Source organism: Callionymus lyra, chromosome 1 (genome assembly GCF_982586985.1).
Source record: "Callionymus lyra chromosome 1, fCalLyr1.hap1.1, whole genome shotgun sequence".
In the NCBI taxonomy this organism is placed as follows: Eukaryota; Metazoa; Chordata; class Actinopteri; order Syngnathiformes; family Callionymidae; genus Callionymus; species Callionymus lyra.
This window is the reverse complement of record NC_141818.1, coordinates 43,893,055-44,030,804: the sequence shown is the minus strand read 5'-3', so window position 1 is coordinate 44,030,804 and position 137,750 is coordinate 43,893,055. Positions and strand designations below refer to the sequence as shown.

The following is a 137,750-nucleotide window of genomic DNA, read 5'->3' as shown; positions in this document are numbered from 1 at the left end:
TAGATAGATAGATAGATAGATAGATAGATAGATAGATAGATAGATAGATAGATAGATAGATAGATAGATAGATAGATAGATAGATAGATAGATAGATAGATAGATAGATAGATAGATAGATAGATAGATAGATAGATAGATAGATAGATAGATAGATAGATAGATAGATAGATAGATAGATAGATAGATAGATAGATAGATAGATAGATAGATAGATAGATAGATAGATAGATAGATAGATAGATAGATAGATAGATAGATAGATAGATAGATAGATAGATAGATAGATAGATAGATAGATAGATAGATAGATAGATAGATAGATAGATAGATAGATAGATAGATAGATAGATAGATAGATAGATAGATAGATAGATAGATAGATAGATAGATAGATAGATAGATAGATAGATAGATAGATAGATAGATAGATAGATAGATAGATAGATAGATAGATAGATAGATAGATAGATAGATAGATAGATAGATAGATAGATAGATAGATAGATAGATAGATAGATAGATAGATAGATAGATAGATAGATAGATAGATAGATAGATAGATAGATAGATAGATAGATAGATAGATAGATAGATAGATAGATAGATAGATAGATAGATAGATAGATAGATAGATAGATAGATAGATAGATAGATAGATAGATAGATAGATAGATAGATAGATAGATAGATAGATAGATAGATAGATAGATAGATAGATAGATAGATAGATAGATAGATAGATAGATAGATAGATAGATAGATAGATAGATAGATAGATATTTATTTTCATATTTTAGATCAAGCACTAAGGAATACTATGGAAGTTCAACGCATCTCTCAATGAGACTCACATCCTCCCCCTTTCCTCCCCCTTTTGGTCCCCCCTCCCTCGGCCTCCTCTTCTCCAGCACCGCCCCTGCCAACTCAGTTGACCAGCGTCGCAAGTGAGCGATGCACCTCCTCATGTGATCACCGTGGATCGAACTTTAATGTCCTCTTTCTGTTGTTCTTCCTGCAAACTTCTTCTCCTTCGGCTCTGAAACTGCTCACACGACAAGGTTTTCGCTCTGAAAACTGACACGCAGGAGAAAAACCTTCTTGAACGACCCTCTCCCTGAGAGGCGGATTTACTCTACAAACTCTGATCCACTTCATTGATCCTCCTGGACCCGGATTATTATTGGCCATTTCAAGGGTTTCTCAAGATTGAGGTTAAGGTACGTAATGTATTTAATATCGATCAAATATTTTATTATACTGTCATCTGGACGTTTGCAACTTAAGTTATACCAAGTTTTAATGCAAATTGTTTAATATATTCAGTTATTTTAGTCATCACGTTTCCGTTAAAACCAACAGTAATGCATTTGTATTCAATTATTCTATAGTAAAATATGTACAATTTATACATAGAATTATAATTTTTTTCTCTGCCTTAAAACATTTATAATTCTATGTAAGTGTTTTATTTTAACGTTATTGGAACTCAAACATGGTTAGACACGGAACCTTTTTTTTGTTAAGAGCTCAAATAATGACTTTTAATCGTCAAATGATTATTTTTAATTAAAGAGAGCAAACCTTAAATATGGATTAAGACATTGTGAATTATCTAATGCCTTGCTGATTTATTTGCTGGCTATTTTGAGGAATATATAGTAGTACGAAAACCACTATTACAATTTAAATGCTTAATTGAGATAAATACGTGTATGAAGTAAGTAGTATTGACAGAATTCTTCTAGGAATTTATAACTTTTCTATCGTTGGCACCGCAGATAGCTCCCTGTTTTTCTACTGCTTATTTTGACTCTTATTTCATTATTTTATTCTGTACTGACACCACAAAACAATCCTTCGTTCCTGATTCTGATCACTGTCGCCTATGAAGAAGACATTTCATTTTCTCAACACCTTTCACAGTCTCTCAGACAGTCCTTCTTCTCCCTCTCAGTTCATCCTTTTTCTCTGTAGTTCATCTGGTACAACGGTATCAGTAAAGAAGACGGATGTTTATTTTCTATCTCTCATGCTTTCAAACATTTCTTGCACTATGGGACACATATTGTTACTCTTTGGATGTTGGAAAAGGATTCATATTAAAAGAATCTCTAGCCAACTGAACTCTTTTCCTGTTGATTTTGGGTGCGTCTGCATTAAAAGCCCTCCACCCACACAGTCTGCCTTGGGATGGGAATGCTGCTCGCATAAATAATACATGAGTCTCAATGAGAAAAAGAACTGTATGAAATAGCAGCGTGGAAGGAGAAATGGAATATCAATTATTATTGGTGTTTGTTTGGGAGAGGTTGTTGCCAGTGAAGTACTGATGTTGTACTGATGACCTTCTCTTCGTCCCTTCTGTACCACAAGTTTCTTGGAGCTAGCATCATGGCTATATTAATGGTTGGAAAACAGATGCACAGTGTCTCTCACCATCTGAGCTTTGTCGTCCGTAAATATGGGTGTTAACGTGGTCAAATCCCAGCGCCAGATAAGATCGTGTCATCGTATGCCACTACTCCCATCAGTGTGTATTTTTTTGTGTGTGAAGAAGCAAAAATTGTTGTACGTTGCTTTGGAGAAAAGAGTCTGCTTGATGCATAAAAAGATATAATGTCAATTCTTTTTATAAAAACAAGTTAAAATTAAACCAGAAACTTGTTAGTGTGCAGTGGGAAGCTATTGTTTTTGTTGTTTAAGTTCAAAATACACCTGTAGTTTTGATGATACATGGTTTGCACAATCTGATCTTACTAAATATGTCCCTGTTACGTGGACCAAAAGCATGGTGGGTTCTTGTGATGATGGCCCCTCCCTCCCACAGGCCAAAAAATACAGAAGTTTATTGGGAACTTGGGGAAATTATCCATAGGTATGAGTGTTTGTGTGATTGGTTTTATGTTGTTTTGTGCCCTGAGACAGATTGGTGTCCTGTCCAGGGTCTCCCAAGCTTCTTGCCTGAAGTAGCTGGGATAGACTCCAGCTTTCAGGATGCCCCCAGAGTAGAGCCCACTATACCATCTTTAAGTCAACTCTGCGACCCTGATGGTCGGAGGTTCGATTCGTCTTGTTTTGGATGGTGGGATGATAGGAGGAGGTGACGGCCACCGTGGATCCTCCTTTTCTTCAGAACTGTTCCTCATCACTCGCTCCGCTTGGCTCCCCGGCTAGTTGTGGTTTGGTTTTCTGAGCCCAGCCCTGGACCAGACGCTCATTTTTCTCCTCTTAGTTTCTAACCACTAACTAACCACTGGCTCCTTAGCATCTCCCCCCTCTGTCTTCACCCCTTCTCCTCCATCCCAGGAATGTCTTATTTACCTCCTCCCTGTCTGTCGTCCATGTGCAGCGCTGACATACATGCAAAGCTTCGTGGACTCGATCAGCGCCTGACAGTGGATAGACCACCTGCAAGGGTGCGCACTCGTTCATAAACCTCCCTTTCTTCTTCCCTCCTTTCCATTATCCTCTCGAGAGCCCTGCGCACAGGCCTTTACTTCCAAACCAAACATGGAGCAAATTCCTCAAACCCTCCTACCTCCTGCCCTTTGCCTCTTTGCTCTCTGTCTTTTTACCTCTGTGTTCTACTAAACTTTGGTAGAAAGAGTCTGTTGAAAAGACAAAGCGAGAAGAAGAAAAAAAACAACCACTGGCGAATATGAAGGGATTTATGATTGTAAAAATGGGATCAAGTACCCTGACAAATGGGCGTTGGATCATAAGCTGGTTACAGTTGTTCCCACAATGAATGTACTGTTTTTCTTCTGAATATTCTCCTGTGTGGACTCGGAAATGAGGCGTCATACTGACACTGTAATTCAGACTCGCTGCAGAACCCGTACTGGGACGAGGAGTCAAGACCACTAGAGGTGACGTCTTTGGGTTCGTGGTAACATGGACACGAATGAAAGAGTTTTCCAAGAATGTATTTCAGGTGGTTGAAGAACAGTAGTGTCTTAGACTATAAACAATGGTGACTAAAAATCTAGAGCCTTTACTGCCACCAACCATGGCACAGCGTCTATGACAAACTATATAATCAAGACCTAGTTTTTTAAGTATCTAGGATTTCATAGATTGTCCGGTCTTCTTCTTGCCAAATATGCAATTTAGGTTCATTTTCTTAAATGGTCACCAAGTCTTTTCTTGACTTATACTTTACTGTATTAACATCCCAGGTAACCAAGTTTACTTCTCGCTTCCGAGTTCATCTCTGCTCTCTCAGTTAACCAAAACGGTTGCCAAGCAACAAAATTCTGTTGCCAGTTTCACTGCTGTGTTTTCTGTGCAATGACAATAAAAGAAAATCTAAAGTCTAGCATATCAAGCATCACTTTGTGGTTTATTTTGGAGATTCTAGTTACCAAGTGAATTGAGGACTTCCTAGGTTACTATTTGTATAGTAATCTTAGATTATTGTTTACCGAGTGTAATATTTGATATTGCATGGTATTTGGGTTCTGAATGAAAAACTGCCTGGTCGGTATTTGGATGTTTTGAGGGTCACCTTCAAGCCGAATTGTTGAGCCTATTCAGGCATGCAACATCACTTAGTTAGATTATATTTTCAAGAACTTTCTGTTGAATGTTTTCATCAAAACGACCACATGAGGAGTAACCACAGCCTCACGCTTCTATGATTCACAACATCTTTGGAGCCCGGAGTCTCTGGTGACTTTTCTCTTTGCTCTCGTTTCTCTTTGTTATGTCAAAGAAGGAGCGAGGACCAGATGGGATTGGTTTTATTTACTGGTTTGACTCGCTCACACGTATACACAGTGGAAACAAATTGGGTGAATCTGCTCTGCACATAGGAATGTGAGGCACATGTGTTTAAGGTCTGAACAACTGGGATACATTTGATTCTCTTGGACGGAGAAGGTGAAAGTGATGACTGTGACAGTTTCCGCGTTGAACTGACAAACCGTGGGCTGGTGCTGGTGCCACTGACCCGAAGAGGTAGAAATAGGGGATTTGAAGAAACGTAAACACACTAAAAGAATACAAACGATGAGCAGGATTAAGTAATTCTTCTTCTAGAACTGGTTAACCCCAACCGTCCTCCAGCGTTTTGAAGCCAGCTCTTGAAACAATTGCAAACAAACAGTAGCCGCGGTGTCTGGCCTGTACGTCACCAAATTGAATGCTAGGTAAATACCAGCATTCTGTTTCGCAACACAAAATGGGACATGACTTTTGTTTGAGCTGCCGTGAAGTCTCCCCGATACTGGTTTGTGGAATTTGGGCTTTAGTCACAAAGTCTTGCCAGCAGTGGTTGACCTTCACCTGACCTTTCTCTGTGACGTGGCATCAACCCGACCACTGCCGAACAGCTGTCCTGACTGTGTTTTCAAGTACTCACTCTGCTGAACTGGTGTTTGTGATCCACCTTTTTTTCACCTCCAAGACCTCTAGATGCCATCAACCACTTTTGGATTTAAAAACGGACGTACCGCATGTACAGACCTTCTATCGTCTGCTGTGTACTGGAAACATCATTTCCATAAGAGAGATTAACAGTCTATCTAATCTAATCTAATAATCATCATTATGAAGCTTTTCCATTTGGTATCGAGAAGGTAATACTTGTTAAAACTATCTAAGACTAGAATAGTAGATAACTCTAGTCTTCAGAACAAGGAGTACAAAAAGGGGTTGAGAAGATGGTGGACTGTTGCACACCTCTTCTGCAGAGTTGCATCACTGGGTGCTGCTGGGATGCAACACAGAGAAATGTGGAAAAATGAGAAACGAGAGGAAGGGTGGGAACTGAGTCAGACTTCGCTCGTCTACCCTCCACCCTTCACGGCCAGCTCAGACCACTTTCTTTCATCCCGGAGGAAATTCCGGAATTAGAAAAGCAATGAATCAAACCCTCATTCTTTATGGTTGAAACTAGATGATTGTTTCATATTTGTTGATGCTATGGTTTTTTTGTGTTTTCTTTCACAGTTGAAAAAATAATGATAATCCTAGAATATAACCACTTTTTCTACCGCTTTGCTGTTTCTTTACTTTAACAGACTTCTGATAACTGTCTTTTCATTCCTGGATAATGCTTAACAAAATTACTAGTCACTTTTTTTACTCTTTTTTTTTAAAGGTTTTGTGCTAGCTAACCGTCCCAAAAAACGTGCTAAGTGAGTGTGAATATTTAACAGTTTAACTGGCTCTTCTTCAGGTGCTAAATTAATTGACTCTCTTCTACTGCTTGCATTGTAGTGTATTTTATCTACTATATTGAATGCAACATTAAACCCGGTGTATAAGAAAGTATAAGTATAAATAAATATGTACCGGGTAAAGCCGTTTAATGCGTTTCAAGAAAAGGACTACGGGCCATCTGGGAACTGCTCATGGGTTACTTAGTGATATAAGGGGTTAAAGTGAAAAAGGGTTGGTACCTTTTTCTCGGAAAAAGTTATGTTTTGATTTTACAGTCATGTACTTGGTAAGTTCCCCTTTTTTGCTTCTTGGTTTAATGACAGCTTTATATTCACGGAAAGTCCTTTAGATGAAATAAATAAATAAATAATTGGTTGGTGTTTTACTCGTGAGTTTAAAGGGTTTTTTTTAAGAACATTTTCTGAAAGTGTCTCGACGTGTCAAGAGTAAATCTGGTCTGTTGTACAAAATCAAACACATTTTTAGAAATACAATAGAAAATAATTGAAAAAAACATTTTTTCTCCGGCCATAGCCCGTGGGTTGGTACTGGTTGCCGGTTTTTATATCTCACATTTTATCCTTCAGTGTCAAAACTGTAAAACTGAAATTTCATAAACTGATAAGCAGATTCTTTCATATCTCCAGAAATTTTCTCAGTGTGAAAATATGTTGATTAAATGTTTCTGCATTTTCCTTTTATATTATCCAAAAAGTTTGAAAAAACGATATCAAATTGTATCAACCTAGATTTTAAAACATATTAACTTGAGTAATGGGAAAAGATATTCCAGGAAGGAACACAACCCGATAAAGGATAAAAGTTGCTTCTTTTTTAAATGAATAAATGCCGTCAAAAAGAGCATGATTGCCTGAAAGCGCTTCAGGATGTTTTTCTTGACTATTAAGTGAAATCCTTGTCTTGTCTTCGACTCTTTAAAACCCATATCATGTCCTCAATATCCCTCTATCCTCCCAATAGGAACCACATTGTCAGACCACTTTTGTTTTCAACTGCTATTAGCTGATCCGAGTCCAGTTTCCACCATCTCTTATAATCCAAAAAAAATAAAAATCCCTGTCATCTGGGCTGCATTGTGAACTGCCATATAAGGATGTCGGTTGCCAAAATCAATTTCTTCATCTTTCCGCCACAAACCGGGACTGTTAGGCTCTTGATGTTTACTAAAACTTAAAGCTGTTCAAAAGTGTTGAAAAGGGAAATCACTAATTCACTTCCAATAGGTTATTAATGAGCTCATGGATGGAAAAGGAGCACCTACAGCCATGGAAAAGAAGGTTACTATATGTTTTTAATTAGGGGCTGCGAAGCCGAAAAGGAAGGAAAAGTATGTGCAGGAGAGTTTGGAAGAGAGAGAGGAGAATGTAGTGGGAGGAGAGGAGGCGGGAGAGGAGGAGAAGTATGCTCTGCTGGAGGACTGGGAAAGGAAAACCACAGGGAGAAGTGAGAGGGAGGGAAGTGGCGAAAGAAATGAGTAAATAGAGGAGAGGGTGGGGCCGAAGCTGGGGTGCTGTTAGACAGATTGTTCCTGCTGGTGAAGAGATGAAAACTGAATTCTTTTTTTTCTTTTATGGTGGGATGAAATCGGAGAGCCAAATGTACGTAGGCACAGAGCGAACATATGAACGACTCACATGAAAGCCTCGAGATATTCGTTTTTAAAATCCAATGGAAGTCAGGTTGACTTTTATTTTTCCACTTCTGCACTACTTTATAATCGCTTTCCTTCTCTCCGTTCATTTATCCTTGACCCACATGGAGATGGAGTTCTGGTTTGGGAGACCCAGGCGCAAGCAAGACCCACGAGACAACTTCTGGTCTAAAAACAATCATTTATTCTTGACAAACACAAGGGGATCACTATGACGCTAATGCTAACAACAAAACAACTTCCACAAATAAAGGCACAACTAAGATAATACAGAAAAAAAACTTCAAACTGCCTAAAAGAACGGCTTTGTTACGAACAACTGTTCTAATGAAACATCATTTTTAAACTGATGGCGCCACCTACTGACCTCTAAACAACATGACACTGTTTCATGAAGCTTCACCAGCCCATCACTAGTAAATATAGTATTGCTGAGCCAAGGAAACTGGCGAGCAGTAGTGGCGAGGAGTGGCAAGAATTGAGGACACACCCAACCAAATATACTTTTTCAGCATTATAAACATAGTTACAGCTGGGTAAAAAACCTATTAATTTCCATTTTTTTTAAATTTACTGTAAGTTGTGAATTTTTACCTCCTACCCTTCATTTTTGATTATATACAGTACTTTATACCTGTTTATCTATTGTTGTGGATTCTCTTAATGGGACGTGGTTTACTTCACTGAAAGGTGAGCCTGTATTATCAGCAACTGTAGCCTCAACTAAAGGGTCATGGTTTCATCACCAATCACGATTCCAGCCCCCCCAAACGTCTGGACCAGAGTCCGGCTCAACTGGAAGACTGCCTTCCCAAAATGGCCCTGACCGCAGATTGACTTCAAAGACCGTGCTTCAGTAACAGACGATTGATATCAAAGATACTACAGCCATATTTTATACAACTTGTATGGTCAATGAATTAATTGGTTGCAGTTTTGTTTCCTATCCCTAACAAATAAATAAAATAAGGAACAATACTCAATACAATATATACTTAAAAGGTCAAGATATCACAGAGAAAAACACAGGAGTTCCAGAAAATCAAGGAAAAGCCTGCACGAGATCTTAAGATGTTTCTTGAAGGAGTCAGTAGATCATCAAACACAGAGATCGTTCCAAAGTTTAGGAGCAACAGTCTGGAAGGATTTCTCTCCTCTGGTCCGGAACCGTTTGCGAGGAACCATCAGTAGATTCTGATCCACAGACCTCAGAGCCCGAGCTGGGGTGTAAGTCTGGATCAGATCACTGATGGAAGGTCTGATCATGAATAGATCTGAAAGTAAGAACCAGAATTTAAAAGTTGATCCTGAAAGAAACTGGAAGCCAGTGAAGAGTTTTAAGGATCGGAGAAATGTGAGTTCTTCTACTAGAGCGGCTCAGAATTCTGGCTGCAGAGTTTTGTATCAACTTCAGGCGAGACAGATCCTTCTTGTTTAGACATGAAAACCAACTGTTACAATAGTCCAGACGAGAAGACAGAAACACTCCAGATCATGTTGTGACAACATTTTCCTTTTGTTGTTTTCTATCAATTCTACCGCCATGATCTTAATAAATCCATGTATAGAATTCCAGTCCTCAAGGGCATCGATCGAGCGTGCACAGTTGAACCGATGAGGTTTCAGCATAAACAAGCAACACCAGAAGGACAATCAACTGATTACAATCCTAAGACACCAGATTGGTCAAAAGGTGTCCTCTTGATTGGTTGAAACAAAACCTGCACCCACTGCGACCCTTGAGGACCGACACTGCTCACCCCTGTCATATAGTCTCCTTAAAGGTCAAGTGAAGTTCTGATTCGCGTCTCTTGAATGGATCTCGGACCTTTATTGTACTCATAAGTATGTGTTTGTACAAAACTCTCTTTTCATTGAAATATTGACATTAGAAAATGATCTTAAGCCCCGCCCACTGAAAACACTTGATGGTGAAATCTTGTTGACCAATCACACTCTGCTTCAGGTTTCAGGGTTGTCACAACACGTCATCAATTCTAGTGGTCGCCATCTTCAAGCGACTAAAAACAAAAAGAGGAAATTATGTCATAATGGACTCCGCTCTCATAACCTCTCGTTCGCCCAGATTTCAGACACAGGAGAAATTTAAAAAGTGATAAAAACTTGGTCATGATGAGGGACTTACTGTATCTTGGAGAGGAAGACTTCAACATTTGAAACATGTGAGTCAGAAAAGTTGGGATTTTATCATTAGTTGACCTTTAAGCAAAGTGCTTGTGAAAAACAAACCCCCTAACTTCCCTTTGGTGTGGACCCAGAAAGTACATATGTAAGATCATGCCGCAGAAAAAGAACAGTGTGGACTGAATTGAATTGATACATGGCCAAAAACCTCCATGAGTTTGAAATCTGGACTGCTCAAGTACATGTGTTGGTGTGTAGCAGTGGGTGAACTGCCAAAGTATGTGTTTTTTCAAGGCAGTGGGGGATCCATAAGAGGGTCTGGGCAAGCCGCCCAAACACAGTTCACTGAGGGGAAAGAGCAGGAGGGGCCTGCTGGAGGAGAGGCTGAGCTCACGTGTTGTTACGAGCACGCCTGCTGCCATTCTGCGTGCATGCCAGGATACATATGGAACTGCATGCTTTCACAATACCTCTGTGTGATTACTGCGCTGGAATGTCAGAGCATGGTGTTTAGGTAGCTGGCGGGTCCTCAACCTCAAGCCTCCATTGTGGTTCAGCGACCCCGATTCCGTTGGCGAACGCAGGAACATTTGTGGCCACTCAGTCCTTGAGAAAGTTGCCGGTTTGAACCCCTGACGGCATTTGTGTTGCCAGTAAATTTGAAAATGTGTCGCTTCCACTTTCCATTGAAGGATCATTTGGTGAGTCAGTAGTCAGGAGATTTTCTGCAACAAAAAAAAGAAAAAAACCCTCTGGCGACAACATCTGGCAAATATAGGAAGGAAAGTAAAGAGAGGCCGGAGGAAAAGAGCCTGAGAACCTTTGTTCTTTTGATTTTTGAGACAGGGTTTCATTTTAAATGTATTTCCGGATCATTTTCTCCGAGGTTCGCTGCTCAGAAACAAACGCCAAAAATGCAAGTTGCACGTTTCATTCATACCTGGCTTGTATCTGCCGCGACTGATCTGTTGGGTTTGACTAATCTGTTCCGAGTCGACAAATCGCTCGTGCTCTCCGCAGACGTCTCGTGGCAAGATGACAACCGACTCCACTGAGACGCTGCCGCGACGTCGCCCTTTATCGCCCTTTCAAGAAGACAGATAGTGACCTGATAGAGACTTAAACACTCCAACTAATCTCTGAAAAAAAACACTTGCCTGCAACTCCCAGACTTGTGTCAAGGAGGCGTCACAGAGACACAGTTTAAGTACACACTTGGTCAGCAGGGTCAACAGGGTCATCTGGCTTCTTGTTTGGTTGTTACCCATTTCGTTCATTCTTTTTTTTTTCTTTTTCTTTTTTTCCACCAATTTGAAGACTTTTAGAGCAGACCATCACATGATGTTTGTGTCTCTCGCAGGACCGACTGTTTCTCTAAAGACAGGGCAAGATAATTCCACTTGACGGTTGTTTGTTCTCTTTCTTTCCTTCGAACCGCATCATTTAAATAAAGAAACTCCGCTGAAACAATTTCATTTCCTTTTCCTTGCTCTTCATTATTTATGGTTTCATCCAAAGAAACTGACTACTTTTTTAAAAAAAGGTTACAATGTAAGAAAACATTGATGTTAAAAATAGATGCTTAATTTGTGAGTCCATTATTGATCGAGAAGAAGCTGTTTTTCAAAGACTTTGAGGTGCTATGGAAAAGAGGGTCTCAAGTTTTTACTTTTACAGATGACAAGAATAGGATCCGACCACAGCCTTTAATGTTCAGCGTTAAAGTTAAGAGTGAGGAGTGTTTGCCATGTTTTTTGTTTGCTGTGAAAGTAGATCTATGACAGATTAAAGTGGCAAGTACAAAGTTTTGTGTTATTTGTTTGTTACTGAAGCCACTGGTATATTCAAAGATCGTGTTTGGCAATTTTTTTTGCATTTTTCTATGACACTAAAGGATCTTCGTTAAACCTCACCATCTATAAATGATCCAGGAGTGACATTGATCTTCTATGAACATCAGAGGTTTTTTTTCTCACTCTAGGGTTTTACAGTTTCTTCAAGAGAGTTGTTTTTCTTCGAGGCAGATATCTTTGGTTTGACTCACCCAGTCAGAGTTGAGTCACAGATGATTCTCGTCTCGTGCTCACCAAGAGAACTCTGGCTCGGATGGAAAAGCCGCAATCTGGACCGCAGACGTGGAGGAGATCACGACAACAAACCAACTTCCTTAATGATTCACAGGAGGCTCAACTCTGGTGCCGAGAACTTGACTAGAAATATTGAATATAGAGGTACTTCTTATGGATGCTGATCCACATGATATTTTAACAAATAGTATTTTGTTTGTTTGTTAAAAATAATGCACCAAGGTTTTTGTTTTTGTTTTTTTAAACAAAAAAAAGTTTACAAGAATATTTTTAACTTGGGATTTTAGATTCATAGACTCTATTTATATCATTGTTATTATTTGTAACACCATGGAACTTTAAGTTCAGTAATTTAGAGGCTTTAAAAGTATTTCACATAGAATTTACAATATAACTACTTCGAATTGTATCTTTTCAATATTCAAAAATATTTTACTTATGCATTTCTTTAATGTTCATATTAAATAGTTATATTAAAAACGGGTGTTTCGGAAGAAATAAAGAAAGTTTAAAGGCAGAAGAGAAAGACGAGCAAATGCTTTTAGATCGGTACTGACCCCTGAAAGTGAGGCATCCATACACAAACGTGGACATCTAGCGGATAAAGCTGGTATTGCAAGAAGGTGAATTGGGCCCAAGTACATTTCAACAAACAAACACATGACGGGACATTTTTGAACTTGTGTTGTAATAAAAAGAAAATGGCTCATGAACGTTTCTTCCACAGATGTTCTCATCGGAAGAGCCGCTGGATCTGAAGCTTCCCTCCGGACGGACAGACAACCCGGTGAGGTTGCGAAAGAGGACTTCATCCATCTGTGCTCCTCTCAACACCACACGACCCCGGCTGATGTACACCACCTTCCCCTCTCCGCCCTCCTCACCAGGTAACACACAGTGGCCTCTGTGCTGGAAGGTGGTCCGGTAACAACCTGGTAACAAATTTTTCTAATCCAAACATGATTTTTTTGGCAGATTCTCCTTCTCGTGAGCAACCCAGGTCCTGCTTCACTCCTCCAGCCATGGACCTCAGCTTGTCCCCTTCGTCCCGCCACACCTCCTCTCTGTCTCCCGGTCCTCCATCCCCTTCCCCGTCTCTGCCCGCCTCCCCTCTGGGGTCCCCTCAGGGCAGTAGCAGCCCACAGCCCCACATCTTCTCTCAGGTGAGTCCTCGTCATCTTCTGTTTTGTCCCTTCAGTCCAACATGACCTTCTCATCTTCTAGGAGCTGACTTGTTACCGGGCAGTAGACCGCAACACTTCTCACCAGGGATTTCCGTTCTTCCTGCCGGTCTCGAGCCCCCCGAGAGGCTTCAGCTTCCCTTCTTCCATGTTGGTCGGCGCCCACCGAGAGAGACGAGAGTCGCCGGAGCCCTCCATGGACGGCCAGCAGGACAGTCAGCTGGTCTGCCGCTGGATGAAGGTACGTTCACTGGCTGGGTTTTATCGACAGGCTCGTCCAGTTCCTTTTGAATAGAGGAGGTGAGACAGTTTACCTGTGATATTCACTGGCTTATCCAACAGGGTTCATGACTGTCACTCACTACTAGCAGTAGCCAATGATGAAAGTCACAGTCCTAAAAGTTAGACTTTAGACTTTGTTTTATTGTCATTGCACAGAAAACACAGCAGTGAAAGTCAACCGTTAACAACACAGCAGAATTAATGTATATATAGAAAGTATAAATATGAATATGAATAAGTTAAAAATAGTGCAATATAGTATAACAGATTAAATGAATTACGTTTTAAATATTGCATATAATAATTAATGTATATACAAGTATAAATATAAATAAGTTAAAAATAGTGGATATATGTTATAAATAGCATAAATACATAATATTTTAAATATTTCATAGCTCAAGTCATATTTTCATTCAGCAGTCTGATGGCCAGAGGAAAGAAGCTGTTTCTAAATCTAGTTGTTACTGATAACCACTGTTAAACGACTAACTTAAAGGTATACTTAACCCAAACTTTCATTCTCTACTCACTCTCATCTCGACTAAAGGTAGATTCGGGTTTTTTTTTTACATTCATTTGTCTCTTTTTGGGAGTTATAGACTGAAATGTATGTCCATCACACAGACACGCAAGAGCTGCCGCGATATTTACCTGGAGTGTTTCCTGTCTGTGTAGCATGTTAGCCTTTTAGCTTCTGCCACAAACGACCTTCAAATATAGATATTTTTTTTTTGTGCAAGATTCAATACAAGGTTTTATTATAGATGAGCAGTATGGAGGGATTTGGATTTTTCTATGTGTATGTCTTTTTAGATGAAGAAAGCTGGGCATGGCAGAATTTTGGGTATATTCAGAAAATGTAATTCAAGTTTATTCAAAGTTTTATCTCAAGACACTTCAGTAAGTCTATATTGTAGAAAGGAAAATAGATCCCAGTAAATAAACAATGAATGAATCACAGCGTGACAGAGGCGACATTTCATGAAGCAGTGTCAATCATTTCAGAGTCCACTAGATGGCGGTCTCTGCACTATTTTCCTTTGTTTTGAAAAACTTTTCTAACGAAACATCCTTTTTTTAAACGACTCCTTTTGCCCCTCAGTGTCGCCTGCAGTTCGACTCGCTACAGGACTTGGTGGATCACATCAACGAGTACCACGTCAAGCCCGAGAAAGACTCGGGGTACCGCTGTCAGTGGGAGGGGTGTGCCCGGAATGGGAGGGGCTTCAATGCCAGGTACTCGCTTGACCAAATGATTCTTCATTTTTGTATCTTATGCATTGTTAATGGATAGATATTTTTGCGGCCCACCTCAGACCCCATAAATACGAAGGCATTTTAATGCGTTCTCATTTCCTTGTCACATGTATAATACTCGAAAGAAAGAATATATAATAAAGGGGGGGGGGCTGTATATATGTTCAGCTCCAACTGGATGCGTTATCAGTTTTATCTTGATCTTTAAAGTATATACTTTATTGAATATTGTTTTGATTGTTTAAGCGCTTTGTGACCCTGGTCTGGAAAAGCGCTATACAAATAAAAATGACTTACTTACTTACTAACCTGTGGAGTTTGTGTTTCTCCCTGTACTTTCCTCGGTCTACGTCACTTCACTTTCCTACCACGGTGTGAAGATATACTGTACATAGAAAGTTTTTGCTCAGTATATGTTTTTTCTCAAGAAAGGGGGGGACATCCTTATGTACTCGTGTCCTCACTTGAGGCGACTGAGGCTCTTTGTTTGTGCCTTCAGGTACAAAATGTTGATTCACATCCGCACGCACACCAACGAGAAGCCCCACCACTGCCCCACCTGCGACAAGAGCTTCTCTCGGCTGGAGAACCTGAAGATCCACACGCGCTCACACACGGGTGAGTGAAGAAAATATTTCAAATCAAAATTTCTGTCAAAGCTGGAAACCGCGTTTTTCAAAAGTCAAACGCCTGTGTGTCCCAGGAGAGAAACCCTACATCTGCCCGTACGAAGGCTGCAGCAAACGCTACTCCAACTCCAGCGACCGCTTCAAGCACACCCGCACTCACTACGTGGACAAGCCCTACTACTGCAAGATGGCGGGTTGCTTGAAGCGCTACACGGATCCCAGCTCGCTTCGCAAACACATCAAGGCACACGGTCACTTCGTCGCCCAGGAGCAGGCGTCCCCGGGGAGGATGCAGGCGGCGGCCGCCCAGCACCAGGGGGAACTCCCCCCCGCGGGCGGACCTCACATCATCATCCCGGGGTCTGCTGCTCTTCTCGGAGGTCTGGGGACGTCTTTACCCCTCTCGGCCTTCTGCCACGCCAGAGCCCTCAACCAGCACCGGGCAACGCTGTTCTCCATGGGAGCAGGAATAGGACCCCTGGGTCTTACCGACTCTCCATTCTTTCAACTAGACGCGTCCCTATTAGGGCTGGGTGGTCTTCAACGCATGGTGGGAAAGGGGGTGGTGGGGGAGCGAGGGGAGGTTCTGAACCTGTCCTCAGGTGTCGGGCCCCGACACAGTGATCCTTTGTCCTGGGTGGTGGTTCCCTCGAGGGCTCTGCTTTTAAAACCAACTGTCGTCAGCTAGAATGCGCACTTGAACCCGGACGTGGTGTGGATGACTTGTTAGGCCCCCTTGACCACCTGGTTAGAAAACTCCGGGGGGTCTCATTCATGAAGCGCGAGCAGAACGGAATTGTGTGTAAAACGTAAACATCCTAAAGATGCGTCACTTGCGCCTGAGCGTGTGTAGAGTTTGTGTAAATTCAAGCACTCAAATAATGTTTGTACTCAGTGAAAATTAACAATTTAATTCATGTGTGTTACGGGAATAATACGCAGATGCCTTTGAAATACTTGATTTGAACCTCAACAGAAAAATTGAGTTGACAATGAGCAGGTTTAAAATCCAGATTATGTCCATGATTGTGATTTATTGACAGCTACTGCATGGATTACACGTTATTTCTAGATGGGTTCATAGACTTTATTAAAGTGGGTTTACAGTTCACAGCAGTCGATCGTTTCATAGAAACAAGAACAAAGAACAAAGTGCAAATGAAAGAACAAAGAGCAAAAATCATAGATCAAAGGTAATAACCCAAAGAAGTAATTTTTATTTATATAGCGCTTTTCCAGACCAGGGTCACAAAGCGCTTAAACAATCAAAACAATATTCAATAAAGTATATACTTTAAAGGTCAAGATAATACTGATAACACAACAGGAGTTCCAGAAAATCAAGGAAAAGCCTGAACAAATAAAAACATCTTAAAATGTTTCTTAAAGGAGTCAGTAAAATCCATCAAGCGAAAGAGCGATACAAATGTTCTACATGATGAAGGTTTATTTAAAAAATAAAAACATTAGAATAAAGTGCTAATAATAGGCTTAAATTACAAAATATGTAAACACAGGTAGGTTTCCTCAGTAATGCGAGCGATGGTCTCGTCATCGAGATTTCTCCTCCTGTGACTCAAGTCTTTCTTTTGTGGCTTTATTTGCCTCCAGTTTCATCTCAAATCCCTATCGTTTCATCCGTGGTATGTTCTCTCCATTCATCAAATACTCAAGGTCATGAATCTGAAGTAGGTTTCTCATCACAGGGATTTACTCGCGCTTCATGAATGAGTAGTTATTATGCTCAGGGGTTCAAAGCTTTGATCAAATGTTTTAATATCAAAACTTATCAATAGTATTCACGTATTTTGGAGTCTGTGAACAATTAGCTTCATTTCTCCCTCTAAATAACACATGACATTTGCACACACTTGTTAATGCAACGAGAAGGCTATTGAAAAAAAACCCAGCCACATATTTTTTAAGTGAAAAAAGGGGTATTCTCCAGGGCAACAGGTCACTAATATCAGGGTGTCCTTCCAATATCCCAACTTCCTTGTGCAAAGGGGGCCTGAGATGTCTGTGTGTGTGTGTGTGTGTGTGTGTGTGTGTGCGCTGGGGTTCAAAGGCTGTGAACAATGGAGACACAAATGGAGTTCTTCATGCAGTTCAACCTTCTGAAGGCAGGAGTCAAATCCAAGCATGAATTTGCACAAACTCTTTTAGAGTTTATTTTCTTTTCTCAAAGGGCCTGTTCACCCTCTTCCAAAATAAGCGACAATCTTTTCGTTCGTAGATATTTGTTTGTTTGTGTCCCGAGTGGAAGTCGATAACAAGCAACACAAGCGAAGAATCCGCGACAACGGACCAACCAGGACGATGTGGTTTCTTTTAACAACGACAACAAAAAAAATGGCATAAATGATTCCACAACGATTAAGTGTTTGGCGTCAGAGTTAGCTAACGGCTAATCTGTGACGCAGAGGTGTCGCTTCCTCACCTGTAACACTCAAGATGAACTCCGGTCGAACTGACCCTTTGAATCCAGTTTGTTTTAATACCAAATGTTTGAAATCTGTGTTTGACAATCACCTTTGATGGAAGTATAAAGCCATGAAAATCTCAGGTGTACACATCTTAATATTCAACAACCCTCGCGGTCAGTGAGGTGCACAGTTTATGTTTACTAAGCACTTAAAGTACGTCTTAAATGTTGCACTAAACTCGCCGAGATTCAGTCATTTTCTGTCACTTATTAACCGTTGGCGATAACGTTTGTGCAACTGTCTTTCCCTCTGAGCTCACATAAAAAATGTTTTTTGCACTCGTCTTTCAATGCGGAAGAATCAAGGCCATCGCTTCCTTTTCGCTAACGCTTTGCTTTACTAACCATTTGGAGACAAAGATCCTGGGGTGATCTGCCCTGAGTGTTGCTGAATCGTATAGTTGCCAGTTATGCATCTTCTTTTTTTACCGAACAATTCAAAGGAAAATGTCACTTAAGGTGGAACAGTCCAATGTTGAGTTCTCATAAGTACTCAAAGGACCCGAATGAATGAAGATCTTCGACGATGGCCACTTGTAGGCCAGTATGATGCTTTGTTGTTCTCTTGTTTTGCACATTTGACTGACGGCACTTCCTCTGAGTGCCTCTCCTCTGTTTCAACTATATCACACATGTATGGACACATTTATAAAAATGGACTATAGCAGATTTCTATGACAACTGATGGGATTTTCTCATCGAAAGATGTTTCCGAAGCCGAACATCCAATAAAGACAAACATGGAAGACAAATGTGCGTGACAGTCATTCATCCGATCTCTTCTGGAAAACATGGGATGGAATAAAAAGTTATTTAGGTTTTTATAATTAATGGGCTGCTTCTCGAGACAGAGTTGTTGTTAGCTTGTTATTAGCAAACAGTCTAAGTGTTAACTGCTTATAGCAATGGCAGATGTATCATCAGGAGGTGTAGTAGAGCTACGCTTTGAAAAAAAAAGGTCCTGAATCCAGATATGCAAAGACAAGACACGGAAGCCTTGCATTCTCTCCTCCCTTACCGTCTCTACAGGGGTTGTCACGCTTATCTCTTCAGATGTAAAGGGTTGAGGCGTCGGAGCAGAGGTGTCGTCGCGCTGGAACCGGAGACTCGTCGCCCCGTCGCATGGAAAGGTAGAGAATGTTACATTAATAAAATCCAAAGTGTATGATTTAAAGTCCCTTTTTTTTGTGCATTAAAATAATTACAACGAAATTCATTGAACATGAACATCTGTGAACTTTTTCATAACAATTGTCACCTTTTACTTTATGTTGGCAACTTTTAAATTATTTATTTATGCCTCTTTATGTGGTTTTAAATGTATTTATTTAACCTTTTTTTTTTTACATTTATTTTATATATATATATATGTATATATATATATATATATTATATATATTTTTATTTGGGATGGATGTGTTATTGCTGCTTGACAAAATAATTCCTCATGCGGGGATCAATAAAGTATCGGTCCATCCATCCATCCATCCGTCCATACATCCATCTAAAGTTCTTTTCAATGCGTCAAACCATCATAAAGATCTAGCAATCATTCACTCAGTCACCTTTGCTCTACGACTTAAAGCATGTTTGAGATCATAAAGATCTGTTTCGTGCCGTTTACACTGAAAAAAAAAAGGTTTTAGAAATGTATGCTTTAAATTTTTAACAGAATAGTTTTTTTGTGTGATTAATAAAAAAAATATTTGTTTTAAATAAATGAAAGAAGGTCAAGACATTATCTCATGACGCTTTTCCCCACACAAACAGCATCCAGAGGACCAGAGGGAGGCCATTGTTCCGGCTTTGGTTCCATGTCATTGTTTTTCTGAGTCTTGTGGGCCTGGTGATGTGCTTCACAGTCTTCAGAGACGACTTCTCAATTCTAAGCCATTACATAACGGTCGTCAACTGGACGAATCATGTGGGCCGAGCCCCTCCTTACAGCACCGATCCAAGGACCAGGACCGCCAAAGACACTTTCAAACCTTCCTTCCAGTTTCATCAAGCCTACCCTCGGAACTACGCATTAACCATGGATGTCCCGGACGTGTGCAAGGCCGACAGGCCTTTCCTGGTCATGATGGTGCCGGTGACGCCAACGGACACAGCGGCCCGGGATGCCATCCGGAAGACGTGGGGCAAAGAGAAGCTGGTAAAGGGCAAGGTTGTCCTGACTCGGTTTGTGTTAGGCAGATCTCACATGCAGGAAAAGCTCAACGAGGAGCTCGCTCTCCACCATGACCTGATCCAAAGTGACTTTGTGGATTCCTACCTTAACTTGACTATCAAAACCATGGTGATCATGGAATGGCTCGCTAGCCGCTGCCCGGAGGCAGAGTACGCCATGAAGGTGGATTCGGATATGTTCATCAACATTGAAAATCTGGTAATGATGTTGACAAACCCAACCATCTCAAGGACCAACTATCTAACTGGGATGCTGATGTATAATCAGCCAGTTATCCGCTCCACAGACTCAAAGTGGTTAGTCTCAGAGGAGATGCATCCAGAGCCAACATATGACGTATACGCTTTGGGAATGGGGTACGTGTTCTCCAACGACCTTCCGGCGAAGTTGGTTGAGATCAGCAAGACCGTGAAACCCTTCAACATCGAGGACGCCTACATTGGGGTTTGTATGAAAAAGCTGGGACTGACACTCACCTCAGCCCTCGATCCCTCACAGTTCCAGGCCTATAACACAGAGTACAATCGCTGCCAATTCTCAAAAGTCATCACCGTTATTCTGGGCAGTTCAGAGGAGCTGATCAGATACTGGACCGACTTGAACAAGCCCGGACCACCTTGTTGAGAGGACGTGTCTGGACCTCTTTAAAGAAGGCTGTTGGTGGTGATGATGTTGCATCTTCATAACACAAAATTAATCTAAGAATACATTTTCTCAGAAATGTTACTTAAATTCAAATCATTTCAAAATCATGGAGCAGAAAATATACTTAAAGTAAAAGTGAATACCTTGTTTTAATAGTGAGTGTGTCTACAGTGTTAATGTATACGTCTTTACAATCTATTGCCTTAGTAACCGGAGGTTAATGTTTAATAGAATTATCTATAAACAACGTGATATCAGCATATGTGTGTAGGGAACTCTATATTTCCTCAATTTATTCACTCACATGTCATGATACAATATTATTTTGCTTTTTCTTTAAGGGGGAGTAACACATTACTGAAAAAGTTTCTTTTCACATATCAATTTATTTCACAACCCTCCTTTTCGACTATTTATGAGATATGAAATATAACTTTTTCAAATGAATTATCTTTCTGTTCTTGATAAAATAAAAGATAAATGTTGTGCTTGTAATTGTTATTGACTTCTGTCTTTTCAGGTGCAGTCAAGGAACGATGCAAAAGAGGAAATTAAAAATGTAATAATTTTGAACTATGTTTGTCAATATGAATACTTTATTATTAGGAAAACTTTGGCGATGATATGGATCAACTAGGATGACAATCAGGATCCCGGTGAATATATTTAAATAGAAATAAGATAAAGTAATCATGACCTTTTTAACCTCTTGGCATTGTTTTTTCAATCATTATTTCTTTTGTTTTAATGTGTCATTTCCTGGTAGAAATTTTGAAACTTCTCAGTTGTTAACTTTTTCTTGTCAAAATAAAAGTCACAAATAAATGTTCTCCTCCAGAATATTCACACTTGTCACGTCACATAGTTTTAACGACAATTCTGTATTATTACCCAAACTGTCTTTTTTATTCTGTCCAGCGTTCAACCATGACAATACAAAAGTCCCCACTTTGGACATCCCATAATTTACATACAATTTCAATAAATATTTTCGTCTGACAAAATTAACCTTCCAGACTGTTGCTCCTAAGCTTTGGAACGATCTCAGTGTTTGATGATCTACTGACTCCTTCAAGAAACATCTCAAGACACTTTGATTTGTGCTTTTCCCTGATTTTCTGGAACTCCTGTGTTGTTCGCAGTTTTATCTTGATCTTTTAAGTACTTAGTAAGTAAAGTGTGTATTGTTTTTGATTGTTAAAGTGCTTTATGACTCTCGTCTAGAAAGATCTTTACAAATGACTATTACTTATTTACTTACATGTTGATGCCTCATTTTCACCCAAAAATACAAATGAGTTTGCTTTGCTTTTTAAATGTTTTAATAAATGGTTGGTTTTGTCATCGCTTCGTTGTCGTCTTATATGAAATGTCAATGTTATATTTCATTAGACACACTTGTTGAAGCGCAGATTTAATTTTAGTGGACATACAGCATAAACTTGTTAAGAGATGTAAAAATTACGAAAACCACGCGTTTGTCTTAGTTGAATCTAATTTCATAGATAACACACAGTTGTAATTTAATGTTTTAAAGCAGTTGTGAGTCTATGTTGAAGCATTTGGTGGTCAACACTATCCAAGGCAGCACTGAGGTCCAGTACTGAAACTGATCAGAGACAAACAAGTGACCTTTATTCGACCACAAACATCAGAGTATGTTACAGCCGCTCTTTTTCTCAGCTTTCTTCCTGGCGGCCTCGTCGTATTGTTTTTCCATCGCCTTTTTCTTTTCTTCAGTTTCTTTGGCCACCCTTTCTCGTAGCTTCTGCTTCTCCTCTTCAAACTTTTTCATTTCCATCTCCTTTTGTTGTCGGGCGTGCTCTCTCTCCTTCTCAAATGTATCCCTTTCCATTTTCATCATTTGCTCCATCCTTTGCTTCTCTCGCTGCTGTTCAGCCCGCATATTGGCCTCCATTCTCTGCATCTCCTGCTGAAATTTAGCTTGCATGGCTTGTTCTATCTTCTCTCTCTCTCTGCGGATCTTCTCAGCCTTCTCTGCAAGGATGCGTTTCTTTTCCTCCTCTATGGCTTTCTCCGCTTCCTGGAACATCTTGTTGGTGTAGTGGCGTCCTCCGTTCTTGGCTACGATTCTGTGGATCTTCTGGAGCAGCTGAGTGACCTGGGAGTGATCGTTGGACTTGTTGTTGAACAACTGGTACTCGCCGTTACATCTCTTCACCAGTTCCTGAATCTCTGGACTTTCATTCAAGAAGTCCTCGAAGCTTCCCTCCAGCTGGTCTGCATGAGTGAAGAGCACCATGCTGTACTTGTCTGCTGCTGGACCGAAGATCTTCTGAATCTTCTGCACCGTCTGCTGCTCCTCTTCGGTGAACCGTCCGAGTCTGATGACCACTAGGAACACGTGAGGTCCGGGGCAGGCGAATCTGATGCACTGGCTGAGGTCTTCGGTGGTCTTGCTCGTGCCGAACCTGGTGTCGAAGAGCCCTGGAGTGTCGATGATGGCCACTGGTTTTCCATCCACCACTGCCACTTCCTTTGAGCAATTGACCGTTAAAGATTTAGCGCTGAACTTTGAGGCGAAGTAATTTCCTCCCAGGATAACATTTCCGGTTAAACTCTTTCCATTCCCGGTCTTTCCCACCAGCACGATCCTTGTCACCTTGTCGTTGGTCATGAAAGAGTCTGTGAAACAAATAACAGATGAAGTTTTTCACTCTCACTTGTCTAGCTGTCATGGCGAGGTCTGGGCGAACCATGCGGCCAGTTTTACTTTCCAAGCCGACCGACCAGACCGTAAAATTAAATGTCATCGTAATCAAAACGTATTTATACTCCCCCTGTATTTAAAGCACTCCAGGATCTTGCAGAAGATCTACCTCACAGGACAAAGATCTAGAATTAAAAGGTGCTTTGTAGAAACTAGACTATAAGAAATGTTTTCAGTTATTTAAAAATGCGTTTGTTGAGTAGTACACAATTAAAAGTCCATAATTCCACATTCATACATAGTTTTGATGCATTTAGTGTCAATCTTGTTTTTATTTTTTAGAAGATATTCGTTTATAGATTTTTTTTCCCCTTACATAAATCACTCAATACAGCTCCACAATGTCCCTTAGTGTACTAAGAAAAATAAACATAAAATGTTATATAATATAATCATCAGGATAAAATAAAGTAAAACTAAAACCAAAATAAAATAAAACACACACAAACAGGAAGAAAGACAAACACCACACCCACTCAAAGCTTATCACATGAATCAACGCAAGCGATCTTTTGGCCTGTAATGTACGTGTGATAAAGTCTCCGTACAACAGTTGACACATTTCAAATATCTGTTCCTGATCTCATCCTAAACACTCTTTGTAGGTCACACTATCAACAGGCCTTGAGTTTGAACGTGGTTTTCTAGAGAGTAAGTAAGTTAATTTTTATTTGTATAGCACTTTAACACCAGGGTCACAAAGCGCTTCAACAATCGAAACAATATTCAATAAAGTATATACTTTAAAGGTCAAGATAAAACTGATAACACAACAGGAGTTCCAGAAAATCAAGGAAAAGTCTGAACAAAAGAGTGTTAAAGTTTGGACACATTTTCACACCCACCGTTGTTCTCATCTTCCTGCATGGCCCTCAGCTCCTCCGCCGTGATGCCTGGAAGCAAAAAAACATGATCGACTGATGTTTTCGTCTCATTCAACCGGTGCAAAAGATGCTAAACTTAGCACTTTGTAAAAAAAAAAAGAGCCACAGACTCTTCAAACTCACCCAGGTGAGCAGCGATCTCCTCGTGTCCCTTCTTCAGGTCCATGTTCAGATCTTCAGCAGTTGTGTCGCGTGTGTGAAGAAGCTGCTGCACCTTTTTAAAGGGTCCCAGACGAGAGATTTCCCGCAGTGTCAGAACTACTTTCACTTTCGTCTGCTCCCCCTCCCCTCGAGGATTTACTGTAAACGGCAGCTCTTCTTGTCAAGACCTCGACCAGGGTTAAGAAAAATTCCTTCAATAATCTACTCACTTGTTGGACTAAATAAATAATAAATCAATATTTTTTTTATCTTCACATCCTTACCAAGGTGATGTTTTGGTTTCACTTCAGTCGTGGAGTTTCATTAACTGGTGAAACTGGCACAGACTGACAACTTAACCCAACACATTTTTTTTAAATGCATGATTAAAAACAAAACGAGTTTAAATATTAAATTTGGATTTTTTTTTTTTCTCCAAGAAACGGCGTGAGTAAACTCCACCAATCGGGAGCGTCCTCTTGAGTCACGTGACTTCACCATTCAGTGGTGCGTTCAGAGTCTCGTTCCTGGGACTCCTGCAGGTCTGACCGTCATGGGAGGTGAGTTGTCCTCGCTGGTGGAAGATCTGACAGGTTAACACTTATGTTTCCATGAAAGGTGTGAATTTGCACCGATTTTGTGTGTTTATTTTATATTAGAAACATGTTCCATCTTAAAAAAAAAAAAACCCACAATGCTGTATAAATGAAAACAATTGATGTGATGATTGTCATTCTTTGAACCATCTCAGCAAAAGTTATTGATCTGCCTGCACTGATGGATGGATTTGAAAAAAACAAAAATCATTAATTTTAACTTTGGATTTGCCTGTTTTTTTTACTACACAGGAAACATTCAGTCTCGCCATCTTTTTAAGTTAAACGTAAAATACCTTTTTTTCAATGAGAGATTTATGCTTATTTTATTGATTTTAAAAATAATAACTGAATCCTTAAAAGAGAAAGTTTATTTTAATAAAATAGCTAAGTTACACTCAAATAGAAAATCTTGACTCAAACTTTACTTTAAATTCTGCCTCTGTGATCCACCATTTTGACTCAACACTCACTTTAGACCTGCCCATGGCAGATTGACAGACTTTTTTAAGAGGCACCTTCAAGAGTCGACCACGGAGCTTCTCCAAGTGACTTGTCTTGATCTGCGCAGGATCGACCGACCGGGTGACGAGGATCGTGCTCTTGGGCAAGACTGGAAATGGGAAGAGCGCGGCTGGAAATACCATCCTGGGAAGACAGTGCTTCGAGTCGAAGTTCAGCTCGACGTCTCTGACGAAGACCTGCTCCAGAGGAGAAGGAGAGGTGGACGGACAAGCCGTCGTCGTCGTCGACTCTCCGGGCATCTTCAACACTTTTGACAACGAATGTACGTTTGATTTTAGTCCCTGCGTCTCACATGCGGCCCCCGGACCTCACGTGCTCCTGGTGGTCATCAGTCTGGGGAGGTTCACCGAGATAGAGCAGCAGACCACGCAGAAGATTCAGGAGATCTTCGGTCCAGCGGCCGAAAAGTACAGCATGGTTCTCTTCACTCACGCAGACCTGCTGGAGGGAAGCTTTGAGGAGTTCTTGGGCGAATGTCCGGAGCTCCAGGAAGTGGTGAAGAGATGCAACGGCGAGTACCAGGTGTTCAACAACAAGTCCCACGATCGCTCCCAGGTCACTCAGCTGCTCCAGAAGATCCACAGAATCGTAGCCAAGAACGGAGGAGGCCACTACACCGACGAGATGTTTCAGGATGCAGAGCGAGGAAACCGAGAGGAGAAGGAACGCATCGCCAGAGAGAACGAGGAGAAGAAGTGTTCGGAGAAAGAAGAGCTGGAGAGAGGAATTCAGCAGGAGTTCAGTGAAAAAATGAGAGAAAAACAGGCCGAGCAAGAGAGAGAAAGAGAAGCTGAAGAGCTGGAGAGAAGAAAGATGAAGGAGAGGACGGACAGAGAGCTCAGGGAGGAGAGGGAGAAGATTGAAGAGGAGCAGAGAAGAGAGAAGCTGAGGGCAGAGCAGGAGATGCAGAGGGTGAAGAAAGAATTGGAGGAGAAACGTAACCAGGAGCTGCGAGACGAACGAGATAGACTGATGCGTCAGGAGGAGGCGGAGCAGCGAGCGGAACGGAAGCGAAAAAAGTGCATCATTGTATAACTTTGTTGAGCGACTGTCCTCGATGTGATGTTAATCGCAAACTCAATAAAAGATTTTTAAAAGCTCTTCTCAGGTCTTTGACTCGTTTATATGAACCCATTGAAACACGAAGAGTAGGTTTTTTTGTTTGACGGTCACTTTACTTTAAAGATAAACAGATAGTATGTCTCAAATCAAACTCTGCAGGAAAAGATGCGACAGCTTCTTCTTCTACTACTATTTAACGATGATGGCAACCAGCTGTTCGAATGCTATCGACACCTGCTGGCAGCAGTGCTGTGTCTCAAATCGCATACTAGCGTACTAAAAGTTAGTATTTTTAGTACGTTAGTGTGTCTCAGTTCTTAGTATGCGAAATTTAGTGCGCCATGCATACTAAATTGGCGTACTAATACGCCCACAAAACTAGCATGGTTCGATGGACACTAACCATACTAAACAGCCGCCATTTTAATGACGTTGACGTTTTAAACGGAAGTTACGTCACTACCAGTCAAATGGAGGCAAGAGAACACGTTGAGAGCGACGCCCCCTCGGTCAATATTTCAACTGTATACCGATGTAAGTTTTTCATTTCATATGTTTGCACTAGTGCTGTTGTATAGAAACGTCATTAACGTATGTTTATGTGTATTTTGGACGAAAAGGTGAATGCTAATGTTATTTCGCTAGCTTGCGAGCGAACACTCACTAATCATACGTCATGACATGTACGTTACGTTTATTGTGGTATAAGATGTGTGTTCACAGCCGAATTGCTGAAGCTAGCGTATCAGCACAGAGTATATAAACGATATTGTTTTTACTGTTCTGAGTAAATATATTATTGTATTTATTTTCATTTAAAAATGTATTTATTTTTCAGGGGGCGATGAAGACACAAGGGCCCTCATTGAGTGGCGATCTGCTAACGCCTCCCTTTTTACAGGGAGACGTAATGCAGCCATCACTGGCTTTGAGTAAGTGAATGAACATCATATTTGATCATGCTAACATGAATGACACCTTAATAACTTACATGTTTGTAGAGATTGATGTTACTGTAAGGAGTGTCATTGCATAGTTGTGTCAACTTGTATTTCAATCAGGGTGTTCATTAATGCCCGGGAGCTGGGGGGGAAGGTGACCCCAGCCTACGCCAAAAAGAAGTGGGAAAACCTTAAACAAGCGTACAAGGTTGGTTTTCAAGCTAAGATGTCCTGCTGGCAAACACATTACACCATGTACTAACATTATTATAAGTTGAATGGCTTCATATGACAATAAGGATAGAGATGTAAAATATATAATTCCCTCTAATTCTTTCCTTCACAGAAGCTGAAGTGCCCCTCAACTGGGGTCAGCACACAGGGGGGTGAAGTCACTGCCGCATCCTGGAAGTGGTACACCTCGATGGATGAGGCGATTGGGGCCAAGCCTTCGATAACACCGCATCGCCTCATCGCCTCATCCTCCCAGGACGCGGTTGTGGTTGAACCCCCCTCTGTGCAGACCCCGCAGCAAAGCGCATTCACAGCATCTACCCAGAAAAGGCGGCGGGTGGATGTTGTGAACTTTGTGGATGCACTGAATGAGCTCCAAGAAAAAGATGGACAATTCTTGGAGCTCCAGCAAATCAACAAAAGAGAGCTTATGGAGAGAGAAGAGAAGAAGAGAAAAGATGACTCGGAGAAAGAGGAGAGGAGGTACAGGGAGAGCGTGGAGAGAGAGGAGAGGAGGTACAGGGAGATGAGGGAGAGAGAGGAGAGGAGGTACAGGGAGAGCGTGGAGAGAGAGGAGAGGAGGTACAGGGTGATGAGGGAGATGAGGGAGAGAGAAGTAAGTAAGTAAGTAAGTAAGTAAGTAATATTTATTTATATAGCGCTTTTCGAGACCAGGGTCACAAAGTGCTTTAACAATCAAAACATTACTCAAAAAAGTACATACTTTAAAGATCAAGATAATACTGAGAACAACACAGGAGTTCGAGAAATTCAAGGAAAAGCCTGAACAAATAGAAACGTCTTAAGATGTTTCTTAAAGGAGTCAGTAGATCCATCAAGCGTAAAGAGAGAGGATTATGATTGAAATGAGGGCGAGGGATGAAGGGAGAGACAAGGAGACTGCTGCCAGGGATGAGCGTCTCCTTGACATTCTGTCGTCATCTTTAAAAAAATAATTTATTTTTATTTTGTGTATTTCTTTTTTGTAAAAAAAAAAAATGTTCATTTAAGTTAGTGTAAGGACATATTTGTGACACATTTTAATAAGGAGTCGTGACTGCTATGTACATTATTTATTGTTATATATAATCATGCTCAGGCGCAACACACAACACTGCTGATACCAGCTTAAATATCTCGCGATTATTTAGATTCTCATATTTTTTCTTTATTTCTTTTTCCAAACTTGCAAAACGTGCTGCCAGCAGGTGGCGATAGCGTTCAAACAGCTGCTTGAAACATCATTAAATAGAGGTAGAAGAAGAAGCTGTCATGTGATTTCCTGTTAGTGTGTAGCAGCAGTGTTTGATTTGAGACATACTATCTGTGGAGAATTTGCGTACTAGTTAGTACGTACACTAAACTGATGCATACTAACTTCTAGTATACTAAGAGTAGTATGCGATTTGAGACACTGCATGTGTCTCAAATCGCATACTAGTGTACTAAAAGTTAGTATTTTTAGTACGTTAGTGTGTCTCAATTCTTAGTATGCGAAATTTAGTGCTCCATGCATACTAAATTGGCGTACTAACACGCCCACAAAACTAGCATGGTTCGATGGACACTAACCATACTAAACAGTTGCCATTTTAGTGACGTTTTAAACGGAAGTTACGTCATATATAAATGCATATATATGCATATACTTAAATGTGTATTTTCAGCAGCAGTAGGAGGATAAACACGTCTTCGCTGCTGATACCAGCTTAAATATCTCGCGATTATTTATATTCTCATATTTTTTCTTTATTTCTTTTTCCAAAGTTGCAATACGTGCTGCCAGCAGGTGTCGGCGATAGCGTTCAAACAGCTGCTTGGAACATCGTTAAATAGAAGTAGAAGAAGAAGCTGTCATGTGATTTCCGGTTAGTGTGTAGCTTCAGGGTTTGATTTGAGACATACTATCTGCGGAGAATTTGCGTACTAGTTAGTATGCATACTAAACTGATGCATACTAACTTCTAGCATACTAAGATTAGTATGCGATTTGAGACACAGCAACAGCATATCTGTGGAGAATTTGTGTACTAGTTAGTACGTACACTAAACTGATGCATACTAACTTCTAGCATACTAAGAGTAGTATGCGATTTGAGACACAGCACAGATCGTGTTGTGACAACATTTTCCAAAGTTTAGAGATTTTTCTCAGTTGAAACAGTTTCTGGTCAGTTTTCTGCAGTGTTGAACTAGAGACATGTCTTTGTCAAATACAACACCAGCTACAAAGACAGAGTCTGTGTAGAAGTCTACATGTTTTCCTTCAACTATAATGCATGTTCTTTCCACTACTTATATTTGATATTGTGGGGATTTTGTGTTCCGATGAACCGACCCCTCCCCAGCCTCGTACGTGGTGGTGGAATGAAGGACGGACACATGGATGAGTTTAAGAAAAATGCTCGTTTAGTGAATTATGCAAAAGTAAGAGACAAACTTACGTGAACACGGGCGCTAGCAAGCAGAGAGAGATCTATCGCAGGCGTCTTCGAATGCCAGAACACAAAGATCAGACAAAACGGTGGAACTTTATAGTAGAATATTCAGGTTAACGCCTCTAGTCAAATGTGAACGTAGGATTGGTCAGCAACTGTAAACACTTGATTCTAAGATGGCCGTCGCACGTGATCGTAGTGGAAATTTACCAAAAGTTGTTCTTAGAGCGAGTCTGTTCCCAGCGACTTGTGTCCTTCAGTGTGAGTTCTCAAACAGGTGTCCAGACTTCCTGGAATCTGGGATTGTTTAATCTTTCTGTGTGTGTGAGGCTTTGTGACCTCGGCCTTGTGTTGCAGTCAGTGAATCCAATGCAAGAATAGGATTATTTAATATGAATTAAATATGAAAGATTATCAGTTAATCAAGTGACTATTTGAAATGTGTGTTAAATCTAGAGGATTGATTACAGTAAAGTTGTCATTTCCTTACAATATACTATATATTACAAGATGGTTGTTCTTTTTCAATGTTTTCAATGCATCATCTTCATGTATTAAGTGAGAAGAAACAGAAGTTGCGTACGTAGATATTCCAGCAGTAAGGGCTGTAAACTAGTGCACAGCTTGGTCGAGCTGCTCGACTCGCAGATAAGAATAAGAACCACAAGACAGGAAGAGGTGAGAGCAGCAGCAGAAAAGAGAGTCAGTACATAAGTCAACCACACCTGCGTGAGTAATGTTTGGATATAAATCATAATTAATGAAATTCAAGGTGTAAATGGATTTTCGATTGACACAATTGATACGAGTTAAAACTTCAGACAAAACTGTATTTATATCTGTAACTACAGGAGCCACCGGGGCAAGGTTTTAAACCCACTGCAATAGTTATGTCATCAGACGGAGACCGAAGTCTCTCCGGTGTGATTTTGCTCTGTTCAAGCAGCGAACTTTAGTCACTGTAAAACTACTGCTGTCATAAAACTGCTGTGGTTTACTGTAAATGGAGGTGGGAGGGGTGGAGGAACGTGAAAGTGACATCAAAGAAATAATACTTTTACGCAACTGTGGAAAAACTCAAGAACAACCCTGATGTTATTTTCAGTCACAAGGGCGGGGACATATATGAGTTATCAGTCTGGGATGTCACTTTTACTTTCTCTTCCTCCCGGGGAGGAAATCACATGAGTACAGGTTAGCTTAAAGAGGTGGTCTTAGATCAGGTTCGACGCTCTATGACTTCAGTTCCTGCTGACAGTAACTTCAACGTCGTTCTTTCAGATACGAGTCTGTACCAGCAGCTGGCAAACATGGGTGAGTTAAAACATCTCTTTCAAACTCTCATTTTTAAAATATACATTTTATGATAACAGTTATTCAAAATAAACTCACTTTTGTTAGATCTGTTATTTCGTGACGCCTGAAAGAGACTCAAAATTGAAATCAGTAAAAGGTAAAAACCTTTTGGCTCTGGATTTTCTTCTGGATCCAGGAATATTTTATTCCTTTATTCCCTTTTGAGCTGCAGCATTAGTTTAATTTTTCTTCTTGGATATAGAAGTGAGCGAGTAATTAATTATCATTTGTAAGGCACGTGAAATCAAAGTAGTACACAGTTAAAAGTCAATAAAATTAAAAAAAAAAAACTCTGGCTAATGGCTAAGACAACATAAAACAAACACAGGAGTCCCGGTAACAGCCTGGAAGGATTTCTCTCCTCTGGTCCTGAAGCGTGTTCAGGAACCATCAGTAGATTCTGATCCACAGACCTCAGAGCCCGAGCTGGGGTGTAAGTCTGGATCAGATCACTGATGGAAGGTCTGACCATGAATAGATATGAAAGTAAGAACCAGTATTTTTTTAAAATGATCCTGAACGAAACTGGCAGCCAGTGAAGAGTTTTAAGGATCGGAGAAATGTGAGTTCTTCTACTAGAGCCGGTCAGAGTTCTTGCTGCAGAGTTTTGTATCAACTGCAGGCGAGACAGATCCTTCTTGTTAAGACAAAAAAATACAAAAGTCTAAACGAGAAGACAGAAACGTATATGAGCTGATTCCGAGTGTTCCTGACGGTTTATTATTCACATGAGAATCAACTAAATGAATGAAACTTAAAATCCTAAACTACTTCTTTTAGAAAATAACCACATTTCTAATGAAACTCTTTAACACAGGTCCAGGTGAGATGAGGATCGTGCTGTTGGGCAAGACTGGAAATGGGAAAAGTGCCACAGGGAATTCTATTCTGGGAGAAAAACACTTTGAGTCAAAGTTCAGCTCCAGATCCTTAACCGAGTCCTGCTCCCGAGGAGAAGGAGAGGTGGACGGACACGCCGTCGTCGTCGTCGACACTCCAGGGCTCTTCGACACCAGGTTCGATACGAGCCAGACCACCAAAGACATCGGCCAGTGCATCCAGCTGGCCTGCCCCGGACCTCACGTGTTCATGGTGGTCATCAGACTCGGACGGTTCACCGATGAGGAGCAGCAGACCATGCAGAAGATTCAGGAGATCTTCGGTCAGGCAGCAGACAAGTACAGCATGGTCCTCTTCACTCATGCAGACCAGCTGGAGGGAAGCTTCGAGGAGTTCCTGAACGACAGTCCAGAGATTCAGGAAGTGGTGAACAGATGCAACGGCGAGTACCAGGTGTTCAACAACAAGTCCCACGATCACTCCCAGGTCACTCAGCTGCTCCAGAAGATCCACAGAATCGTAGCCAAGAACGGAGGAAGCCACTACACCAACAAGATGTTTCAGGATGCGGAGCGAGCCGTAGAGATGGAAAAACGACGCATCAAGGAGGAAAATGAAGAGAAGATCCGCAGAGAGAGAGAGAAGATCGCTGAGGAAATAAAGCGTCAGAACCTCATAAGGATGCAGCAAATACAGGCCGAGCAAGAGAGCAGGAGACGAGCTGAAGCGCTGGAGAGAAGAATGATGCAGGAGAGGATGGAAAGAGAGCTCAGGGAGGAGAGGGAGAGGATGGAAGAGGAGCAGAGAAGAGAGAGGCTGAGGGCAGAGCAGGAGATGCAGAGGGTGATGAGAGAATTGGAGGAGAAACGTGCTCGAGAGATCCAGGAGGAGAAGGAGCGACTGACGCGTGAGGCTGAGGAGCAGCGCAGGAGAGCCCAGCAGAGACAGAAGGATGACTGTATTATTTTATGATTTCAACTTTGAACTGATAAAAATGTCATGCAATTAAAAATACAAAAGTTCAAATAAAAATCATGACTTTTCCACAGCATGAAGGTTTTTTTCTTTGAGTTGACTTGGTCGAAGGAATGATAAGGAGCCCGACTGGTGTGTCTTGAGGGCTAGAATGAATGGTTGTGTGGCATCAGAACGAGTAAACTCACAAGAAAGACTGTTTCGATTGGTCTGAGAAAGCTTTGTCATTACCCAGAAAAGCTAGTGTAGGACACACAACTTTAGCTACACAACATCCCAGAAAGCAAAAGTAAAATACAAGGTGCTTTCCAAGATTCCACATTAAAACAACATTGGACTTTCAGCCAAACTCTATATTTGTCTTATGAAGAATCCATGTTGATTCAAGACAGACTTAACAGTAATTCAACATTGTTTCCTCTACGTCAGCCATGAGTCACCAGTACGACGACGACACACGAAAAGTACCGACAACAGCGGTAACTGAAATAATATAAAATAATTGATCGCTCAAAACAAGACAAGTTTTAGCCTATGATCAAACGACAAAATACTAAACAAATATAAAGGCCGGGAAGGATTACAGGAATCTCTACAGGTTTCATAAAGCTGCTGTGGTTTACTGTAAAGAGTGTTGGGAGGGGGGAGTGAAAGTAAGCCGTGGGGAAACTCAACAGTCACGATGGAGCTCAGTCAGTTCTTTTCTTTTTTATTAACAGATTATTGCACGTTCTCTAGCTTAACAGTGGAACAGAAGAAACAACAAACCGTTGAACATTCAAAATGCAGTCGTCCGCCTCTGAAGCCTGAACACACACAGTGTGCTTCCAATGCCACTTCAGAGTAACACAACGACACACACCTTCTTAGCTTTTTTGAGAGAATGAACGCATTCACTGAAACGACAAAAGAATTACGAGCTCGAAACGCGTTCACACAAAGACGTGTTGTGTTGCGCACACGCACAACCTGTGGAAACAAACTCAAGTTTATGAACTTGTATAAATAGTTGCTCATCGTTACAAATTAGTCAACACTTTCTTCTGGAGATAAAAAGCAGGCGATGACAGTCCGACAGTCTTAGTGACCAGCAGCACGGAACAGAGTCACACAGCAACATCACCGTGACCAAAACCACGACCTATTTACAATAAGTGCTAAAAACTTTTTCACAGAACACTCAGTCGCTCTAATACTGCCTCAAAAACACATCAGGGATCCTGCTTCGCTTCGGTCTAAAGTTATTGCTCTGGACTCTTCGCTGCTCGATCCAGAATTGTGCTGCTACTCGTTCCTCAGTGCAGATGTCGGTCTAGGTCTGGGCCTCGGGCAACGATCGCCCCGGCTCACGTGGCACAGACGTTCCTACCACGAGTCCGTTGGTCCCGCGGCACAGAAGGGCTTTGGTTGCGATGGCCGGCGACGGCGACGACGAAGAAGAGCTGCTCCCGCTGGTGCCGTTCAGGTTCCGGTACAAACGCTGTCGGGGCAGCGAAGCTCGCCGTCGCGGGGCGGGCATTGTTTGCGTGCCTCGGAGACACATGGAGGGGAAGCTGAGACCCACCAAACAGCAGCCCGGACAGGAAGTGACGTCGTCCTGCTCGGCGGGACTGCTCTGGTCCTCGGAGAGCGCACGCGAGCCGTTGCTCTGCCGACCTTGACCCCAGCGCAGCTGCTGACCAATCACCAGCCCCGAGCAGTTGTTGTTGTCCGACGGTGGCAGAGGAGGTAGAGAAGGAGGTCCGTTCGAGATGGGAGGCCGCCAACCGTTCGTCCCTAAGGAGGAGGTTGAGGTGAGTAGAGGCCTCTGCAGAGTGGCCTCCAGAACTTCCTGTGTGTTTATCGGTGAGCGGCTGCAGTCCATCGGTTCCGTCGCACTCTCCTCCTCTTCCACCTCCACCAGCCGCTCCAGGGACACCATGTCCAGCTCCACGGGGAAACCCGAGTCCTGCTCCCTGGTCTCCTGCAACGCCTCGGCCCTCTCGGGTCTGGTCTCCACGGCCTCGGGTTCGACCGACCGCCCGTGGAGGACCGAGGTCCGGCTGAGCTCCGGGGTGCAGGGGAGCGACTGGCACCTCCGGGGCGGGGGTCGCGAGCCGAGCGTTCCTCTCAGGAGGCGGGGCGAGGCACACGGGTCGCAGAGTGCCGGCAGGGTGAACGTCAGGGAGATGACGGACTTGCTGGGCGTGTCCAGGAGTTTGCACCGGCCGCCGTTCAGGTCCTGTCGGAGGATGAACGGGTTGACCCGCACCGGGGTGCCGTGGAGCGGAGGGGTCAATGGGGGCAGCATGTCCGACTGACTCCTCGCCAGGCCCGGTCTCAGAGGTACGTGGTCTCCAGGGCGACCGGGGGATTTGGGATGCCGGTACGGACTGGAGTCTACAGCCACCGACTCTGCGAAGGAGATTCAGACACTCAGGTTCCAGCATGTTTCTCAACCTCGGTTACAACAGTGAAGATTCTTTTGACTTTACCGAGTGACATGGGCTTCTTTCCCTCCTTGTCCTCCTCGTCCTCCTCCATTTCCATGGCCTCCAACATGAACACGATGTCGCAGAACGATGGTCGCAGCTCCACGCTCATCTGTGTGCAAAGTTAAAGTCGGCACTTTACTTAATGTGGTACAGGCCGACCGATCCAAATCGAACGTTCAAATGTTGTGTTGAGCGGCGACGCCAAGGTTTGCGTTGCTACACACATGCATCCACAAGCAAAAAAGACAAGAATATTCCCTTACGTTGCAACAAGTGACGGCGAGCCTCAGGAACGGAGCCGGACAGTCGCCGACCATGTTCTCAAATGCATCCACGTCCAGACCAAAGTCCTACATGACACACACACACACACACACACACACAGACACACACACGTCAATATGGAGCTACATTTGTCTCACAATGATTTCTAAATGCACAGAGAGTGACGCAAATATTCAATGGTTGCACCTGTGTTGTGATATCCACCAATTAAATATTTGTATTTGTATATAAAAAAAAACCATTTGTATTGATAAATATATCACATTAATTAAAAAAAATGACATGTGGATCAACAATAACACAAATTCTTCATTTAAATCTTGCAATTACATGAATTAGCCACTTCCAAGTCTATTATGGGAGGAAAATACTCAATCAAAGATTTCCTCCCTCTTTGCGTTTTTCTTTAATTTTCTGGAACTCCTGTTGTGTTATAAGTTGTATCTTGCCCTTTAAATTATATACTTTATTGAATATTGTTTTGATTGTTTAAGTGCTTTGTGACCCTGGTCTAGAAAAGCACTTATATATAGCACAAATAAAAATGACTTGCTTATTTAAGAATATCCTTGGTATTCATATAACAGCCACTAGATGGCAGGGTTGCAATCCAAATTGACTGTAAAGGTTCAGCAGCATCAATCACCCACGTCTGGTAGTACAGACTATTAACCTCGTTCTGAAGTAGATAAACTAGACCCGTTTGGAGAATATAAAAAACGTTATTAAAGTCAACTTTAACAGATGTTGTTTGACGGTTTTGTTCTAAAGTAAAACCATCCGACGGGTAACGACAGAACATTAAGGTAGCAGTGAAGAAAAGTGCGGGAGAAAAGAAACATAGATAGATAGATAAATAGATAGATAGATAGATAGATCTTACCTCCGTTCTTGGTAAGAAATCTGGATCGGCTTCGATCCGAGCGATGATCTCGCACGAGATGATGCCGTACGCAAACACGTCCACCTGGACGGGAGGTAGGATGAGTTCACTCATTAACTCACGTTTTATTTGTGTGTGTTTTTTGTGTGTGTGTGTCTGTACCTTCTCGTCATACAACTCTCCTCTCAGAACTTCCGGGGCCATCCAATAGGGGGAGCCAACGATGGCCAGCGGTGGTTTCTCCACATCGTCACTGATCAATGAAGAGGCCCAAGCGTTTGAAAAATGAACCCTCACTGCTCGGATGATGGATCATGAGGAAGGAAGTGGACGCTCACCTGTAGTTGGGGATCTTTTCTGCCAAACCAAAGTCTCCGACCACGGCGGTGAACGACCCGTTTTCGCAGCGGACGAGACAGTTCTTCACACACAGACGGACATGCTTCAAATATCTTGTTACTACACTTGATATACATCGACATCAGAGGAGAACCAGACAAAAGTACGCTCAATTTGACACGCAGAAGAATCTTCTAAGAACGTCCTGATCTTTACCTTGGAGGTGAGGTCCCGGTGGAAAATGCCCTTGCTGTGCAGGTACTGCAGACCTCTGGCGATGTCCAGAGAGAGGCCGACCCGGACGCACCAGGACAGGTAGAGGTCGCTGTCCAGCAGCTGCTCCAGATTTCCTCCGTTGATGTACTGAACGGACAAGAGGCGAGTGAGTTTGTGTCGTTGGGGAAATTATGATTTGTTTTCTTTCAACTACTTGAAGATTAGTTCTTTAAACTACTTACTGTAATGTGGCTAATTTGAGATGAACAATAACAATGAACATAATTATAAATAAATAATACATGACTAAATGTATAAATAAATAATAAAATAAATGAACAAATGACTTGATTTGATTTTTGGTCGATGGTCCTTTTTATATAGATTAATAAAGTCTTATCCATCCATCCATAAGTAAGTAAGTAATTTTTATTTGTATAGCGCTTTTCCAGACCAGGGTCACAAAGCGCTTAAACAATCAAAATAATACTCAATAAAATATATACTTTAAAAGGTCAAGATAATACTGAAAACAACACAGGAGTTCCAGAAATCAAGGAAAAGCCTGAACGAATAAAAATGTCTTAAGAATCCATCCATCTGCATGTAAAGTTCATTTTCTAATGAAACAGACTGGTGAGTACAAGATCAATTTAAGACACACTTAAATCAACACATTAGTTGAACTCTAATAAATGCCGTCATCGGTAAAAAGAAGAATCATGGACGGATGTTACCTCAGTCAAAGCGTGCAGTTGACCCTCGTGGACACAAACACCAAGAAACCTGAGGAGGAAGATCAGGTGAGATTTGCTGGTAAACGCTTGGATCGACGTGTGTGAACCAGGCCTGTGTATTTGCAAGAATCTGGTGATACGATAAGTATCACGATACATGTGTGACGATACGATATATTGAGATGCTGTAGTAACAACGATATATTGTTTCTTTTAAAGAACACTTTCTGGCTTTTACAACAAAGAAATTAACAAATATTTTCTCTAATCACATGTGAAAGTGTTTGTAGGAAAGTTCTTCTCTAAATATGAACAAAAATGTAAACTTATATTAACAACAAAGTGTATTAACAAACAACCTGGAGCATCATGTAATATCCAGTATCTGTCAGTGTTTAATTTAACTTTAAACTTTGTTTTAAAATGAGTCCAAACATGATCTTTAAAAACTGCTGGACTCTAGTGTTTCCTTTCTTTGTCACTCATCGCTGCCATTTCAACGGTTTTGTCGCCAACTAGTGGTCTGAGGTATAATTGCAGCACAAAAAATGAATAAATGCCGTGAATATTTGAGTGTTAATTGTAAAATAAAACATCATATGATTGTCTTTTATAGAAAAACTATTGAAATGTAACCCATAAAATAACTTTGAATTAAAATGTTATTTCAAAGGTGAACATTTTTTAATTTTCTTTAAATCGACACAGTGCTACTAAAAATCAATATAGTATCAGGAACAAAAATATACTGTGATATATCGTTAGATATACAGATGATTATCCGACGACTCTAATGTGAACGTACCGCAGGATGTTTGGATGACACAGTCGGTTCATCAGTTGAACCTCTCGCAGCATGTTGGCCTTGTTGCTGGCCAGCGTGTTCATTTTTAGCGCCATCACCTGGCCAGTGATACGATGCTGCACCTGTAAATAGAAAAACATGCAGAAGGGACGTCAGACATTCCAAATATAACAAAAACTAAATGTCACTCACAGACAGAATACGACTACAGATGTTAAGAGTTTACATTAGTTCATCACAAGTATCCTCAACTAGCACGTTCAGGTTCAATGCATTTATTCATCAAACTTGGATCTGCTCAAAACTCCTTTTGCTTAGGGGTCAAGGATTGTTTGTCGTGTACCCAAAAATATGAACTGCTCTTTTTGGCATGAAGCTGAACTCACTGGTGACAAGAGAGGAGATCTCTGGACAAACTACTGTCCATCATGGAGTGGATGCAACACTAATAGACTCAGGGACTCATTCATTCCTTGGGTTATTAGATTGTTTAGCTACGAGTTTGGGGGAAGGAGTAAAAAGATGATTCTATTCCATGTTAATCTTTTCATCATTTACTTTGATCTATGTTCTTTATCTTTAGCCTTAGATTGTGTCATCTGGCGCTTTCTTTTTATTGCACTTTGTTCTTTTTGCATGAATTTATTTTCCGTGTTGCCGTGAGCTGGAAAAACAATTTCCCGAAGGAGACCACCAGAGGGATCAATAAAGTTTATCCATCTATTATAATATCTTATATTTTATAACTTATATTTTTATTTTTATGAATAATTGCTGTATTGCTGTGTCTAATTGGAAAAAAACTATTTCCTGAAGGAGACCTCCTGAGGGATCAATAAAGTTCTACCTAACCTACTCTTCTCACAACACGAAACATGAAAGGCTCACAGGAAACACTCACTCATGAATCTCTTTCCTTTAAGTAGAATCTAAATTATAGCATCGTTAATGTATCCTGGACTTTCCTTCCATCAGACAAAGAACCTGTTTTTAAACCATCTTTAAATGTTCAGGAATGGCCAGAACTGGGCTCACTCAGGGGTGATTAATTCACTTCAATTCAATTTTATTTAAAGTGTCTTATCATAACAAAGTTATCTCAAGAGACTTAACAGTTGAAGTAAGACTATAGTTGATTAAGGAAAAACAGATCCCAGCAATTCAACAAAGAGCAAGAAGCGAAACACTGTGCAGTGAGCTATGGTGAGGAAAAACTTCCTTTTAGAAGGCAGAAACCTCGAGCGGAACCAGACTCATTGTTGACGGCCTCCCGATTACATTTGAGTAGTGTTCTGTAGTTCAATTCATTTTGTTTATATATATTTGTTTTAGGTAGAACTTTATTGATCCCTCAGGAGGTCTCCTTCAGGAAATTGTTAACATTTTTTTGTTTAAATTAAATATCTATTCAATTCTGTAATGTAATCCTACAAACACACATACGATTGCGGTGTTATTTTACAATACCAACAATAAATGTAAAACAGTTCATGATATGACAATGAAATCTGGTGAACATTTTCAATATTAAAACAGACATAATAATCGCTGACTTTGGTTATAAATGGCAATCATTTTGAAAAAGAAGAGCTGGTGGCAACGTATAGAAAAAAAGAACTATGAACTCGTTCATTCTTAGAGTTGTGAACTCTGAACTGAACTAGTTCATTCCGAAACTGAACTATGAACTAGTTCACATCGAAGGTGAACTTTTCCCAACACTCGTGGCGCAAAAAGAAACGGCCAAATATCACGACTTAAAACTTGTTGGAAAGACTGAAAAAAAAAATGGTGACAATTGACATGAACTGGTGACAAGGCTGGTGAGAATGATCCTCAAACCAAAGCAAAAGTTTTCAAATTACAATTTTTTTCCCCAAGAGTTCTCTCTTAGAGGCGGACTAGGCTGCCTCACAACAACTACGTCTGTTGAGGTTCCTTCACGTTCTTCTCTCAACATCAACAGTTGCTCCTGCAGCCAGGTTGCCGTTTTCGGCCGATTCAACTCCACGTTTTGGCAGCGAAGCCGAGGCCCGGGTTCATGCGTGCGACTGCACGGGTCATTGGCTGGTAAATTGTGCCGCAGCCAGTGTCTGGGACTGTGACTGCAAGCTTGCCGGTGTATAATCACACTAATAGGCTTTCTGGATTTCCCCATCACCCCTCCTGATCAGCACAAATCCGCCAAGCCATTCCTACGGGCGCTCGGCCAAGCAGGGCAGGACTCACGCACTCTGGGCTTCAACGCAGCAGGTAATTGTTACTTAACAGAAAAACTATGTGGGAATCTCGAAGGTAAAACCATTGAGGATCTTTAGAAACACACTCTGGGAAGGTTCACTTTTAATTTGCTCCTTAAATGGATCTTGGACTCTATTGTATCATCAGTGTCTGTTTGTACAAAACTCCCTTTTCATCGAAATATTGACATGAGAAAATTATCTTAAGCATTTCGGCTTGGAGATCAAAACTAGTTCACCATAAACACACCCACTCTGTTGTGATTGGTCAAACATGGAGGTTTATCACCATATGTCATGAATCCTGGAGGTATCCACCTCCAAGGAACTCGTTTTATAAACAAAGCTGGGTGTGATTACAGCTGGCTGGATTTGTTTCCTTTACCACTTAATCCTTTATGGGGGTCCTTTCCTTGGGGGCTGGAGCCTATCCCAGTTTCTTCTTGCTCTCGTAACCTCTTGTTTGTTCAGATTTCAGATTAACTTCATGAAGTATCAAGTTCATAAAATGGCTATGATGAGGGACTTACTGCATCTTGGAGATGAATAGTTCAACATTTGAAGTCAGGAGAGATGGGTTTGCACTTTAAACACGTAAGATGATAATTGATCATTGATAATGATAATTGATAATTTTCAATAATAGGGGGGCAAATCATTTACTGTATGTTGCGTAAATAAGCCTTTTACACTGCTGCTCAACGTAGTAAGGGACCGTCATTGTGGTAAAACACACAACAACACTCTTGTTGGCATGCAAGGCAAATTGTAGGTCAGAAACGAATCCAGGGGGTGCTTAAAGTCTTTCAGCATGCCAGCTACTTCAGTGGTGGAGGTCGTTTATCTTGACCCAAAAGCCACACGAGGGATACAATTATTACATTATGTTTTCAGGCCTTTGGGTCACCTTGACCCTGAGATAACACAAGGGTTAAAGATGACTTGGGAAGAAAAGATACAAGCTACCAAAATAAGCTCACTCCACAGAGTGTTTCCAACTGGTCTACCGAGAGAAGGTCTCTTTATGGACAGAATCCCTGGAGCATCTCATCTCCTCAGTGGATCTTCCAACTGCAGCTCCGGTCACGGGAATGATGACATCACTTCAACTATCGATGACCAGGCATTTCTCGCCGACACAACCCTAATAAAAAGGCTCTGGTTAAGGACAGACACTGGTGAAATTGTGTTTTTCCAACGACATCCTCGTATGTAGACTCATGATGCTGTGGAAGCCGTCCACCCTAGAACTCTCCCAGATAGACGGTCCCCGGCGTAAAGCTTGGGTGCACTTGTGTGAATCGTGAATTGATGTCGATCTTTAGGGACAACTCTTGTTGCCGCTTAAGTAACGCCTGCAAAGCTATGAATGTTAATTTTCAGCTTGCCTTACTTTTGCAACTTGCCCCCGGGTCGGTTGAAGTACTCACTGGCCATGATGAACATTTATAATTTAATAGCTGAAGGAAAAAAAACGGAAACGCAAAAAGGGCTGCATTCGACAAATGCTGAGATAACAATGTTCAGAAGAAAAAAAACAAGGGTTTTAATCATTCAGAAGATTAATTGATTGATTTGACACACCGGTTATACCCGTTCTTTGTGAAAACGAAAACAGACTTATGTATTCATATAGATATTTTTAGACAGGCACGTTCTCGAAAAGAAACAATCTAAAATAAGAATCGGCGTTTGATGAATGATGTAAGAGTAGAAAGTGTTGTGGAATCGACTGTTCCACTGCACCGTGGGATTTAAGGTTTGACGGCGAGGAGACGTATCAGGTTAACTAAGACATGCGTGAACACAAATATACAAGTAATCTACTTAGACTAGACAGTAGGGGACGCACGCCGATTAGCTCGTCCTCTAGCAGGAGTCACAACCTCATCAACAAGGGACAAGTGTGTGTAGTTCGGATGCGATAGCGTCATATAAGCAGAATAGTGGGAATACAAAGTGTATGAAATTGATTCGGATTAGATGCATTTTATCTACGGAGTTGACAAGAAGTAAAAGGTACTAGTCCTGTCCGAATGCACAACGTCAGTAGACTTTACCGCACTCTGAAAGGAACGTTTATCTCCAGTATAAATTAATGCAGGAACCCATGTGGTTTTAAACACGTGTGTTGACGGAACGCCAAATTCAGTGGTAGTGAACCGTGGCATGGGACTGCTTTTAATCCCGACACATTATTAGAAACGTAGCACATCTATAAGGCAGAGTGAAAAAACATGTTACAACTCGACTCAAGTTGATCAATTTAAAAAATAGTTTTCAAGTTATGTCTGTTCTCATCTGTGTCAAAGCGAATTGGTCACCAACTGTAGCACCAGCTTTCATTCATCACAGAGTGAGATACTAAATCGACCGTACTACTGTCCATTAAAAAATCCATATCCCTCAAAAATGTTTTTTTTTTTTTTGTTTGCCAAAGGATAATGGCCTATTAGCGTGGGTTCTATTGAAATGCTCTAGCTGTCAAGTTTGCAAACATAAAACGATGACCACTAGACCGAATTTTCTGGTGGCTTGCCACAAAAAGAATAAATTAAATATCGTATATAATTTAGTAGAATACCTGGAGCCTTGTTTTTTCTGTTTCCTTTTCCTGCTCAAAGTTTAACTCTAAAGTCACAACAGTTTCCACCTTGGCTTGCCAGAAGCATTTATGATCACGGTTAATCCGAACAATACTTGTATAATATAACCAGGGACTCTGCGGGCCGTAAGACCAAACATACTTTTTAAAATCAACTCAGGAAAACCCTCCTTTAAAGAACCTTCGCCGAATAACATATCTTTGTTTACAAACACAAAAGATGAAATTTGATGAATGAAAGTTTGATGAATCGTTCTTTAGCAGCAAGTGTTGGTTAAACGTGTGATATTCATTATGCATTTGTTTCTCCCAAATGTAACAAAGTAACTAGGTCAAATAGTTAAAAAGATAAAGTTGGAGTTAAGTAGTAAAGATTGAATCACACCCGCACGGTCGAAAGTAGTTGGACTTGGACACTTTCCTATGTTTGGGTTCTTGAGTTGGATTTAGACAGCAGTGGCATAGCTAATGGTTAACACCAGAACAAGATCGGGAAGATTTTAATTCTGTTATTATAACCGTCAAAAAGGAGAATACATATTTTCCAAGATGGTGGCCGACAGCAGTGCAGCGGCTTTTTGAGCTCCTGATAAAAGGCTACACCAAAGACACATTTAAAGCAAAAGTAGTGCATTGCACACAAGGGGGTTAAAGGACCGACCTGCCAAGGAAGCTTCTATGCTAGAAGACTGCAGATCAGCAAGAAACCTGGTTTAGCAACAACATGCCGGACACGCATGGTACACAGCTCTTCCATAACATCTACTTCAGGACTTCTTCCATCCTGCTCCATGGTGCTGCTGATGTGTTGTATAGTTTTATGTTTTGTAATTTCCTTCCTTCCGTCGTACCTTTCCTTCATAAGCTCTTCTACTCATTCGTGAGACCACGATTGGATTGTTTTTCCACTTCACACACAAAAATCCTGTTTTGTTTTTAAACTACTGACAATAAACATTATTCTGATAAGTGGAAAAACTCATGAGCACATATTGGATTTCAGCAAATTTCGTCTCAGTATATTTTTGGGTGTCTTGATCTTTAAGCAGAATGAGTGCAAGCATGCTTCTTCCCAGGTGCAACACTAATAGACTCAAGGACTCATTAATTCCTCGGGCTATTAAATTGTACAATTCTGAATTCTGGGGCAGGAGTGGAGTAAAAGTATCTGGATGCTCTGTTCTATGTTAGTCTTTGTATCCTTTGTCTTTGTTATTTTTCTTTGACCTATGTTCTTTATCTTTAGACTTAGATTGTATCTTGTTCCTTCTCTTTATTTCTTTTGTTATTGTTCTTATTTTATTTTGATTATTTTTTATGAAAAATTGCTGTATTTGCTGTGGAGAATTTGGAAGAAAAACCATTTCCTGAAGGAGACCTCCTGAGGGATCAATAAAGTTCTACCTATTCCTACCTACCTAACCTAAAACAACTCAGTAAGGCTTTTTTTATCGGCTTTAAAGTGTTACTGTACCTTGAAAACCTCAGAGAAAAACCCGGACCCTATCTTCTCGCAGAAGAAGTCGTCGATCCGGGCCAGACTGGACACGGCGCTCCTCAGGGCCCGGTACGAAGAAGGCCGTATCCGGTTGGGAGCGTGGATGTTGTGGAGCGGAGGTTCATCCGGGCAACAGTGGCCTTCGTCGGCGTCGCAGAAGCAACGCTCCGCGTGGTAGTCCATGATGCCACCTTCTCAGTCCTTAGGTTAGGCTTCAGAAGTGTCCCGAGTCCTGTGGAGGTTATGGAAGCCTTCGCCCCCATGATGGTGGCCCCATGAACGACCTGTGGTCTCGGTGGATGGACCGAGGAGGGTTCACTGTAATATAAGGCGACATCCAGGATAGTGCGATGGGGGGTAAATCTTGACTCAAATCCTCCTCATGACAGGATGACAGAAGTTCTCACAGCAGGTCACAGCACCACGTCTGTACGTGCAGAGGCTCGGTCCACTTCGTCACTGCGTCAGCGTAGAGGTGTGTCTGGTGCTGAGGAGGCCCGGCTGCCATGGAGGGGTCCCCGTGGAAGCGAGCCCACTATCGTGGATGTAAAAATAAAAAAGTAAAACAATGTACTTCAAGGTATATCACACTGAAGCTAAAGGGCTAGCTTAGAGATGCTAAACAGCCAATAAGCTCTTCCGGGGGCGAAAATATAACACGAGCTTAAAAAACACCATTTAAATATAGTCTTGTTTCTTATACAAATGTTTACATAAATAATACCGTAATGAACATAATGGAGGCGTTTATTAGCTTTGATGTTGTACCGTTTCAATGGTTTGTTGACTGAATGAAAACCTGTCAAAGACGAGCCGGCGAGAGACGAGCGTCGCTTTTTTCCTCCGTGAAGACGAACAATTGTGTCAAGAGACGGTTCGTCCAGAAATATCACATCCTCCAGTCGCTCCGGTAATCCTGTCTGGATCTGCGCTTCCAAGCCGCTAGTTGGGGCGACTGCCATAACGGTCCAACAAAGACAAGCTAGATATAACAACCTTATTGCATGTTTCTTTGATGCCTTCAGAATAAAGGCACGGTGGCGAGTGCGATGCTTTGAAATAGCATATTTCGGCATTTATCATTTTTTCAAGATACTCAAAAGGATAATACAACCTATGACAACAAATGTCTTACGTTTATCCTGGAATAATTGAGTTCAAACGAACTATTATATCAAAGTATCTTTTATTACTTTGAAGAAAATTCGGAAGCATTCCGTGCATGTTTATGTGACCAGAGCTAACTTGGTGGTTGTGCCCTTAGACGATATCCTATCGGCAGGCAGGAGGAAGAAACTGATCTGGGTTCAGTTTATCATAGGGCACAGGCGCAGGCGTGATACATTAGTAGAAGGCACAACCGATCTGGGGCCAGGCGCTAGGGAGAGCGAGAGAATTAGATTAATACGAACATTGAAAAAAAGGAAGTTTTTTTTATAGATATGTGGAAATAGATAACATTTATAGGTTTATGGGATTAAAAAAAAAAAGATGTTTTAAAATAACGACCATCTTGTCGACTGCCGAAGATTGTTCCACGCTGGAACGTGTGACGACGAGACTTGTCAAATAAATAAATAAATATAGATATGTTTTACTTTTTTTTTTTTTAATCAAATGTAGTAAATTACATTAAAAAGTCATATTAATGTTGCCGTTTCTTAGTTCAAATGAAACTAAAGTACATAGCAGCATCTCTGCTAATGTTCACATAAAAAAAAAAAAAAAATTTACGGATGTTTACAAATAAATATTAGCTGTTTTACTCATGAAGATGATAAAGTCACCACATGGTTCAAATATATATGTGATTATATTTAACTAAAACTACTATAATTCAGATGTTAAGAATGGATTATTATTATTATTATTTCAACAACGGCCGTGTTAGACACAGGAAGTGGACTGCGTTTCACAATAAAAGATGACCGTTACTTTTATCCACTTTTTCTTTATTCAACTACATGCTGATACCGCATTCTATTACAGGTCAGCTGGGAATATGGTTCAAGTGCACAAATTTACTGGTTCCGTTTAAATGGTCGTTTTTTTATTCTTAAATCCCAAACCGGATGTTGCCTTTCCGTGACCTTCGAAGCTAACAGCTTAGCTAGGTTGGACTTCCGCTCTCTGCTGCAGCGACGGGGTGTCTTTCTCAGTATCACCCCACAGTAACACCTGCTCGCTAGACGATGGCATTCCTGACGCCATTGTTCGCCTTCTTGTACCACCTGCCGCAGGTGTACAAGTGGCTGCTCAAGCCCTACTATGTGGCGTCTCTCTTCATGTCCCTGGCTTTCCTGGCGGTCCGCAAGACCCCCGGCGTCTGCGACCACCTGAACACGGAGCGCGAGGACGGGAACTCCTGCGACTTCGACTGGGTCAGAACCGATACTTTCATGCGCTTTATTATTATTTAGACTTGCGGCGAACCTCGTTGAAATAATCCAACGTTTTGTTCTCGACCATCTTGTTTTTTTTAATGTCGTCAAAAGACGTATAAATTAACGCAAACCGACCGGTAGTGACGTATTTGGTAGTTCGGGTGTGTTTGACGCATTCTTATCTAAGATAAATGTGCACTTTTAACCGCATCTTCATTCATTTATCCTTCATTCACATCTTCTCTCATTTATCCTTCATTGAAGTACGGCCCGGGGGCCACACGCGGCCCGCCGACTGTACTATGCGGTCCTCCTAAGGTCAATGTACGATCATGACGTAGAACATCCTCACGTTTATGTTTTCTTTTTAATCGTTAATTACAACATATTAAGAAGACACTGTAATGTTTGTTTTTGTTTTAAGACCTTTTATTCCTTTTGTGAGTATTTATTTTTTCCTGTAAATGAGTAAATTGAAGAAATGTTTTCTATAAAACATGCCTTTCATCACATTTTATATGTATTTTCTAAATGTATCAGTTCAGTTTATTTAAAGGGACAATTTGCAGTTCCATTAAAAAAAAAATGGCTGCACCAGATTTAGCACAATGTTACTTTCCATCTGTGGTCCTCAACAAAGATGCAGACAGTTTACACAAAGCCCTTAAACAATCAAAACAATACTCAATAAAGTATATACTTCAAGATAAAACTGATAACACAAGAGGAGTTCCAGAAAATCAAGGAAAAGCCTGAACAAATAAAAATGTCTTAAGATGTTTCTTAAATAAAGCAAAAACACAATAATATACATAAAACACAGTACAATCTAATAATGTCATCTGATGGCCAAATACCCGTACTTCATACTATCATACTTGGCTTTCTTCTAAAATATACCTCCATAATATCTATTTTACTTTATTTATTATTATTATTTTAGGGTTGACCAAAGCTGTGGCGAGTAGATCGAGTGACAAAAGAAAGTGTGAAAAAGGAGAAGATCGCTCAGATTTATCAACCAATCAGCAGAATAACCATTTGATTGACAGTCAGAGCAGCCAATCCGAGCCTCTCTTCTCTTGCAGTGTGTGCACAGCGAGGGCGTGAAAGGTGGCGAGATATTGACTGTAAGGGTCACTAGTCATGTTGACATGTTCACATCAACGATCAATATTGATCAGATATTAAAACGCATGTGTTTGTGGTTACATGAGTGGATATTAAATAATACACTTATAAATATGTTCTCATTCACCAAACTGATGTTATTTACGTTATTTATAAAGACAACATAGCAATTCAGAAATGAACGAGAAGGAATTATAAGCTTGTTTTCTTACGACATAACGGATAAAATTATTTTTGTTTGATCGCTTCAAGTCGCTACGAGAGTCACTTACGTTCTTGTGAAACAACATCACGTCAGTTTTATCAACATCACGTCAGTTTTATCAACATCACGTCAGTTTTATCAAACTTTAGTTTCAGGTTCAAATGAAGGTGCAATTAAAGTCGATTTAATTTGTGTGAGCATGTGATCGCAGCTGGAGTTACATGATAACTGTTTGTTTCAGTTTAATTAATGTAATAATAATAATAATAATAATAATAAGACACGTGTGCTGTGCAGGCGAGCCACAAATTCTAAAGAAGCTCAGAGACGATCTTTCTGTGTAAATAAAGTATTCTTGTTAATAACCCTGTATGTAAAATTTAAACATAACAGAGCTTGTATGAATTCATTTAAAATATACTAATATAAACGGTTAATACAGTTTAAATTCGTATTTTCATTCGTTTTTTTTTTATAATCGCGGAGAGGAGATGGAAAGGGATGAACCCGTCTGCACTGATTTCTACACTGATTTGTGTGAACAAAGTGCTTGGATTTGTTCTGGGTTTGAGTGTGCGACTGTTTTTAAGATGGTAAATCTGGGAGCATTTTAAAGAGCCACCAGTTCAGGGTCGCTCTGTATCATTATCTTGGCAGCCATCATTTGTAAGATCAAAAGAGTCGACTCACTCGCTGAAAAACTCATCCTGGTAAAAGATCTCCGAACCAGAATTTGGGTCTGTCCTGATCCTGTTGAGCACCGTGGGCGATAAGCGTACTGATTTATTCTTTTTTTTCCTGCTTCCAGAGGGAAGTGGAGATCCTGATGTTCCTCAGCGCCATCGTCATGATGAAAAACAGACGAGCGAGTGAGGTTTGAGCAGCTTTCGAGTCCGTCGACTGGTTTCTAACTGTCAACCTTCCCGTCAGTCACGGTGGAGCAGCACGTCGGGAACATCATCCTGTTCAGCAAGGTGGCGAACGTGATCCTGTTCTTCCGACTGGACATCAGGATGGGCCTCCTGTACCTCACCCTGTGCCTAGGTCAGACCTCAAGTCAAGTTCTTTTATGGTCAAATATGCATGTATTAAGACATACAGCATGAAGTAAATCGTGGTACTTTCTGACCCACGATGCAACACATTAAAGACATTAAACACTTAAAATAATTAAAGACTTAACAATTAAAGACTTAATTAAGACATTCAAGAAAAAAATAGCCAACAAAACTTAAATAATCAACTAATAAACAGAATATAAACAAAAAAACAAAGGTTGTTATGAGATGATTGACGCGGTGTCGTTCCAGTGTTGCTGATGACCTGCAAGCCTCCGCTCTACATGGGGCCGGAGTACATCAAGTACTTCAGCGACAAAACCATCGACGTGAGTTTTGATGACCTCTCCTCGACCTCTCCTCCCTCGCTGAGTCGTGCTTTATTTCTTTTCAGGACGAGCTGGATCGAGACGGTCGCGTCACGTGGATCGTCGAGTTCTTCGCCAACTGGTCTCCCGAGTGTCAGTCGTTCGCCTCGGTCTACGCGGATCTGTCCCTCAAGTAAAGGCTCGTCGCTTCGGCTGCTGTGTTACTTCATGTTTTTTTTAATCGAAACCCGTTGGTTTCAGGTACAACTGCGCTGGTCTCAAGTTTGGCAAAGTGGACGTCGGTCGCTACGGCGACGTGTCCAAGAAGTGAGTCGTCGTCGTCTTCTTTGCGAGTAAAGTTAGCGAAGGGGGTGCACCAACATGTGGGGTCTCTGCTGTGCAGGTACAGGGTCTCCACGTCTCCTCTGTCCAAGCAGCTGCCGTCGCTGGTGCTGTTCCAGGGCGGCAAGGAGGTGATGCGACGCCCCCAGGTGGACAAGAAGGGAAGAGCGGTTTCCTGGAGCTTCACAGAGGTCAGTGGTCCAGGATTTATATTATGCTGTGTCTCAAATCAAACTGCTACACACTAACAGGAAATGACTCGACAGCTTCTTCTTCTACTACTTTTTAACGCTGATTATTGCAAAAGGCAGACGCGTCGTCAGTGACGTCGCTTCCGTTTAGCGTCATCTACGTCACCAAAATGGCGGCTTTTGAGGGTGGAAAGGGTCCATCGATCCACACTTAATTGAGTGCGCCAATTTTCATATCATAGCGCACTACATTCTCACACACTGCTCAGTGTGAACGCTCTCATGTACTCGATACATATTTAGTGTTGGGTGCAGAAGTGCACGATTCGAGACACTGGTTGCGATCACTTATTTAAACCTCTCGTCTAAATCACAGGTTGAATGCGATTAAACAGTTTGGCTGGAATACCTATTTTTTACCAGCAGGTGAGATAAATACAAGTTGCCAACATTAACAGAAATATAAGGCACTGAAGACTGAGCACTAAATATGGGTCAGAAAAAAAGAACTCTTGCTGAAAAGGATACAATGGTGGCTGAAACACTGAGACATATTGCTAAAGATTTGAACAGAAACTGGAGGAATGTACGACTTTTTGTCGACGGAGCACGGAAGGGGACGAAAAAAACCGATGCTGTGTCTCAAATCGCATACTTCTTAGTACACTAGAAGTTAGTATGCATCAGTTTAGTGTACGTACGTACTAACTTGTACGCAAATTCTCCACAGATAGTATGTCTCAAATCAAACACTGCTGCTACACACTAACAGGAAATTGACGTGACAGCTTCTTCTTCTTCTTCTTCTTCACTGGCTTCCAGTTTCTTTCAGGATCAACTTTAAAATTCTGGTTCTTACTTTCAGATCTATTCATGGTCAGACCTTCCATCAGTGATCTGATCCAGACTTACACCCCAGCTCGGGCTCTGAGGTCTGTGGATCAGAATCTACTGATGGTTCCTGAACAAGGTTCAGGACCAGAGGAGAGAAATCTTTTCAGGCTGTTGCTCCTAAGCTTTGGAACGATCTTCCTCTCTCTTTGCGCTTGATGGATCTACTGACTCCTTTAAGAAACATCTTAAGACGTTTCTATTTGTTCAGGCTTTTCCTTGAATTTCTGGAACTCCTGTGTTGTTCTCAGTGTTATCTTGATCTTTAAAGTATGTACTTTTTTGAGTATTGTTTTGATTGTTTAAGTGCTTTGTGACCCTGGTCTCGAAAAGCGCTATATAAATAAATCTTACTTACTTACTACTACTACTATTTAACGATGGTTGCAACCAGCTGTTTGAACGCTATCGCCACCTGCTGGCAGCACGTTTTGCAAGTTTGGAAAAAGAAATAAAGAAAAAATATGAGAATCAAAATATTGGCGAGATATTTACGCCGGTATCAGCACCGAAGACGTGTCATCCTTCTGCTTTAGGGTAGATGGTGTCCATCGAACCATACTCAGTTTTGTGGGCGTTTTAGTGACAATGTAGTGTGCATGGTGCACTACATTTCGAATACTAAGAATTGAGACGCACTTACGCACTTAAAATACTAACTTTGAGTACGCTAGTATGCGATTTGAGACACAGCACGAGACTTAAAAGTGAGTGAGAAGAATCTACGCAGAATAAACGTCAAGAAAGGCTCTAGAAACCGTGTAGATACTGTGTACTAGGCCAGGTTTCTACAGGGAAGAAAGGACAGACCCTCTGAGGAAGGAATTTAAAGAAAAGTCAGCAACGAGCACAAAAGTGCAAGAAGAGAAGCAGAGTTTTGTGGACGGACCAGATGAGCGTAGGTCCAGGAGGCAGCGAGACAGTTTTAGTAGACAAAAGATTGGTGAAGGTGGTTGAAAACGTGTGAAAAAAGTGAAGCGGTTATGACTGAACTTGTAAATGTTTCCTTTGAATATTGATGTCGGGTTGTTTAAATACAATTTTTGTCAAAATATTTTTGTTAAAGTTGATGCCTAGAAATCCTGCACAGACAATAGCGACCGACTGTACTTTTTACATCTGCTAGTTAACCGTCAACTAGCGTGTTGCCCAGGTTTAATTAAGTGATCACAACCGTGTAGGACGCAGAAACATGGGGGTTCCCTCATAATAATCCTGCACCATACATTGTTTAGCATGTGATTCAATCATGCTTGTGTCACCAGGAAAACATCATTCGTGAGTTCAACCTCAACGAACTCTACGAGAAGTCCAAGAAGATGAACAAGACCAAAGGAGAGAAAGTCGGGCTTTCGCAGTTCCCGCCCGTCCTCGAGGAGGAGGAGCTGGAGCAGTCGGAGGAGCAGGAGGAGGAAACCAAGAAGGACAAATGAGAAGGTCACATTTTCTGAGGACTGTTGAACTGACCGGACTGGTCGTTGTTCACTGTACAGCAGATAATCCACGCCTTCTTAAGGCCAAACTAAACCACAGTAGTTACTTAAAAGGATTAATTTATTCCAGCGGACGTGCAGTTAGGTCCTTCCTCATGTGAAATATAAACATGTTCAACAGCAAGATGTATAACAAAACCGACTGTAACCGTCATCTAGTGACGAACCAGTTCGTGCAGCAGTGCGACTGCGACTCTTTCCACTCCATGCTGACCGTGTCGTCATTGGCCGGAGATCGACCTCATAGTCACTTTTAATCCCCTTAACATTCCTTTTGATCTTGTAAACCTGTTCCGCTGAATTTCATTGTGTTAAAACCTTTTATTTCTATCTTTTTTTTTTAAATCTTTTGTAACACTGGAGCTGCTTCTCCAAATGTCTGTGCTCTTGTGAATGAATGTCAGCCGGGGTCACCGGCTTTGTCATAACTGAAATAAACTATGGAACGAAGAGAAACTTTACTTTAAGCTATATATAGATGTGTATATATACTGTTTTTGGTTCCTGAGTGAGCCTTTACGTCGCATGTTTGTATTTCATCCACTCATTTTCCGGCCTCTGAGAAACATTCTCTCCGACGTGTTGAGTCGGTCACAGGGTCTCGTCTCCAAGAAGGAATCCTATAAGATGTGATATCTGTACTGGAAGAACAGTGGTTCTACTTCCAGAGGTTCTACTCGACTCTAGGATGACCAAGACCTTTACCCGAGTCTTAATGGTTTGCAGAGAAAAGTCAATTTGACTGTTTTTCCTTTCGTTCACGGTTTTTGAATGCAAGTCAAAAGCTGGTAAGTAAGTCCCTTATTACTTTGTTTTCCCGTCATATTTACACACTTGCATCCATTCTGTCTAGATTGTAACTTAATGTGTTAGTCCAAAAAAAAAATATTGCTAGCATTAGCCTAGCTTGAAGTGGCAAACTAAACACAACAATTAAAGTTTAAAGTAAGTAAGTAAGGTTTAAAGTAAAATATTTTAAAAAAAAATTGATATGGACCGAGTCACATGACGTTCAGATTGCTTTAATCTTTTTACACACAAAGCCTCTTTAGAGTCTAAAACTCTTCGCTCTATGATAGCTATATTTCCATAGAAATTCATATAAACAATTTCAAAGAAAATAATCGGTGACATAAAAAAAGGACAACACTTGTAATTTAAAGGCAATTGTTGAAGGAAACTGCCATCAGCTGGATCACTGCGGTTCCTCGGGATGGTTCAGAACACAGGAGCATGCTGTAGTTCCACATTTTTCACACGTTTAAAAAAAACAAATCCACATTAAAAAAAACACATTCTGTACAAACATGGAATCATATCAACAACGGAGAGGGAAGTCCTCTCCTGATCTTCGAGCGCTGCTGCTGTGCTCGGTTCACGTCGTCATATCTGGAGCTCCATCACAAACAATCACGAAACATGGAGAAAACTCATGTCCTGGTCTCTCTCTCGCAAACTTGCGGGTATTGTCTTTGTTCCCCCGAAAGTCATTTCAGACGGCCGTTTGGATTTCATCGACAAAATTCACACGACTCGTCTGATTAAAAAAAAAAAAAAAAAAGAAGGTTCCCGGTGGCCCTCAGACTGAAATCTCGTAGGTGGTCCCCCCAACGCCCGAAACCTTCTTCACCCCACCTCTGGGAGGTTTGTGCGTCGGGGTGTGTGGCGTCGAGGAGGCCTGGAAGGGATGGGAGGGAGAGGTCGGGCCGGAGGTCGAGGAGAAGAGCTCGTCGCCGTTGGTCCGACACAGAGCTTGAGCCTGGGACGCCTCATCCCTGATATTAAACAGACAACAAATGCGAGTGAGTTCATGTTGTGTTGTCGAAGCTACTGTTGTGTCGCCATGCAGGACGAGTGTGCGATGGCACGATTGAACAGCTGGGAAGTGTCGGCATAGATTTAGAGGTTAAACACGGATGACGACACGCTGTCACTCGGAGATCGATCGCCACAGATATGGCCTTCAAACCATGTCGTCCCTTCAGTTTATGATTGAGCAACTACTGGAGTAGCAATTATCGTGCTAATGGCTACATTAACATGCCTCCTTTATGTAACATTTAATTCAAGTAAGCATAGTTTAATAACATAATATAGACAGTATTGCAAACGGTCCTTTGAAACGTGAATTTGTTATTATTTGTGTAAACGAAGGCTTGGAGAGCCGGATTCGTCTCCCAAGTCCTTGAATGCAGCGAGGTCCCTCACAGCATGGTTTTAAAATAAAATAAAAATAAGTAGTTTTACAAAGCAATATTGCAGCATGAATTAAAAAAAAAAAAAAATTAATTGTTTGACTTACACAAGTACAAAATTATGCATGTGTTCACTTGCATTCAGTGAGAAATTATTATGTAAATAATCGAGAAAACAAAGATAAAGCATTGGATGAGAAGCTGTTTCCAAACCTCTGGTCTGTGCTGTACAGATGTGGTGATGAAGCGTTCATTGAGTTGAATGTTCAGGCCATTTTTGTAAATCAGAAACTCAGAGTGACAGCATGTTCAACATCAACATGCAGCGCAGAGCGAGAGATCAGTCACGCGTAGAAGATTCTCAAGGGACTTTGGATTTCAACCATCTTTGGACAAAGAAGGTTCCTTTGGTTTAACACAGTTGTCCAAACAATAATATCGGGGCATGTCTTCTGTACGTCACGGCTATTTAAAACTCTGTAAATGTAAAGGTAACTCACTGCACATATAAGATACCTGGAGGCCAGTAGCCTGTGCAGTCAGTTGGTGAATATTACTTCACTAAGAATTTACCAAAGATATAATATCATTAAATTTCTGTTCTACAGAGATGATGTGTATATTAGCGAACAGGGAATGCTTCAGGTGATTTATATTAACGTAAGAGGCCTGACACAGTTGTATATTATCTATTAATCATAACTGATGAGTAAAACTCATCATTTTAAAGCATGCATTTGAACCGTTTATTGTTTTTTATTGTTAAAGCGCTTTGTGACCCTGGTCTGAAAAAAAAGGCGCTTTACAGATACTTACTTATGGTTTTACAGTCTTTAATTAAAATAGGAGTTCAGAGAACGATTTAATTTTTAAAATTATTGGTTTTATATTTCTTCAGTTACATTCTTGTTTCTATTTTCTATAGTTTCTATTTGTTCAGGCTTTTCCTTGATTTTCTGGAACTCCTGTTGTGTTATCAGTTTTATCTTGATCTTTAAAGTATATACTTTATTGAATATTGTTTTGATTGTTTAAGCGCTTTGTGACCCTGGTCTGGAAAAGCGCTATACAAATAAAAATTACTTACTTACATTACTGTTTTTGTTTTCAAAATAAAATTCTACGATGTACACGGACCTTGAGCACGACGCCTCTCAAGCCTCATCATCTTTCATAGTTGATTTAGTTTTTAACGGATTTGTCGGCACCAATGAAAATCTTCTACCAGTCTGAGTCGCACAACGATATACAGCCACAAAATGTATTGGTTCCATGCAAGAGCTTACACACAACAACTGGACCAGTAAGTTAGAAACGCTTAACATGCATGTCTGGTCTATAATCATTACTTTTTTTTAATTGTTAAGTTTTTAATCACATCTCTTGACGACCCAGTTCACGATCACTGATGGTAATGAAGAATGTAAGTGACAAACAAGTGGAAGAAAGAACTCACAGGAAATCTGGAAGGAGGAGTAGGAAAAGGGAAAAAAAAGAGGAAAAGGAGGAGTCATTCACGTCGTCAGGATACCAGGCAGAGAGGTAGAATCTTTCTGGGTTAGTCTTGGACAAGTCATCCTGAGAGAAACTGGAACTCATACTCACTTGGGTGCTTGTATTCCTCCTCCTCCTCCACCTCCTCCTCCTACCCCTGCAGCGTTAGCTCCCGCTGAGGCCGACGCCTTCCTGACCAGTCGGTACTGCATCTCGGCGGCGGCGGCGCTCGAGTACGAGAGGGATTTCCCCAGCGGTGGAGGGTGCAGGGATCGAGAGGACTGGACGGTCCCGGCCGGGTCGAGGGGGGTGTCGGTGGAGCGGGTTCGGTACGGGTAGGCGTGGTGGGACGGGGTGTGCGGCGGGGGGAAGCGGGGAGGTCGGGACGTGGAGGAGGAGGATGACGAGTGGTGGTGGTGATGCAAGTGGTGGTGGTGACGGTGCGAGTGGTGGTGGTGGTGGTGCGGGGGTGGGGGGGCGGACGCGTTGGGCGGGCCCGTGGTCCGGCTCCCGGAGGGGGGGTGACTCAGAAGGTGCTCCCGCTCCGGGGGCGGAGGCGGAGAGGAGGAGGTGGAGGAGGCGGAGCGGTGGAGATACGGGTGGTGGTGGTGGTGGTGGTGGTGCGAGGTGTGGTGGTGCTGATGGGGCGACTGGGAGTCGGCGTCTCTCTGCAGCGAGGGGAGGAAGGGGGAGGTGTAGCTCGTGATGGCGTTGTTGTTGGATCTACCGGGGGAGACCTCGAAGGGGACCCTGGTGTTGTCGTCGTACTCCTGCTGGGAGCCCACCAGCAAGTTGTCGTACGACAGGCTTCCGTTGCGGGAGGGTTGGTGAGGAGGCGGCGTCTGATTGGCTAGGCTCTTGAAGCTGGTGGAGGTGGTCGTCGCCTCGGAAACGTGGGACGCCACTCCCGAGAGGACGGTGGGATCGGAGAAGGACGGGTAGGAATGTCCACCGAGGGAGTACCCTGGGATGCCACCTCCTCCTCCTCCTCCTCCACCTCCTCCTCCCCTAACCTCTTGTTTATCTCCGCCCTCACCCGCCCTGTCGGCTGACGCTTCCCTGCGGTCCAGGCTGGGCTGCGAGCGGAAGCCGGGCTGCTGGCTGGCGTGGAGGAGAGACGACGTGGAGGAGGAGGAGTCTCTGGCACTGCCAACACTCTCGCCTCGACTTAGCTGGAGAAGCCAGGGAAGCAGGAAAAAAGGAAAAAGGAGATAGAGGGAACAAGAAAATAGTAAGGAAGAACCCAAGAAAGTAGAAGCAGTTCATCTCAGAAATACACTCTATCCAAAACACACTGCTATTTATTTCAAAACAGTATAAAAGATGCATTTTTTCCTGGGTAAATTCAAAGGTAACTAATGTAAAACTCAACTCTCCCGACTCACTCACATGTTTCAAATATTACAGTAAGTCCCTCATCTTGACAATGTTTGAACTTTATCCTTATAAAGTTCTCCCTCCGTCTAAAATCTGGGCGAAAGAGAGGTTACGAGAGCGGAGTCCATTGTGTCTTAATAATGGCTCCTCCAGCCAGCTGTAATCATGCCCCGCTTTGTTTATACGACGAGTCCCTTGGGGGGCGGAGACTTCCGAGATTGACGACGTGTCGTGACAAACCTTGACGTTTGACCAATCACAGCAGAGTAGGAGTGGTTGTGGTAAAGAAGAATTAATCTCCAGAAGAAGAAAAAAAAAGGAGCATTTTTAGTGGGCAGGGTTTAAGATTATTTGGTCAATATTTCAATGAGATGAGAGTTTTGTCAGATGCTGGACCTCTATTGTACTCATCAGTATGCGTCTCTTTAAGAGACATTTAAATCAACACATTAGTCGCCCTATGAACAGCGTGGTGAGGCCCATATACGCTACATATAATGTAGTTATATAATCATAATTAAATGTATTAGTACATCTGTCACTCGGCCGTTAACTCGATTTGCAAACATCCATGTTAAGCAGAGCTTGTTAAACAATCTGCAAGAAAAAATTAACTAAAATAAACTGTAAAAGAATGCACAACTCATCTCAATGTTAAGTATTGACATAGTATCTTATTTTTAACTTTGTATCCTTTTGAGATCTTTGTGTTATTTCTTTTGATCTATGCCCTTTATATCTGCACTTGTTCTTCTATATTTGCACTTTGTTCTTGCTTTTATCAAACCTTGTTGCTTCCATTTTCAGCTGCCTACCCGGAGGAGATCTCAAGAGGGATTAATAAAGTCTAATCGAATCAATATTACTGTAACAAATATCATAGCGTTCAGACAACAATTTTTCAACAGGAACACGACTTTTCACAGAAGTTCAAGGATAACATGTAGTTCTTTGGGACACTAGTTACTAGAGGTGGTGAAATATTCACAGATTCTTCTCATGTGATGAACACATGATGGTTAATGACTGTATATATGTTGAATTGTGAAAGCAGAGGGAGAACAGAGGAAAAGAAGAAGCGACTAAAATAAAAAATGAGATGAAAACAAGGAGGGGGGGGGGTTGTTAAAAGTAAACATCAGGTTATGTTTAGGTCTAGAGCTGACAGAGGGGGATACACAGCTAAAATGGATAAGATCACTTACGGATACTGATCAACAGAAAGCCACTGAAAGATAAAAATAAAAATCAAACCAAAATGGCAGCGGCAACAAAAAAAGACAAAAAAGATGCATTAAATCAAAACGGGTGAAAACAAGCCAAGACAAACCTGGTGATTGGTGATTGTATATTGCTGCAGACGTGTGTTTCTAACCTGGTTAGCGTACGCGTGCGTCAGGGCTGTGTGGTTCTTTCCAGGGCTGTAGGTCGGTCTGTACTTGTACATGGTGGGGGTCGGAGGGGCCTGGTTGAGGAGACTGCAATCTGTAACATGGAGAGCCATCCCAAAATTAAAGTCGATGAATCGTAGGATAAAAAAGAGATCCTTACCTTCCGTGTTCCCCCGGCTTATCCCGGGGTAGCGGAGCTCCGGTTTGGGCGGAGGTGGTGGTTCGGCGTCACACGACTGGCTCTCCATCATCTCCAGACTGGACTTGGACTGAAGGGGGGCAAACACTGGTGGTGAACTAAACGGTTACATCTTTGAATTGAAAACGTTTACAGCGGTTCACGGAGGTGAAGAAAATAACTTCGTTTGACACGTTCGACAGCTTCGGTTCTCACCCTGTGAAGTTCTCCTTGGATGCCGTTGTCCAGGATCTTGGCAGCTAGCTGGACCTCGGACAGTTGCGGCCGCAGAAATGGAGGCCTGACGGACACACTTTGTGTGCACCTTTTTCTCCCTAGATATCTGAAACAACAACGGGAACGTGTGAGAGAAAAAAAAACAACAACAGAGCGATTCAATCTCAACAAAACCAAGTTCACCTGGGAGCCTGTGAAGTGCAAAGGACATGGGACACGTTCTTCCAGCAGCCATTTGTAAACGGGTTGACGCCTCCTCTGAACTTTCCTGTTACCTAGATGAGAATTAGAAGGATGATGTGTTATCACCATTTTACCAGCACTTAAGTTAGCTAATAGTAATGAGTTCATCACTATTGACGTTCTAAAGATTTCTGTTTTTGTTGAATGAAAAAGTTTGGTGGTCTTAGTGTACCATAACATTTTTCTACCTGCTCGTTTGTGGTCCGTCCTCTGGCCACAAGAACGATGTGGAAACCAGTGAGACCAGCCACAGGGATGAAGAACAGACCAGCAACACACATCACAGCCAGTCTGCGGTGAAAAGTCAAGGGCTTTTTTTTTACACCATTTGCATCACCACTCGTCGACAGACGATTTATTTATAAAGGGTCATCCTTTAGTGAATCGACAGTGAGGATACGTGACGATGGCGTGGAGTCGGTCAATGTTCTGCCGGTGGTAGAGGATGAACAGGAGGCCGAAGCCAAACACGGCCATGATGTGGGCCGTCAACGACAGGAGGAAGAGGAAGAAGTAGCGGTAGTTTCTCTTGCCGATGCAGTTGTTCACCCACGGACAGTGGTGGTCAAAGTCCTACATAGAGGGAGGAGATAAAAGAACATTCTCTCAATGTTCTCTTAGTGTCAGAAACAAACCCAACATCACTTAAATACAGGTGGCTTTGGTTGGTTTGTTAGTTGCAGGCTGTCGATGAAGTTTAATTTGTCAACTGTGTCATACAAGTTGAAATGAGAATCTATATATACACAACTTACTTGAAACAGTCTCTACTGCCTAACTAGCACAATCAAAAATATATCACTTTTCCACTCAAACATCTCACTGCACCGCCTTCTTCATCTTGCACCCTCTCATTAAAGTCAGTACTGCAGCTTCAGGAAAATATTAGTCATCATTTAAATACTTGCCAAACAATTGACATCTCTTGTTTTCTCCCTTTGTTTAAACATTTTCTAATCAGGAAGACTGCTTAACTTCATACGCAAGTGCAGGCAAGTTTCGTCTGTGTATGGGTGATCTAACATCAGAGGAGTTTGGTCTATGGAGTAAGATTACTGGCACCGTTTTGAGCGAGTGTGTCTTGTTTATTGTACACTCAATTTTTTGGAACAAAATCACTCTGCTTTGCACTCAACCAGTCATACAAGTGCGTTCAACATGTGATACACATGCGCTCTAGCCGTCATACACGCGCTCAACTTTACTGCTGCACACTCAACATTTGTCTGCTCACAACACCAGTCTCTGCTGCTTGAAGCCTTTTAAACATCATTTGAACATCGTTACCATTGGAGTGAACGGAGTTGTCAGAATGCTTAATAAAGTTTGACTTTATCTGACTGTTTTATTGACATTCCCTTTAGCACAGCTTTATCTAGTGGATAAATAACACAACCCCAGTCAAACGTTTGACTGCAGTATCTTTTATTCTATGCGCCTTATAATCCGGCGCAACCTATTTATGAAAACGGTTCTAAAATAGGCCACTCATTGAAGGTGCGCCTTATAATCCGGTGCGCCTAATAGTGCGGAAAATACGGTACACTACTAAGTGTTGAATCCTGTTTGTGGTGACAGCCGCATCATAGCAGGGCCGAGCAATAGTTCCAATAAAGAGAGTCAAATAACCTCGACACAGTTGTCGCAGACGGAGCAGTGGGAGCAGCGAGGCGGCCTGTAGAACCGGCAGGTAGAACACCACTTCATCCGGACTTGGATCCCTCGAATTTCCACGGTTTTGTAGAGCGGAGCCCGGAAATCGTCTTCCTTGTCCTCGTCCTCCTCCGCTACAAATGCATGGATATAAAAAGGAGCCTGGTTAGCCTGACTAAAACACTTATCAGATTAAAATAACCCAAAAGTGGTCTGACACGACAGACTCCTCTATTGGCCATTAAGCTTCCCCAACCAGAATCATAGGAGACATTTTATTTGGAGATTTTGATTGACAGTGTCAAGACTTCAAGAGAGATGGGAGCCAACCTCGAGGGAATATGCCGGGGTCCATAAACGTGGCCATGCAGAAGTTTGCCAGGACAAATAAGAAGATGACTCCATTGTAGATGGGCACCGCCACGGAGAAACGCTCAGACAGCCACGGACACCTGAAAAGGAAACTGGATTAGTCCTTAAATCCTCGAGTAACCCCTGACATCATCGACTAGGAGTGATTATCGTTTGGGTTTTATCAGACGCATCCGCCAAACTGGATCCTTTGTGAAAGTGCCTGAAACAAAAGCTTATAGAACTGAAAAATGTTCAATACAAACAATACAAATACAAACGACACTTTCTATATCCAACAGACTTTGTTGAAAGATGATTTACTTTGGGGACTTTGTCGGACAAGTTTAGAGATAGTGCAGAGAGAAAGTGGTGCTCAATGATTCTGAATAGTTAAAAATATCAAATGCATTTTTTTAAGTTTGCATTTCAATTAAAAAAATAAATAAATACTACCAATAAAACAAAACCAAAATCGTTACATAAAAACACCAAACGAAGCTGTATTTATACTCTTATTAGTCAACTTGCAAAAGTCATCTCGTCTAGACAATGGAGAATGTTACAGATATTGGGAAGGTGTCTGGATTCCCTTTAGAAGAGTGATAGCGGTGGATTCTGGGAAAACTCATTTCGGTTTACATTGGAAGACTGACATTCATAACACAATGAGCTCTGGTTCACCAAGGTTTAAAAATAGTATTTCCCAGTCCATCTAAAACGATTTATTGCAAAGAAAACCCCTCATTATCGTTAGAAAAAAAAGTTCATAAAAATAACGAAGAGCAATTGTTATTTGTTCTTTGAAATGACGTCTGCAGCAACAAAAACACTAATCAACTCAGAAAGAAAGAGTTGGAGAATAGATAATGAGCTTTTGTCAGAGTGACAGATGTTGCCCTATTTTCCCTCTGCTAATCTGAGGCCGGCTGCCCACCACGTACACAAATCTCACAGATGCACTGAAAACAGAAATACGATGCCACACAAACACACACACATATTTCAGTCTCACTCAACCACATTCGCTGTTCACCAACTCTGCGACTCGAAGCCACATCAGGCTGAGGCGTCAGCGAGATTAGCAGTGACAGACTGTAACATCACTGACTTGGCGTTTCTGTCAGCCACGGTCATGGAACTTGAGGAGACAACGATGTTTGCAAATATGAGATACATCTCAACCTTTGTTGATTTTAAGCTTTCGGAGATTCTGTTAATAATAACTTTAAAATGATAAGCAAGTGAGGAGCGGACTCTCTGGAATACATGCAGGTAGATTTGTGTTTACTCCTTCACATCATCACAGGTCTCAGTGGTGGGACATGAATTCTCCCAAAGATGCAGGTATCTTGAGACTATGAATTTTATGGACATTCTTAAAGTGATAGTTCACCCTAAAAATTCAAATTTCAATTATACTTCTACTCCCCCTGGAGCCCTTCAGTTGAGGTTATCGGAGTAATCTGTTCTTTTTAGATTTAAAAACCAAATGTTTGTTCATTTTAGTGTTGTAACTGGAGCTCAATTGTCTTCATCTTCGTCCAAAAAGACACTTGAAAACATCCAAATACGTCCGTACTGCTCGTCTGTACCGTCCCACTTTTATTGAAGTCCGATAATAGTTCCGGACTCTAAAACAAGTCAATAATTTAAACTCATTTGTAGCAGAAGGTTAAGAATAACAAGCGATACAGACAGGAAGTACTCCGGGAAAATGTTATGAGCGCTTCCATTGTAGACCGTCAAAGTGCTTAGGTCCATAATCGCTTGTTATTCTTTAAACTTCTGCTGCAAACGAGCTTAATATAAAGACTTTTATAGAGTTGTAGGGATTTTTCCCTACAACTCTAAAAAGAACAGATTAATTTGAAAATAATCCCAACTCTTAGTCAACATTAGGGTGTGTAGAACATAAGTGAAGTTTGGATTTCGTGTTAACAGGTTTATGTGTTGGCAAAATTGACGCTGATGGCCTGGAAACTTTCGCTCAAAACAAGCTTAAAATATGCAGACGTTTCATTTTCTTTATCCAGACAAATTCCTGATGTCGAGTCTGTAATAGAAGACGGTTACAGATCGTTCCAGACGAGCAGTATGGACTCGATAATGGGTCTTTTTGAAATATTATGACAAGTATGAAAAGACAACCGAGCTCCAGTCGCTACATTAAAATAAACAAACATTTTAGTCTATAACTCTGGAACAGATTACTCTCACAATTTGGGTGAACTATTAACCTCTGCACAATTTCCAGATATGCGACCCACCACCCAGTCTGTTGGATACCTGATGAGTACTCTTGCTTCCTAACATGCCACTTATACTTGAGCTTTTTGGGAGAACAAAGTAAGTAAGTAATATATATTTATAGAGTGCTTTTCCAGACCAGGGTGGAGGAGCTTGACCATGAACAGCTCTCAAAATTAAGAACCAAAACTTATAAATTGGATCCAGAAAGAAGCCAGTGAAGAGTTTTAAGGATCGGAGAAATGTGAGTTCTTCTACTAGAGCAGGTCAGAATTCTCTCTGCAGAGTTTTGAATAAACTGCAGGCGAGACAGATCCTTATTGTTAAGACATGAAAACAAAGTCGCTGTGCAACTGCAAGAGGGGAACTATACGATAAAGACATAGACAAGGAATCATATGATGAAGATGCTACTCACGTGAAACAGAAGAAGAGCGTTGTCGAGCCCACGAGGAAGAAGGTGGCGGCGGACACTGGGACATAGCGCGAGGGTCTTAGGGGTCGAGTGGGAGTCGCACCTGCATGTGGGAGTGGGGAGGAGGATGGACCCCGCCCTCCACTTTTACTGCTGCCTCCGGGCATCACTTCCTGTGTGTGGTGGATGTGCCTCTCGCGACTCCTACGCTAAAAGTCGAGGCATCGATTACATCATAAACTTGGTGCGTTCAACAGCCAGAGATGTAACCGTCTCTATACATCTGTATCGACAAATAGGTCCGTATCACTAAAAGGGTTCAACCAGGAGTCCGTGCTGTGTGGCGGCGCAATATAAAATCAAAACAGTTGGGCGACCAGACAAAAATAATTCATAAGAAAATAAAAATGTATACTTTATGCGATTTAAAAGGTCCATCGATCGTCCTTCAAAAGGTAGCCCAGGGTGGCACAGGTACTAATGAAAGTTGTCAACAGGTAAAAAAATGACGTCTTGGGACATTTATTAAAAATAGTCTGTGAGCGGGCCAGTGGAATAGCCTGGTCTTTCTGTGCGGGGACATCCCGCTGGTGGCAGATTCAAACCACCTCACATGTGGGCTGCTGCAGGAGTGTGTCGGGAAGAGAGAACGCTGGCGCAGAAAGAAACTTCAGTAGGAAATCCATTAGTAGTAGCCATGGAAAGTTGCTTTACTTTTCGGCGTTATCTTCACCCCATTACATAACCGAAGCCGACTCCGTCAGGGACCTGCCCCGTCTGCTTCCTGCCCCAGCGCGAGCACAGGGGCTTGGATAATGCTCTCAAATGCAAACCTCTCCAAGACTCACTTAGCATCCGAAGAAAAAAAAAAAAAAAGAAGAAGTGTCCTTCCTGGGTTTATGATAGAAATTCCATTCTGCAGCTCCTTGATTCAGCCTCCAGGCTGTTGTCAATCATGGCGTGAGAAGGATCGAAATAGAAGATCCCAAACCCCTCCACTGGCACTGCCTCTGTATTTAAAGAAAAAAAAAAGAATTTGTCAGGGACTTGAAAATCAAAGGAACACTGAATTCAAAAACTCAAATCCTGCCTGTATTTGGATAACAAGAAACACAACTTCCTGATAGAAAATTAACAAAAGTGCATCAGGGAGTTTCCCATGTCACTGACAATTTCCCGACACAGGCTGGTCAGCAGCCTGGTCGAAGAACATGCCAAAACGAAAGCGTCAAAGATTTGATTATCGAATCCACATGACATCATAAATGTATGACCTTTGTTGCGCAACACTGATCAAGACAGGCTCGTGAAAACTATTGAAATGTCCTTTGGAAGTTATTGACCAGGTACTAATTTCACCTGCATGAAGAATAATGCTCAGGTGTGATGGCACTATGGCCATATATTTGATGAAAAATCTTCATTCTACATGGACTTACCACTGACAATACTCGATTGTCAAATGGATATTATGATGACGCCGAATAAGCAGATAATCTCTCGGATCCGAATAACTACAAAGCTAAATTTTCCTGATGAATACTTATTTTCTAAAAACCTGAAAATGACATAATTATCATAGCAACACTGTTTGCAACAATATTTTCGAACTTATTTCAACATTCAAGTTGTATTCATTTCTTCACCTTATCTTTCTCGTCAGAACTTTAAAAACAAATAAAATATATGTGAGGTAGGTCATTACCTTGAACGCTATCTTGACTTAATAGCCCAAAAAGAAAGACAAAAATCTGTGCGATGCAGCATCAGATCTATACCAACTAACACACAGATTTTTGCGATTTATTTTAGGCTTGTCGTGATACTACAATTTTTTAACTCGAAAATGGATACTATGGAAAATATTTGCTACCATTTTTGATACCACAATGATTTTTTAAGAAAGGGTTAGGGTTTAAAATAAATATTTAAGTTAGCAAGAAAATAATTAAAATAAATAAAATTAGCAAAACATAGCAAAGAATAATCTCCGTTTCAACATTTGCGTAACCACATGTTAAATATTTATAATTTAAAAAAAAGTTGGCTTGGTTACTTTTAACAACCCTGGTGCTAGTGTACATATTAATAATGTAAAAATCTGTCCGGGCCAAGTACATAATTTGTCTTGGCAATAGATTAGCTGAACATATCAATTCTTCACGTTCCGACATCACAAAGAAAACATTTTCTTCCGACCAATCTTGGTGAAAAATACCAGTGAAAGTGGATTGGTTCTCACAGTTGCAAAAGGTTACTGTGGTTGCAAGGAGGAGGTCGCAATGAATTACCTGGAAAATATAAAAACCTGTCTTTTCGTTTTCATTAACAAATATGTATTTTCGCCTCCAATGATTCTTATATTTTCTCCATTAAATTCCAATGCAGCCAGGATCCTCTATGTGGACTATTCTTCTATTATTAATTTATTATTTAATTAGGTATATGTTATTTTATGTTGCCACAACAACAACAATTTTTGTGTTTACAACACTGACAATAAACGTTTCTAAATTCTGGATATCGTTATTCCTTAATATTCAAAATGTGTTTTCAATAAAAAAGGGAGATTACTTTAATCCTTTGGAGACCAGATTGTTGACAAACAAGGCCAAGGAAAACAAGAACAAAGACAGTCGTGCAATCGTCTTAATCTAAGTAAGCTTTGTTGTCCCGAGGAGCTCAAGGTGTTCACAGCAACTTGTACTTAGATCGTGAACTAATTGGTCAAAACTGAGACTTCAAATGTGTGTTTTCTTTATGTTTTGGAAAATTATGTCTGAAGTGCCTATTTCAGATTCTGGTGATGAGTCTACTGACTCCTTCAAGAAACATCTTAAGATGTTTTTATTTGTTCAGGCTTTTCCTTGATTTTCTGGAACTCCTGTTGTGTTATTAGTTTTATCTTGATCTTTAAAGTATATACTTTATTGAATATTGTTTTGATTGTTTAAGTGCTTTGTGACCCTGGTCTGGAAAAGCGCTATATAAATAAAACTTAATTATTTACTTATCTTTGCTTTTATTTTCAAATTAATCAAAGTTAAGAGACCTACAGACACTAGCTGTGTTTCCAATATACTCATAGAATATATTTGTTTAAATGTCGACAACCAGCACCGACAACATCGCTTGTTTATTGTTACATTTCGATGTGTGCCTCAAAATCAACATAAATTAAAGGATATTACTGTACGTCGTAGCACAATCCCTTTAATTTTAATAAAAACTTTATGAAAAATCTTCAGTAAATATACTAGCAAGAGGTCTGTGAAAAGTGAACCATGAAATGTGGACGAGAGGTCAAGGTATTTTTTTGTAATAATGTGTTTATGAACTGAAACGGTCATGCATTCTTGAAAGTAAATCATTAGAGACGCATAGAAACTCCTGTTGCCGTCAACAAGATTTTTCGTATCAGTCGTATGGAATCATCACTATGAACACTTTTATTTGGTTGACATACACACTTTTAAACCAGCCATAGCTTTGTGTTCCTAACCCTCGGTTCACGTGGCTTTCAAATGTGTTTTAAAGTATTCCATCCATGTGACCACATCTCCTATTTACACAAGACACTCACTGACTCTATAGTGACCACAATGACACAGTCCTTTGTGTGCATGACTACAAACTCAATGAAATGATTCCGTGTTTCAATACATGTAGACGCTCTCGTGTCAGCGTCCAATGATAAGTCTTCAAAAGCGACTAAGGTATTGTGTACTCGCTTAAACGTGCGTTTTACCCTGATTTTTACCACTTTAAGGCGATTAATGATGAACCTGATGCATGAAATAAACAAACAAGTTTTGGTTGTAAAACATTAATAACACAGATCTGGGGCAACAAGTTGATGTTGCAGTTACAAGTTTTGTGATCCATTTATACACCAACAAGGCTTATTGAACAACGAGGACACACTGACACACACACACACACACACACACAAAAAGAAATCAGCTCTCCATCACCAACCATGATAGATTTTCCCTTCTTCAAAAAGGAGTGCTGCCACTGGTTGTTGAGACCAACATACAGAGGTTATAAATACTGAGTAACAAACACAAAATATTCACCTTGTGAATCCATAGATATTTGGACAAATCATATTTGACACTGCAGGGAAAAAACTAAATGTGTTCTTTAATATCCCAGCTTATACCACTAAGGGAAACTGACATAACATCAGGCAGTTAAGAATATTATTTTAAAGGAGACTTAAATCAGTATTGCGGCTCCGTTAAGTCACACCAGACTCGCTTGAGAAATAAGCCCGTTTAGAGTAAGGACGTTAATAGCACAACGAAATGGCTTCTAATTGTTCATTAAAATAACTAAGTGATCACTTGTTACATATGATCTTTAAATCGGGATGGGTTTTATGTGCCAGATATCATTATTTAGCTCGTAAAAACTGCGAAAGATAACGCGACTCACTGACCGAGAGCCCCTCGGAGGCAGGGGTGTGGACGCAGGGATGGTGAGAGAAAAATAACGGTACACACTTCAAGTACCTCGAAATACGAGTACAAAAATACATTTGTGCAACCATGTGGGTGGAATACACTCGATCATTTCCATTCGTGCAAATATAAAGGGCGTGAGAGAAAACGTCAGAATCCTGGACTCATATTGAATCTGAAACCAAACCTTCTCGTCACAGACGAACTGAAATACAAACACAGTTTAACTAAAACGACATTGTTTAAAGTTAAGTAACTTAAATGATTTAAATTAAGAGTAAATGGATTCATGTTTCTGTCATGTATTCTACACGTTAGCATGGCTAGCTGCTGGAGGCTAACCTCACCTGCACGGTTTCCTCTTCCCTTCAAATGGACGCAAAAAAAGATGCAAGTCCAGGGATCCAGACCCACGATTGTCCAAGTGGGGTTTTCCAACCGCACGTCTTGGTCGAGGGGGGCTAACGTTTCCAGGCTACTTTTCCTTATAAATCCTTATCTTCGCTAACAGGCTAAAGCCCAGCGTCCGCGTACAGAAGACAGCATGCTTCTGCGCCTGCGCGTCCCTGCAGGTAACAACGATAATTTAAACGTAAAAAAAAAAAATCAAAGACAATAAAATCCAAATATGTTTCCTGTCGTTTGTGAGTAGATTTGACAGACAAGCAGCACAGAGGCCGAGAGATGCACGGACAGGAGTGTCCCGGCAGGAAATGCACGGATTGGACGACAGATGTGTCAATCAAGTAGGTTCCGCTTTTCCATTGGTTGGTTTCGGCGACGCGAGTCCCGCCCCCTCACGTCAACAACGTTTTGCGCTAAAGATTGATTCGATTGACTTCAAATAATCTCAACAATAGGAAAAAAATGAACGCCATCCAAAATGTTATCACGTTTTGCTCATGTCCTCACAGCTTCAACATCTCGAAGAAATTATTTGTTCATTTTTTAAAATCTCAACAACCTGCTGCACCATTTACTGTTCCTAGCACGTGGTTGTATTTGAGGAACAACATCTGCACAAACACATTCAAACTCCACCTTGACTGAGTGAAGATCTGAACCTGGAGGACTCTAGAGACTGCTCGCCATCATGCTTGGTTCTTATCTTATCTAATCTCATCTAATCTTCCCTTATCTTACTCATCTACCTCTCGTGACCTCCATGAACCAAAGCTTTTCTTGGTCACAGATTTGTCGTCTCGGTGGAAGAGGATCAGGACAAACTTGTTAATATTTCTATTGTCTCCAAGCAATGTTTTTTGCTGCATAATCTGTGGCGTACATGAGGTTTAAATCCTCTCATCTGACACACTGACACAGTAACGTATGCCCATGTGTGTCTTTGCAGGTCGGCACTTGCAGCCGTCCACACACACACACACACACACCCCCCCCCCCCACACACACACACACACACACACACACACACGCGTGCACGCCTGCCTGAACCACAATGCGGAGATTAAGATGACAGCAGGGGCTGAGAGTAAGCCCACACCAAAGTCAACCTTCCCCTCACACACAAATTCACCGGAACACACTTGTCATATTAAAGAACATCATTTCCTGTGTTCATATGTGTGTTGTTAGTTTGGCATGTACCTTTATAGAGACACACAAAAGGTGATTTTGTGATGACTGGGTGTCAGAAGCTGAATAAATAGAATGGGGATCTTTCTGCAGTAGGCAAGTCAAACCCATCACCTTTAAGTCAAGACCCAGGGTGTCAAACTCTAATATAAACAATTTTCTCACTATTATTCAGTCCAAACAAAGTATATATTTATATATATATATTTTTTTTAATCAAACCTTTATCAGGTATAGACAATATAAGTCTGATGATTGTGGCCTTTCATTTCTGGAGCCGCAATCTATCTGAATTGGCTTTGTGTTTGTTGTCAACAAATGTTTTTTTTTTCCATCAACATCACCTTTATTGTTATTGGAAGTCTCTATGTAATTGTTTACCTTACCTACTTTCATTTTTAGCAAACCATTTGGCAGGCCGCATACAATGACTTTCAAATTCAAACTTCACTAATTTTCTACTCGCCCTGCTGTCGACTAAGGGTTGAGATTATTTTCAATAATCGGTTCTTGTTAGAAATATATAGACAAAAATGTTTGTTCATTTTAATGAAGCGACTGGAGCTCAGTTGTCTTCGTCTTCATCTTCTTACAAAAAAACACTTAAAAACATTAAAAAAAATACCTCCATAGTGCTCGTCTGTAACGTCCATCTTTGATTGAAGCCTTGACAAGAGAAGAATTGTTCAGAAAAATTAAAACAAGTCTTTATTTTACCCTCGTTTTAGGCAGAAGTTTAAAGAATAACAAGTGATATAAACTGGAAGTACTCCGGGTAAATATCCAGAGAAACTGTCAACACAAGATGGAAGTTACTGACGAGCAGTATGGAGGTATTTTTTATGTTTTTAAGTGTTTTTTTGGATGAAGACGAAGACAACTGAGCTCCAGTCGCTACATTAAAATAAACAAACATTTTTGTCTATAACTCTAAACAGAAACAGATTACTCTGAAAATAATCCCAACCCTTAGTCGACATGAGTAGATAGAAAGTTAGTGATGTTTCGAATTTTGAGAGAACGATCACTATAGATCATCACAATTAGTATAATTGGTATTAGAATAAGAAGACAAGACACTGTGATAAATAGAGTGATCGCCTAAATTGATACAACTCTGAAAGCAACTGCATTTAAAAAGAGTGTGAGCATCCCAAAGTTAAAAAGGCAAGATAATAATAGGTTAATTTAAATAATTATGTATCTTTATTGGACAAGATGAGCAATAAATATGGATGTTTCCGTTGTATTTGCACCAAGAGGTCTGGATGATGAAGCTGAGGAAACTTAATTTAACAGACAGATGAAGATTTTGAAAATGGCAACACATTTGTTCATAAGTAAGTAATTTATATTTATAGAGCGCTTTTCCAGACCAGGGTCACAAAGCGCTTAAACAATCAAAATAATACTTTTAAAATATCAATTTAAAAGGTCAAGATAACACCGAGAACAACACAGGAGTTCCAGAAAATCAAGGAAAAGCCTGAACAAATAAAAATGTCTTAAGATGTTTCTTGAAGGAGTCAGTAGATCATCAACAGTGATGGGTTGTGGAACAATGTCATTAAAAATCAACATGACTTACAGATTCAAAGTCGAAAAATAGTGAAAGTATATTACATGTACAGTACAATAGTAATTCTTTTCAAGTTCTACTTATATTCAAAGCATTTGATGCCTTACAAGGTCACATGTAAAAAAAAAAAAAAGGGTTAAAATAAAAACAAACATTCCCAATACATTACACATCTCCTCTTTAAATTATGTGTAAAATGGTATGGTCCATTTAAGTATTAGTACAATTTGATGACATTAAAATGGTCTTTGGTTTAACATAAAACCCAGCATGAAACCAAAACGTCAAAAAACAAATAAACAATAAACCAACTAGTAGCTTTTTACCGAAATGTTTGTTAACTGACGTGGTTGTAAGATATGAAATACTAAACCTAAATCCTTTATCTATATTGGCCTACAGAAAAGGAAGATAACATAAGAGTAGTTAGAAGGTTTGTTCTGAAGGTTGAACAAGATTTGCCTTCGCAACCTCTGATGAGAAATGTCAAAAGATGACATGTTATATTTTCCGGGATGAACTGATTTTTCCGAGGGTCGACAACTGTCGCTTCACGTCTATATAACGTAAATAAAATCCACAATTCCTACACAAATAAATAAAACCTCAACATTAAGAAGCATTCCTTATCCCTTTTCCACGCGAAAATATACATTTTCCAATCTTTTTCCCACACAAAAAGACCGAAAACAATATAATACACAAGACAGGCCAGCATGTGATGTCGAAATCCTCCCTCAAAAGCACAGATACTCACAAAAGGCTATCTAAGGAAAAATTAAAATCAATACATTCTCAATAAGCATTGGGTCCACTGGGAGGGTTGGCAGGACAACCATTAGCTTGGCTCGATGCATTCCCACTATCTGACTGGCGTAATTGTTCATCTTCATCAGCGGCTGGACTGTTTGCACTTTTGGTTTTCCTTGCCTTGATCAAGTTTCTCCGGTGATACAACAGATATCCCGGCAAGAGGAAGCCCGTCAGAGAGAAGACGAGAAGAGCCAAGTTGATCTGTCGGGAGAACGGACTGGTCAGTACACACAAGTGCGTCTTATTGACCATGTTTTTTTTCTTCTCCTTCATACCCAGTACGGATCCCCCTTCAAATGTCCCACCATCACGATGAATAATGGCTGCTGCAGGAGCGCAAACGCGGCACTGATCATCGACTGCATGCCTGTCAGCGTCCCAAAGTGGTTTGATGGATATCTGAAGGATAACGTTTTAGAATGACAAGAAATATACAGAAGATGTAAAATTACATTTTCTTGCTTTGATTAAAGTGATAGTTCACCCAAAAATTTAAACTCATTTTCTACTCACCCTCATGTCGACTAAGAGTTAAAATCTGAGTAATATGTTCCTTTTCAGAGTTCTAGACAAAAATGTTTGTTCATTTTAATGTAGGACTGGAGCTCAGGGTAAATATCTCAAGTGCTTCCTGAGCGCATAGTGTACGCTGGAAGTACTCGCGATATTTAAATTATTTTAATGTCGAGGCTTCAATAAAAGAAGTTACAGACGAGCACTATGGAGGTATTTGGATGTTGGTGAACCTGAGCTCCATACCTACATGAAAATGAACAAACATTTTTTCATAACTCTAAAAAAACAGATTACTCTGATTCTAACCCTTAGTTGTCATGAGGGCGAGTAGAGTATGAGTGAATTTTCAGTGAACTATCACTTTAATATTAGTTTTAGCTGACATACAGAAAAAGTTGCTTTACAAAAAACAAAAGTCATCAAATTCAGATAAATCAAATTAAATTAAAAAAAAGTTGATTTGAATTTTAAAGGGCATTAAAAACTTGTGCCCGAAATGAAAACAGTAAGATTTCTATTCAAGAAGCTGTTTTCTAAAGAGCTATGTAAATAAATGGAAACAATTCATATTAAGAAGTTAAACATTTGATGAAGGTTGTCAATAAGAGATGGTAAAATTGATTTATATCTTTGCAAAAACAGTTTCTTTCAGAAAGATACACCATACGCAATATCCAAAAATTGACCTCCAAGAATGAAAAGAGACATTCTAGTGGGTCTTGTTTAGTGTCATAAACATTTTCTTTCGTGACCACAACAGACATTTCTGCTCTAAAACATTTCTACTTCTACCATCTTTGAGACATAGAGTTGAAGTCAGCTTGATACCTAGGGGTGGGCATTTACATTTCCTCAGGGGCCACATTATATACTGTGAGTGACTGTTATAAGGGGCCGCCAAGCTAGAAGTAAGAAGGGACCGAAACCTTTTTTCTTTTAATGAAGAAATTAAGATTTAGTCTTAATCTAACTCATTTAATTATGTATATGTATTTGATTTGAAGGAGAATATTTCATACTGTATATTTCAAAATGTAAAATAAAATACATCATTCATTCATTCATTGAAAACCGCTTTATCCCGGGGTCGGGGTCGCGGGGAGACTGGAGCCTATCCCAGAGTCATAGGGCGAGAGGCAGGGGACACCCTGGACAGGACACCAGTCTGTCGCAGGGCAATAAAATACATTATATTCTCTAAAATAGTTATGAATAGTTACAAAATGCGAAATAAAAGCTCTTTATTTCAATTAAATAGCTTTTCAAAAGGAACAAAAATCCTCTAAAAAGGTCAGAAACCAAACCAAAACTTAGTCCAGACACAGAGCAGTTCTCGGAGGTCATTTTGAGCCTGAGAAGATCTCTGTAGGACCCATCTGAGAGAGTAACCAAGTGGACTGAAGGGACCTGACCGAGATATTGACCTAATGTGGGGCCGTATATGTCCTTATGTCCTTATTCTGATTATTATTATTATTATCTATTGGTGTTACACTTTTGTAATTCACAGCACAGTCAAACAGAGCAGATATATTTACATCTTTACTTAAGAAAAAGTAAACTAAAAGTAAAATTCAACTTTGAAAGAAGAAATGTTGACAGAGAGGAAATGGAAAAGCTCTGACATTATTTGTGCCTAAAACTCAAAGCTGCTTCTAAATGAAGAGGTCAAACTAAGGACAGGTCATTGTGTTTAAATGCCGGTGTTACAAAGACACTGCCTTCTAGTTAAAGGCCAACTCCGTAGTAATCAATACTCACACAGCGGCGTACAGTCCTCCACAGCACGAGTGGATGAATCCCCTCACAATGGTGTGCAAAACAAACGCCACCATCTGTCGATGACACAAAAATTGTATAAGACCTCCTTATCCTTGCTTTTATTTCCATGTTTGCTGGCGATATCACCTGCAGTGGCAGGTTGTCGATCAAGCAAATGACGCCGAATAAAACCAGCAGCAGGTTGGTGAAGATAAAGGCTCTCATGGCATTGGTCAGTTTCTGGATGTTTCTGTCTCTGGTCTCAGGAGCTGCTGGCCTGGAAGAAGACGCAACAACATCAAGAATCCCCCACGATTTTTCACGTCAACTTTGGCCGTAGTTCTACCTTTTCTCTGATTGTGTGACTGAAGTGTCGTCCTCACACTCCTTCATCCTCCAGTCCATGATGTAGCCGATCAGAGGGCAGGTCAGCAGACACAACAGCTGCATTGAACCGAAGATGGAGGAGTAGAAACCGACTGGAAGGGTTGACAAGCAACGGAGTCAGAAGAGGCTTATGGTAAGTAAGTAAGTAAGTAAGTAAGTAAGTATTTTTATTTGTATAGCGCTTTTCCAGACCAGGGTCACAAAGCGCTTAAACAATCAAAACAATATTCAATAAAGTATATACTTTAAAGGTCAAGATAATACTGATAACACAACAGGAGTTCCAGAAAATCAAGGAAAAGCCTGAACAAATAAAAACATCTTAAGATGTTTCTTGAAGGAGTCACTACTATCAGTAGATTCTGATCCACAGACCTCAGAGCCCGAGCTGGGGTGTAAGGCTGGATCAGATCACTGATGGAAGGTCTGACCATGAATAGATTTGAATCTAAGAACCAGAATTTTAAAGTTGATTCTGAAAGAAACTGGCAGCCAGTGAAGAGTTTTAAGGATCGGAGAAATGTGAGTTCTTCTACTAGAGCAGGTCATAATTCTCGCTGCAGAGTTTTGTATGAACTGCAGGCGAGACAGATCCTTCTTGTTAAGACATGAAAATAAACTGTTACAATAGTCCAGACGAGAAGAAACAAACGCACGGATTACAAGCTCCAGATCATGTTGTGACAACATTTTCCGAAGTTTAGAGATTTTTCTCAGTTGAAGGAAACACGTTCTGGTCAGTTTTCTGAAGTGTTGAACTAGAGACATGTCTTTAGAGCTCCGTCGAGGCGGACTCACCTTGTTCGTCGGCTTTATCTTGCAGCTCTTTGGACGCTGAGGAGACACACATTAGTCGGTCAGATCAATCAATGCGGTTGATAATATAAACCCCAGAAGTCATTTGTATTTCTCGGCTCTAGCTCAGAATGTTTGTGGCGAGAGAACAGACTAACGGGTTCTTGGGAGATCTGTCGAACAAATGCGTTTGCTGTTAAATATTAATTTGTTTAGCGACGACTTGAACTTGTATTTCATCAAGAGAGAATCATATTATGGGTAGAAATTAATCTAGTCTGTGATCTCTGAGTGTTTTGTTTCTAGTTAATAAAGCAAATAGAAGTTGTTGTTTTTTCTTACGATTTGTGTCACCGTGAGTGACCAGGAACTCCAGCATCTTATTCATCGCCCCCATGAAAAAGATCAGCCTCAGTTGTGTCATCGCCATGGTGATGAGGCTCCACATGAAGATGGGAGAACACATTGATTGACACAGCGATCCGGAGTCTGGGGAAAGCAAGAGACAGGTGATCGGGATGCTCCGCCCACAGGTAGGGGGGGTCGTTACGAAAGCGTCGTGACTGACCTTTTGACACGTTGGTCGTCGAGTCCTTCTTTTTGGCTTCCATCATGTCCTCCATGACGGTCACGTGACAGACGTAACTCTCTCCGGTCATTTTGTTTTCGGTTACTAATCGACCCAGTTTCACCTTCTTCCTGCACCACAAAAACAACGGTTGGAACATTTCTTCATGTATTTCTACCACCGTCACCCACAGCCCTTGTCAAGGCTTGGTTAGTCGTCTCAACATCTAGTTCCTACATCCTTCAAAACTGCTGCCATAACCCCAATTTTGAAAAAACCTGGTGCAGATCCTTCTGATTTCATCAACTTCCGTCCTATATCGAATCTACCCTTCATCTCCGAAAATCCTTGAAAAACAGTCGCCTCTCAACTCCATTCTCACTTATCCAATAATAACCTGTATGAACAGTTCCAGTCCGTTTTCAGCCCACTCCACAGCACTGAAACAGCACTCATTAAAATTACAAATGATCTCCTCATGGCAGCTGATTCTGGTCTCCTCACCATCCTCATCCTCCTCGACCTGAGTGCAGCCTTTGACACCATCTGTCCCACCACCCTCCTCAATAGGCCATCTTCCATTGGTGTCACACATACTCCGTTCAAATGGTTCACATGCTACCTCTCTGGCCGTACTCAGTTCATTCAGTTAAAGTCCCTTAAATCCATCCCTTCCTCTGTCACAGGTGTGCCCCAGGGCTCTGTCCTGGGCCCCCTACTCTTCATCATCTACCTCCATCCCCTCGGCAATATCTTCCGCAAATTTAATATTAATTTCCACTGTTATGCGTGATTATCCCTCACAAATCCCTCCATAAACTTCAATTGGTCCAGAATTCAGCTGCCCGCATCATAACTCGAACCCCCTCCAAGTAAGTAAGTAATTTGTATTTATAGAGCGCTTTTCCAGACCAGGGTCACAAAGCGCTTAAACAATCAAAACAATACTCAATAAAGTATATACTTTAAAGGTCAAGATAACACTGAGAATAACACAGGAGTTCCAGAAAATCAGGGAAAAGCCTGAACAAATAAAAATGTCTTAAGATGTTTCTTGAAGGAGGAAAAAGAAAGTTTGAAAGTGTTTGGTGAAATAGACAGTTTGGTAAATATCCCATTTTTTTTGAATGATTGTGTTTGACACCCCCTGCCTAAAACCACAGAATATTTGGTGTTGTGTCTTTGGTGTCAACACACATTTAAAGTAGGATAATGTGTTGCACCGACACGTTGCCTCTATCTCACTACCAAACTTAGCAAGACTGCTGTAAACTTTCATTCATTCATTCATTTTTCTACTGCTTTATACCCTTATGTGGGGCTGGAGTCTATCCCAGTTTCATTTGGCGAGAGGCAGGGGACACTCTGGACAGGATGCCAGTCTCTCTTAGGACACACAAAGACACACAACCATTCACACACGACCTGGAAGCGAAACCGACAACCTTCAATCCAACCACCTCCTTCTGTCATTCCACGAACGTACAGCTCAACAAAACGTCATTGCCTGAATCTGATGTCCTCGGGCGCAGGGAAGGACTCGGCAGGCCAGTTGAAGAAGCAGTTGAAGAAGACCAGACAGGCCAGACCAGACCAAACCCACATGAGGACCCGGAACGACACTCCGAGATCATAGATCAGCTGGAGAATTGAATCAATATTTGTTATTTTTTCTCATTTAAAGAAAGTATTGAACCGAAACCAATCAAGCGAGTGCAGACCTTGACACCAGGGAACGTGACGGCTGAAGAAGCGTAGGAGCCGATCATCAGTGACAGGATGGTCGAGCGGACATTTCCGAACATGTTTGGAAGCTGGATCAGAAAGAAGGAGTAACGTTCTGAGACTGTATAGTACAGGGTTGGGCAATTAAACATTTTCAAGGGCCACATTAAATTCCGTGAATGTTGTTAGGGGCCGTCAAGCAAAAAGGACATGCGTCATTAGGCCGTGACATTCATTAAGCTAAATAAGCTGTAATTTTATTCTTGTATATATTTTTTTCAAGTTTTTAAAGTTTTTTTCAAAACATTTCTTCAATTAACTTAAAAAAAATGTTTGAGGGATTAATATATACACAAAAAATTACACACAAAAAGGAGGGAAGTGTTATGTGAAAATGTAAATGAATAATAAATACAAAATACATTTGTTAATGCATTAGAACCATTTATATCATACTTTGACATTACGAGGGCCGCATAAATACAGTCAAAGGGCCGCATGTGGCCCCCGGGCTGCACTTTGCCCAGGGCTGGTACAGTAGTTCAAATAATTGTTATTCAAGAGTCGGCCACTAGGTAACGCTGCTCATCATGGAGTTTTTAATTCAGTTTTCTATTAACCCGCTAAACTACAAACACTGCCTGTGCTCAAAGGCAGTGCTTAAAAAGTATCTATTGTATCATCAGTGTCTGTTTGTACAAAACTCTCATTCATATAAATATTGACATTAGAAAATGATCTTAAGCCCCGCCCACTAAGTGGAGATGAAGTCTTGTTGACCATAATCACTCCCACTCTGCTGTGATTGGTCAAACATCGAGGTTCCTCACAGCGCATCATCAATCCCGGGAAGTCTCCTCCTCCAAGGGACGCATTGTATAAACAAAGCGGAGCCTGATTACAGCTGGCTGGAGGAGGAGTGAAGCCATTATTACGTCATAATGGACTCTCGTAACCTCTCGTTCGCCCAGATTTCAGAGCAATATTTATGAAGTAACAAGTTCAAAACATAGTCATGATGAGGAACTTACTGTGTCTTGGAGAGAACATTTGAAACATGACAGTCGGGAGTGTTTTCACATTAGTTGAACTTTATTAAATTAGTTAAACTACATACAGTTAAGGTACACATTTACAAAAATCATGTGTCTTTTCATTCATAAATGAGGAAACTTATGTTCATTTATGTCATTAAGAGTTAGGCCTGGCTCAAAGTCACTTCAGACTCATGGCGAACACTAGCAGCTCATTTGATTCTGACACAGCAGAACCACACGCCCTCAGACACACATTCAGGACGTGGGAACATTCTCTGGCAATGCAGATGGTTGCCTTGGATAAGTGTGCATGTGTCTGTGTTTGCACTACCTGACCGACCCCCTAACTTTAGACCCAGCCCTGCTCTCTCTGCACGTGGCTTTTCAACATCACACGCGTCACGCCTGCTGTAAATGTCTGCTCGTATCAAATGTTCCGCGAGCGATCGCGTCTATTCTCAACTTTCAGCACTCAGCAAGTGTAGTCGGTCTGTAGGCGCAGGTCTGACCAGGACTTCTGTAGCCTGCAAATAAACAAAGAAAACGTGTCTCCCTATTTTTTTTAATACATTTAACTTTTGGATTTTTTTCAATGCTCATGCGAAAATGGTTATTTTAGGAAGCTTATTGATTATTAAAGATTATACTCAATTGTAAGTAAGTAAGTCATTTTTATTTGTATAGTGCTTTCCCAGACCAGGGTCACAAAGCGCTTAAACAATAAAAAACAATACTCAATATAATATATACTTAAAAGCTCAAGATAAAACTGATAACACAACAGGAGTTCCAGAAAGTCAAGGAAAAGCCTGAACAAATAAAAACGTCTTAAGATGTTTCTTGTCTCTCTATCCTTGAAAAGCCCCTTGAAAAGTACTCTTTTTTTTGTAATTTGATTTGATATTTTTCCCTTTTTATGAAAACTGCAGAAATAAAGGATTTCGTATATGTATAGATATTTATCCTAAAAATAACATATATATATATATATAGAAAGAGAGAGAGATGTATCCTAAAAATATATTTCAATGATAAATACATGTAATTAAATATTAAATGGAGCTACTTTGAGAGATCTGTAAATACCTTATATAATATTTAAAAATAAAAATATATATAATAATTAATTATTATTTAAAGGTTCCAATATTGCTGCTGATCAAACATCTAAAGTAAACAAAGTACTCTTTTTTTTGTAATTTGATTTGATATTTTTCCCTTTTTATGAAAACTGCAGAAATAAAGGATTTCGTATATGTAAAGATATTTATCCTAAAAAAAACATATATATATATATATATATATAGAAAGAGAGAGAGATGTATCCTAAAAATATATTTCAATGATAAATACATGTAATTAGATATTAAATGGAGCTACTTTGAGAGATCTGTAAATACCTTATATAATATTTAAAAATAAAAACATATATATTATTAATTATTATTTAAAGGTTCCAATATTGCTGCTGATCAAACATCTAAAGTAAACAAATTGATCATCCACTAACCTATGAGCAAACAAGAGGATAAATCATACATTAAGGAGGTTGAAAATGAGTAGTTTCCCACCAGGTCGGAGAGAGTCGATCAGACTGTTAACCAGGTTTAACTTGGTCAGAAGCGTAAATGTAAGTAGGAATTCATGGATACAAAAATAAACTATGATGTTTAATGTTTGGTGTTTAATTCCAAGGGCTAAAAATAAAGGTGCGTCGCCGAAGCCCAAAGTCACATGACTGGGGGCCGTGCTGACCATGTCAAGTGCGACAGAGTCTAAGGTCAGACTGGAGAGCAATACTGCGAAAGAAAGAGAGAGAGAGAGGGTGTGCTGCACACCAACCCTCCGATTGGCCGGCAGCGATCGGTGGAATATTGGCTGCATCCAAAATACACAGACGGGGGGACAAGTGTCGATCCAAAACCACCGCACACAAACACACAAAGTGTGTCGTGTGCTGGCCATCAAGTGTTTTTGAGAAAAAAAAACTCGCTGCAGCAACTTCTGGTGAATATTTGTGTACTTCTGGGGTTATTGTGTGTCGTACCGTGAGTGAGGTGAAGGTCAGGCAGATTCCTCCGAAGCCATTGAAGGAAACGGCGAAGAAGATGAGGACGGACAACACTTGCGGGAGACAAGAAAAGCCGTACAGCTGTCAGTCGTCATGACGACTCCAGTGTTGGACGTTGAGTCTTTACCTTCAGGTTTGTAGGCAGCCGTGGCGATCATCGCACAAGAAGCTGCGAAACAAGAACTGACAGAAATATATGATCAACTTACACAGAAACACAGGTATAAATGCAACCTCTTTAAACCTCCATGTTTGACACCATGGTTCTCGACTGGGATTAGATGGTTCATACTAATATGCAGAGGTCTAACCATGAGCTTGGTCTTATGCTTCCATTGAAAGAAGATCACCTCTTTTCGTTCGGTCATTTTCCATCTTTGCCACAGAAAACCTTGACCCCTGCTTTGTCACACGACCTTGTATCCTTCCTTGTCCTTTATACCTTGTAAGAACAACTACTCAAGCTCAACCTGCTGCTCTGGTGGGGAAGTAGACCTTGTGTAAACATTTGTAATGCACTCCATAGGAGCGTGGATCCAATTGAACGAGTGGTTTCTTGATTGTTGTATTTATTATTGCCGTCTGAAATGAGATTTACTTTGAAAACAAAAATCTTATTTTCTCTGAAGGAACCTGCTCGTTTTTCGGTGAACATTCCTAAAAAATAAAGGCCTGTAAATAAGCACAATTTCCCAATATCCTGACTCTATACAGGACCTCCTTGTTGCAAAGGAACCGGTCCGAGGCTCCCGATGATGAGATTTCTTTGAACATGACATTTTTTTTTATCTTCAGGTTGGTCCATGAAAATAATGATGACAGGAAACTGGTCCACGGTGCCAACAAGCCTGGGTACCACTCGGTTTAAATGACTAATCGACCAAATGAACGAATGAGAACGTGAGTTAATCCAATGCCAGCGTTCATACCTGCCAATGAGCCTGATCGGCCGGGGTCCGAACCTATCCATCAGTATCCCTAGAGGTAAAGTGGCGGCACTCAAAAGGAAAGATCCAATGGTGAAGCCCCAGTTGAGAATCTCGTCCTGCTCCACACAGCTCTGCCAGACTCCATGTTCATGAGAAGTGAAGTTGCTTTCGTTCTTGTGTTCTACGGTATGAAAGGATTTAGTTCATTATATTAATAAAATCATAAAAACCTTAACCTTAAGATTATGCATCGACTTAAATGCTGGAAGATTATGTTCCATAAACTCTTACATTATCATCTGTGATGTATGTTGTCCGATAGTTTTAACTATAGCTGCATTTAATTGTTTCTTTATGTTCAGAAGGTCTGCTGTGCCAAGGTCACGCCACTCCAACAGCTTTACTTGTGTAATCGTGACTATGTCGACTAAGGGTTAGGATTATCTTGAGAGTAATCTGTTTCTTTTCAGAGTTATAGACAAAATGTTTGTTCATTTTAATGTAGCGACTGGAGCTCAGTTGTCTTCATCTTCGTCCAAAAATACACTTAAAATCATCCAAATACCTCCGTACTGCTCGAATGTAACGTCCATCTTGTGTTGAAGAGAAGAATTGTTCCAGAAAATTTTTAACAAGTCTATATTTACCAGTCGTTAATGGTAGATTTTTAAAGAATAACCAGAAACATAAACGGTAGGTACTCGGTAGGTAAATATAAGCACTTCCAGAGCGCATACAGTCCACTGTCTACACTGGAAGCACTTACGATATTTAACCTCAGTTCTTTATTCTTTAAACGTCTGCTACAAACAAGTGTAAAATATAGACTTTCATTTTTTCTGGAACAATTCTTCTTGTCAAGGCTTCAATACAAGATGGACGTTACAGACGAGGAGTACGGAGGTATTTGGATGTTTTTAAGTGTCTTTTTGAACAACGATTAAGATGAAGACAACTGAGCTCCAGTCGCTACATTAAAATGAACAAACATTTTTGTCTATTACTCTAGCGAGGAACAGGTTACTCTGAAAATAATACCAACCATTAGTCGACATGAGGGCGAGTAGAAAATTAGTTAAGTTTGGGTCAACAATCATATGAAGTTTTCATGGATGCCAAAAATAACTTTTAAAAGGCATCTGAACTGTAGTTTGGTTGTTTGTGCTCAGCAAGGCCGCCTCACCTGTGCACAGGTAGGAGTAGAAGCCTTCGTTTTTCAGCATGATGAGCAGCGAGGCCCAGCCCAGGAGGACAGCAGAGCAGAGAAGGTTTTCAATGATGGCCGTCACAGCCATCCACCACCTTCTCCTGTAGGCCTGAGCTAATGAGGGAGCCATGTTTCTCTGCCGACACGTCGACAGGAAGAAGACATCAATAAAAAAAGAGGTAAAAGAGAGACATTGACAAGCAACATTGAAATTCTTAAATGGTCAAAACCAATGAAAGTGTCTTTTGGCAAAGTTGAAAAGCCAAATTTTGCCTCATACATCTGGCAAAATTCAAGTATTCCCTTCATATCCCCCCATTAATACACTCATTCTCACTTGCTGCGTTTAATAAAACAACAATAGCACAACTGTGTTCTGATACTGGACACTCAAGGACTCGATAGTCAGCTGTGATTGTGTCAATATTTAGGTAGTGATACTAGCGTGGGTTTCTCAACCTGCCCAAAGCTAGAAAGGTACTTCTGCCAAATGAATACAATAAATGCTCCTCACACTCATAACTGTGTTTCTAATATAAGCTAGTGTTTCTAGTTCAGTACTAACACAGTTACTATTGACAATCATGTTGAATCAAAATGTAGCAACTCGCCAGGGTACTGACAATATGGAGGTTAAAGCTTAAGGTCTCGTGCACTTTAAACCTTTGCCGGGAATCTGCCATCTTGGTGCCATCGGCAGCAAATGTATTTTTTTTTTTTCTACTTCAATGTGATTGGTTGGCATAGTTGGTACCTCAGCACGACTGCCAAATTTCATACTGTCTTTTTATAAACCAATGAACTACCTAAACTAGTGATACTACTTCTACCAGTTGCTTTTACCTCAAGAGGAAACAGTTTCCGTGGATTTTTGTTAAACAAACCAGCAAATTAACTTTTTGAACAAAAAAAAAAACAACAACTTACTTTTTGCGTTTATTCCTATCCTTCCTGATTGTTCGGCGGGTCGGCTTCTGTTATGTTTTTGGTTTCTGACAGAGCAAGAAATATTTATACAAACTGCCTCTCAGGTAATATGTAATCTCCTTCTATGAGTGTATGTGTGTGTGTGTGTGTGTCAGCTGCACTCATTGGCACATGTGCGCACACATTAACCGCCCCATCCGACGTACCCGGTCTATAAATGGAGCTGGAGTCTCCTTAGCTCAGCCAAACACAGTGACAGCACATGTCCCACACTCTGTACTTGTATTTAGACTTCGCCAGAGGACAGTTACATTCGGAGGACACACTTTTAACCATCGTTATTCTGAGTGGCTACATGACTAAGCAGCAGTTAAGATCCGACATTCATCTCACTTACATCTATTTGGTAAATCTACACAATTTACCGCCATGTCATTTCATGCTGCGAAAGGTCATCTCAAATGAATGAAATGAAAGTAAGTAAGTAAGTAAGTAATATTTATTTATATAGCGCTTTTCGAGACCAGGGTCACAAAGCGCTTAAACAATCAAAACAATACTCAAAAAAGTACATACTTTAAAGATCAAGATAATACTGAGAACAACACAGGGGTTCGAGAAATTCAAGGAAAAGCCTGAACAAATAGAAACGTCTTAAGATGTTTCTTAAAAGAGTCAGTAGATCCATCAAGCGCAAAGAGAGAGAAGATCGTTCCAAAGCTTAGGAGCAACAGCCTGAAAAGATTTCTCTCCTCTGGTCCTGAGCCGTGTGCGTGGAACCATCAGTAGATTCTGATCCACAGACCTCAGAGCCCGAGCTGGGGTGTAAGGCTTGATCAGATCAGTGATGTAAGGAGGAGCCTGACCATGAATAGATCTGAAAGTAAGAACCAGAATTTTAAAGTTGATCCTGAAAGAAACTGGAAGCCAGTGAAGAGTTTTAAGGACCGGAGAAATGTGAGTTCTTCTACTTGAGCGGGTCAGAATTCTCGCTGCATAGCCAGTTAATATTCATGTTGATCTGAGAATACGCCAGTGTTTAAGATGAGTTTAGGACAAAACAATGATACATAGACTTCCAGTAAAAGTAACACTGATGTTGAAGGACAGGTTATTAGGATTTAACCTCAAAGATATATTGCAATCGTCAAACACACCGTTTGGCACATAGAGATCGGTAAATTGACGCCTCGTAAACTGTTTTTGAATACTCATTTTTATTTTGTAAACATCACATATTCATTCATAATTATTATGGGGTGGTTGCGGCCCTATCCAAGTTTCTTCGAGCCAGAGGCGGGGGACACCCTGGACAGGACGCCAGTTTGTTGAAGAGCACACAAAGACACAACCATTCACCCACACTCATATCTACGGACAATTTCTTCAATTTTCTCAATTCAACTCTGTATGTTTTTGGACTGTGGGAGGAAACCGGAGTGCCCGGAGTAAACCCACGCAACACAGGGAGAACATACACACTCCACGCAAAAAGGTCACGGGTTGACTCCCTCCTGACCTGGAAGTGAACCAACAACCATTTAACATTTTCACATCTAGTTAACCACTTTTAATACAGAAATAATGACAGATGAAAATTGTGCACAATTTTCAAGTTTTTATAGATTGAATTGCAGTCAAGAAAAGACCATTTACCTCCAAGTAAATTGGTAGTCGTTAGTAGTAACTTATTCCCGGTGACGATGAAATAAACATTCTTTAAAAAAATAACCACAAGATATTTCACCAATAGCCAGTTTTATTTTGCATCACCATTCCCAATAACAGCTTCAGCAGTAAAGAAAACAAGGTCATTGTGATAAAAAAAAAGTTAAGTGCGAGTAAAACATGACAGTTTATATTTACATTACAACAATCTCACAGATGACCAAAAAAGAGAGTTGTATAAAACATACATTGGCTATTATTTGAAAACACAAAAAGCTAAATAAATAGGAAAATTCATGATCTTTTACTTGCTAGCTAACTTTGTTCCAACAAAAAAGGCAGTTGAAGTTTCGTCTAAAAGTTTTTTCAGGTTTCACTGTTAAATACCGCAATAAAAGGCAGAAAAAGATACAAGTTGTAGTGAATGAAGAAAAAAAAAAAAAAGGTTCAATGAAAAGTATCCAGGCTTAATAGCTTAAATGAGAAAATAGTTACGATCAGAAAACGTGACACTGGAAAGTCATTTTAAGAAAACACAAATAAAACATGTTGAGGAATTAATCAGAGTTTCTTGAGTATTTGACCTTCCTTTAATATATATTATTTATTTATATTATTCGTTGCAACATTTCCAATGCAAAGCTCAACATTTAGGTCTGAGTAAAATGTGTGAGACACACTAGAGTCATTTTGTTTGACACCATTGAAATAAATTAATAAATATAATTAGGGATGATAAATAATATTTTTCTAATACACTAATCACATTTTTTATTCTTATATAAATACCGATCGGGCAACAAAAAGCTGCTTCCCAAAACGTAATTGGTTGAATGAGCCGGTGACGGCTATTAACTGGAAATGTAACGAGTTCTAGTGCAATTTAACTGCATTATTCATTTACTTTCACCACTATCTATTTCTTGAGTAATCACTACATCTTGTCTTAATATATTTTTTCGTTAACTTAAAATTATTACCGATATACTTTCTATTCCAAACACATCTTTTGCTACACACTTTTTGATTGTTTTTCTAGTTTTGAACTGTGACATTAAAGGTCAACCAAGACAATATATATTTATATATAAACTGCAGGAATATTCATAAGGATTTATACGTTAATGTTCTGCCATCGTAAGAATTTTCACCTTTTGGCACAAATCTCACCCATCTGTCAACGTTGAATTATCTTTTATTGTAACATTTAATCTCTCTATGCGTATTATTTGTCTACTCTTGCTTAAGACTTCTCTGTTTTCTTATTGTTTTACTTTTCTGCATTATTCATGATGTTGATTCTTAAAACGTAAAAAAAAAATAATCAAGAAAGTGTTATTTTTTAAGACCTTCAAATAAAAAAACTGCTTCAAAAACTCTTCTAAATGAACCAAAACCTCTCCCTTTGATTGTCACGTCCTGCTAACACTTGCATCGATTTCCTCATTCTTGCGATCACCTCTCACTCCCAGAAGATGTTGGTGATGTCAGAGTCCAGACTGAAAATCCAAAGCACCAACGGCGCCGAGATGAACACGAAAGACCAGGACACGCCCCTGAACGAATGGCACAACTTGGAGGTCAGCGCGTGGAACAGTCCGGCGCCGGCGCTTCTCCTCTGGAGCTCCGCCTCCTCTTCCAAGCTCTGGATTCAATCAGAGACAAGTTTAAACACTGGAGCAGATGGAAAGGAAGCGACAGAGACGAATAAAAAGGGCTGACCAGCATCTGACTTCCAGGCTCGATGTAATTGCGGGCCACGAACTTCAGCGCCTCGTCCATGAGAATGACGGGAAGAGATAGCTTTAGGACCACCACCCACTGAGGCCATGACAGAGGACGGATCTGGAAGATCATCTGCAGAGACCACAACAGGGTTCAGAAAACTGCATCACAAGTTCCCTCTATTGAGGCTTCACAATCATGGACTTGCGTATATAATAGGTTTTAAAAAGTAAAGAAATAAAACCTAAGAATATATAAAAAAAAACTTTTCTAGTTTGTCATAATTGAGAATTACATACATTATATTTATAAGTTCCAAATACTAGTCAGTAATTCGGATTTTGAACAAAACAAAATGCGAAATCTCTCTTCTCGTCTAACAAAATACTGTTGTATGAAATTATTTAGGATAAAACTCAATTAAAAGAGAACATTAACGAAAAAAACTAGAAGCTATTCTTTACGGTAAAATTATTCCTCAAAATAATTTATTTTATAAAAAAAATATATATATATATATATATATATATATATATATATATATATATATATATATAGCTGCATCATAATAAGATGAAAAAAGAATCACATCGAAAATGTATGAAGGTAAAACAGGTGCTTAAGTCCCACATACCAGTAACATGAGATCTTAGAAAATATAATAATAATAATAATAATAATAATAATAATAATAATAATCTCTATTTATATAGCGCCTTTCTAGACCAGGGTCACAAAGCGCTATAAATAGACAACGTTTGTTTTTTGTTTTCAATTATGCATGCGTACCTTGTGGAATACAAGTATGAATATGTAGTTATGTCAATGCAAGTTAATATTAAGAATACAGATCTCATGTTACGGTATGTGAAGGGACTTAAAAACCCCTTTTTAACTTCATAGAATGACAATAAGTAGGGGCTCGAGCCCGGAGTTTTTGGTCTGCTATAGCCATGAACTATACAAGCTGATGTAGGAGTAACTTGTGGCAAAAGATGAAATCCATGCAAGATTAAATCACACTCACCGGCAGCGGGTCGACGTAAAGAATGATGAAATGAAGTGCCATTGAAAGACAGATGGCGCCAACGAGCCACTGGTTTGACCACGGGGGCATTTTCAGCAGCGACTGGTTCTCGGACAGACTGGGGTCAAAGGCCGTGATTACAAACACGTCAAGAGCTCTCTGGGCGAAGGAAGCCGGTACCTGTTCAAGGCGTTGCACATCTCTATGGTGACCAGCACGGACAGCGCCATGGTCATGGGATAGGGAGACTCGAAGACCGAACACTGCACGCCAGCGAACTCCGCATGGCCTTCACCGCACTGGAGGTAGTGGGACTGTGTGAGAGAGAGAACGAGGCCCGGTTTCAAACTTTGAACCACAACACTGGAGCATCTCATCGCATCAAACTTCACAGAAATTGACACATTTTTACAAGAATTATCCTGGAGAACTGAAGGAAAAATTCTTTGAATATTAAAAAAAATAAACAATGTGATGTAGTTGTTAACGGTACCAGTTGATAGAAGTTGAGTTTGGGTCCATCATGGGCCGCCATGAACCACCAGGCGGCGGCGCCGACGGTCGCGGCTCCGACGTAACCTGGAGACAGAACAGACGTGTTTCACCTTCACGACGAGGTCGTCGTTGCGTTTTTTTTTCCTACTGACAGCCGATGATGAGGTAGCGACAGAACAGCCAGCGAGAGATGAGGGGCTCCTTGGGGGAGCGAGGCGGGCGGGACATGATATCCAGGTCGGGGGGGTTGAAACCCAGGGCGGTCGCGGGAAAACCGTCGGTGACCAGGTTGACCCACAGCAGCTGGACTGGGATCAGAGCTTCCGGCATCCCGAGGGCCGCGGTGAGGAAAATGCTGAAGCGGGAAAAATATTTTCCGATCAAAAAAAAACTCTGGTTTGTGGTCTTGCTGTGCGTTTAACTCCCCTGAGCTCATGACTACAAGTGAAAATGACCGTAGATAGATTATTATTAAGTCGAGAGACCACCCAGCTCAAGACTGAAGATGATCTACATAAATAAAATTCATGTTTCATCCGTCCCTTGAACAAGAAACACAGATACGCCGATCAACCATCGTCGTCATCATCACTAAAACTCACTTAAAGTAATAGTTCACTCAACTCAGTTTTCTACTCACCCTAATGTAGACTAAGATTGGGTGTAATCTATTCTTTTTAGAGTTAAAGACAAAAATGTTTGTTTATTTTAATGTAGCGACTGGAGCTCAGTTGTCTTCATCTTTATCTTTGTCCCAAAAGACACTTAAAAACATCAAAATATCTCCATAAAGCTCGCCTGAAACGTCCATTTTGTGTTGAAGCTTGACAGCAGAAACTTAAACAACTCTATTTTTTTAAGATTGTTTGTAGCAGACGTTTAAAGAATAACAAGAGATATAAAAAAAAGTACTCCTGGTATCCATCTATCTATCGTCAAACCAGAGTAGAAAATTAGTGAAGTTTGAATTTTGGGTCGACTAACCCTTTAATAGATCCATAAAAAGAAACAATGTTGGTACCTACAATGATGTTAAAATTAAGATCGAAGTGACATATAATCGAAGATGAAAGAACAAACTTTTACCAAGAAGGTAAGATGGAAAATTCCAAACACCATCTTCAGCTTATATACAATATATATATAAAAGTCACTGAGCAGTAGCCCGGCTCAAACACAGACCAGATTCACCTCCAGATGTCTCAAGACTAACACAGTACTTCTCAGTAAGCCCTGAATGATCGGTGCGAACAACTAAGCAAACATTGAACGACATATTCCGATGATGGATGACATAAAAACTAGCGTACTGACCAGACCACTTCTCCGATGTTAGACGAGATCAGGTATCTGATGAACTGCTTCATGTTGTTGTAGATCGCTCGGCCTTCTTCCACGGCCGCCACGATGGTGGAGAAGTTGTCGTCGGCGAGGATCATCTCCGACGCGGACTTGGCGACCGCCGTGCCGCTGCCCATGGCGATGCCGATCTCCGCCTTCTTCAGCGCCGGTGCATCGTTCACTCCGTCGCCGGTCTGACCCGAGAAGGTTCAGAGTGATCACACAACATGCCTGTGTGTGTGTGTGTGTCAAAGGTAATTTCTCTCACCATGGCAGTGATGTCACTCAGGCTCTGCAGGTACTCCACGATGCGGCTCTTGTGCGCCGGCTCCACTCGGGCGAAGCAGCGGGCGGTCTGACAGGCCTGCCTCTGGAGTTGAGGCGGCAACTCGTCGAACTCCCGCCCGGTCAGGGCGCTGTTGGTGCCGTCCTGCTCCTCCTGCTCGGTGATGATTCCGACCCTCCGACAGATGGACAGAGCTGTGCCCTTGTTGTCACCTGAGGATGAACGCGTTCATGAAAACAAAAAGAGTATCAGATTCAGTGGCATTCAGTAGAGATGCAACAGGTTACCAGTGATCATGATGACACGAATGCCTGCCTGCCGACACATCCGTACGGCACTCAGCACTTCTTTCCTCGGTGGGTCCAACATTCCGACACACCCCACGAAAGTCAAGTCCACCTGACCGACAAAAGAAACAAGACTTGTTCAACTTTTTAAAAAACAAAAAATGATTTAGTTGTATCTTGGGAACATTTTGATTCTATGGCTGTAGAAAAATACAAAAACGTAGCAATACTTTTGTCACAGTTAATTACCAAGTCATTAAAAGTAAGTATAAAAGGGAAATGACACTGTGCAAATTAAAAAAATTCTAAATAAATACAATATAACATTAGTAGAATAACAGACATTCACAAATGGTCATTTCTGCGCGTCAGTGTCTTTTTGGTGTTTTAAGCTGCTGTGGGAGGACATGAAAATAAATTATATTTTCAGTCAATGAACATCTTCTCGAAGTAAAACATCTTTCTGACTCACTTTCTCACTGTCAACACTCTCTACTACACTGATCTTCGTCTCACTCCCTCTCAGTGAACTCAGCTGTGTGAAGCAGATTGTAACAGCGAGTCGGGCGTTCATTTTTATTGAGAAACTTGTGAAACGCCCGACACACTTGCAGGTGAATCCCGTCTGTTTCGTGTATTTTTTGATTTTCCAGAGAAGCAGATGGTTGATCCAGAATTAAGTTTTAACTACATTTTCGGCCTGATTGACGTGTGTTTATTCATCCGAAGCTCAATTGCCATCACCTCGTAGTCGCAAAAGGCAGCGGAGTTCTCGAGGTTAAGGCTGCTGATGTTCGGTGGCGAGTCTCTGGTGGCCATGGCGAGGCATCTCAGCGTGTCCCTGCCTGACCCCCACTCTCGCACGGTGGCCAGCAGCTGCTCTCTGGTGACGGGGCTCATGGGTACCCGGGCAGAGCTACCGACCCTGATGTAATTGCAGCGCTCCAACACGCTCTCCGGAGCTCCCTGCAGACAGAAGGATGATGACGGAAGAAGGTGGAAAAATACTCGGTGGTTTACTGACCTTGATAAACATCTTTGCTCCAGTGGAAGATCGGGTGAGTTTATTAGACGTGCAGAACACGGACATGGACTTTCTGTCTCTTGAAAACTCGAGCGTGAGCTCCTTCTTCATCAGTTGTTTGATCACCTGGAAACAGGCAGAAGGGATAAGACTTTTGCTTCCTTCTTCTCGGGCTTCATCATCCCTCAATCCAAGTACTTCTGGGGGACAAGCCTGCGGGGCGATGTACTATATATGTAGGTATATTCTATCTTCACACACTTACAGAACAGCACGCCGTCGCTCTCTCGGCCGGGACGAGCCCTCGCAGGTTTGTGTCAAACACGTTCATTTTCTCCACCAGACAGCAGAGGGCGGTCTCCGTAGCTTCCCCGACCTTTTCATACACACCCTTTGCCTGGAACATACATGGATAGCGAGATTAAAACTTCGACACGCTTCCTAAGATCCTGCTGTGAGTCGCAGCCACCAGTTATTAACGTGGCTTACCTCGTTGAAGTCCAGTGACGAGTCATTGCACAAGGCACAGATGGTGGCCAACTCCACCAAACTCTCATAGCGGCTGGACTTAATGTTGGCGCCATCTTTGTAGCTGGAGAAAAAAAGAAAAAGACATGTCAGCAAAATCAATGTGATGCTTGTCACTCTTGCATGTTAGCGGTTAGTGGGTTACTGTCACTCACACTTCCCCTTCAGGGGCGTAAGTAGATCCGGTCACTGTGAATTCATTCAGGCTGCACCGGTCCTGGGACACACTGTCTACCACAAACAGCTACACAAACACAAACCATAACACACTTGCTGATTAGCTTTGTTACTTTAAATCAGTTAGTGTTTAGTTAAACAATCCTGAATAGCTTCTATAGAAACGTACCCTGCATACGGACATCTGGTTGGTGGTCAGGGTTCCGGTTTTGTCGGAACAGATGACCGAAGTACAGCCGAGCGTCTCCACTGACGGCAGGCTGCGAACGATGGCGTTCTTACGAGCCATTCTCCTGGTTCCCAACGCCAGACAGGTTGTGATCACCGCCGGTAGACCTGAGTAGACGAGCACGACCAAGTATGTATACCTGTGACTAGGGCTGGGTATTGGCAAGAATTGGCGAAACGATACGCATCACAATACATAGATAGATGTGTGATAATACAATATATTGAGATACTGTAGTAACAACGATATGTCGTCTCTTTTAAAGAACACTTCCTCTGGCTTTTACAACAAAGAAATGAACAAATACTTTCTCTAATCAAATGGGAAATATTTAAAATGCAAACTTATACTAACAATGGAGTGCATTTACATCTCAAACAATCTGGAGCAACATGTAATATCCAGTATCCGTCAGTGTTTAATTTAACTTTAAACTTTGTTTTAAAATGAGTCCAAACATCAGCTTTAAAAGCCGCAGTACTCTGGTGTTTCCTTTCTTTTTCACTCATCGCTGCCCTTTCAGTGGTTTTGTTGTTACTTTGTCACAGAGGAAATGACGAATGTTGCCAAGTAGTGGTCTGAGGTTTAATTGCAGCACAGAAATGAAATAATGCTGTGAACAATGAGTGTTAATTGTAAAATAAAACATCAAGTGATTGTCTTTTATACACACACTGTTACACACTAACCATAAAATGGCATTGAATTAAAATAAAAATGCTATATAAAATGCAAAGTTAAAATACATACAATATATATTTAACATTAATACAGTATCAGGAATATAAATATTGCAATACATAGTTATATTGTTATATATATTTTATTGGTAAGTAAGTAAGTAAGTAAGTAATATTTATTTATATAGCGCTTTTCGAGACCAGGGTCACAAAGCGCTTAAACAATCAAAACAATACTCAAAAAATTACATACTTTAAAGATCAAGATAATACTGAGAACAACACAGGAGTTCGAGGAATTCAAGAAAAACCCCTACCTGTGACCCTTTTATCACCCCAGTTATGTATAGAGTTTAATGAACCGTTCCTGAACTCAAATTAAATTACAATTTGACTCATTTTCTTACTTTTCCTGACTCGCACTGAACACTGTCCCACCCCCTCTCAGTGAACTTTCGACTGACTTTTTCTGCATGTATTTATGTTCCAAATAGTTTAATGCTGGCATCACCAACCCTCAGGCAACTATAATTTACTTCAAAGGTTTTTTTTTCTATTAAATATCACTATATCACTAAATATAAACAATATAATATAAAATTATATTCCTCTAATTTCAATAAATTAAATTAAATTTTAGTTAAAGTGTAAAATCATAAGAAAGTCTATCACTGCGTGACAGTGGCGAGGAAAAACTTCCTTTTAGAGGGCAGAAACCTTGAACAAAACCAGACTCAGTGTTGGTAGCAGAGTCCAGGGAGGGTCGTGGAGAGAAATCCACGTCCGCTGACATACATTAATCCCATGGTTTGATGTAAAAGCGAGTGGACAGGACAGTTGTACCTTCAGGTATAGCAGCGACCGCCAGCGCCACAGCGATCTTGAAATAGTAAACGGCTCCTCGCAGCCAGCTGCCTCCATGAACCGGGTCATTAAAGTGGCCGACATTGATGGCCCACACTGCCACACAGATGACACTTATCACCTGGAGAAAGACGAGGAAATTCAACGGCAAGTTGGACATTTCTTACCCCGATGTCCGGGGCTGCGTTCACCTTGGAGAGCTGTTCCCCAAACTGGTCGAGTTTCTGTTGCAGAGGTGTGCGCTCGGGTTCAGTGGCGGCCATCTCGTCTCGGATTTTGCCGATCTCAGTCTGCACGCCCGTTGCCACTGCGACCCCGATGGCTCTTCCGGCTGCAATGTTGGTCCCCTGGTAAAATTGGTGGGTAATCATAATTAAAAAAAAAAAAAATTATTCGCCAAATAACCAAAGACACCTTTTCAAAAAATGTTAAACCATGTTCAGTTATAGGCAGTAAAATTTGACACCGTGTTCGCTTTACTAAATAAAACATCAATGGTCGTCGATCTATGACTGTCAGCCTTTGAGGTTTCATTCTAACACACACAGTAGGCGTTCGACTCAGGGTGCTCAGGTTCTATAGATGCCTTCACGGTACCATTGATGATCCCCTATAGGTCATGGTTTTCACTTTGACATTAGATGAAATGACAGGATACAAAATATGCCCAAGAGTTGGCTACACTCACGGAGAAAAGCATGTTCTTTTTGTCCTGGTTGACCGCCCGGGGATCTGGAACGGGGTCAGTGTGCTTCAGAATAGAGACCGACTCTCCCGTCAGAATGGACTGGTCCACTCTGAGCGTGGTGGAGCAGATGGAGGTCAGTCTAATGTCTGCTGGAACTTTATCACCCACTTAGAAGAGAGAAGAATACAACTGATCAAATTATGTTTGTTTTTTTGGTTGAAAGGTTGTATTTAGGAAAATCAAACGGTTCAAAGTATTAGAAGACTCAAGTAGAGAACGCATTCTTTACTTAATTTTGGGTTAAACAAGTAAAAACCTAAAAGCCGTCTTTAAATTGATCAACAGTTAAGTTATCTCACATGACTTCATTGAAAATATAAAACAGTCAAGTAAATCAAACAACTTCCATAAGTACAAACAGTATATTGTCAACGTTCTTGGACCCAACAATGGGTGGGAATTAAACCAGGGTGATGGTAACCTCATCTCACAAGCCCTAGTTCTGCCGTTAGCAGTGAGCTCCAGCAGTTAGAAGCCCAACAAGTGGACGCAAATAATTCAAAAACCTTCTTAAATACAGAACATCAGTTAACGTCTTTCCTATGGGCCATTGTAAACTTATCTTGAAAATGTTGTTGATTCATCATTCAATCTTTTGAGTTTTTGTTACAGATACAATGACAATGTATAGTTTCCTTCAACTGAGAACAATCTCTAAACTTAGGAAAATGTTGTCACAACATGATCTGGAGATTGTAATCCATGCTTTTGTGTGACTATTGTAACAGTCTGTTTTCATGTCTTAACAAGAAGGATCCGTCTCGCCTGCAGTTGATTCAGAACTCTAAAGTGAGAATTCTGACCTGCTCAAGTAGAAGAACTCACATTTCTCTGATCCTTTAAACTCTTCACTGGCTTCCAATTTCTTTCAGGATCAATTTTAAAATTCTGGTTCTTACTTTCAGATCTTTTCATGGTCAGACCTTCCATCAGTGATCTGATCCAGCCTTAGACCCCAGCTCGGGCTCTGAGGTCTGTGGATCAGAATCTATTGATGGTTCCTGAACACGCTTCAGGACCAGAGGAGAGAAATCCTTCCAGACTGTTGCTCCTAAGCTTTGGAACGATCTTCCTCTCTCTTTGCGCTTGTTGGTGTCTACTGACTCTTTCAAGAAACATCTTAAGACATTCTTATTTGTTCAGGCTTTTCCTTGATTTTCTGGAACTCCTGTTGTGTTATCAGTTTTATCTTGACCTTTAAAGTATATATTTTATCGAGTATCGTTTTGATTGTTTAAGCGCTTTGTGACCCTGGTCTGGAAAAGTGCTATATAAATATAAATTACTTATTTACTTACTTACTTGCACACAAACACAGCGCCCTCTATGGAAAGGCCCCTTTATAAGAAGCCTTATGAGAGGACACGTGGCATGCCAAAGGTAGAGTTGATAAATATGGCTTATACACCTAAAACACATAGTGACATTGCATGTTGTTATTTATTGTATTTTAGTGACGTGTATGAACTACTTTCCTCTTCTGAAAGTGTTATATTTCCATTAGCAGGTACATTTCGATTTTTGGGTTTATTATCGATATCATTTCTTACTTGTAAAACTTGTAGTGATTTGTCATGCAAGTAAGTAAGTAATTTATATTTATAGAGCGCTATTCCAGACCAGGGTCACAAAGCGCTTAAACAATCAAAACAATACTCAACAAAATATATACTTAAAAGGTCAAGATAACACAGAGAATAACATTTCCTTTACACTACAGTGTAATGTGCCATAGTCATGCGTCGCTGCAAGGGAACTACTTTTCTTTCCTGAACGTTTATATTTCCATGTGCAGGTATAAATAAAACGTTTCAACGACCTTCCGGTGTCATCAATAAAGTTAACACAACGCAGAGGTCAACCAGTGGTCGGACCAGTCTGCACTTGCAAAGCGGCATGTGGTTAAACTTTTAGTCAATTTATTTTGTCTTGTGATATTAGGAAGGAAGGTAGTTAGAAAACATGTTTAGTACGATTCAGTATTTAAAAAAAAAAACTGAGTCTGCCTCTGAAGAAAATAGCAAATGTATTTGAATTATCTCTCACGACACAAGCCTTAAAATAGTTTCCTTTCAATTGTGTGGTCCCTCTGGTGAGATTTAGGTCACACAGATCCCATGCTCTTGGAGAATCTACGAGGAGAAGGGCACTGGATCACATCCACCCACACAAACACTCATAACCTCGTTTCCTTTTTCCGAGTTGCCTGAAATAGCAGAGACGGGCATCAAGAGAATTGAATCATTTACTTATGAGGCCAAAGATAATCTGTTGGAATTTACATTTCTTCAAGTCTCTTTTAAATTCAACAAAAGCACCAGTCTCTTTGTTGTGTACTAGAAATGTATGACTTTCCCCGATCTTGTGTTTTGAATGACTTTTTCAAAGTACAGACTATGATGAGAACCAGAGGCACCGCCTTCAGTGCTAGAATGCACATCCAGTGCCAGCAAACAAAAGTATGCAGCGCAGACCGATCCATGACCCTCAATCGACGGAATCCTTCTTGGTAAAACATTCCCTTGTTTGTCAAGCTTCAGAGGAGGTGTGTGTAACCAATGCTCAGTAAAACGTGTTTCCATGAGCACAACAATAAAACTTGGAATGGTCTCCAACCTACCGGCCACTTCTACAATGTCTCCAGGAACGATGTCTCTCGCTCGGACTCTCTGAACGCTCTTCTTGTCTTGACGGTAGACTTTACCCATCTCCGGCTCGTACTCCTTCAGGGCCTCGATCGCATTCTCCGCATTACGTTCCTTCGCGCAACAACAGTAATTAGCAAGTACAGATACTGGTAAATAAACACGAAATATCTTCATTAAAAACATCTTTGTCGTATAAAAAAGCAACACATTTTGCTTCAAAACTTTTTCTAGTGAACCAGACTTGTGATGATTCAACAGTAGTATTTTTGCTAGGTTTTTATTTTTGTGTGGATTTCTTTTGGTCCGGTTATTATTATTGTATTGGTCCCCCATCCCAAGTCATAAGGGCCACAAACACACAAATAAATCTGCTCACCTGCCACACTCCGACAATGGCGTTGGCAATGAGAATGAGGAGGATGACAAAGGGTTCCACAAATGCTGTGATCGTACCCTCCCCCTCTTCGAACCAAGCCAGAGTCTGCCAGACAAAAAGATATTTAAAAAGTTCCACAAATATTCATCACCATCTTGTACTTACAAAGGAGATGCATGCCGCTAGCAGCAGGATTCGAACCAACAGGTCCTCAAACTGTTCTAGGACTAGTTCCCACAGAGACTTTCCTGGATGAAGAAAGTAAAAAAAACAGTAGAAGTGAAATGAAAGCACAAGTCTCATTTATTTAATGCTGGGAATAACGTCTCACCCTCTTCAGCCGGCAGCTCTGAAAAACAGAAAAATGCAACATCTAGTTACTCATTTGTCACAGCAGAGCGTCTTGTATAGAACAGCAAGAGTGTGTATGATTTACTTCTGAGACATAAAACTATCAGAGCAAAATATACTGTTTTTATTATAGCACCTAAAGGGAACTGTGAAGGTTATTCTGTAAGGTACTTTATGTACAGTGGTAGCATGAAAGATTGGGTTAGGAGGAACATAAAAACAGACTTCAGTGTTAACATGCGTCTCTACCATTTGTTCCCCATTTTTCCTTGTTCTTCTTCAGCTGCTCACAGCTCAGACCGGTCGACTCATTGACGCCAAAGAAGGCAAGAACCTCCTCAACTGTCTTGGTGTGAGCATTATCCATCACTGATGAAGGAACGGAACAATAATGCCAGTTTATTACAAACACAATATGTCATGTTCATTTGCAAATGTGCGGCAGAGAAAGCAGGCGACTTATGAGAGGACATGAAGGGTATGAACACTGATATCCACTGCACTACCATAAAAACCTGTATATAAAAGATAAACTTGCAGGTTGATTTAAGAATGGTTGTTTAGATGTCATTGTCCATGTCTACATAACAAGTTTCTAATTAAATGCATGTGTTTTATAAGTCTGACAGTGGCTAGAATATTAAACAAATAGATCATTAATGGCCAGATTTAAACAAAAGCCCAAAAGAGGCTCTTTTAAAGTTGACTTTACACTGATCTTAAGCATTGTCCATTGTTCCTTCTAGGAGAAAATGTGTATGATATCAATTAAATCACAAAACACACGTGAAACTATTTTAAAACTGGAGGATCTAGACCAACCCAATTCCTGAAAGACTTCCATCAAAGCGGGGAAACGTCCAATCCCGATCAGGATCAATGGGTGTTGGAGGTTGACCTTGTGGTCTCTACTAAGTGTTCTCAAATGTATATTTAATAGGATGGAGTCCAGACTGGTCTTGTGAAGAGGGTTCTGTTACGTAAAGGATGAGATTTAGATTTTTACGGTCAAAAAAGTTATATTCCTTTCCTCTTGTTGATACGATTCATATCATTATTTGGCTGCCATTGGATTAAACTGAAAGTGGGAATCAATGAACTATCTCGATTGAAAAACTCCCTCTGGACAGAGAACGTCTCGTGAGCATGAGGTTTGAGGATTTAATAATTAGATGGAAGGACAGGAATTATTTCCTGGTTCTTGTCATTTTAATATGCAAAATGTCTGTTTCCAATGCTGACCTCTCGAGGTATAAATACATGGAATACATGTCAATAACAGGGCGAGTGTGTTTGTTGACAGCGAGCTGAGGCTTTTCTGTTAGTGATGCTCGAGACACTAAATCTTGTCAGATATTTAACATTGTTACCTTGAATGTGTCCAGACGACATTAAAAAATAATGCTAACGAGCATTAGCTTGTAGCTAGAATCACCTGTTCGCGGACAGTCTGTTAATCCTCCAGAGATGACACTCACCAGAAAGGTCGTTTATGGACTGATAGCAAGAGTCGTCGCTCCAAGGCGGACTAGCATGTGGTCCAGAGGATTCTCAAGAACTCCTGCTTTCAAAAACTACACGTAGGTTTACGTCTAGTTCTGATGAGGTTCAAAAGCCTTTTATGCGTTTTAAAATTATTTTTGTGAAAATCCCGTCGACGATTAAAAAAATAAAATAACTAAAGTAAAGCTTGGTTTAGTTGAATAGCCTTAAAATTATTGTAAATCCTACCCTTACGGCATTTTATAGTCATATGCGAAGTATAGAGGTTGATATTAAGCATAACGGGTTACAATTGATCAAGTCGTTTTAATTCGGTGACTCGTTTCCTGTCTTTCCACTAAAGTAAAAGCTTGTGAATTGAATCTATCCTTTGAATCCAGTAGATATGACATCTACACGACGTATCACACACACAAAGAAACACTGATGCATTAATACGTTCATGATAATGTAAATTTACGAGCTGTATTCGTGTATTGCAAACGTTGTGTTTTATTTTGAAATTCATATTCTTCGGTTGATGCTTTGTTGTTACGTCACTTGACGCATCTGCCCCGGCATGAACGTGATTAACAGTACTTTGGTGTCGTGCGCCGAACAGATCAGTCGGCGACCAATGGGAAGAGCAGGAGTTTGATTGATGGTCACGATAACCAATGAGCGCGAGGGTTTGACCCACAACTGGCCAATATCTGAACCATACGACCTCAGACACTTGACGGATGCGCATGACAGCCAATGAGTTGCTTCGGATGCTGTTCGACGAAGAACCAAGTTAGATGAAAACACCTTTTTATTTTAAGATATTGATTTTGAATGATCAAAAACAATTTGATCGAGATCATTTCATTGCAGAAATATTTGGACTACAACGTGTCAAACAGAAGGCATTCTTTAGTGTATTGTTTAGTGGTAGGGGTGAATGTAATTATATAAAAATAAAAATACACATAATAATGTTTAAACTCGTTAAGTTTAAAAGTAAGTAAGTAAGTAATTTTTATTTGTATAGCGCTTTTCCAGACCAGGGTCACAAAGCGCTTAAACAATCAAAACAATATTCAATAAAGTATATACTTTAAAGGTCAAGATAAAACTGATAACACAACAGGAGTTCCAGAAGATCAAGGAAAAGCCTGAACAAATAAAAACGTCTTAAGATGTTTCTTGAAGGAGTCAGTAGATCATCAAACACAGAGATGGTTCCAAAGCTTAGGAGCAACCGCCTGGATGGATTTCTCTCCTCTGGTCCTGAGTCGTGTGCATGGAACCATCAGTAGATTCTGATCCACAGACCTCAGAGCCCGAGCTGGGGTGTAAGGCTGGATCAGATCACTGATGGAAGGTCTAACCATGAATAGATCTGAAAGTAACAACCAGAATTTTAAAGTTGATCCTGAAAGAAACTGGAAGCCAGTAAAGAGTTTTAAGGATCGGAGAAATGTAAGTTCTTCTACTAGAGCAGGTCAGAATTCTCGCTGCAGAGTTCTGAATCAATTGCAGGCGAGACAGTTCCTTCTTATTAAGACATAAAAATAAACTGTTGCAGACATTATCATTCATTCACTGCTGCTTTAACCCTGGGTTGGTGTTCCCAGTATCGTGGGGCGAGAGCCAGGGGACACCCTGGACAGGATGCCAGTCTGTCGCAGGACACACAAAGACAGACAACCACTCAACCACACACACACTCATACCTATGGACAATTTCCAAAAGTTCTCAATCAACCTCTGTATGTTTTTTGACTGTGGGAGGAAACCGGAGTGCCCAGAGTAAACCCACGCAACATTGGGAGAACATACAAACTCCACACAGAAAGGTTGTCTCGGCCTGGAATTGAACCAGCAACCTTCTTGCCGTGCTAACCACTGCGCCACTGTGCACCCCTTAAAAGGATATTAAACATTTTCAAATATTGTTTTCATTATATATTTTTTCTTTCGAGTATTATACATGTGACAAGGAAATGAGAACGCATTAAAATGCCTTTGTATTTATGGGGTCTGAGGTGGGCCGCAAAGGTTTTTGAGTCTTAAAACTGGTTTTAGGCATTTTACACTTATAGCGTTTGTATGAATAAAGGTACTTCTCCTGAGGGATCAATAAAGTTCTACCGAACCTAACTTAACCTTCTACTAGGGTCCAAATGGATAAATTAATAAACCCCATTCATGTTTAATAACTAAAATGAAAATACACCCCAGGTTATCTGCTATAACCTTTGTACTAGGAATTCCTGCAAAGCCTTCTACAGGCAATCGCTATGGGTTCCCTCTGAAGAAAATCAAAGAAAGACCAGGAGACAGCAATGCATCTTTCCTCGGCAGAGACTTCTCTCAACAAGCCGCAGAAGCTGCAACATCTCGAGGCCAATGACTTCGCAACCCAGCTGGCAGCTCACGACCTGTTGTCTCTTGTGAAAGCACCACCAGAGTGATAGCTGTTGCGCTGACAGCAGCTTCCTGACAGGACCAGCAAGGGATGAAAGGTATAAAAGATGGAGGTTTGGAGCAACATTTTGAGAGCTCAGAGGGAAAGAGCAGCTGTCACATGACTAGACTAGGCTCACACAAGAAGAAGATACGACTGCAGCAGGACGGGTGTCTGATCTGCCTCAGCAATGGATGACAAGCCCAGCCACATGTGACGCTGACCCACCTGAGTTGTAATGAGTCTTCCTCCAAGCAGGATGAAGGCCTACTTCATGCAAAGGCCCACGTCTTACAGCTGCTGAAAATCTTTGCGAGTGGTGTCTTCCTTCATCTTGCAGAAAAGCCATCCCGTCAACGGGACCACAGAGTAGTACCATGTTGTTGGCCAGGCCGGCCACTGTGTTCCACTCACATGCATGTGGTCAAACAAGGTCTTAGACATCCGATACTGACATATTGGTAAGGACTGGTTGGACAGGCCCGATCAGAAGAAGGAGTTTGACACCAGGCACCTACGGACTGCGTCGAACAGAGGAGGAGTTCCCTTCTTCAAGTAAACGCTGTCCACTAGACAATAGGGAGCATACCTTGATACTGGAGGTGCTGCTCCAAGATGCATGGCTGCGCTCCTCTCCACATGCCTTCAAACCGCTTACAGCTTCGGGCACAGAGTAGTGGGCCTCGATAATATGGACGCTTCTGACCCCATTAAGCTGCATGTGTAGTCAGGTACCAGGAGGAAGCTCGACATGCGAGCCGTCGCCAAAGACAAAAGCCCGGGGAGGGTATCCATTGGGCATGGGCTAGTTGTAGTCTCCTCCTCCTCTTGGTCATCATCACCAACACGTTCGGTCAGGAGTATTGAAGAGGTACACTGGATTAGGAAAGAGATGCTGCAGGACGCGCAAGGCAAGCAGTGGATTCGTGGTTGAAATGAGAGGCGCCCAGACAGACAAAAACACAGGTTATGCTAATCTAGGGCTGCGATACATACAAAGCACAAGTGTGGAACATCAGCCTCTTTGATAATCTTATGTGAAAAAACTTACTGGCAGTGCATACAACTATTCTCAATTGATGGGAAGTGAGGGCTTTAACACAGGTGGCCCACTGCCCCCTGCAGGGTGGTGAGTGCATCCATTATTCTTTACCCATAGTGACAGCCTGTAAATGGCTGTGTAAAGTGCACTTCTGAATGAAGTCTTATAGAGTCATTAGTGTTTCAGTCTCATTTATTGTGAAGAAACAGATGAAGTCTGGTTGTCATGATTACAATCCGACCATTTGATGCTCAAGAGTTCGTTAAACAGCTGACATCTGTGAAGTTGTAAACCAAGTTTAGGGTTGCCAACCGTCCCTTGAAAAGTTTAAAAGGGACGCACTTTGTCCTGTATTACAGTAAGTAGTCTGTAAAAAAGGTTGGCCGTTCCTGCCGATGAGGTGTCCCTCCCCCCCCCCCTTTATTTTTCGGGGAGTTGGCAACCCTAACCAAGTTCCACAAAGCGTTTTTTACACAACGTAGTGTACACTAAGGAATTATATATTTTTAAACAAATAAAAAACACTTGGAATAATAAAAACACATTGAGCTACTGTTAGTTTGCGCCATATGCCATTAAGAAACAACATGTTGTTCTTCCGCTGGGACATTTAAAGGTTGACACAGATACTTCTTAAACATATCAACTACTTGGTAAGAATATTTTAATTTAAAAAAGGGCCTTTGTAATGCACTTAAAGACAGATGAATGGCCTCAAGGTTTTGCATGAATCCAAATCCACACTCATTGAGGCTGGCTCCTCCACTGTCCTCACAATGGATAGTCACTCCATAAACTGAAAAATACAAAACATTGAGAGCAAAAATTTGAGTTCTTGTTACATATATCACACAAAAATATGACGTAATCTGGCAAATAGATAATTGATTTACATTAATCTCTCATGTCCTCAGTATATTGTGGATTTTGGTATAGATGAAGTAGGATCTTTTATTATATTTTTAGCATTAAAATGAAAATTGTTCTATTCAAAATAAATTGGAATTGAGGTCACAAGGGATCTAGGCAACATACCTTGTGTTGTACTCGGGGTCAGTGTGTGTCTGAAGCAGCAGGTATCTGATCTCCTCAGGGGGGTTCAGACCGTGAATCTGTGCCCGCTCCCACCTCTGCAGCCTGCTGATGCCTGGTGTCAGATACATAATTGATTAAGGTCTTTGATTCATTATTGAAAAACCTTGACTCTCTTTGTTTGCAACATGTGCATGAAACAAATGTATGCATTGGTCAGCACCTGTGCAAGGTCCAAATCTCCAGTCCAGATCAAAATGCTTGAGCTGCCGCAGCTCTTCCTCTCGGACATCCTTATGGCCTTCCGCTGTATTGATCAAGATTCAGAGTCAATCAAAAAAAATAACGGATAAAAATGACCACCAAAAGAGAAGAGATATTACTTGGTGGCGGGGAGGGAGTCTGTCTTTTCTCTCTCTTCGCTGATCGTCTGGCTTTCCTCACCACCTTGAACGAGTCGGTTATGAGTCCCCGCTTTGTCGTCATGGTAACAGAACAGCCTGGGAAATGAAAAAAAAAAAGATTTAATGGACTTTTTTTATGATGATGATAATAATAATAATTCAGCTGTATACATTTTTAATATACCATGGTTATTGCAGAACATAGAGACATTTATGTAAGAGCCTTTGAAGAACACAGATTGAAGGGTTTCATTCAATTATGAATAAAAGTTGTTTTTGAATTAGAGATTGAGTAGGTTTAAATAGCATATAGACATATAAAATAGGAATTTATTTTCACCGAATTTTGATAATATACAGTATATAAATATATTAATCTCTTATGTCCTTGATATATTGTGGATTTTGGTGTATTGTGTGGTGCCCTTTTGGTGGTGAGGAAAGCCAGATGATCATTGAAGAGAGAGAAATATATATATTAATTAATATCAGTTTATTCTAAACCGTTGCACTATATAGTATAACACTGTTTAAAAAGGTTTGTCACACACATTTTCGTTACAATAAAGTGTTGTGAGGGATGTTGAACCTAATTGAAAGGTGTGACCATTGTCTCCTACATCTTATGTGTTCAGTAATGTAAAGTATATTAATTATTATTATATTAAGTCTTATTTGCTGCCGTTGATGTTTCTGGAAACAGCTTTTGAGCATGAATTTCCTCTCTAACCAAGTGTCCCAGAAAAACAAATCGGTTGCTTTTGAGGTGTCTTCTAAAGATCTGTCTTGCATTTAGTTTTACGTCTATGCAAAAGTCTAACCTTAGACAAAACATATAAAAAAGTTAAATAAACAAGTTACATTTACTAAAACGTGTGCGTATTAGCACAAAATGTGACACGAATCCTTCTTACAAAGAGAAGCATCTCTTCCAGTTTTTTTCCCACTACAGCGTTATGTCTTATGATCTTAACCTAACAATTTCTGTTATAATAAATGAACTAGATCTGTAAAAGTAAATAATAATAATAAGAAAAATGTGTTAACTTGAAGCAAAATAAATCACATCGACTGGTCAATGCTCGACAGGCGCTATTTAAATAGACATGTCTGGACAAAGACTCCAGCCACTCTTTACGTTCATGTTCACCAAATTGAACTTAAATTATTTGGTTAAATAACGTGATATTGTAATTCTATTCAACAATAGAACAATGGATTAAATTAGACAACATTGAGAACAACGAACTAAAACAAGATGACTGCAAAATATATCCAAAAGACTCCCAAAAGTAAAGTTCTCACCAGCCATTGCAAGGTTTAAAGAGAATATATTTTCTTAAATGCAAGACATACAAACCTCGATAATAATATCGACTTTTGTTTTTGTTCCTGGAGGACGACAGCTGGACACCAAAACAATGCGTCTTCTTCGTGACTTGTTATCGAGAGGGAGGAACTACAGCGCCCTCAGGTGGACAAGAGACACATAGTTTATCTGTTGAACTCATCAGAATCAGAAACGAATGGTATTAAATAAAAAAGATCAATAAAATAAAACACAATAAATTGAAATTAAAATAGACTTTATAAATAATATAATATAATATAATATAATATAATATAATATAATATAATATAATATAATATAATATAATATAATATAATATAATATAATAACAATTATTATTATTATTGTTATTATTAATAGTATTGTTATTCTTATATTATATATTTTCACATTGTTTTTTTTTTTAAGTGCAGAGTAAACAAGAACATAGGGAGCAAAAGTAATATGTCTGGCAGAATGACACTCAAATTGCAATATTTCACTCATCGTCAGTATATTTTCAAATCTCTCTCAAGTGGATTCCCCCCCTTTTCACTTTTCTTCCTATTTATCATATCCAAATTATCTCCGCTAAGCTGACCATTAATCATGTCTTGTTCTGCCAAGAAGAAACCACTTCCTGATTTTTCAACCAATCACAGTCCATTATTGACTCGTCATAAGTGACTGCGGTTAAATGGAGGAATTTGAGATGTCTTCGGTCTAAGGGCCCGACAATTCAATCAGTGTGAAACTTTACACTCTGGATATGCTCTGCGGTGTGTGTTCGGATGGAGATGATGGTTACATCTTGTCTTAAATTGGATCTCGTCCACTCTGTAGCTCACATGAGAGCAGATAAACCATTAGGAATTTATTAGATTGATGAGTAACGGTTTCCCAGTTAAGCTTTAATCGATAAAACCATTAAATCGTGAAAAACCGAGCATTGTAAGATAGACTCGGACACTTTGCCCTCATTGTTGACATGTCAGGGCACATCGAGACACAACAAACTCACAAACAAGAAACTTTGGATAACACTTTGGTGACTATATCAGCCTAGTACAAGATATATTCACAAGGCTTCAAGAAAATATACGAATCTCTACTAATCCAATCTCCTATTTTCAAGTGATCTATTACTAGGTTACTTGGCTAACAGCCAAGCTCCATCTGAATTAAAGCAGGAAGAAAACGGATGTGTATTGTACTCTTGGTCATTCTAGTTTAGGTGCAATAAAGAAAAGGAACAAATTCGAGATGATTGAGATCTTTTGCCAGATGATGTCACCACATTATGACCTTCAACTTATGATGTATAACTTACATAATGTGCAATACAGTATGATAAACCAGATGGTCTGCGTGGAAAGATGTTTTTGGTCTTAGACTTTGCTAGTCATTTATTTATTTTTAAGGGTTGATATTAGCCAGGAAATTGAATCCTGAATCAAACCAGTGTATCGGGTCAAGCAAGGCCAAACCATGGAATTACTATAAGAAGTTGGTTGATGACAGTGTTCTTAGGAATAGTTAGTGACGACCCCAGGATTGTACTTTTTTATGAGAAAGAAACGTGTACCTAGTGTCGGTGGATTAAATGTTACACAAGGTAAAAATAGAGACTTTTCTCAGGTTCAATCAAGGACGAGAACACAGGAAATAGTCTTCATTCTCAACTGGAACTCTGGAGTTTTCAAAAGTAACTGTTTACTAAATTAAGTATTCAGTTTAGTGTGAAATAGTCAGATATTGATATGGTATTTCCTTAAGACTTGACTATGTACTCGACTGATGGCTTGGAACACCGGTTTAGACTGGATATTTCCACTCTCAGCATTAGCAGTCCATCAATTGTTGCCTCTTTTTGTATTCAATGCTGACATATTATTACACAAACAGCTATGAATCCCTTTCATTTCGTATACTTTAATCCATGAATTGCTCACGATAATCACTATGCATCGTAGGGAAACATGGAATGGTGTCTGTAAGAATGCGCAGTCCAAAGAGAGGCGGTGTGGGTGAAAGGAGAGAGAGTCTTCTACCTAATCAGAGAGACCTCGGACTTCACCAACCCCCCTTTCCGATCAGGATCGTCTTGTCTCTTCTTGAACAGTCCACGATCTCAAGACCACATTTGTGGAGCTCTTACTATTATCACCCAAATAAGCTTACACTTACAAATATTTATTGTAAGATATTAATATAGTTTTATTGATTTATTTATTATTTTTTTAACGAATACATTTTTTTTTAATTTTTCTTCTCCCCAGCAAGCATGTGGTCCTGTATAACAGACTTCTTTACCTATGAAACCACCAAGTCGGTGGTGGTGAAGAGCTGGACAATAGGCATCATCAACCGTGTCGTGCAGCTGCTCATCATCACTTACTTCATCGGGTGAGTTAAACCTTTTAATATTTACATTTTAAATATTTTCTCTAAAATAGACCTAAACAGTTTTTGTGTTGATGTTGTAATCAGTTATTTTTTTGTAAATTTTAACATTCTAACCGAAGATAATTTACACACGAGCGAAGACAGAATTGGTTAAAATTCTAGTAATTGTAGTTATATATTTTAATTCTTAATCTACTGTATGGAATGTTTTTTTATTTAAATCACATTTCAAACTAAAAGTTTTTTTGTTTTAATCAAAAGGGTTTACAACATGTTTACAATACAATGTTTTAGTCTATTATTTTCTCTCCCAACCTTATTTTGTTGAATGGATATTTGGAATTTAACCCTGGGAGGTAAAGTTACCTCATTGCTGATTACTCTTATGACAGTTTTTTTTTTTTTTTTAATGTTTAAGTGTATCTCTTTTTGATGGGAAATCCCTGTGTATCTCAAAATATGCTTCTGATTTGTTCATACATCTAGGTCTAATGCATGTAAATATCATATGTACAGGGTTGTAAAATTCCCAGAGTTGATGCACTGGATCAACAGAGTGTTTATCTGCGGGTTTGATGAATGTCTTACTTTTCCTGCTTCCATATGCTCCCTGACGTCGTATATGTTGCAGGTGGGTATTCGTCCACGAGAAAGCCTACCAAATTAGAGACACGGCGATTGAATCCTCCGTCATGACCAAAGTCAAAGGTTTTGGAGTCTATAATAACAAGGTCATGGATGTGGCAGATTATGTGACGCCGACGCAGGTAACCGCATATTTTTTATTCATGATTTATATTAATAGACTACTAGGGATCTCCATAGCTAGGAAGCTACAAGTAGCCAGTAGTATACAGTTAAAAAATATTGATACTTTTTTTTCGAGATTCTTAAGAGGGGCTTTGGGGCTCTAGAAATAACCATTACTTACTTATACTTACTTTTTTGCATTAGACCAGGAAGTTAGAAAACATTTGCAGCTCAAGTAACGTTTGAAATCCTGCAACATCCTGGACATTATGAGAGGATACAGTGACTCCACCGACTGTTAAAGTTGATGTTTGGACATATTTTAGTTCCAAAGCAGTTATTACATTGTCAAGATTCATGTGGTCTGTGAATCCTGCAATGCCAGAAGTACTCAGGCAATAAGAAAATATATCCTTGTTCCTACAGTATCGCATTATATTGCAATATATCCTCTCGTTATCGCTATATCATGAAATGTATCGTATCACCTGATTCTTGCTAATACGCACCCCTAGTAAACAATAGTTCGCCGAAGGTAAACTACTCTATTTTTTTTCCCATCAAATCAAAACTCCAGGAAGACTCTTGTCACACCTTTCGACGTGAAAAAGGGTATTTTGATTTGATCTGTGGCATGAAAAAAAAGTGAAACTGAATCAGAAACATTTATTTCAAGTGTCGAAACACAACATAGGAATTATTTTTTCTGCTGGCAGTACAGAATAAAATAATGAAATAAGAGAACAGACAACCCCTGGACGTTCCAGTGATAAACAAATGCCAGAAAGAGATGGTTAAGGTGATAAGAAACCACTTAATAATTGGTCAACACCAATCAATGAGGCACCATTGTGGCTTAACTTCCTCGTCTGATTCAAAAAGCCTCTACGTGAGTGATGTTGTAAAGAGGAGCCCTTCATTATTGTCAGTTATTGTAGTGTCAGTTCACAGACAATAGTGGCAGGAGACCCCTGGAATGGACAGTAAGGAAATCCACATGACTATTGTTGTGTGTTTTACAGGGTGCTTCCGTATTTTGCATAATCACCAAGTTGATCACAACAGAAAGACAAGTGCAAGGATACTGTCCCGATGTAAGTGTTCTATGTTTTCCACCCAAATGATTTCTAACCTAATATAGTTGGTTGATAGGTGAAGTCAATTCATGAGGAGTTAAACATGTTAACATGGAATCATGAAAAAAAAACATTTCTTTTTCAGAGTGAAAAGAAATATGTTTGTACCCACGACAGTAATTGCACAAAACGCAAGTCGGGGAGTTATGGTAAGACTGTTTGGCTACTTATCACACTATCCATCTGACAACAATGTTTACTGTCTTTATCCATACAGGCATATTGACGGGGAAATGTGTTCCGTACCGTAACGACACCAATGCATGTGAGATAAAAGGGTGGTGCCCTGCTGAGATTGACACCATCGAGCTGTAAGCTAAGTCATCACAGCGTGGATGTTATTTTCAACCTGTAGTTATGACCAAAGGCGGCACTCAAGAAAACATGGTTACTGAACAGTGATTGAGTTATTAAAAATAACAGAAAATGTATAATTTCACTGTAATGTCGACAGTTTTCTTTGCATCTCCAAAGAACACTTATGTGCTGTCTCCCTTTATTTACAATGCTTTTGGGATTCTTATTAAATTAATAAGATAAGTAAGTTACAGCTGATTTTGGTCTTCATAGTATTAAGGAATACTTGCTATAATCTGCAATTCTATTTTATGTAAGTTATCAGTTTTCTCATAAACTGGTTAAACTGACAAGTCGGTTTAATTTTATAGAACGTTCAGTAATGCATTACAGCAGAATCCAACTTTGTATTTTCTTCACCTTTCTTTTTTTTTTAGCTCCCCAATGATGGAGGTAGAGAATTTTACAATATTCATCAAAAACAGCATTCGCTTTCCGACCTTCAACTACACCAAGTATAGTAGTCATTTGTCATGATATGATGAACCGTTGTCTAACCCATTTTCTGATGTGGATGTTGGATTGTTTTCAAGGGGAAACTTTCTGCCAACCATAACTGACGAGTACATATCAAAATGTAATTTTGATATGGTTGAAAACAACTATTGCCCAATCTTTAAAGTGGGAGATGTGGTGAAGTATGCGCATCAGAACTTCACCAAACTGGCCAATAAGGTATGTTCACTTCCCTAAAGATAATTTGTTGAGATTGTTTGATCTTGTATGATCCATGCACCTCAAGACACTTCACCTATGTTGAATGAGCCTTTTTTAACCAACACTAAATTCACTGGAACTGCAACCTTTTTTAAACCGTTTCCCAGAGCAATCAGATTTGAAAATGTATTTGTTTTGTGTCTTTCTTTGTACGACCAAACTATACTTTCACATCCCAACCCCTCCGTATCTTCCACCTTGAAATTTTGCACAAGTTGCAAAGTTACAGTCTCATAATCCACGACAAAAAAAATGGTCCTTCCATGTGTTTTTCTACTTCAGGGAGGTGTCATTGGAATAAAGATCGGCTGGATGTGTGATCTGGATAAATCCGATGACCATTGTAGCCCCTCGTACTCATTTACTCGACTTGATGCGATGTCACAGCAGACCACTGTTTCCCCAGGATACAATTTCAGGTATGAGATTGAGGGAGTCATTTTGTCTTTCGATTCAGTATAAAGCAGATGACTGACTATTACGAGAGGATTTTTTTTGGTTGAGAACCATGGCATTGAAGTGCATTCAAAACCAGTATGCCCTGCAAATCCTATGTCTTTGGCAAAATATTGTCCAATCTGTATAGTGTTTTAGGATCGTCATCCTGTACCACTATGGTCATTGTTAATTTAATTAAATTTAAAACCCAATTCTCCTTATTTACTCACATGTTCAAATGTTGAAGTCTTCCTCTCCAAGATGCAGTAAGTCCCTCATCATGACCATTTTTTTGAACTTGTTACTTTATAATAAAACGATCAAAACACGGAGTCGCTTCCGTCCCGGGTCTTATACTTCGCGTCGTGGAGAAAGATGAACAATCCAGAGTGTGTAACGGGTCGTTTATTCGCCGCTTTAAGTCAAACAAAATACCAGGTTTCAATTACGATCGATCGGTCAATAGCCCCGGGAGAAAAGGTCCCAAGCTGTAGAAACATCGCTATATTTTAAGGCAAATTTCCGGTCCGGGAGGTTGTCTCTTTCCGGCCATTTAGTTCTTTCAAGTTCCTTGTGTCCCGATCCCCCGTAGAGAGACATTCTAATTTGTTTTCTTGTAATCTAATCATTCAAATGTTCTCGGGCGGGGGTTATCTTCTCTTCCTTCTTTTAGCCCCCCTTTCCCGGGTGTTTCTTGCTTCGTTCATTGATCTACAATTTAAGGTGTGATTTGCAGATAAACAGATGTTTTAAATAACCGTTGTCGTATCTCTATTTCTGATCCAAGCTTGCCTCGAACCAGTGTGAACCATTCTGAGTGGAATGTTGATTGTGTAGTCAAACGTTCCCGCTCTTAGATCAAGCGAGTCATTTATACTTTATATTTTTATTAACTTTTAGCATTAATTTAAGTATGGGGTATATGTATATAATAATTTTAATCTAACAATAAAGTTCTGACGAACGAGAGGTTACGAAAGCGGATTCCATTATGATGTAACAATGTTTTCACTCCTCCTCCAGCTGTAATCCACGCCACTTTGTTTATACGACTCCCTTGGAGGTCAAGACTTCCACTGCATAACAGACCCAGCAAATCGTGGGTGTGTTAATGGCAAACGAGAGTGATCTCCAGAAAAACAGAGCATTTTCAGTGTAAACATTTTATTTTATTATTATATTGTTTTGTGCAAACTTACACACACTGTGGAGTACAATAGAGGTCCAGGAGTCGCTCAACTCAACACATTAGTTGCCCTTTAAAGTTTTATTGATCAGCTTCATTTAAGTGAAATGCTGAAGTAACATGAATGTTAAACTATTCAAAGGTTTGCTAAATATTACAAGATGGAAAATGGGACTGATTATCGCACACTGGTTAAAGCCTATGCCATCCGCTTCGATGTGCTGGTCAACGGAAATGTAAGTATGAATTACATTCCACTGGATGTTTTCTTTCATTTCTTTTGTGGGGTAAAACGAAAATGGGAATTGCTTTGTTTAAAGTCTATGTCAAAGAAAACGATCAAGTCACAAGAATCGTCTAATTTTTTAACGTTCTACCAAAAGGCAGGAAAGTTCAACATGATCCCAACGCTTATTAACATGGTGGCAGCCTTCACCTCCGTGGGAGTGGTGAGTGTTACATTTTTATTATAAACAATACCTTATTTGCTTAACAACATCACTTAAAAAATGTAGCTTTGTAGTTCTGGAGACAAATTCCCATCGTTTAAGTGGGACATCGTATGAGTCCAGAGCATCTGAGAACTGTATGATGGTGGTGCAGGACAGTCAATGTTTGTTGATGATATGAAAATGTGTTTTTTTATTTGTTTATATCTCATGATATACTTTACAGCTTTGTCAGTAAATCAGCAAGTACACTTTGAATATAATACACTTATTTTTTTATACATCAAAAACATACAATTGTGGAGTTTCCACTGCAATCGGATATTGCAGTGGAAGCTCCACAATTGTATGTTTTTGGAGATCAAGATATTGAGATTTGAGTGACAGGTAAAGAGATAAAGTTAGTATAACAGGCAAATCATGGGAAGGATTCGGAGACACCATTCAAGGGACCAGTTGGTTTGGACTAGTTCAGAGACTGCAGGCATTACAGATTCAATGCAAGATAAGGGATATTTAAACCAAAAATCTATTGTATTTAATTCCTTTCATTCCTTTCACTTTCAGGGTACGGTGCTGTGTGATATCATTTTGCTGAACTTCCTTAAAGGAGCAGAACAATACAAGGCCAAGAAATTTGAGGAGGCAAGAAAAAAATACCCATCCATCCATCCATCCATCATCCATCAATCAATTGACCATCTGTCCGTCCATCATCCGTCCATACGTCCATCCGTCCATCCGTCCATCCGTCCATCCATCCATCCATCCATCCATCCATCCATCCATCCATCCATCCATCCATCCATCCATCCATCCATCCATCCATCCATCCGTCCATCCATCCATCCTCCAGAAATCAAATTAATAGTAAAACAATATGAAATAATGTATACTTACACTTCGTTTTTATCAACAGGTATCGGACAAACCCATGAGTAACGGACTGTACCGGTCTCAACTGTCGCTTCGACACAATGACACCATGTTGGAATCCAGTGATTCAGGGGCATTCTCAATCGGACATTTTTGTTAAGAGCTATCGATAATAAACAATAGAGGATTAAGTTACTGCATTTTTTACTATGCTTTATTGTCATAAACTGTTAAAAGTGGCAGAAAATAGATAGACGTGCTTAAAACACGAGCAAAGTAAAAGGACGTATATGATGTATATGATTACAAATATTTTTATTTTGTGATTTAATGCAAGTACAGAATGCATCTGAATTCAAAGTTTAACATCAGAGGAATCAGAGCATATGACAATTACCCATTCCTAAATGTACAAAACTGCACTGAGGTAAAGAATGCTGATTCTATACTTAGTTGGAGGGAAAAAGAGCAATCTATATACATAAACTTGAAAACCCAGTATGACTTATTTATTATTGTTGGGACTACAGTACTTGTTTAATTTAATTTACATTTTCTGCTTTTGAAACTTGAGTCAATTTCTCTGCGGTTTTGTACATGAGTATGCTTTTGTTAAATATATTATAATGGACACTGATACTTTAACTATACAAGCTAGTAAATATAATAAGTTGCAAGAGAAAAATGTCTGTGTTCCTTGTGGAATGACTTTCCAGAAATGTTTACTCTGACTTATTTTAATAATAAAGGAGTGACATATACAGCTTGGATTTGTGGATACATGTTTGCTTGAGTTTAATCAAGTCTCAAGAGAATTATTCAGATATAACAACTCACTTAAAATGTCTGGTTGTTAGGTTGACATAGAACATAACATGGTCACAAGTTGGGTGGTAAAATCCCTTAATCCGAAGATTAGGAGAAGCTTGCTTTTGTATGTTCAGGGCCATGGTTAAAATTATTGAATTTCAAAACTTAATTTCCCCCTTCCCACAATTGTATGAGGCCCAGTAGCGTCTCCTAACGGCCACAATGTAAATGTGTTAAGGAATAATACATTATAAATTATCTTATTGCGAATAAACAAAACTATGACGCGGTATGAGGGCAACTGATACTAACCAAAATGAATTTCAATAAACAAAATGCTGTTGTTGTTGAAGCATACTTTATTCTGTTTCAAGTAGTCGTGTTTGGGAACAAAGTCACTAAAAATGAAATGAGAAACCACTTCCCGACCTACCTTTATTTACCCCTTTCTCTGAAATAGACTAAATAGATGCTTTTCAAACGTGAATTATTCTCATTGGCCTGAAGTTTCCAGATAAAAGCATGTGTAATTATAAACGCGAGTAAGAAAACCGTTATATATTTATTTACAAACTTGATGTTTCATTAAAAACATATTCTTATTAAATCATGTTGTTTAAACAAAACTAACGTGCACCGTTAATACAACAAATAAATTCAAACAATCGACTTCCATTGAAAAAGAGGAGGAAGTCCAGGAAGGAGAGTTACGCCATCTGCGTGTACAAGGTGCTCCAGCAGGTCCACCCCGACACCGGCATCTCCTCCAAGGCCATGGGCATCATGACCCGGGCCAGTCCTCTGCTCTGGTGGGCGTTGTTAGAATCAGGGAGGAAGGAAGGGAAGGTCAAGATCCATCCAGAGGAGTTGTGCGTGGACTGCTGAGGGTGAGCCACAGAGTGTTGGAAAATATGTTTCACTCTTTTGAGGTCTCTTGTGGAGGAAATCAAACAAAGAGACTTTATTCATAAATGTTGAAAGATACCAGGCAGTGTCTAAGCACAATATTAACCCAACGGTGCCGTTACTTCTTTAAAAATAATTGCTTATGTTGCATAGATTTGGAAAGAGTTTTAAAGCGATTTTGGATCCATCGTTGTTGCCCCGATCATGTCCCGTTGCACCATGGGAGAATTGAACTTTAACATCAGCAAATAAACTTTAGGTGACAAAGTATGAAGAAAGTTCCTGTTAAACAAAAAAATGTCTTGAAGTTATAGGCAAACATTACATTATTAGCAAAGTCAAAGATGATGAGTGAAAAAAAAAGATTGTTAAAAAGAAACACATTTTAATTGTATACAATGAGAAAACAACGGAGCTTCTCTCTGCCGGAATCATTTAAGGCACAAAGCTGTTAGTTCGCTGTTATATCTAGCTGTTGTATATCAATAAAAAACATACAGTCAGTGTGACCACGCCCCTTTAAGCGACCCCTCCACAAACTTTTCATTGGAGGAAAGATTTAAGCGCGAGAAAGAACCGCCCTCCGCTCACGGATATATAAAGAGAATGTCCGAGTCTGACGAACACATATCGAACTTTCTTCGTCAGTATCAACCATGAGCGGCAGAGGCAAAACCGGCGGCAAGTCCCGCGCTAAGGCCAAGTCCCGTTCTTCCAGAGCTGGACTCCAGTTCCCAGTCGGTCGTGTCCACAGACTGCTGAGGAAGGGAAACTACGCTCAGCGTGTCGGCGCTGGTGCTCCCGTCTACCTGGCAGCTGTGCTGGAGTATCTGACCGCTGAGATCCTGGAGTTGGCTGGAAACGCCGCCCGCGACAACAAGAAGACCAGAATCATCCCGCGTCACCTGCAGCTGGCTGTCCGCAACGACGAGGAGCTCAACAAGCTGCTCGGAGGAGTGACCATCGCTCAGGGTGGAGTGTTGCCCAACATCCAGGCAGTCCTGCTGCCCAAGAAGACCGAGAAGGCGTCCAAGAAATAAGTGGAACAACGTCCTTGAAACTCAACGGTTCTTTTCAGAGCCACACACGTCAACTATAGAGTCAGTCGTTGATGCAAATATATACGCTAAACTAGTGTTCGGCAGCCGTTATAGTGTATTTAGAGCCGTTTAGAACACATTAAAAACTCATTCGGAGCAGCAAAATCGAATCCATTATGAATCAGAAACGCGGTTATTTTATTATAAAGGTTTAAGTGAGATTAAATAAAGCGTAGACCTGACTTTATCAATCACGAATCATTCATCCTTAAAATTAAAATGTATTTATTTGTATCGGGGTTTTTGTTCTAATGTGTCCTCTTTAGTGCCAGGGCCGCTTCATATGGCTCCGGAGCAGCGGGTTGCAGACCTAAGTGCTGGATTTATTCATATGAAATTATTTAAGTGGAATATTAAAATCCACAAATAAAAATAATGTTAGTGTTGATTTGCACAATCTGAGGCCGTTAAGAACATTTATTACACTATTATTTTAAAAATAGATGAATTTAATCATGTGTTTTCCAGCCCTTATAATGTGAATGATTCCCATTGTCCGGACGTTTCCATATATAAGCAGATCCAGTGATAAAAGCGAGACAATATCATTTTTGTGTTTATACACGCTCGTGAAATATAAATAATAATTATACCACGTTACTTAAATTAAATCAAATTGACCGTTAAGACATAAAATGTACTCAAACAATTGAGAAGCAAATCAGCCCGCCACTTTTTGAAGCAGCCAATCAGAATAGGGCAACCAGGCACCGGCCAGAGCAGCAGCACGACTATAAGAATGTCCGTTGACCTGAAACCAGACATTCGGTATCGACCCTCGTCAACATGCCTGAACCAGCCAAGCCTGCGCCCAAGAAGGGCTCCAAGAAAGCCGTGACCAAGACCGCCGTCAAAGGCGGCAAAAAGAGGAGGAAGTCCAGGAAGGAGAGTTACGCCATCTACGTGTACAAGGTGCTCAAGCAGGTCCACCCCGACACCGGCATCTCCTCCAAGGCCATGGGCATCATGAACTCGTTCGTCAACGACATCTTTGAGCGCATCGCCGGAGAAGCTTCTCGCTTGGCTCACTATAACAAGCGCTCCACCATCTCTTCCCGGGAGATCCAGACCGCTGTGCGTCTGCTGCTACCCGGTGAGCTGGCCAAGCACGCCGTGTCTGAAGGCACCAAAGCCGTCACCAAGTACACCAGCTCCAAGTAAACCTCCTGCAACCCAACGGCTCTTTTCAGAGCCACTCACTGCATCTCATGAGCCCCGTCTGTGTCCAAATATTACTCAGCAATGTGCTCGTGATAATGAAGTATATACACCTTTTACCAGATTAATGTGGATTTAAAATATTAAATAAACTAGTATAATTAATAATGGGCTGAAACGTTGTCAGCAGGTGATATTTTATACCGAAAAGACTTGTGTGTCGTTTTGTGCAACATTAACGGACATGAAGTTATTAAAATATTTGATCCGCAAACGTCAAGTCCTCCGTTATGTCCCAGATTAAATCAATAATCACGGCCAGTTTCAAAAGTCTCTTTAGATGCATCGCTTGGTCTGTTAGGAACTGATAAGGTCGTATTTATGTTTCTCCCAAAATTACTTATTTTAACTTATTTAACAAAAAATAAAAGGTTTTTCTGTTGAAGCTCTTTGACCGTGTGACAAGTGAAATATGAATAGAATTTAATATTGTTACTTACCTAGACTTCACTCTCCTGTCACAACAAACAAAAAAATGACAAATTCAACTAAACATTTCCGAAAACGCGTAGTAGCAGAAACATGTATTTGAAAATCTGTACTTATGCCTCAAAAACCAAACCATTTATTTTGGTTCATTATTAAGCTTTCTATTAAAACAAGATGCATGATGATCATGCATAATAGAGTAATATCTAATAATGTAATTTTTAAACGGATTATAACAGCACTTATAGTAAGTGATGTGTGTTCTTTTTGTTGTTTTTTATGAAGCTAATTATAGACTATAGACGTATAATCTATAATTGATATGAATGTGAATTAAATGATTTCACTTCTACTAATAAATGTGAGCCTTAAGTTGATAAATAATGTAAAACTGTCATTGTAACGGTTGAGCTGATGTCTGAAACAAGTGACGTCATTGTAACTTTTTTGCGCACATTTCTAAACCACTCCCCCTGCTTTCGATAACGTCCGCCCAGTTGAACTATATGAAGCGGCTTCACAGAAGCTGATCATTCAAACTTTGAACACTCGAACCACTAGGATGTCTGGACGAGGCAAGGGCGGCAAAGGACTGGGAAAAGGAGGCGCCAAGCGTCATCGCAAGGTTCTCCGCGACAACATCCAGGGAATCACCAAACCCGCGATCCGCCGTCTGGCTCGCCGCGGTGGAGTGAAGCGTATCTCCGGCCTGATCTACGAGGAGACTCGTGGTGTGTTGAAGGTGTTCCTGGAGAATGTCATCCGTGACGCCGTCACCTACACCGAGCACGCTAAGAGGAAGACCGTGACCGCCATGGATGTGGTCTACGCTCTGAAGAGACAAGGTCGCACTCTGTACGGCTTTGGAGGTTAAACATCAGCGACAACCTAATGACACAAAGGCTCTTTTAAGAGCCACTCACTCCCTTTAAAGAGATCAATCCACGTTATTTCGTTTCTCAGTGTTGAACAAATTGTTCACTGCAATGATAAAACTGCAACTACAAAGTGAATATGGAGAATTTTGGTTAACTTGTCTTCAGATTCAGTCTGATGAATGATGTGATAATTTTAATTGCAGACAAACTTTAATTTACTCAAGTTTACTACACAGTTTGTCAGTCCATGTTAAGTCCACGTTGGAATTTCTGGATCTTTCAGAAACGATGCAAGTGTATCGATATTTTGGAAATTATTTTTCCACAAAAAACATGTTCTCGACTTGAAATGATGCATGTACATTACAATTGTGAATCAAACATTAACTGTTTAATGACACAAATGTTTAACTTAACCTTGAACAGGGAGTTGATTAAAACTGAAGCTAATCAGATCTAACTCTCAAGCATGTGTTTAACTTGATCCAAACCTTTATTTAAAATGTATCAAAAAACTATCACTAAAAAACAGTAACTAAAGTTATTCTGCAAGAATAGAATACAGACCTTTTTTTTGTATATTTATATGTTCACATTCTGTCCACCACAATGTCATTGAATTATTTATAAAATCTTTCTTTTTTTTTTATGATGACAAACTTACTTTCTTACAATTACAAAACTTTGACGAAAAAAATGAACGTGATTCACAAATATCACAAGTTGATACGTTTTTATATTCTTGTGTGTGAATATATTTGACTTGATTGAGTGTTTTCATTAATTTAAATATGTACAGTTGTTTATATTTGTTTTTATGTTGTGTTTACTGATATTATATTAATTTGGAAAGAATACAAAGAATCAATGCGTTTCAAACCGGATTCCTCCAATCAGTAGCGACGTTATGTTCCTGTAGGGGGCAGGCGTGCACCAGTGACCAATCAGGAGGGGACAAGAACTAGGCGTCTCAGTGACGCGCGAGCTCCTGACGGTTTAAAAGAGGAGCCAACGCTGCTCTCGCTCACACTTCTCTGTTGAGGAACACAACTCTACTACAATGGCAAGAACCAAGCAGACCGCTCGTAAGTCCACCGGAGGAAAAGCTCCCAGGAAGCAGCTGGCCACCAAGGCTGCCCGGAAAAGCGCCCCGGCCACCGGCGGCGTGAAGAAGCCTCACCGTTACAGGCCCGGCACCGTCGCCCTGAGAGAGATCCGTCGCTACCAGAAGTCCACCGAGCTGCTGATCCGCAAGCTTCCTTTCCAGCGTCTGGTCCGTGAGATCGCTCAGGACTTCAAGACCGACCTGCGCTTCCAGAGCTCCGCCGTCATGGCTCTGCAGGAGTCCAGCGAGGCCTACCTGGTGGGTCTGTTCGAGGACACCAACCTGTGCGCCATCCACGCCAAGAGAGTCACCATCATGCCCAAAGACATCCAGCTGGCTCGACGCATCCGCGGGGAGAGAGCTTGAAGCAGCACCTCCGTCACAACAACGGCTCTTTTCAGAGCCTCACACATGCAATGACGAGCTCATGGTTCAACACACGTTACTCGCATAGTTTATCTAACATCAGAACTTGATTCATCCTTGATCTGAAATATTAATGATTATATATATCTTTGGATCTCGATGTATAGCAAAATCAATATATGGGCTTGAATCAGTTCATATGGAGTAAAAGTCTCATGACTCTGGTAAGGGAACCCTTAACACTCGCATCAACAGGACATTGACCTCATGCTGACCCTTCACTATCACCTACTCTGTGCACAAACTTCCTGAAAACCTGCAATAGATTTAAATTAATCAGAGCAGAATTTGTGTTGCAACAGTAGAAGATGAACATTTCATCAAACTTGTAGATGCTATAAAATACCAGTATAAAGTTCATTTAAACCCTTTCAAAGTTTGGTGAAATGGTCCAAGACGGCTTCAAACATCAACTTTTGTTTAGTTTTGTTCTAGTCAAGGTCAGCAATAAAGGATACAAAAAATATCTTGAATCAAACTTTCATTTCATATGAGAATCTTATATTTTTCATCTTATTTGTATTTTCTTGACTATAACACGTCAAGATAACATGTTTTCATTGGTCTTACATCACATTTGAGAACATTTAACTATTGAAACAAAAGTGACATAAAACCAACTTCAGTCACTGCAGAATGGCTGCCTTGGTGTTTGATTCTGTTTTTCTATTGTTTGTGTGTTTTCTTGTTTTCATTATTTAATTCTGTACTGTTGAGAAAAACAATTCTTTATGTACTAATTTAATACTGTTATGTTTACAACACTTGAAATAAAAGTTCCTCTTTGTTAAACTCTTGTTGGATTATTGGAAGTTTAAACTACAAGTCCTTCCAGTGATGACATCTATAAGTAGTATCTGTGTCTTTTTTTGTTTTCTTGCTGTCACTATAGATAAACTTTATAAATCTAGTCAAAAGAAGTACTAGTGCAAATCAGACGTACATTTTGAACAAACCAAAAACCCTTAAAGAAGCCTTGATGATTCAAAAAAACTATATTATGTGGAAAATATTTGATGATTCATTCCTGGTGAACGGAACAAAGTTAGATCAGTTTCAGCTTCAGTTTCAGATCAGAATCTTTGGTTATTTAATAATGTTTATTTACTTGACTATAAAATCGAGTAGTCGCCTGTGTTCAGTGATATAATATCACATTAAGTTTTCTTTAAATACTAGATTTTTATTTCTGTTTAAATCAAACTTCCAGACTATCAGAATCATAGTCGGAGTGGAAGTTAAAATTGTTAACTGTCCAAGAAAGACAAATATATCTATGAAAATAAAGCAGCATAAAACTATGTTTAATTATTGAAGGATTTCTAGAACACAGACGTCCTTGTAGTGATGATTCATTTTGTTAATACTACTGTATTCCGAAGATTAACTTCATGCAAGCTGAATATTTTTGTTTACGGAAGGCAGTTTATTCCATCTGTCTATCTAAGGTCTGAGACAGATAAACAGCCAAATGACTTAGTTTAATAAAATGTTTGATATATCGAGTATCAGTGTTATTACTTGTGCCATCTTATTATTACTTAAAGTCAAAAGTTGTATTTACTATTTAGAAAACATGTGTCGTGTAGTCGAGCAGCGAGTGAGTCCAGTGACATCAAGCGGCGCCTCTAAGTGTGTGTTTGATACTTGAATCAAACGTCAAATGTTTCCACATACGTGGAGAAAAGTCACATTAAAGACATTCAGATGTGAGACAAGAAGACGATTCTACCTTAAAAACATGGTTTGAAGACGTTTTTATTCATTTTACAACTTTTATAGGAGAAAAACGAGGAAGAAATCTGCGAGCACGAGCGCTGACGACAGCAAAGAGGTGAAGTTATGACGATTCACAGCAAATATTGAGAATCTAGTTAAAGTGTTTGTGTGTCAAACGTGTAAATAAACATGTCAGCTTTCACTCTTGTTCAGTAAAATAATGATTTATTTGATCCATGTTGTTGTTTTTCAGCTTGAAAGTCGAAGAGAAAACACAAGAGAGCAGCAGTGAGACGCTGCTCGCTGGAGCTGCAGCCGCCTTCACTCTCCACGGTTCTCATGCTGACTTTAAATGCATCCCATTCCCCGCGCATGTCAGTCTAGTCTGACCCGCGTTAGATTGAGAATCTGAGATCATGGCAGAAGTCGCTCCAGCTCCCGCCGCCGCTCCGGCCAAAGCCGCCAAGAAGAAGAAGACGACGAGCAAGCCCGCCAAGTCTGGACCCCCCGTCAGCGAGCTGGTCGTCAACGCTGTGTCCGCCTCCCAGGAGCGCAGCGGAGTCTCTCTGGCCGCCATCAAGAAGGCTCTCGCCGCCGCTGGATACGATGTGGAGAAGAACAACGTCCGCGTCAAGACCGCCGTGAAGAAGCTGGTCGTCGCAGGAACTCTCGTCCAGACCAAGGGCAGCGGAGCTTCCGGCTCCTTCAAGCTGAGCAAGAAAGAAGCTCCTAAGGTCAAGAAAGCTGCACCTAAAGCCAAGAAACCCGCAGCAGCCGCTAAGAAACCAGCAGCGGCCAAGAAGGCCAAGACCGCCGTGAAGAAGACAGCAGCCGCCAAGAAGTCACCGAAGAAGGCGGCAAAGAAGCCAGCGGCGAAGAAAGCAGCAGCCAAGAGTCCCAAGAAGGCCGCAAAGAAGGTGGTAGCTAAGAGCCCCAAGAAGGTGGCGGCGAAGAAGAAGCCAGCGCTCAAGAAATCTCCCGCCAAGAAGGTCGTTAAACCCAAGGTCAAGAAAGCAGCTCCTAAGAAGAAGTAGACGCTCAAGTCTCTGCTGACATTAAAGGCTCTTTTCAGAGCCACTCAACTCCTCTACAGAGCACCTGTCACTCAACTCTTCTACAGAGCACCTGTCACTCAACTCTTCTACAGAGCACCTGTCACTCAACTCCTCTACAGAGCAACTGTCACTCAACTCTTCTACAGAGCAACTGTCACTCAACTCCTCTACAGAGCACCTGTCACTCAACTCTTCTACAGACCAACTGTCACTCAACTCTTCTACAGAGCAACTGTCACTCAACTCCTCTACAGAGCACCTGTCACTCAACTCTTCTACAGACCAACTGTCACTCAACTCTTCTACAGAGCAACTGTCACTCAACTCTTCTACAGAGCAACTGTCACTCAACATACAACATGACACATGCTGTTAATAACAATTATTCACTGACATGTGACATTAGTTTAGACTCAAGTTCATGTGAATTTTATTTTTACCTTTCATTGAACTGAATACATTGATCATTAAATATCAAACCCTACAAAAATACACACTTCAAATCATAATTATGTATTATGTATATTAATGGATTGGAACATATTTAACAGTGAAAAAAAAAGAGTATATATATTTATATATATAGTTAAATTAAACCTATGTATATTGTCATGGTTTTGAAAAAAGTTGATTGAAAATACAGTTTAGTTAATGTTAACAACAGGAGATTCATTTAAATGGTAAAATAAACATGATAAAAGTAAAAAAACTGAAACATGTAAAAATAATTTAAACACTTAATGCATAAAGTGTAGACCTCGCTAAATCAATCATCAGTAAACATTAATATAAATGTATTTATTTGTATCGGGGGTTTTTATGTGTGTGTTCCCATGTGTCCTCTACTGCCGGATCAAGCAGGAAGGAGCTTCATATGGCTCTGGAGCCGCGGGTTGCAGACCTATGTGCTATATTTACTTATTAATATGAAAATATTTAAGTGGAATATTAAAATCCACGAATAAAAATAATGTTGATTTGCACAATCTGAGGCTGTTAAGAACATTTATTACACTGTTATTTTAAAAATAGATGAATTTAATCATGTGTTTTCCAGCCCTTATAATGTGAATGATTCCCATTGTCCGGACATTTCCATATATAAGCAGATCCAGTGATAAAAGCGAGACAAAATATCATTTATGTGTTCATACACGCTCGTGAAATATAAATAATCATTTATGTGTTCATACACGCTCGTGAAATATAATCATTTATGTGTTCATACACGCTCGTGAAATATAATCATTTATGTGTTCATACACGCTCGTGAAATATAAATAATCATTTATGTGTTCATACACGCTCGTGAAATATAAATAATCATTTATGTGTTCATACACGCTCGTGAAATATAATCATTTATGTGTTCATACACGCTCGTGAAATATAAATAATCATTTATGTGTTCATACATGCTCGTGAAATATAATCATTTATGTGTTCATACACGCTCGTGAAATAGAAATAATGTTACTTCAATTCAACGTAATTGAACCGTTAAGACATAAAGAACTCAAACAATTAAGAAGCAAATCAGCCCGCCACTTTTGAAGCAGCCAATCAGAATAGGGCAACCAAGCACTGGCCAGAGCAGCAGCACGACTATAAGAATGTCCGCAGAGCTGCAGCTTGACATTCGGTATCGACCCTCGTCATCATGCCTGAACCAGCCAAGCCTGCGCCCAAGAAGGGCTCCAAGAAAGCCGTGACCAAGACCGCCGTCAAAGGCGGCAAAAAGAGGAGGAAGTCCAGGAAGGAGAGTTACGCCATCTACGTGTACAAGGTGCTCAAGCAGGTCCACCCCGACACCGGCATCTCCTCCAAGGCCATGGGCATCATGAACTCGTTCGTCAACGACATCTTTGAGCGCATCGCCGGAGAAGCTTCTCGCTTGGCTCACTACAACAAGCGCTCCACCATCTCTTCCCGGGAGATCCAGACCGCTGTGCGTCTGCTGCTGCCCGGTGAGCTGGCCAAGCACGCCGTGTCTGAAGGCACCAAAGCCGTCACCAAGTACACCAGCTCCAAGTAAACCTCCTACAACCCAACGGCTCTTTTCAGAGCCACTCACTGCATCTCATGAGCCCCGTCTGTGTCCAAATATTACTCAACTATGAAAATGATTATGAATTATATAATTTATACCAGATAATTTAATTTAAAATACTAAATGGACCAAAGTTAACCGGTCAATTCTGAGTGTCGTTTTCTTGGTCAACATTAACGGACATAAAGTAAGTTTCATATGAAATATTTTCTCCGCAACCAGTCAAGTCCTCGTTTATCATGACAAGTTCCAAAAGTCTCTTTAGATTCATCGCTTGGTCTTTCCTGATATGACAAAAACATTACTCCGTTGTAGCTCTTTGAGGTCATGTATGACAAAAAGTAAAATATGAATAGAATGTATTATTGTTACTTCCCTTCACTTTACTCTCCTGTCACAACAAATACAATAAAATTACATGTAATTCAACTCAGATCTGATACGTTAATATTTGATGAATCCCCCAAAAATAGAGCTGAGTGTTTCCACTTCCTTTATAAATACAGTTGTTTTCTCTTGGCAGAGACATTTAGACTTTACTTGAATATCTGCACTTATCCTTCAATTTTTTATTTAATTTGGTTTATTGTCTAATAGTTACTTAGGTTTCAATCAGAACAAGATGCATGATGGTAATTCATTTTAGAGTAATATCTAATGTAATTTTTAAAAAGATAACAGCACTTATAGTAAGTGATGCTTGTTCTTTTTAGACATGTAATACACAAATAATATGAATCAAATGATTAATCTAGTGTAAATAAATGTGAGCCTGAAGTTGACAATTTAAAACCATATTTAAATGGTAATTATAACTTATTGTTCAACCGAAAATGTGGGATTGGATGCAAACGAACGTTCTATAATCAGTTTTTTATCTTTTGTAAAAAAAAGTCGATTTGAAATTGAATCGAAACATTTTAAATTATGAATGTGATTCACAATCAATCGTGCTAATGCTCAAAAATCACCAAATTTAAACACAATAACTTTTTGATCATAAAAAAATCAATTAGTTAATGTTTATATTTCAACTCAACCTCAAACAGTGAGAGAGAGAAGTTCAGGGAGCTGCTTTCTTGGTTTCCACGACCGAAGTTTGTGGAATGTAAAAAAAAAAAAAAGGGATTCTCTTCTTGTAATTCAGAATAACTAGTTTTAAGTGTTTGTTATTTAATAAAGGTCTGGGTCACACATTGTTCAAACTCCATGTTCAAAGTTAAAATGTGGATTTTGTGTTAACCAGTTCATGTGTAGGTTTGGTGATTATTGTGAAGCTCTTTCAATAAGACGCTTGTTTTTTAATAAATTACAAATCAGTTGACAACTGAGAAACGAAAAAACGTGGATTCTTCTCTTTAAAGGGAGTGAGTGGCTCTTAAAAGAGCCTTTGTGTCATTAGGTTGTCGCTGATGTTTAACCTCCAAAGCCGTACAGAGTGCGACCTTGTCTCTTCAGAGCGTAGACCACATCCATGGCGGTCACGGTCTTCCTCTTAGCGTGCTCGGTGTAGGTGACGGCGTCACGGATGACATTCTCCAGGAACACCTTCAACACACCACGAGTCTCCTCGTAGATCAGGCCGGAGATACGCTTCACTCCACCGCGGCGAGCCAGACGGCGGATCGCGGGTTTGGTGATTCCCTGGATGTTGTCGCGGAGAACCTTGCGATGACGCTTGGCGCCTCCTTTTCCCAGTCCTTTGCCGCCCTTGCCTCGTCCAGACATCCTAGTAGTTCGAGTGTTCAAAGTTTGAATGGTCAGCTTCTGTGAAGCCGCTTTATTTATTTAAACTGGGCGGACGTTATCGAAAACAGGGGGAGTGGTTTAGAAAAGTGCGCAAACCATGTAATGACGTCACTTGCTTCAGACATCAGCTCAACCGTAACAATGACCGTTTTTAAGATGTTTTACATTATTTATCAACTTAAGGCTCACATTTATTAGTAGAAGTGAAATCATTTAATTCACATATCAATTATAGATTATACTTCTATAAGAAAATTAACTTGATGAATGTAAACATAACACAGTTCATTTACTATAAGTGCTGTTATAATCCGTTTAAAAATTACATTATTAGATATCACTCTATTATGCATGATCATCATGCATCTTGTTTTAATAGAAACCTTAATAATGAACCAAAATAAATGGTTTGGTTTTTGAGGCATAAGTACAGATATTCAAATACATGTCTCTGCTACGCGTTTTCGGAAATGTTTAGTTGAATTTGTCATTTATTTGTTTGTTGTGACAGGAGAGTAAAGTGTAGGTAAGTAACAACATTAAATTCTATTCATATTTCACTTGTCACACGGTCAAAGAGCTTCAACAGAAAAACCTTTTATTTTTTGTTAAATAAGTTAAAATAAGTGTAATTTTGGGAGATACATAAATACGACCTTATCAGTTCCTAACAGACCAAGCGATGCATCTAAAGAGACTTTTGAAACTGGCCGTGATTATTGATTTAATTTGGGACACAACGGAGGACTTGACGTTTGCGGATCAAATATTTTAATAACTTCATGTCCGTTAATGTTGCACAAAACTATACAAGTCTTTTCAGTATAAAATATCACCTGCTGACAACGTTTCAGCCCATTATTAATTATACTAGTTTATTTAATATTTTAAATCCACATTAATCTGGTAAAAGGTGTATATACTTCATTATCACGATCACATTGCTGAGTAATATTTGGACACAGACGGGGCTCATGAGATGCAGTGAGTGGCTCTGAAAAGAGCCGTTGGGTTGCAGGAGGTTTACTTGGAGCTGGTGTACTTGGTGACGGCTTTGGTGCCTTCAGACACGGCGTGCTTGGCCAGCTCACCGGGCAGCAGCAGACGCACAGCGGTCTGGATCTCCCGGGAAGAGATGGTGGAGCGCTTGTTGTAGTGAGCCAAGCGAGAAGCTTCTCCGGCGATGCGCTCAAAGATGTCGTTGACGAACGAGTTCATGATGCCCATGGCCTTGGAGGAGATGCCGGTGTCGGGGTGGACCTGCTTGAGCACCTTGTACACGTAGATGGCGTAACTCTCCTTCCTGGACTTCCTCCTCTTTTTGCCTCCTTTGACGGCGGTCTTGGTCACGGCTTTCTTGGAGCCCTTCTTGGGCGCAGGCTTGGCTGGTTCAGGCATGATGACGAGGGTCGATACCGAATGTCAAGCTGCAGCTCTGCGGACATTCTTATAGTCGTGCTGCTGCTCTGGCCAGTGCCTGGTTGCCCTATTCTGATTGGCTGCTTCAAAAGTGGCGGGCTGATTCGCTTCTTAATTGTTTGAGTTCTTTATGTCTAAACGGTTCAATTACGTTGAATTTAAGTAACATTATTTCTATTTCACGAGCGTGTATGAACACATAAATGATTATATTTCACGAGTGTGTATGAACACATAAATGGTTATATTTCACGAGCGTGTATGAACACATAAATGATTATATTTCACGAGCGTGTATGAACAGATAGATGATTATATTTCACGAGCGTGTATGAACACATAAATGGTTATATTTCACGAGCGTGTATGAACACATAAATGATTATATTTCACGAGCGTGTATGAACACATGATTATTTATATTTCACGAGCATGTATGAACACATATTTCACGAGCGTTTGTGAAAACATAAATGATTATATTTCACGAGCGTGTATTAAAACAAATGATTATATTTCACGAACCTTTATGAACACAAATATGTTGTCTCGCTATTATAACTGGATCTGCTTATATATGGAAATGTACGGACACTGGGAATAATTCACATTATAAAGGCTGGTGACCATCCAGATTAGATTAATCCATTTTTAAAGGATAGTGTAAAAATTGTTCTCCTTAACTGCCTCAGATTGTGAAAATCAACGCATTATAATTGTAATGTAATGTTTTTTGTTGGTCAAGTGGCCCCACAGAGAAGAAAGGACACATTAGATAAATAAAACGACACAAATTAATACATTTATATTAATGTTTTCTAATGAATGATTCGTGGTCGATCATACATTTCATCCAATTTTAAAGGTGCTTAAAATGTCCTTTAATATAGTTTTCAAGCATGTAAATAAAACCCTTTAACCGGGTTTCTGATTCACGATGAATTAAACAGTTTTTTTTATTAGTGTCCTTAACGTTCTACGATACGTTGCTGAAACTGGTCTGGATTTTAACATTCGTCTTTGTCCGTGTAGTTGAAGTTTGTTAATTCACCAAATACAAATGTAACGAATCAACGACTGACTCTATAGTTGACGTGTGTGGCTCTGAAAAGAACCGTTGAGTTTCAAGGACGTTGTTCCACTTATTTCTTGGCCGCCTTCTCGGTCTTCTTGGGCAGCAGGACTGCCTGGATGTTGGGCAACACTCCACCCTGAGCGATGGTCACTCCTCCGAGCAGCTTGTTGAGCTCCTCGTCGTTGCGGACAGCCAGCTGCAGGTGACGCGGGATGATTCTGGTCTTCTTGTTGTCGCGGGCGGCGTTTCCAGCCAACTCCAGGATCTCAGCGGTCAGATACTCCAGCACAGCTGCCAGGTAGACGGGAGCACCAGCGCCGACACGCTGAGCGTAGTTTCCCTTCCTCAGCAGTCTGTGGACACGACCGACTGGGAACTGGAGTCCAGCTCTGGAAGAACGGGACTTGGCCTTAGCGCGGGACTTGCCGCCGGTTTTGCCTCTGCCGCTCATGGTTGATACTGACGAAGAAAGTTCGATATGTGTTTGTGAAAAGCGGACATTCTCTTTATATATGCGTGAGTGGAAGGCGGTTTTTTTCCTCTTAAACCTTTCCTCCAATGAAAAGTTGAGTTTGTGGAGGGGTCGCTTAGAGGGGCGTGGTCACACATGAGCTGGAACTGATCGTTTGTATGTTTTTATTGATCACACACGTGTATAAACTGATCAATCTAAAGATAAATCGTAAATGTAAATGTTTTATTTCTTAAGATGAAGATGAGAAACAGTTTTGCGAGCATCAGCTGCTTATATCGATTCCAGACGTCAATAATCTTGTTATGAGGATATTCTGATAAATGTAACATTAAAATAAATCAAAATATTCCCAAAACAGTAACATGTTAATTTAACTTGATGATTTGATAGTTTATGCATTTAGTGTTTTTTTTTGCATTTCTCATGTTTATTTTACCACCAGATATAAATTAATCTCCTTTTAACATTGACTAAACTTTCCTACTGTATCTCAATAAACACGTTTTTTCAAACATAAATGGGCGAAGAATATATATAGGTTTGATTCAACTGTAAATATACATATTTTTTTTACTCTTAAATATAAATATGATACTTTTAGCCAATATATATGTATATATATATATAATGATTTTAGTATTTTTTACATAACTTTAGATAGGTTCGATCTCTTAACTATATATATACAGTATACACACACATGTTTTTCTTAATGTTAAATATGTTCTAATCCACAATTTATCTAATATATATATAAATACGTAATTATGATTTAAACATGCATTTTTCTAGGATTTGATATTTAATGATCAATGTATTCAGTTCAATGAAAGGTAAAAATAAAATTCACATGTGAACTTAAGTCTAAACTAATGTCACATGTCAGTGAATAATTGTTATTAACAGCGTGTGTCATGTTGTATGTTGAGTGACAGGTGCGCTGTAGAGGAGTTGAGTGACAGTTGCTCTGTAGAGGAGTTGAGTGACAGGTGCTCTGTAGAGGAGTTGAGTGACAGGTGCTCTGTAGAGGAGTTGAGTGACAGGTGCTCTGTAGAGGAGTTGAGTGACAGGTGCTCTGTAGAGGAGTTGAGTGGCTCTGAAAAGAGCCTTTAATGTCAGCAGAGACTTGAGCGTCTACTTCTTCTTAGGAGCTGCTTTCTTGACCTTGGGTTTGACGACCTTCTTGGCGGGAGATTTCTTGAGCGCTGGCTTCTTCTTCGCCGCCACCTTCTTGGGGCTCTTAGCTACCACCTTCTTTGCGGCCTTCTTGGGACTCTTGGCTGCTGCTTTCTTCGCCGCTGGCTTCTTTGCCGCCTTCTTCGGTGACTTCTTGGCGGCTGCTGTCTTCTTCACGGCGGTCTTGGCCTTCTTGGCCGCTGCTGGTTTCTTAGCGGCTGCTGCGGGTTTCTTGGCTTTAGGTGCAGCTTTCTTGACCTTAGGAGCTTCTTTCTTGCTCAGCTTGAAGGAGCCGGAAGCTCCGCTGCCCTTGGTCTGGACGAGAGTTCCTGCGACGACCAGCTTCTTCACGGCGGTCTTGACGCGGACGTTGTTCTTCTCCACATCGTATCCAGCGGCGGCGAGAGCCTTCTTGATGGCGGCCAGAGAGACTCCGCTGCGCTCCTGGGAGGCGGACACAGCGTTGACGACCAGCTCGCTGACGGGGGGTCCAGACTTGGCGGGCTTGCTCGTCGTCTTCTTCTTCTTGGCGGCTTTGGCCGGAGCGGCGGCGGGAGCTGGAGCGACTTCTGCCATGATCTCAGATTCTCAATCTAACGCGGGTCAGACTAGACTGACATGCGCGGGGAATGGGATGCATTTAAACCCAGCATGAGAACCGTGGAGAGTGAAGGCGGCTGCAGCTCCAGCGAGCAGCGTCTCACTGCTGCTCTCTTGTGTTTTCTCTTCGACTTTCAAGCTGAAAAACAACAACACGGATCAAATAAATCATTATTTTACTGAACAAGAATGAAAGCTGACATGTTTATTTCCAAGTTTGACACACAAACACTTTAACTATATTCTCAATATTTGCTGTGAATCGTCATAACTTCACCTCTTTGCTGTCGTCAGCGCTCGTGCTCGCAGATTTCTTCCTCGTTTTTCTCCTATAAAAGTTGTAAAATGAATAAAAACGTCTTCAAACCATGTTTTTAAGGTAGAATCGTCTTCTTGTCTCGCATCTGAATGTCTTTAATGTGACTTTTCTCCACGTATGTGGAAACATTTGACGTTTGATTCAAGTATCAAACACACACTTACAGGCGCCGCTTGATGTCACTGGACTCACTCGCTGCTCGACTACACGACACATGTTTTCTAAATAGTAAATACAACTTTTGACTTTAAGTAATAATAAGATGGCACAAGTAATAACACTGATACTCGATATATCAAACATTTTATTCAACTAAGTCATTTGGCTGTTTATCTGTCTCAGACCTTAGATAGACAGATGGAATAAACTGCCTTCCGTAAACAAAAATATTCAGCTTGCATGAAGTTAATCTTCGGAATACAGTAGTATTAACAAAATGAATCATCACTACAAGGACGTCTGTGTTCTAGAAATCCTTCAATAATTAAACATAGTTTTATGCTGCTTTATTTTCATAGATATATTTGTCTTTCTTGGACAGTTAACAATTTTAACTTCCACTCCGACTATGATGCTGATAGTCTGGAAGTTTGATTTAAACAGAAATAAAAATTTAGTATTTAAAGAAAACTTAATGTGATATTATATCACTGAACACAGGCGACTACTCGATTTTATAGTCAAGTAAATAAACATTATTAAATAACCAAAGATTCTGATCTGAAACTGAAGCTGAAACTGATCTAACTTTGTTCTGTTCACCAGGAATGAATCATCAAATATTTTCCACATAATATAGTTTTTTTTAATCATCAAGGCTTCTTTAAGGGTTTTTGGTTTGTTCAAAATGTACGTCTGATTTGTACTAGTACTTCTTTTGACTAGATTTATAAAGTTTATCTATAGTGACAGCAAGAAAACAAAAAAAGACACAAATACTACTTATAGATGTCATCACTGGAAGGACTTGTAGTTTAAACTTCCAATAATCCAACAAGAGTTTAACAAAGAGGAACTTTTATTTCAAGTGTTGTAAACAAAACAGTATTAAATTAGTACATAAAGAATTGTTTTCCTCAACAGTACAGAATTAAATAATGAAAACAAGAAAACACAAACAATAGAAAAACAGAATCAAACACCAAGGCAGCCATTCTGCAGTGACTGAAGTTGGTTTTATGTCACTTTTGTTTCAATAGTTAAATGTTCTCAAATGTGATGTAAGACCAATGAACACATGTTATCTTGACGTGTTATAGTCAAGAAAATACAAATAAGATGAAAAATATAAGATTCTCATATGAAATGAAAGTTTGATTCAAGATATTTTTTGTATCCTTTATTGCTGACCTTGACTAGAACAAAACTAAACAAAAGTTGATGTTTGAAGCCGTCTTGGACCATTTCACCAAACTTTGAAAGGGTTTAAATGAACTTTATACTGGTATTTTATAGCATCTACTACAAGTTTGATGAAATGTTCATCTTCTACTGATGCAACACAAATTCTGCTCAAGTGATTAATTTAAATCTATTGCAGGTTTTCAGGAAGAGTTTGTGCACAGAGTAGGTGATAGTGAAGGGTCAGCATGAGGTCAATGTCCTGTTGATGCGAGTGTTAAGGGTTCCCTTACCCGAGTCATGAGACTTTTACTCCATATGAACCGATTCAAGCCCATATATTGATTTTGCTTTACATTGAGATCCAAAGATCTATATAATCATTAATATTTCAGATCAAGGATGAATCAAGTTCTGATGTTAGATAAACTATGCGAGTAACGTGTGTTGAACCATGAGCTCGTTATTACATGTGTGAGGCTCTGAAAAGAGCCGTTGTTGTGACGGAGGTGCTGCTTCAAGCTCTCTCCCCGCGGATGCGTCGAGCCAGCTGGATGTCTTTGGGCATGATGGTGACTCTCTTGGCGTGGATGGCGCACAGGTTGGTGTCCTCGAACAGACCCACCAGGTAGGCCTCGCTGGACTCCTGCAGAGCCATGACGGCGGAGCTCTGGAAGCGCAGGTCGGTCTTGAAGTCCTGAGCGATCTCACGGACCAGACGCTGGAAAGGAAGCTTGCGGATCAGCAGCTCGGTGGACTTCTGGTAGCGACGGATCTCTCTCAGGGCGACGGTGCCGGGCCTGTAACGGTGAGGCTTCTTCACGCCGCCGGTGGCCGGGGCGCTTTTCCGGGCAGCCTTGGTGGCCAGCTGCTTCCTGGGAGCTTTTCCTCCGGTGGACTTACGAGCGGTCTGCTTGGTTCTTGCCATTGTAGTAGAGTTGTGTTCCTCAACAGAGAAGTGTGAGCGAGAGCAGCGTTGGCTCCTCTTTTAAACAGTCAGGAGCTCGCGCGTCACTGAGACGCCTAGTTCTTGTCCCCTCCTGATTGGTCACTTGTGCACGCCTGCCCCCTACAGGAACATAACGTCGCTACTGATTGGAGGAATCCGGTTTGAAACGCATTCATTCTTTGAATTCTTTCCAAATGAATTTAATATCAGTAAACACAACATAAAAACAAATATAAACAACTGTACATATTTACATAAGTGGAAACACTCAATCAAGCCAAATATATTCACACACAAGAATATAAAAAACAGAAGACATTACAACAACGTGATCTTATGATCAAGTAACACTTGTGTCCATTTCTGCATGACTGGCTTTTGTCATTGTATGTTAAGTGTCTCATGGCTCTCATTTTACTACATAAACTCTCATTCAGTGTGGGATCATGGCAGAACATATCCTTTTTTCGCATATCCATTATTCATGTAAATTTCCGTGTTTTGTTTTCATTATCTTAGCTTGACATTTGTTAAGAGATGTGGTGTGACTTGGTTGAGGTGAGTAGTGATGGGTCAGTGACGCGTCATGAAACGTTTCAATACCCAGCAACACTGTATTGATACTGACATCTGCTGGACGTTATGAATCATTACAAGCAACCTAGTGCAGAAGCTCAACTGACACTGATTTGATGACCTTGTATATACAATATTTAAGTCCATGTGTTT

The 137,750-nt window shown here is 40.4% G+C and overlaps 23 protein-coding genes across 25 annotated transcripts; 12 read left to right on the top strand and 11 right to left on the bottom strand.

The window, feature by feature from the left end:
* The first annotated feature begins 961 nt into the window (after positions 1 to 961).
* Positions 962 to 18,661, top strand: LOC148089696 (zinc finger protein GLIS2-like). Of its 2 annotated transcripts, none has more exons than XM_087809351.1 (7): positions 962 to 1,220; positions 12,800 to 12,959; positions 13,048 to 13,235; positions 13,297 to 13,494; positions 14,641 to 14,774; positions 15,295 to 15,413; positions 15,499 to 18,661. In XM_087809351.1, the coding sequence occupies exons 2-7, from the start codon at positions 12,800 to 12,802 to the stop codon at positions 16,110 to 16,112; spliced, it is 1,413 nt and encodes a 470-aa protein (XP_087665477.1). In that variant the 5' UTR covers positions 962 to 1,220; the 3' UTR covers positions 16,113 to 18,661. The 2 variants fall into 2 exon arrangements, with proteins under 2 accessions (XP_087665477.1, XP_087665483.1); XM_087809357.1 differs by lacking the exon at positions 962 to 1,220 and adding an exon at positions 9,923 to 10,023.
* A 1,097-nt stretch (positions 18,662 to 19,758) lies between these two features.
* LOC148089695 (beta-1,3-galactosyltransferase 2-like) lies at positions 19,759 to 20,724 on the top strand. The gene has a single exon (XM_087788041.1). The coding sequence runs from the start codon at positions 19,759 to 19,761 to the stop codon at positions 20,722 to 20,724; it is 966 nt and encodes a 321-aa protein (XP_087644167.1).
* A 1,642-nt stretch (positions 20,725 to 22,366) lies between these two features.
* Positions 22,367 to 24,632, bottom strand: LOC148089694 (GTPase IMAP family member 9-like). Its single transcript, XM_087809277.1, has 3 exons — positions 24,484 to 24,632; positions 24,322 to 24,369; positions 22,367 to 23,391 (listed from the first exon to the last, which is right to left on the bottom strand). Exons 1-3 carry the CDS (start codon positions 24,524 to 24,526, stop codon positions 22,397 to 22,399), a joined length of 1,086 nt encoding a protein of 361 aa, XP_087665403.1. The 5' UTR covers positions 24,527 to 24,632; the 3' UTR covers positions 22,367 to 22,396.
* Positions 24,633 to 24,694: 62 nt separating this feature from the next.
* On the top strand, positions 24,695 to 26,722 carry LOC148089693 (GTPase IMAP family member 9-like). Of its 2 annotated transcripts, none has more exons than XM_087809307.1 (2): positions 24,695 to 25,061; positions 25,669 to 26,722. In XM_087809307.1, exons 1-2 carry the CDS (start codon positions 25,055 to 25,057, stop codon positions 26,655 to 26,657), a joined length of 996 nt encoding a protein of 331 aa, XP_087665433.1. In that variant the 5' UTR covers positions 24,695 to 25,054; the 3' UTR covers positions 26,658 to 26,722. The 2 variants fall into 2 exon arrangements, with proteins under 2 accessions (XP_087665433.1, XP_087665424.1); XM_087809298.1 differs by having other exon boundaries at positions 25,018 to 25,119.
* Positions 26,723 to 31,468: 4,746 nt separating this feature from the next.
* On the top strand, positions 31,469 to 33,544 carry LOC148089692 (GTPase IMAP family member 9-like). Its single transcript, XM_087809288.1, has 2 exons — positions 31,469 to 31,611; positions 32,471 to 33,544. The coding sequence occupies exons 1-2, from the start codon at positions 31,533 to 31,535 to the stop codon at positions 33,463 to 33,465; spliced, it is 1,074 nt and encodes a 357-aa protein (XP_087665414.1). The 5' UTR covers positions 31,469 to 31,532; the 3' UTR covers positions 33,466 to 33,544.
* Positions 33,545 to 34,161: 617 nt separating this feature from the next.
* Positions 34,162 to 46,506, bottom strand: tesk1a (testis associated actin remodelling kinase 1a). Its single transcript, XM_087809265.1, has 11 exons — positions 46,319 to 46,506; positions 45,527 to 46,085; positions 39,208 to 39,329; positions 38,403 to 38,451; positions 37,666 to 37,812; positions 37,449 to 37,531; positions 37,273 to 37,363; positions 37,111 to 37,194; positions 36,206 to 36,292; positions 35,943 to 36,051; positions 34,162 to 35,862 (listed from the first exon to the last, which is right to left on the bottom strand). The coding sequence occupies exons 2-11, from the start codon at positions 45,731 to 45,733 to the stop codon at positions 34,781 to 34,783; spliced, it is 2,061 nt and encodes a 686-aa protein (XP_087665391.1). The 5' UTR covers positions 45,734 to 46,085; positions 46,319 to 46,506; the 3' UTR covers positions 34,162 to 34,780.
* A 1,154-nt stretch (positions 46,507 to 47,660) lies between these two features.
* tmx2b (thioredoxin-related transmembrane protein 2b) lies at positions 47,661 to 54,009 on the top strand. Its single transcript, XM_087785029.1, has 8 exons — positions 47,661 to 47,931; positions 50,079 to 50,139; positions 50,201 to 50,314; positions 50,581 to 50,657; positions 50,723 to 50,829; positions 50,898 to 50,963; positions 51,040 to 51,169; positions 53,326 to 54,009. Exons 1-8 carry the CDS (start codon positions 47,743 to 47,745, stop codon positions 53,491 to 53,493), a joined length of 912 nt encoding a protein of 303 aa, XP_087641155.1. The 5' UTR covers positions 47,661 to 47,742; the 3' UTR covers positions 53,494 to 54,009.
* Positions 54,010 to 54,559: 550 nt separating this feature from the next.
* On the bottom strand, positions 54,560 to 70,520 carry zdhhc5a (zDHHC palmitoyltransferase 5a). The gene is made up of 12 exons (XM_087809254.1): positions 70,151 to 70,520; positions 65,341 to 66,347; positions 62,652 to 62,773; positions 62,298 to 62,455; positions 61,069 to 61,241; positions 60,857 to 60,959; positions 60,609 to 60,700; positions 60,405 to 60,531; positions 60,171 to 60,279; positions 59,995 to 60,104; positions 57,354 to 58,414; positions 54,560 to 55,328 (listed from the first exon to the last, which is right to left on the bottom strand). Exons 2-12 carry the CDS (start codon positions 65,502 to 65,504, stop codon positions 55,133 to 55,135), a joined length of 2,415 nt encoding a protein of 804 aa, XP_087665380.1. The 5' UTR covers positions 65,505 to 66,347; positions 70,151 to 70,520; the 3' UTR covers positions 54,560 to 55,132.
* A 2,120-nt stretch (positions 70,521 to 72,640) lies between these two features.
* slc43a1b (solute carrier family 43 member 1b) lies at positions 72,641 to 85,812 on the bottom strand. Its single transcript, XM_087785017.1, has 15 exons — positions 85,712 to 85,812; positions 84,761 to 84,920; positions 83,578 to 83,758; positions 82,776 to 82,831; positions 82,625 to 82,701; positions 79,537 to 79,629; positions 79,323 to 79,456; positions 77,816 to 77,946; positions 77,590 to 77,736; positions 77,251 to 77,286; positions 76,412 to 76,544; positions 76,213 to 76,342; positions 76,066 to 76,139; positions 74,064 to 74,187; positions 72,641 to 73,989 (listed from the first exon to the last, which is right to left on the bottom strand). The coding sequence occupies exons 2-15, from the start codon at positions 84,912 to 84,914 to the stop codon at positions 73,771 to 73,773; spliced, it is 1,689 nt and encodes a 562-aa protein (XP_087641143.1). The 5' UTR covers positions 84,915 to 84,920; positions 85,712 to 85,812; the 3' UTR covers positions 72,641 to 73,770.
* Positions 85,813 to 87,458: 1,646 nt separating this feature from the next.
* LOC148089687 (sarcoplasmic/endoplasmic reticulum calcium ATPase 2) lies at positions 87,459 to 101,940 on the bottom strand. The gene is made up of 24 exons (XM_087809242.1): positions 101,644 to 101,940; positions 100,415 to 100,534; positions 100,146 to 100,163; positions 99,980 to 100,062; positions 99,815 to 99,919; positions 99,411 to 99,549; positions 96,731 to 96,897; positions 96,234 to 96,389; positions 96,022 to 96,163; positions 94,439 to 94,605; positions 94,248 to 94,336; positions 94,054 to 94,156; positions 93,830 to 93,961; positions 93,565 to 93,690; positions 93,285 to 93,506; positions 92,541 to 92,652; positions 92,236 to 92,465; positions 91,941 to 92,161; positions 90,779 to 90,981; positions 90,625 to 90,710; positions 90,312 to 90,445; positions 90,132 to 90,249; positions 89,102 to 89,236; positions 87,459 to 89,024 (listed from the first exon to the last, which is right to left on the bottom strand). Exons 2-24 carry the CDS (start codon positions 100,530 to 100,532, stop codon positions 88,842 to 88,844), a joined length of 3,189 nt encoding a protein of 1,062 aa, XP_087665368.1. The 5' UTR covers positions 100,533 to 100,534; positions 101,644 to 101,940; the 3' UTR covers positions 87,459 to 88,841.
* A 3,375-nt stretch (positions 101,941 to 105,315) lies between these two features.
* pold4 (DNA polymerase delta 4, accessory subunit) lies at positions 105,316 to 108,019 on the bottom strand. The gene is made up of 5 exons (XM_087785006.1): positions 107,938 to 108,019; positions 106,557 to 106,673; positions 106,397 to 106,480; positions 106,177 to 106,288; positions 105,316 to 105,937 (listed from the first exon to the last, which is right to left on the bottom strand). Exons 2-5 carry the CDS (start codon positions 106,657 to 106,659, stop codon positions 105,913 to 105,915), a joined length of 324 nt encoding a protein of 107 aa, XP_087641132.1. The 5' UTR covers positions 106,660 to 106,673; positions 107,938 to 108,019; the 3' UTR covers positions 105,316 to 105,912.
* Positions 108,020 to 110,191: 2,172 nt separating this feature from the next.
* LOC148089685 (P2X purinoceptor 3-like) lies at positions 110,192 to 116,382 on the top strand. The gene is made up of 12 exons (XM_087788028.1): positions 110,192 to 110,313; positions 110,945 to 111,080; positions 112,086 to 112,157; positions 112,285 to 112,348; positions 112,417 to 112,510; positions 112,934 to 113,011; positions 113,090 to 113,231; positions 113,556 to 113,692; positions 115,040 to 115,133; positions 115,281 to 115,346; positions 115,914 to 115,991; positions 116,266 to 116,382. The coding sequence occupies exons 1-12, from the start codon at positions 110,192 to 110,194 to the stop codon at positions 116,380 to 116,382; spliced, it is 1,200 nt and encodes a 399-aa protein (XP_087644154.1).
* A 2,204-nt stretch (positions 116,383 to 118,586) lies between these two features.
* Positions 118,587 to 118,978, top strand: LOC148089684 (histone H2A-like). Its single transcript, XM_087809229.1, has one exon. The coding sequence runs from the start codon at positions 118,595 to 118,597 to the stop codon at positions 118,976 to 118,978; it is 384 nt and encodes a 127-aa protein (XP_087665355.1). The 5' UTR covers positions 118,587 to 118,594.
* An 829-nt stretch (positions 118,979 to 119,807) lies between these two features.
* On the top strand, positions 119,808 to 120,200 carry LOC148089683 (histone H2B-like). The gene has a single exon (XM_087784992.1). The coding sequence runs from the start codon at positions 119,825 to 119,827 to the stop codon at positions 120,197 to 120,199; it is 375 nt and encodes a 124-aa protein (XP_087641118.1). The 5' UTR covers positions 119,808 to 119,824; the 3' UTR covers position 120,200.
* A 1,047-nt stretch (positions 120,201 to 121,247) lies between these two features.
* LOC148089682 (histone H4) lies at positions 121,248 to 121,559 on the top strand. The gene has a single exon (XM_087788017.1). The coding sequence runs from the start codon at positions 121,248 to 121,250 to the stop codon at positions 121,557 to 121,559; it is 312 nt and encodes a 103-aa protein (XP_087644143.1).
* Positions 121,560 to 122,619: 1,060 nt separating this feature from the next.
* Positions 122,620 to 123,056, top strand: LOC148089681 (histone H3). Its single transcript, XM_087809218.1, has one exon. It carries the CDS (start codon positions 122,624 to 122,626, stop codon positions 123,032 to 123,034), a length of 411 nt encoding a protein of 136 aa, XP_087665344.1. The 5' UTR covers positions 122,620 to 122,623; the 3' UTR covers positions 123,035 to 123,056.
* A 2,171-nt stretch (positions 123,057 to 125,227) lies between these two features.
* LOC148089680 (histone H1.4-like) lies at positions 125,228 to 126,196 on the top strand. Its single transcript, XM_087809206.1, has one exon. The coding sequence runs from the start codon at positions 125,230 to 125,232 to the stop codon at positions 125,845 to 125,847; it is 618 nt and encodes a 205-aa protein (XP_087665332.1). The 5' UTR covers positions 125,228 to 125,229; the 3' UTR covers positions 125,848 to 126,196.
* Positions 126,197 to 127,527: 1,331 nt separating this feature from the next.
* LOC148089679 (histone H2B-like) lies at positions 127,528 to 127,939 on the top strand. The gene has a single exon (XM_087784979.1). The coding sequence runs from the start codon at positions 127,529 to 127,531 to the stop codon at positions 127,901 to 127,903; it is 375 nt and encodes a 124-aa protein (XP_087641105.1). The 5' UTR covers position 127,528; the 3' UTR covers positions 127,904 to 127,939.
* A 1,395-nt stretch (positions 127,940 to 129,334) lies between these two features.
* Positions 129,335 to 129,646, bottom strand: LOC148089678 (histone H4). Its single transcript, XM_087787947.1, has one exon. The coding sequence runs from the start codon at positions 129,644 to 129,646 to the stop codon at positions 129,335 to 129,337; it is 312 nt and encodes a 103-aa protein (XP_087644073.1).
* Positions 129,647 to 130,653: 1,007 nt separating this feature from the next.
* On the bottom strand, positions 130,654 to 131,082 carry LOC148089677 (histone H2B-like). The gene has a single exon (XM_087784965.1). The coding sequence runs from the start codon at positions 131,063 to 131,065 to the stop codon at positions 130,691 to 130,693; it is 375 nt and encodes a 124-aa protein (XP_087641091.1). The 5' UTR covers positions 131,066 to 131,082; the 3' UTR covers positions 130,654 to 130,690.
* A 1,102-nt stretch (positions 131,083 to 132,184) lies between these two features.
* Positions 132,185 to 132,620, bottom strand: LOC148089676 (histone H2A-like). Its single transcript, XM_087784952.1, has one exon. It carries the CDS (start codon positions 132,610 to 132,612, stop codon positions 132,229 to 132,231), a length of 384 nt encoding a protein of 127 aa, XP_087641078.1. The 5' UTR covers positions 132,613 to 132,620; the 3' UTR covers positions 132,185 to 132,228.
* A 1,150-nt stretch (positions 132,621 to 133,770) lies between these two features.
* Positions 133,771 to 134,390, bottom strand: LOC148089675 (histone H1.4-like). Its single transcript, XM_087784939.1, has one exon. It carries the CDS (start codon positions 134,386 to 134,388, stop codon positions 133,771 to 133,773), a length of 618 nt encoding a protein of 205 aa, XP_087641065.1. The 5' UTR covers positions 134,389 to 134,390.
* A 2,171-nt stretch (positions 134,391 to 136,561) lies between these two features.
* Positions 136,562 to 137,009, bottom strand: LOC148089674 (histone H3). Its single transcript, XM_087784926.1, has one exon. The coding sequence runs from the start codon at positions 136,998 to 137,000 to the stop codon at positions 136,590 to 136,592; it is 411 nt and encodes a 136-aa protein (XP_087641052.1). The 5' UTR covers positions 137,001 to 137,009; the 3' UTR covers positions 136,562 to 136,589.
* Between the last annotated feature and the right edge of the window lie 741 nt (positions 137,010 to 137,750).

Excerpts from the sequence above, each read along its gene's own strand:
- LOC148089696 (XM_087809351.1), top strand. The coding sequence starts at position 12,800 with ATGTTCTCATCGGAAGAGCCGCTGGATCTGAAGCTTCCCTCCGGACGG. Across the intron at positions 12,960-13,047 it reads CTCTCCGCCCTCCTCACCAG|ATTCTCCTTCTCGTGAGCAA; the intron begins GTAACACACAGT and ends TTTTTTTGGCAG. Across the intron at positions 13,236-13,296 it reads AGCCCCACATCTTCTCTCAG|GAGCTGACTTGTTACCGGGC; the intron begins GTGAGTCCTCGT and ends CTCATCTTCTAG.
- LOC148089695 (XM_087788041.1), top strand. The coding sequence starts at position 19,759 with ATGTGCTTCACAGTCTTCAGAGACGACTTCTCAATTCTAAGCCATTAC.
- LOC148089694 (XM_087809277.1), bottom strand. The coding sequence starts at position 24,526 with ATGGACCTGAAGAAGGGACACGAGGAGATCGCTGCTCACCTGG. Across the intron at positions 24,370-24,483 it reads GGAGATCGCTGCTCACCTGG|GCATCACGGCGGAGGAGCTG; the intron begins GTGAGTTTGAAG and ends TTTTGCTTCCAG. Across the intron at positions 23,392-24,321 it reads GCAGGAAGATGAGAACAACG|ACTCTTTCATGACCAACGAC; the intron begins GTGGGTGTGAAA and ends TTTGTTTCACAG.
- LOC148089692 (XM_087809288.1), top strand. The coding sequence starts at position 31,533 with ATGACTTCAGTTCCTGCTGACAGTAACTTCAACGTCGTTCTTTCAGAT. Across the intron at positions 31,612-32,470 it reads CCAGCAGCTGGCAAACATGG|GTCCAGGTGAGATGAGGATC; the intron begins GTGAGTTAAAAC and ends TCTTTAACACAG.
- tesk1a (XM_087809265.1), bottom strand. The coding sequence starts at position 45,733 with ATGGACTACCACGCGGAGCGTTGCTTCTGCGACGCCGACGAAGGCCAC. Across the intron at positions 37,813-38,402 it reads AACTGCACGCTTTGACTGAG|TACATCAACGGAGGAAATCT; the intron begins GTAACATCCGTC and ends TTGTCCGTTCAG. Across the intron at positions 37,364-37,448 it reads GAAAAGATCCCCAACTACAG|TGACGATGTGGAGAAACCAC; the intron begins GTGAGCGTCCAC and ends TTCATTGATCAG.
- tmx2b (XM_087785029.1), top strand. The coding sequence starts at position 47,743 with ATGGCATTCCTGACGCCATTGTTCGCCTTCTTGTACCACCTGCCGCAG. Across the intron at positions 50,140-50,200 it reads GATGAAAAACAGACGAGCGA|TCACGGTGGAGCAGCACGTC; the intron begins GTGAGGTTTGAG and ends CCTTCCCGTCAG. Across the intron at positions 50,830-50,897 it reads TACGCGGATCTGTCCCTCAA|GTACAACTGCGCTGGTCTCA; the intron begins GTAAAGGCTCGT and ends CGTTGGTTTCAG.
- zdhhc5a (XM_087809254.1), bottom strand. The coding sequence starts at position 65,504 with ATGCCCGGAGGCAGCAGTAAAAGTGGAGGGCGGGGTCCATCCTCCTCC. Across the intron at positions 62,774-65,340 it reads ACGCTCTTCTTCTGTTTCAC|GTGTCCGTGGCTGTCTGAGC; the intron begins GTGAGTAGCATC and ends TTTCCTTTTCAG. Across the intron at positions 61,242-62,297 it reads TCTGCGACAACTGTGTCGAG|GACTTTGACCACCACTGTCC; the intron begins GTTATTTGACTC and ends CCCTCTATGTAG.
- slc43a1b (XM_087785017.1), bottom strand. The coding sequence starts at position 84,914 with ATGGCTCCCTCATTAGCTCAGGCCTACAGGAGAAGGTGGTGGATGGCT. Across the intron at positions 82,702-82,775 it reads GGCTGCCTACAAACCTGAAG|TGTTGTCCGTCCTCATCTTC; the intron begins GTAAAGACTCAA and ends GTCTCCCGCAAG. Across the intron at positions 79,630-82,624 it reads TGACCTTCACCTCACTCACG|CTTCCAAACATGTTCGGAAA; the intron begins GTACGACACACA and ends TTTCTGATCCAG.
- LOC148089687 (XM_087809242.1), bottom strand. The coding sequence starts at position 100,532 with ATGGATAATGCTCACACCAAGACAGTTGAGGAGGTTCTTGCCTTCTTT. Across the intron at positions 96,390-96,730 it reads AAAAGAACATGCTTTTCTCC|GGGACCAACATTGCAGCCGG; the intron begins GTGAGTGTAGCC and ends CAATTTTACCAG. Across the intron at positions 93,507-93,564 it reads GAGCAAAGATGTTTATCAAG|GGAGCTCCGGAGAGCGTGTT; the intron begins GTCAGTAAACCA and ends TTCTGTCTGCAG.
- pold4 (XM_087785006.1), bottom strand. The coding sequence starts at position 106,659 with ATGACGACAAAGCGGGGACTCATAACCGACTCGTTCAAGGTGGTGAGG. Across the intron at positions 106,481-106,556 it reads GACTCCCTCCCCGCCACCAA|CGGAAGGCCATAAGGATGTC; the intron begins GTAATATCTCTT and ends TGATCAATACAG. Across the intron at positions 106,289-106,396 it reads GAGATTTGGACCTTGCACAG|GCATCAGCAGGCTGCAGAGG; the intron begins GTGCTGACCAAT and ends ATCTGACACCAG.
- LOC148089685 (XM_087788028.1), top strand. The coding sequence starts at position 110,192 with ATGTGGTCCTGTATAACAGACTTCTTTACCTATGAAACCACCAAGTCG. Across the intron at positions 113,232-113,555 it reads TCACCAAACTGGCCAATAAG|GGAGGTGTCATTGGAATAAA; the intron begins GTATGTTCACTT and ends TTTCTACTTCAG. Across the intron at positions 115,347-115,913 it reads CCTTCACCTCCGTGGGAGTG|GGTACGGTGCTGTGTGATAT; the intron begins GTGAGTGTTACA and ends TTTCACTTTCAG.
- LOC148089684 (XM_087809229.1), top strand. The coding sequence starts at position 118,595 with ATGAGCGGCAGAGGCAAAACCGGCGGCAAGTCCCGCGCTAAGGCCAAG.
- LOC148089683 (XM_087784992.1), top strand. The coding sequence starts at position 119,825 with ATGCCTGAACCAGCCAAGCCTGCGCCCAAGAAGGGCTCCAAGAAAGCC.
- LOC148089682 (XM_087788017.1), top strand. The coding sequence starts at position 121,248 with ATGTCTGGACGAGGCAAGGGCGGCAAAGGACTGGGAAAAGGAGGCGCC.
- LOC148089681 (XM_087809218.1), top strand. The coding sequence starts at position 122,624 with ATGGCAAGAACCAAGCAGACCGCTCGTAAGTCCACCGGAGGAAAAGCT.
- LOC148089680 (XM_087809206.1), top strand. The coding sequence starts at position 125,230 with ATGGCAGAAGTCGCTCCAGCTCCCGCCGCCGCTCCGGCCAAAGCCGCC.
- LOC148089679 (XM_087784979.1), top strand. The coding sequence starts at position 127,529 with ATGCCTGAACCAGCCAAGCCTGCGCCCAAGAAGGGCTCCAAGAAAGCC.
- LOC148089678 (XM_087787947.1), bottom strand. The coding sequence starts at position 129,646 with ATGTCTGGACGAGGCAAGGGCGGCAAAGGACTGGGAAAAGGAGGCGCC.
- LOC148089677 (XM_087784965.1), bottom strand. The coding sequence starts at position 131,065 with ATGCCTGAACCAGCCAAGCCTGCGCCCAAGAAGGGCTCCAAGAAAGCC.
- LOC148089676 (XM_087784952.1), bottom strand. The coding sequence starts at position 132,612 with ATGAGCGGCAGAGGCAAAACCGGCGGCAAGTCCCGCGCTAAGGCCAAG.
- LOC148089675 (XM_087784939.1), bottom strand. The coding sequence starts at position 134,388 with ATGGCAGAAGTCGCTCCAGCTCCCGCCGCCGCTCCGGCCAAAGCCGCC.
- LOC148089674 (XM_087784926.1), bottom strand. The coding sequence starts at position 137,000 with ATGGCAAGAACCAAGCAGACCGCTCGTAAGTCCACCGGAGGAAAAGCT.